We start from the raw sequence: 144179 nt of genomic DNA, 5'->3' as shown, positions 1-144179 counted from the left end.
ATGACGCCAAAAGTAGCGCGTGGCTTGCGGCCAACGACCCGCACGCCGGTCTTTTGAAGTTGCGTTGACCTTTGGCTTGTCCGGCATTCCACGCTTGGCACTATTCTTAGCGAGCAAACTTACTGGCTAATTTGAATCGTCTGTGGGAATGAGATGCACGATTTTGGGGGTTTCGTGGATAAATTCTTTTGATGCTCGGGTTCGCAAATTTCAACTTCGTTGAATTTCGCGAACTCTGGAGACAATGTCTAAAATTCCGCGGTATCTGAGGAATTTTCCAAATCAGAATCGTTCACTTTGTTCCGTTCCGTGGAAGAGGCAAAAGCGGTCACTTTTGATCCGTGCCGTAGTGTGTTTTTTAAGGTGAAATGTGACATAGTTTCTTTGTAGGTTGTTAGCTAATATACGTTCTCTGTTTCCCTCTAGTAGAGCATAAGTTAGTAAAGCTCAGTATCGTCTATCTTGTGAGAAAATTGTGCAAGTGCAGATCCGTGTTAGAAGAGGTAAATCATCGAATTTGTAATATGTTAGATAGTGTCTCCAACTTCGTGCGTATGTGCTATTGTGTCTTGCAAATTAGGTCCGTGGCAGCATTGGTGAAGCCGACACACTACCCCCTATTATTACGACCGTTTTTGACCCCACGCAACGGCTACAAAGGTTCCCGGGGTACACTTGGCCGGAGAAGGTTGCGAACCGTCTATTGCGCACCTTTGGCAGGCGAAGCCAACCACCGCAAATCACCGAAATCAACCACCGAAAACACCATCAATTTACCATCGTTTCATCGTCCTCCTACGGCATAGCAGCAAATCGCCGTTGTCGTCGTCATCGTCAAGCAAAGTACCGACGGCGCATCAACTTTTCGTTTGCGCGCCAGGAGGACCATCGGCGCTTGTACCGCGCCCACGCGTAAGCCCGCGCACCGTATGAGGGAGTGAGAGACCAGCAACATCGACGCAATTAGCCGTCCGTCGGCGTGAGTTCCGGCCCGGAGTAGTGCTTAAAGCAGCTCCGGCTCATCCGTAGGTCCTCCCCATCAAATGACTAGCTAGTACAGAGTGAGTAAAATGCATGCATAATTGTTTGTGTCGTCCATGGCCATGTGACTCAGTTAGAGGCACAACAATTTTTTGGTTTCGTGAGTCGTCAGTAGCCCATTGAGGACGGCTCCGTGTGAAGCTCATCGCATGTGAGAAGGTGAGAGTGAGAGATTACCGGAGAAGTTTGTCGGAGTAAGCAGATGCCGGAGATACCGCTGGCGAAGAGAAATAGCGAAGAAGAGGTGTAAAGAGAGTGTACGCACGTAGAGAGTAGAGATTAGGGAATTGCACGCACACTATAAAGCGAGTTAGAGGGAAACCAGAAGGAATGCTAGGCCTAGGCAAATGCAAGGAATAAAGAAAGTGCCTTAAAATCCATGCAATCTTGATTGGGAGCTTCATGTATGGGAGGAATCAGAGCCGAAATAAAAATCTAAAGTTAAAGCGTTAGACTGGTTCAAATGACAATGCGTGCAGTTTGAATGTATTTAGTTGATGTCCTTTAAAGATTTTATGTCGCTTCGTGGTCGAGTTTAGTTCTTTGTTGTTGTTGTACTTACTGGGTAGTCACCCGATTTGACTTTTGACCGGTTTCCAATCTTGGACGGGGTGAAACAGGAACTTTTGGGTTGGTCCGATGAGGAAAACCCCGCCTGAATGACTTTGTTTCCGGGCCGGAAATCGGAGGAATTTATTCAGGAAATCTCTTGGGATTAGTTGTGTCCGCTCGGAAACGAGAAGTACGACGGACGCATTTAGGTTAGCCAGTCAGCTTTCTCTTTAAGAAAAGTGACCCTTCCCTAGTAAGGTCTCAAGCCGGGCAACGAAAACTTGTTGGGCGGTCTCCTTCCAGGAGTGGCGCATAAGCCGCCCAATTTTAAACCGGAAACGCGACTGGCCGACCCGTTATAATAGTTACTACATAAGCAATTCCTTTCTACTTCCCAAAAACGGTAAGAATTAGAGTGACCGTCAGTAGTTATTCTCATGATTTTGACGGATTAAAGAATACTATATAAAAAAAAACATCGGTTAGATTCTTCGGTGCCTGCCAGCCATGTTTCGAGAATTATTAATCATAAAATGGATTATTAAATGAAGACGTCGTCGGTAAAAGAGAATCGCATCGCTCAATGCATTTATGTAGGTTTCTCGGTTTAAAATGCGACAGTAAAAACGAGCTACTGCATTTCCTATATTAAAAGCTTGGATTTCATTCCAAAACCGGTAGAGTTCGTATTAAATATTATCTCCTACGATCGCGCGATCATCGAAATATGTTGTATTGAACTGGACGGGTGAGTTAATTTATTAACAAAGTGAAAATTTGTGCGTGTTCAATCGTATTTCCTTAATATTTTGCTTTGCACGGGTGAATAAATCAATAAGCAAGTGCAATTTAGTGCGTGTTCAATCGTATTTATTTCAATACACAGAACGACCGCTCGGTCATTTAAATATATTGTTCTGCTTTGTGCGGTCGGTAATTCAATCAATTAGTATGCATTCGATTGTGCTTTTGCTAAACCTCGATCAAACTACACGCCACACCCGGCACACCGTTTACCAAGACGAACCCTGCCACACTCCCTTCCCTATATATCCAACATCCCAGTGATTTCTCGTGGAAGTGCAGATGACTCGTCGGCTTCCATCCAAGCGGGTGTCACGTCAACATTTTCCCACCTATTCCCTAATTGACCTGCATTCGGACACGGCCGGCGCTGGTATTGCTTGATTTTGGGTCACCAGTTCTTATACATTGAAGATGATGTTAGTCCCAAACATCATCTGTTGGTTCTCTGTGTAATTACTGCTGGCCTGGCAATAACGGAGTAGCAACCGTGGGCGGTCAATCATGCTAATGCTCATGCTCATGTAATTTTCTCCATAGAATATTGAATTCGTTTGTAACATTGATCCTCAGTACGGAAATCTGATGAAAGTTTTAGTTTTAAGGCGTTAAAACTCCAATGTTCGAAATAAGAGTTATGTTCGGGATTTGAATCAAAACGGTGACTGATGATCGGATGCCGACGTCTCGGGGTGGACTTCGTAGTTGAGATTCTCATCGACGCAATGTTGAAACCAATTCAAGTCGACAAGATAGTAATTCCGCGGAGTTTGCTGATTGCGGTTGACTGTAGCTCCAACTTCAACTACCAGGAGATAGTGGTTTGAGCTCAGTTCTTGATAAACCACCGGTCGACAGATGGTGTTCGTCGAATTCGTGATGAAGAAATCGATGATTGAATGGGCCCCGAATTGACTTATTCAGCTGGGAGCATCTGAACTCCAGATGGTGTAGTGCCCTTCCTGCAATACTTGTTGAATTATGGTTCCATATTGATTACGCTGAGATTTCCGTCAGATTTCCTACTTCGCATTGCAACCACCAGCAATAATGAACCGTCCATGCCGCCGAGGCAACTTGATGATGTCAAGGCCATTGTAGTTCATCCTGGCCGCTCTGCTTGCCTGGGACAGTAAGCCACGATGAAAGTAATAGTGGCTACCTCAACCCTTACAGCTTCTATAATTTTCAGCTGAAAACACGAAAGCAGAGGACAGTTTATGTTATTTTGCAAGGCGACAGCCACACCCCCTCCTCCGGAACAAGAGCGATCAAGCCTTACAAGCCGAAATTCATAAATGAAGCCGTTTGAGGTACGATTCGGTTATAATGGCGACGTCAATTCCCTTCTCATTGATTTTATGTTTCATGATAGAACAAGCATTTCCGTTGAGGATCTTGAAGCTAATTTAATAAATTCCAATTTTATTATTAACAGTGCGCTAATTTATTCGTGTTTGTAAACAGGTCTCCAGTAGGCTTGCGTGCATCCGGAGATGGTGAGTTCGATCCGCGGTCCGGTCTAGGATGTTTTCGGGTGGGAAACATTCTCGACTCCCTGGGCATAGTGTAACCATTGTTTGTACACAAAAGATAAATACTCATGCAAAGGCGGGCATAGAAAAGCTACTAAGAATACTAAGTTGAAAAGCAGGACTGATTCCTAGAAGTTCCTAGAAGAAGAAGAAACAGGTCTTTTCTACCAACGCAAATATATATAAAGTATGATTCGCAATAGTGGTTAATCGCATTTTAAGTTATTTGCAGTCATCAACAACTCAAAGCGTATTTTATCCTCAAATGAATAACATATGGACTCTATTTCAGCAAAGCTTTTGCCCGATATTGTTAAATGTATTCAATTCGGTCCTACAGACTTAACGAGAATTAGAATCGTACTAAAGATTCTTCATTAAGAAAAATGCAAAGATAAGGTGTTATGAATTTGTTATTTCTTTCCAATTCGTTACAAAGTAAAAAAAAAATAAAGCCCTATTAAGCACTTGAAAAGTTGGCCCGTTTTTAGAAAGATTTTTTTGCCGTTTACTAACAAATATTAGGCAGTTCCGGAGAGTGTTGTCGAGATGATGATATCTTCTTCTTCTTATTGGCATTACATTCCCACACTGGGAGAGAGTCGCCTCGCAGCTTACCCAACTAACAATTTTGATGCTAAAAGCTTCAACTTCTAGCCTTTGGCTGTATAATATTTGAATAAAAGCAGCCAATGCTGAATAAAAGAAAAGCCTCCGCAAATAATCCATTAAACTTCAACTCGACTATTACCCAAATATCTATCAGCTAGTCAGTTTGTACCGAATATATTTCATCTTTTATCGTTTATGCAGCTTTCATATATTCTTAAAACAGCTCTGTCTGAATTAGCAACAAAGCTCATCGGTTAAGAGCTCATGTATGTAATTGAGTTGCTTGTTAGCAACTTCCCATATTACGGTGAGTAGCATTCACAATGAAAACATTTTCGCTGTTGTTATAGCACTAACAATATAGCGTAATGGCGCTATAAATGAACTAACGAAGCTTTTAGGTAACTTCTGTATCTTTGAAGATTACACAACGTTTAAGTAAACCTTATACTGCTTCTTTTAATAACTTATCTGTATGGAACGTCAAAACCGCAATGTTTACATTTGATTTTTGTTGCCAGAGCTGTGTATGAGCTATTGATTTCTGTAATGCAGCTACAGAGGATTTCACCTGCTTTTAAAGCAACTGACAAAGCGCTATCATTAATGCTAGCAGATAGTGTAAGAAAACAAGCCATTTAGAAGCGATATTTCTGTTGACGGCTGCTGTTAAACGATTAGCAGCAGAGTAGCATCTATACAGATCGAGAAAATGTTGCCTATAAACAATTTCAACGATTGATGATGCATTAAAGTTACCCAAAAGAACATGCTGATAAATGTTTGAATAATGGTTGAAATAATGCTGAAAGCAGAATTTTTAAGCTTATGTGCTAAAAGCAGCATGTATACCTCTTTCTAACGTTTATACAGCATGAATCCAAAAATAGCGTTAGCAAAATAACCTATAGGGTATGCGAAGAAGCACATCCATAATTTTCTTTGTTATTTACATATGTCAAAGTGACGGTGATGACAGAGCAGCGGCCATTGAATCAGGAGATCAGGAGTTCGAATCTAGAGGTAGCAACAAAATTGATATTGCAGTTTTCACAAAAAAAAACATTAAATTATCTCTGAAATTTACTCTCCTCTCAAATAATATTTAATCAAATTGAATCCAGTGGCTGTATAAAACTTATTTAACAGATTCAAAAATCTGAATAAGCGCAATTGAAGCGAATTATATTACTAAACGGTTTAGTAAAGATTGAGAAAAAATTGTGTAACATGCTGTAAAGTAGTTGTGCCGGCACGTCAAAAATAGCTGAATAGATTCGCCAGATTTGCTGGTAAAGGAATTGAATAGAAGTTATTGTTCATATGTATAGCACACATATTCAGCTTGAAGCCGTATAAACGAGTTGAAATAACATTTACAATGACATTAAATGTTAGTTGGGTAGTGCTCATTAAGCACACTTAAGCACAGTTATTAACTACGAGGTTTCTAAGCCAGGTTACCATTTTTGCATTCATATATCATGAGGCTAACACGATGATACTTTTATGCCCAGGGAAGTCAAGACAATTTCCAATCCGAAAATTGTCTAGACCGGCACCGGGAATCGAACCCAGCCACCCTCAGCATGGTCTTGCTTTGTAGCCGCGCGTTATTCCGCATGGCCAAGGAGGGCCCCGGGCGGAATCTATGGCATATATTGATAGTGATATGAAATTTTAAATAGTTCTTATAGGAAAGCTGGCAAGATTATATCTCGAAATAGTTATACCAAAACTGTGGAATGAAATTCAACATTTGCATCCAATCTGTCTCAAGCTTCCAACATCAAGGAACATCAGGTTTCAATAACCGATCAAAATAAAACATGCATAGTACAGGTTGCTGCAGTGCATCGGAAAAAAAAGATACGCATCGCATTCATAATGCCGAACACGTTCTCAAAGGTCGATTGCAATGCCCAAGCAGGTTGAGTGCACTGCTACATGATCTCCTTCGTCTAGTTTTCTTTCCTGCCAATCACTCACCCGTTGGAAAAGCAAGGAATTCACTGGCAGCATACTAATTCTGATTTAAGGCTCTCCTCCTTGCAGCACGGATGTGGCGTGTTCCAGCATATGTGTAAGAACCCCTTTGAACCCACTACTCTCGTAACGTAAAAGAAGTCCATTTCCCAAGAAGAGCCACGTAGCGTAAAAAAGGGCACTGCATTCCGGTAGGATCCTGGCAGAAACGCTTTTGCATGCAACTTTCATGAGCTTCAGACGGATGCGCATACATTTCCAATCCCTTTTCGCAAGCAGCCATTCAAGTGGCATCTCACAGTGACTGGCTGGGGGGTGATGGATATGTCTGGTGGGTTGCACTTTGAACTTCGTTCAAGTACGTGAATCTACCGAGACTCAACGCTCTTCCCCGGCACCGAAATGGAGAGATAGATGGGAATAAATCAATTTTCCATGTGGTAAAACTCCAAATACATCCTATGGTTGCTTGCGAATGGATACGATTATTACGCCCTGGAATGGGGCGAAAACCGAGCAGAAGCTAAAGGGAAATCATTCAAGTCAGTTTATTGGAAAATTTGAAACACCTGTCAAAGTTCCCACAGTGTTGCCGCACGTACTTGCTTCTGAGGACTGTCCTGGACCAGGGCTGAGTACGGTGGAGTCGATTTGCTTTCATAAATATTTTCATTCGGCAGAATATCTTATTTTCGTGCACGTTGCCGAGACGTGTGGGCGTGATGGATTTGCGCATTGGCGTCGTTAGGTAAGGGTGGTATAAAATGGAATTGAAGTGCCGGACACGTTGCATGGAATTGCCATTTTTGTTTAATTTCGTTTGATGATATGGAGCATCCGTTCCAAAGCTCTTGCCAAAAAGCATTTTTTTCTGGCTACGCTTAAGAGTTAAGACATCAATATTGTTAGCGTGAAATAAAGAGGAATATTCAAACATTCTCTTCCCTAAAATATCAGCCATCAACTTCCCGGTCTTAACGAATGCAAAGAACTTTGCTCGTCTCCGTCTAAATCATGCATGACAAAACACGAAGAATCGAGCCTTATCGGCAAGTCCTGCCCTCACTAACCCAGATATTTTTGAATCACCTCCGTTCTGACCTGCTCATCCTTTTCCACCCAGCCGTGCCTGTCAGTCAGATGTTAGTCATCATTCTTCCGTTTCTTCCCATACTCCCAGCTGGCGTTGGTTAGCTGCTGGAATCGGGTTTCCTCCCGCGCGTAAGAAAATCAGCAACCGATAGAACCGCCCTCTGTCTTTATCAGTTTCCTCGATCGGCCAGGATTTTGATGGATTTGTTGTTGCTTGCGGATGCGATGCCGATGGATTTCAGCGCTCAGTAAGGGACTATACAGCAATAATCATAAATATTCAACGAGAGGAGGCAAATATAGATCTAACGGCGTGCGCTAGTGTAGTCGACGAGGCCGCACGCTGCAGATTTCACCCAGGATATGGTGGGAAGCACTCGACGGGGAAAGGCCTTTTAGCACCAGATAATTTATCTCCTTTTAATGCTCAATGTCAGCTTTGATAAATTGAAAAATAATCAAGCGAAAATTTGTAACGGAAGATTGGCTCCATTGGCACTTGGCAACTTGATGGGGAGTTTGTTTATTTTTATCGCAATAAAATTGCTTGATGGGGTGTGAAAGGTTCACTCGAAAAAACCGTATGGGACAGTCTGGAATCGGGATTCATCTGGTGGAATATGCATTTGCAAGCATGGGTGCATTCCATATACCGAAAACATCGACTGTGGGAGTATTTTCAGGACATTATATAGAAAGAATAAATTTATGAGGGTTTCGTACAAATTTGGAACTTGATATTTGATAAATCCATTTTTTTTCTTACCACATTTAGAATAATCACAAATTGTTTCTAAATGTCTGAACAAAGAATAAATCTTTTTTTTAATTCGAAATACAAATTTTCCTCTCGAAAAATTGACTTTTTGTTGGGTTATGTTCACAAAAATATGAATTAATTGGAACCAAGTAGTAGGAATTACTTAACCCATACAGGCTCGCTGTGAATAGGAGAATGCCGATATTTCTATATGATATGTACACGTCTGGAAAAAATGTGTAGTTAAGTAACATAACCGAATCTACAATAAATGAATTAGAAAATAAAAATAACCTTCAATAAAAAAAACAACAAATAAAAAACATGGTAAAGGTAACTCATCTTCAGTGATACTTTGTTGCATATCAAATCCATGAAGGTCTTAATGATAAGGCTCTATTTCAGCATCAACTGATCGAGATGATGATGATGATGATGTTACCATCGGTTCGATGGTTCACAAACAAAGGTATGTGCAGAAATACATTTGTTTTTTCGTGTACTTTTGCGTCGCAACATTGTTAGACCATAAATTGCAACCGATTCTCGGAGTGACTCAACGCGGGATGGGTGCGTGTCATCCGCAGCGGCGCGCCCGAAGGACACCATCAGAAGCGCAGCCCGTCCGTGTAGGATGGAACCAGTCCCAGCCTGTCGCGCGCATCGTTCCTCCAGCTTCAAGAGGGCAGCCAGACAAGATTTATTACCGGGTGGACTCTTTCAAAAAATAATTGACGTTATTTATTTAATACCTGGGTATTTCGTGTTCGTGTCGCTGGCAGTCACCGACCGACTGCAGACGCGTTTGTCGCCGCCGTTTTCGGTGCAGATATGATGACGGCCGATGATGGGGTGATAATGATCGAAGCTCATGTAGGTAAGCTAGTGTAGGCTTGGCAGAGGCATTACTCACTTTGATGAATAATAAGCGAACTTTCTGGTTTCGTCGATGGAAGAATATAATCTTACCTGAACGTTAACTGTTTGAGATGTGGAGATTTTTGTACCACGTCATGTTCTTCTCAGTTTTCAAAGTCAGGAATGAAGGTATTGTTACAAGTTGAAGAAACTTTCGTTTCTTTAATTGTTCCTGATGCATCGATAGAACTTTCATTCTATCCACTCTGAGCGGATCTCTTGATTTATATTACCTCGTGTGCAGTGTGAGCTCTAAAAAGACATGTCCTTAACATGGTAGTTATATTCTTTCATCAAACAGTTTAAATTCATTCGAAACTAAAGATTATTGGCGATAAACTATTGAAAACTTCAAAACTTCAATATCACTAAGTTTATCATCAAACATATTAACAAACTTATTTTTATGTTGTTTTTATGCATTTTCTTCGAATTATTCAGCTATAGTTTATTGTAATAATAAGTTTTATTATTTATTTGTTTTTTTTAGGCGCATCTAACCATTGTATATGCGAATTTTGGAACTCAGCTTTGGCCGATTTACACACAACAAGTTGCATTCGACGGGGAGTTCAGTCTTTTTGTTTGCCATTTAAAATTGAACCTTTTAGACATTGCCTTCCGAAGTTGCTGACAAATTATCATTCAATAGGGACCCCTCATTGAGAAGAAAACGCGAAATTAAAAAAATATATTATTTGTCTGTGATGTATATAAATGAATGCAATATATGTAAATTCATGGAAAAAGTTAAATCCAAATTCCCAAAGTGCTATTCTTTACCTTTCTTAAGTGATTGTTTTCGTAACCCTCTTCAATGCATAAGAAAGGCATCATCACTACTAGATGGATTTGTGGGGTTTGCGTGAAATACCTTCAGCGTGTGTTTATAGATCTCACACCCCAGCGTGTCAATCAGCGAGCAGCAAGCCATGACTCTGCCTCTTGCAGTCAGATCTCCGCGGCGTGCAAAACGCATGCACGAAGAGTTGCTGTCATAGCTTCGTTCCGGCCATTTTTGCGATCCTGCCAGTATATTTTTGGATCCTGACGCTGATTTCAAGAGGTGAGTTGAATTCAAGTATTCAAATTGTGGCGATTGAAATATTTTAGTTTGCTAAATCACAAGGCGCGTCTCGAAGACCGTCGGAAAATAGTTTGTGGTTTGCTAAATCACAAGGCGCGTCTAGAAGACCGTCGGAAAATGATTTGTGGTTTGCTAAATCACAAGACGCGTCTCGAAGACCGTCGGAAAATGGATTGTGGTTTGCTAAATCACAAGGCGCGTCTCGAAGACCGTCGGAAAATGGTTTGTGGTTTGCTTAATCACAAGACGCGTCTCGACCACTGTCGGAAAATTGATTGTGGTTTGCAAAATCACAAGACGCGTCTCGAAGACTGTTGGAAAATGGTTTGTGGTTTGCTAAATCACAATGCGCGTCTGGAAGGTCGGTGGAAAATGGTTTAGTGGTTAAGAAAACTATAAGGCATTGAAAGGCGGGCGAAAGATGTATTGCAGTCTGTGAAACTACATGATCCGTGTGGAAGACCAACGGAGAATGTTTTACAGCATTGAAAATTCAAAGTCTTACGAGAATTGATTTTGGATAAAACAAATTTAGATTTCATGTAGCCACTTGGCAGGATTAGTGTACATGAGACTACCAGTTGAGCTATAATATAACGAAATCTAAGAGACATGGAGATATATTCTGCGATGTTCAAAACTGTTTGGAATGTCAAATGTATTATCTGGAAATTTATTTTGGAAAGTATTGAATTAATAGCCATAGCTGGGTAGGATCACATATCTATGACTTTGCAAAATTAACAAGGTTGCTGGATTTCACAAAGCTATTTGGATGTTCTAGCTTATTATGCGCAAGATTAGTTTGGCTAGCAGTACTAGTTTACACGTCTTTCAATTGGGTATAATATCTCAGATTTTGCGGAATTTAAGATAAATATCATTTGCAAGGCGTTTGCTAGGAATGTCAACATCAATATGGTGAAGTTAAGATTGATGGTGATACGCGAAACTAAAAGTTGAATTAAATGTACGGAGTTGGATTGGATTTGGAATGGATTTGAATTAGATGTGGATTAGATTTGGATTGCATTTTGATTGGATTTGAATTGGATCTGGATTGAAATTGTATTGGATTTTGATTTCAGTTGGATCGGATTGGATTTGGATTGATTTAAATTCGTTTTGGATTTTGATTGGATTTGGATTGGATTTAAATTGGATTGGATTGCATTTGGATTAAATTGGATTTGGATTCGATTAAATTTAAGTTGATTTTCTTATCTTTATTCGGTTGTTTTTTTAATCTTATTAGTAATGAAGTTCAACACCGCTTAGTTTTGGATTGCATTTGGGTAAGATTTGGAATGTTTTTGGAAGAAAATGGAACTTCATTGTATTTGCTGCAATCTCAGATAACAAAAGAAGGCCATTGGCTTCGTAAATTTATTGTTCTCTAATCATCCATTCATTTCTTAAATCCTATTTTTAATGCTTGCCAATTTGAGTTGGTGTGTAGTTTTTTTCTGTGTGTAGTTTTCAAATGGAGATGTTCACCTTCGTTTCATTTCCGTTAACCCAGAAAAATAAGCATTGCATCCTATGCTATGCGTTTTTTATGAGAGCAGAAGGGGAATGTGAGGTTTGAGTAAAATACCTTCAGCGTGTGTTTATAGATCTCACACCCCAGCGTGTCAATCAGCGAGCAGCAAGCCATGACTCTGCCTCTTGCAGTCAGATCTCCGCGGCGTGCAAACGCATGCACGAAGAGTTGCTGTCATAGCTTCGTTCCGGCCATTTAGGGCCACACAGGATTTATCTAAGGTTTTTATTGTTTCATGACAATTAAAACTAATAAAATACTCCTTTTCTTTGAAACTGGGTGGATTTCATTTGTTATTCTTCATTATTAGCCGGATTTTGAAGGGTACCCACAACCGAACCACAAAACTGAAACGTTAAAAAATTCCAAATTTGCGAAATTGACAACAAAATGTTTCAAATCGATGAAATCAAACCAATTTCTTCTCTAGCAGTAAGGTTGTACGTCTACCTTTCCATTGGTATAAAAATGTAGACATAATACTAACTAGAACCAAAGTTATGGACAAAACTCAAAAGGGTGTCAACAACCGAAACTCCACCCCTAATAATACATAAATTGTTTAACTGGTTTTCGGAATTCGTCTAAGCCAGGGCCTCATTCAGTCTGGCACCTAAACTTGTAGGTGGCACGCAAAATATGTTTGTTGTGGTACTTAAACCTTTATGAGGGCCTAAATACGTGCCCAAAGCACCCCCCACTATAGGATCAGGTATGGGTGTAGGCAAATCATTGTACTTCAAGAATATCGAGTTTAGTAGCAAATTTATTATCTTGTCAATATTTACTTTTAAATTACTTTGTTTTTAGATTTGTGCTATTAGGACAGTTGACTTATTTGGCAAAATTTAGCTTAATAATTAAATATTTACTATGAATGTTTTTCCAGTTTTTTTTGTCTTGCATTTTAATTGCATTTTATTTATATTTAGCAATTCCTCCGGAATTTTTTCAAAAAATTCTTGAATTCCTTATTTAAATTCTTCAAGATATTGCATAAGGAATTCCTTAGAAATTTCCCTAATGCAGCGGTTCTCAACCTGGGGTACATGTACCCCTGGGGGTACCTTCACTAGCCCTAAGGGGTACCTCGGACAAAAATGCGTAATGGCGGACGTATTACAGTTTCAATCAAAATTCATTGATACAGTTTTAATAATTTCGTATTTTTATTTCAAAAATTTTGAACATAATATGCAATGCGATCAATAAATCGCAATTGAATTCTGCCTTCCACAACCAGCACAATGTATGAAGGGGTGCGGAACAAAAGATCGAACGAGCAAAACGTCGAATGAACAATTTTTTTTCACTAATGCTCGGTTGCTTCGTTGCAAGAGGATTAGAAGCATCCTTCTACGCATCTCGGAAGCCTTCTTCCAAGCATCTCGGAAGCCTTCTTCCAAGCATCTCGGAAGCCTTCTTCCAAGCATCTCGGAAGCCTTCTTCCAAGCAGCTCGGAAGCCTCCTTTCAAGAGGCTCGGAAGCCTCCTTTCAAGAGGCTCAAAAACTTCCTTTCAAGAGGCTCGGAAGCCTCCTTTCAAGAGGCTCGGAAGCCTCCTTTCAAGAGCCTCGAAAGCCTCCTTTTAAGAGGCTCGGAAGCCTCCTTTCAAGAGGCTCGGAAGCCTCCTTTCAAGAGGCTCGGAAGCCTCCTTTCAAGAGGCCTGGAAGCCTCCTTTCAAGAGGCTCAGAAGCCTCCTTTCAAGAGGCTCGAAGCCTCCTTTCAAGAGGCTCGGAAGCCTCCTTTCAAGAGGCCTGGAAGCCTCCTTTCAAGAGGCCTGGAAGCCTCCTTTCAAGAGGCTCGGAAGCCTCCTTTCAAGAGGCTCAGAAGCCTCCTTTCAAGAGGCTCAGAGCCTCCTTTCAAGAGGCTCAGAAGCCTCCTTTCAAGAGGCTCGGAAGCCTCCTTTCAAGAGGCTCGGAAGCCTCCTTTCAAGAGGCCTGGAAGCCTCCTTTCAAGAGGCTCAGGAAGCCTCCTTTCAAGAGGCTCAGAAGCCTCCTTTCAAGAGGCCCGGAAGCCTCCTTCAAGAGGCCTCAGCCTCCTTTCAAGAGGCACGGAAGCCTCCTTTCAAGAGGCTCAGGAAGCCTCCTTTCAAGAGGCCTCAAGCCTCCTTTCAAGAGGCCTCGGAAGCCTCTTCAAGAGGCCTGGAAGCCTCCTTCAAGAGGCTCAGAGCCTCCTTTCAAGAGGCCTGGAAGCCTCCTTTCAAGAGGCTCAGAAGCCTCCTTTCAAGAGGCTCGGAAGCCTCCTTTCAAGAGGCCCGGAAGCCTCCTTTCAAGAGGCTCAGCCTCCTTTCAAGAGGCCCGGAAGCCTCCTTCAAGAGGCCTGGAAGCCTCCTTTCAAGAGGCTCAGGAAGCCTCCTTTCAAGAGGCTCGGAAGCCTCCTTCAAGAGGCCTCAAGCCTCCTTCAAGAGGCTCAGAAGCCTCCTTTCAAGAGGCTCAGAAGCCTCCTTTCAAGAGGCTCAAGCCTCCTTCAAGAGGCCCGGAAGCCTCCTTTCAAGAGGCCTCAGAAGCCTCCTTTCAAGAGGCCTGGAAGCCTCCTTTCAAGAGGCCCGGAAGCCTCCTTTCAAGAGGCTCAGAGCCTCCTTTCAAGAGGCTCAGAAGCCTCCTTTCAAGAGGCTCAGGCCTCCTTTCAAGAGGCCCGGAAGCCTCCTTCAAGAGGCTCAGGAAGCCTCCTTTCAAGAGGCTCGGAAGCCTCCTTCAAGAGGCTCAGAAGCCTCCTTCAAGAGGCTCAGAAGCCTCCTTCAAGAGGCTCAGAAGCCTCCTTTCAAGAGGCTCAGAAGCCTCCTTTCAAGAGGCCCGGAAGCCTCCTTTCAAGAGGCTCAGAGCCTCCTTTCAAGAGGCTCAGGAAGCCTCCTTTCAAGAGGCTCAGAAGCCTCCTTTCAAGAGGCTCAGAGCCTCCTTTCAAGAGGCTCGGAAGCCTCCTTTCAAGAGGCTCAAGCCTCCTTTCAAGAGGCTTGGAAGCCTCCTTCAAGAGGCCCGGAAGCCTCCTTTCAAGAGGCCCGGAAGCCTCCTTTCAAGAGGCTCGGAAGCCTCCTTTCAAGAGGCTCAGAGCCTCCTTTCAAGAGGCTCAAGCCTCCTTCAAGAGGCTCAGAAGCCTCCTTTCAAGAGGCTCAGAGCCTCCTTTCAAGAGGCTCGGAAGCCTTCTTTTAAGAGCCTCGGAAGCCTCCTTTCAAGTGGCTTGAAAGCCTTCTTTCAAGATGCTCGGAAGCCTCCTTTCAATAGTCTCGGAAGCCTTCTTTCAAGGTGTTCAGAAGCCTCCTTTCAAGAGGCCTCAGAAGCCTCCTTTCAAGAGGCTCGGAAGCCTTCTTTCAAGAGGCTCGAAGCCTCCTTTCAAGAGGCCTGGAAGCCTTCTTTCAAGAGGCTCGAAGCCTCCTTTCAAGAGGCCTGAAAGCCTACTTTAAAAGGATTCAAAAGCTAAAAGGAGCTTCCATTCAAAGGGCTTTGAATTATTCTTTCAAGAAGATTGGAAGCATAACTTTGAGAGGGGGTACCTCAATTAATGCAAAAATTCGAAGGGGTACCCCTCAAGAAAAAGGTTGAGAACCGCTGCCCTAAGGAATTTCTCCAGAACTTCTTCCAGCAATTCCTTTAAAACATTCTCCAGGAATTCCTGCAGGTATTCCTTCGAAAATGCCCTCATGAGTTCTTTTCGAAAATCTTCCAGTAATACATTCGGATTTTTTCCAACAATTCTTTCTGAAAGTCTGTGAGTGTTTATTCTAGAAATTCTTTCAAAACTTTAATTAGTAACGAAAGAAAATATTAGATTATTTAGGGAAAAAAATATCTGGTGAAGGTCTCAAATGAATTTTTGAAGGTGTTTTTGAATAAATGCATGGAGGGTTTTGTGCAGGAGTTTCTAAATAAATTTTTGAAGGCATTTCCGAAAGAAAAGGGACTTTCGAAAAAAAAATCCTGAAAGATCTGCTGAAAGAGTTTTTGAAGGTCTTTAAAAAAGATTTCTCAAAATAATTCCTGTAGGAATTTCCAGAGGAATCCATACAAAAAGTTCTGAAGAAATTTTTGAAGGAATTTCCAGAGGAATTCTCAAAGGCATTTACGAAGAAACTCCTAATATAATTTCAGAGGAAACGCCTACTGGTATTTCTGAAGTAGGGCAATTGATCCGATGGTTGTGGGTGTACCAATAGTTGCGGTAGTCCATGTTATGTCAAATCTACGAATTAAACGCAGTAGTCTCCATGATCCATTGTTTGCTTGACATATCAACACACTATTCAAAGAGAAACAGCCACGGAATTCATTCAAAATAGGTAATTATCATCAAAACAACTATAGGAACCCAAATGAAGAATACTATTGGAACACTGTACCAATAATTGGTGGTTCAATTTTAGAGCACAATTATGAATATTGTTGCGATGGTTTCCCGACTGCAAGAAGAGTAAGTCCAATAGCTTCTGGATACACCCACAAGGTAAGCGAAACAAAATATGTATCAGATTCAAGAGCTAAAACAGTGAGGGAAAGTGCTTAGTTCCTCCACAATTGGGTCAATTACCCTAATTCTTGGATTTCTCCAGGAATTCCTTTGGAAATTCGTCCGGTAATTCCCTCCAAAATTGTCTCAAGGAGTTCTACAAAAACTTCTCCGGAAACGAATTCCAGAAAGACTTTCGGAAATTCTTTCGGGTAGGTACCTAGCAGACTCCAGAAAGTAATGAGAAAAAATCACCGCCGATTCATGAAAAATTAAGTGAATAAAATACTGACAGCGGAACCAAACACAACCGTTCGCGTACAACGCCTACTCCGATCCCTAGGAAAGACCACGGTTACCACGGCGATCAAAAACTCGGATGATTGTCAACTGAAGTTTCATCGTTAAAGCACACCTTCTAGCTAGATAAACATAAGAGTTCTAGAGGAGAAAAGAGATGTTAGCTGTCAAATCCAGTAATCGAATGTCAATGTTGGGTAAGCATATGCGGTATTTCGAAAAAAAAATCGTTTCAGATGGTTCGAAACTAAATTCCGCGGAATTTCGCGGAATTTGAGTATCGCGAAATCTGATTTCGTTCCGTTTCGTTAATTTGCATAAATTTCGCCATCAAAAATTAGTATTAAACGAAATTTAACGGAATTCCTAAACTAATTTAAACCCATATCATACTTTAAATTACTCAAAATTTCGGCTGCGCCGCTGAAAAAAAATATAGAGGCTGTTTTTAAATTTTGTTGCCTATATATTGACGCCTACTATTTACGTAACCCCATTCCGAGTCGATAAATAGGTACGCATCACATAACATATAGGCATCATTGCAGTGAAATGTGGTCCTCCCAGGATTTTGAAACGCTAGCGAACCTAGCGGTGGAAGTCAAGCTTTACTGAATAAGATAGAGCAGCATCGCATGCTTTGTCGTCTCTTTCTTTCGCCTTGGATACACGGGAGAGCCGTTCGTCGATTGTTGATACACGAAAAGCCGACTTTGAAATTTGCAGTTTGTTCTATGATTCCTATCTGTTTTGTGTACGTATTCAATTTTCTTCTAGAAAACGTTTTGAGAGTTTTGTTGGATGTGTTCAACAGAAAACGAAAAGCATCTTTTACTTAAATTTTTGGGGTGATCCTATTTTTAACGAAAATGCGTCGGATTTAACGCAGCTTTTAGTACGGCAGGCTCAGAGTTTAAATGTTAGTAATAAGAATTAGTTATTCTGATAACTTTGTCTAGAAGGCAAAGTCGTGGATTCCTAGCACCCTTGATGAAATCTTCTCTGGGCGCCTCTTTCGAACTAAAAGGCCTTCACCTCCACTTAGGCCTTAAACCAGGCTTAAGCGTATGAGCAAGCACCATTCAAGAGTTAAGCGAGCATGAAGAAGGCCCTAAGAAAAACAAAATGTGCATAATTTCACATTCAAACTACAATTTGAATCTCACCGAAAGTAAGAATAAAATTTCTAGAGCATTGAAGATGCTCTATATAACTTATCTGTGATATAACAGTCAATATTCAGCGAATCAACTAAATAGTCCTTAAGAAGGTTTGAAATGTTGTCATATTGTTTGACTATTTGAAAAATATGTTTGTAACATTGCAGAGCCGTCGGTATTTCTAAATCTTTGTATGGAATTTGCCAAAGTCCAGTACGGATTGAAAGATTAGACGAATTGCTGAAAGTAAAGACTCATGATTGCCTTTAGGTTCAGCTTATACTGTCCATAGCAGCTGTTTCTTGCACTTAAGGGGGAACAAAAATTGGCATCAAACCACAACACGAATCCGTATTTTTTGAATGAGTGTTTGTGTATTTCTCAGTGTTGCACTACTGCAATAACAATTTTTCGAAGGACGAAAAGAGACAGACGATACAACGCCGGTGGTAAATCATTCAGAAAGCACTTTTCATTGTCCAACTTTTCTTGAGCCTTAATTGAAGAAGTCGACTTACTTTATAGTACATCACGGAGAAGAGGGCTTTAAAAACATGGATCTCATAAGAGCGTAACTGCATTGATCGATTTCTCTTCATAGATTTTTCTTTCGGTAATATCGCAAAAGATTCAATTGATTGTTGCTTCTGAAGCAAGATGGAACCATTCTTTACCACCTCAAACCATAAAATCTATGGCAAACTGTCCAAATTCACTGCAATGTTAAAAAGAAATCATCGACGAAGAGATATCGATTAACGCAGTTACGCCCTTATGATAATAAGCGATGATCGGATTTGCTGTCGAGCCTTGGATAGCCCGTGCTGATTTGCTCATCTTTAGTATACTTAAGCATAATCAATTAATTTAAAGGTGAAATAAGGGTTCTAAAAGAATTATAACTAAGGATATGCGATAACACTGTTTTTCCTGACGAAACGAAACGAAACGAAATTAGAAATGTTGCTGTTGGATCGAAACGAAATTCAAATTTACTTCCGAGACTTCGAAACGAAACGAAATTCGGGTTCATTTGATTCGAAATTCTACGAAACGAAACGAAATTTGATTTTTTTCCGCGGAATTTTTTTTTCTAGTGTTATATACATAATGCAAAAAACGAATAAAACTACGGAGAAAATAATTTTGTTTAATATTTTTAGAGTCAAATTAGGTCGATACAAATATATAAAAAAATTGCACCCCCCCCCTAGAATTTTTATGTTCTAAAATAAAATTTTGATGCGACAACAAAAAAGAATTTCGGAAAATTATAAGGATTTTCTAAACATTCTTTAACAAATCCGAGAAGGTTTTAGATTATTTTTCATTTTAATATTTATCTTTTAATACCCCCTCCCCCCTGAACTTTCCGGCATCAATATGACATAATTTTCATTAAATGTAACGGCCTAAGAGTAAAATCAGCAGTGCTTCAAATCGTTTGGGGCTGTCAGTTGAAATATGAATCTGGAGCATTCATTTTCCCAGCAGTTGTTTAAACCAGTCAAATGTCAAAAAAAAAAAAAAAACTGGTATAACGCTCCATTCTATTTTCTGCAGATTTGAACCGCGATTGAATCCCGAGATTCATATATTTAATATTGTTTCGGTGTATGAATGCGTCATTTTATCTACGGATCAATCCACTTTGCAATTACAGCGCCTTACTTGGCAGCAACATAATGATTTCATTTAATTGAAAATTTGAAACACATGAATAGAACACTGCTGGAGAAACCAACATGTTCGTTCTATTTTGCTCCAGAAGCAAACTAGAATAGTGGTCGAAAATTTGGAATGAAACAGAATCAGTACTGATTTCACTCTAAAAGTAACATCAGCAGTGATTCAAATCGTTCGGGGATGTCAGTTTGAATATGAATCTGAAACAATAATTTTCCCATATTACTAAATAATCTGATTGCCTTATGGATTTTGGAGTTATGGATTTTCTCACAAATTCAAGCCTGCACGGTGGGCCTGGCCTGGCACATCAACACTTCCTTCCTCTCCCTAGTTACGGTGAAGATGGGCGTGGCCAGGAGTAGTAATCCTCATGCTTTTGTTAGTTTTGTTTAAGACTGGAATCAAGGACCACTCCCCTTCTTGATTTCTGATAGCATTCTAGATAAGGATCTCAAAAGTAAAACATGAGTATCACTAGTGTCCAATTACACCGTAACAATGCTAATGCTAATGCTAATGCTAATAATAGGGGATCAAGCGTCCATATTGAGGCAATAACTTCAAATCCAAAAATCCTAAAACTTTGATGGAATGTTGACATTTTCATCATTACAGATCATTAAGCATATTTATGGCTTTATGCTGTAAAAAACGAAAGCATTTGGTCATTGTTATGAAAAGTTGTTCAAATTTAGCGTGGCCAATAAAAAAATCTTTGGGAAGGTCAAAACATACAAACCGCCCTGCAGAATAAATAAGGTTGTCAATCCAAAAAATAACTCAACACATAAAGGTCATTTGTTTTGAGGATCTATACTAAAAAATACACTAGAACAAAACTACTTTAGTTCTCGATAAAACAGGGGGTGATCAAGTCTCCCCGGGGATCAAGTCTACCCACCTTCCCCTATAGTTTGGCGCGGCCGAACCTTTCAACAGTCATTCGCCGCGTGAAGTTTTGTGCAAATACCCATTTGGGAACATTACAAAAGCCGCGCAGTGTATCATATCAAGAGAATCTGAAAATACTCGATCGCACAACGCAGAACAAAATATTGTCGCGCCTCCACCAAACCGGACCGCGCGATTGAGCACAATTCGACAATTATGTTATTAGTAGTGCGCATCATGCACGCGTGGATGCACTATCATGCGCACTAATCTAAACGAGTTGCGACGTCTCAAAACTGCAGATATTTTAACTTTATTGAAAACTAATTTCCGATTTTCTACCATACACGGAATATAAATTCATTCATTCATAAATTAATTTTCTAAGTCAATCATGGCTCCCACCGAAGATAAATTTCACAAAAAAAGGTAATATTATTCCAGATAAATCCATTCCTCTTTGTGAATTGTATTTTTTTAAATCTTTCGTTCATTTTGGAGGCTCAACTGCCGTGAAGCATTACGGAGCCGAAATCAAGTTTAACAATTCATTTCTTAAATCTTATACATAATGTTAGTTAGAATTGTAATTAATAATTGTATTAATTTTAATAATTGTCATAGTGCACAACAATGAAAACATGTTAAATATGGGACTGCTTTTTATTCAGTTGTAATTGCGAAGCCAAAAGAATATTACAATCACTAGTTCCACGATTTTTTATCAAAACCAATTGAAATGAAAAAAAAACGTTTTTTTCTCAGATCATAAATCAAGACGTAATAAAGTTATTCTTTCTATTAGTTTGAAAAGGCAAGAAATTTAACTTATTGGTCTGTGGCTATTGATACATCAAGGGTTGTTAGCAGGATTGAATAAACTTGATTCCAGTCAAGAAATATTTCCAATATGAGAAAAATTGTAGAGAAAATTACTATAATAAAGGTAAATAAATTCTATAAAACTGTAGATTAAGTCCATAACAAAACACTAGACATCTTATCAAACATATCTCTTTTAGGCTCGCAACAGTCAGTCAGAACCAAAAACAGTTCGTGGTAGATCATGAAGATTTTTTTAATTTTGCTAACACGATAGAAGAATACTTGAAATAAGAATAATGGTACTCGATAAGCTCACTGTGGTTTGCAATATTTCAGCATCTTGTAAACAGTGATGAAAAAGGGCACCTATTGCCCTTCCAGAAGATTTTTTCAACAATTCTTTATGAAATTATTTTAGCGTTTATTTTAGGAATTGCAAAGATCTAGGACGAAATTCTAGGAAATTCCTTGAAAATTCCTGAAAAAGTATGTGAAAGAGTATCCGAATTTCCAGATCAACTCCTGAAGGAGCTCCCGATAATCTTAAATTTCACCAAGAATTCCTTTGGACATTCCGTCAAGACTTCGTTCAGAAATTTTTCTAAGGATTTCTTCGGAAAATCTGCCGAATTTTTTTTTGGGAAATACATTTAAAAAATTAATAAATGTTGAAAGATATTCCTTCGAACCTTGAGATCTTCCTCCAGGAATTCTTTAGGAGATTCCTTTGGAATTGCTTCAGGGTTCAGGTGCTTCAGGTTTGCTTCAGGTGCTTCATTTACCGTTATTATGAAAAAAATATACCATTCAAACGGTAGGCTCCATTCGATTCTTACTATAATTCTACGGTTCTGGACAAATTTTTAAAAAAATCGTTGGTGAGATTTTCAAGTTATGCCGTTTTTAAGTTTTTGACGAAAAACGCATTGAAAATTAAATTAAAATCTTTAGCACAACGTACTAACATGAATCATGTGTTGTACAAAATCAATTAAACCTATATATACATAAAAACAATGAGCATTTACTTTGAAGCAAACTAGCTGACGAACGGGTTTGACAGATTTGTAAGGTTTTCTCATCAATTGATTCGTCTTGGGATCAAAGAGTTGATGAACATGTCAAGAAAAGTTGAAAAATTGTTGAAACACAATATCAACGCAAATAGTAAAGAAACCACAACGCGATTACACGAAAATTGATCTAGAGTGCGGCGTCGCAATCAAGTTTGTAAGTGACATTTTGAATACAAAACGTCTATTATGTAGTGTAAATTTTCCAACTGAACTGAGGTAACGACAGCAATAAGTATGGACAGCCACGAGTTTAACCGAAAAAAACTCAAATGTGCAGCCCAATCGGGTTGTACGCAAAGGTGACGTTGAACTACGTGGCTGTATGTAATGTAAGGTTTTCGACTTTTCTGTTCGATGAGAGAAACCAAAGCAAGCGTTTTTCAAGCCCAGGTTGAATCTGTTTTCGTTATTTCTAGACCAACATTTGAAAAGGGTGTAACAGCCAAAATGTATTCCTTCTAAATTTTCGTCTACATATATAGCTATATATGTGGACAAAGAATCAGAAGGAATAAATGTTGGCTGTTACGCCCTTTTCAAATGTTGTTCTAGATTTATCCTGCGCTCCTGAGATTGTTTGAGCATTACGCACTCTGGTCATAGATATAATTATCAAGATGTTGGGGTCAGAGCGAATTAGTACTCATTTTATGATTTCTCAGTCTAAAACCCCGGTGGCTCGTTACAGAAAATCACATCGTGAAAGCTGGGCTGATAATGGCGTTTGGTGTCTTCGTATAGAGGAAGTCAGAGTAGACGCGATAAATAAGTTTGATAATAATTATTATTCCTTCATGTGAGTTGCGTCGGACTTTGGACACCTAGGAATCTGCAAAAAAGAACCGAAAAAGTTTCCCAGAACACATCCACTGCAGCAGTGAAGAAGATTCCGAGCTTCTCTTCTGGCATCCATAGACGTAAGTGAGAAGTTGCCGTCAAATGCCCCCAAGGTTTTGAGAGAAAACGAGCGTGTAAGTTAGCTGAAACGAACTGCTCCAGCTAGTGCAGCCCTGTAAGTTGCATTAATTTGACTTCTATGCTGGCATGAGGTCTCCAGTTGACCTTGCGAACAAAATGTCCAGAAACCGGAGATGGCGAGTTCGATTCTCGGTCCAGTCTAGGATGTGTTCGGTTGGGAAACATTCTTGACTCCCTGGGCATAGTGTATCCATTGTATTTGTCACACAAGATACATACTCAATACTCATGCAATATCGGGCATATAAAGCTTTCAATTAATAACTAAAACAATGCTAATAGATTACTTTGAAAAGCAGGCCAAATTCCAGTTGGAATGTAGTGCTATGGAAGAAAAAGCTTGGGATACACTTACGAGATTGACTGATTCACTGAAACCTAAACTGTTAAATATTATTAGTATTGTTAAACTGTTAGCAAGTTTTTAATACTAAATATTATCATAGCTAAATATTGTAACACACTGGAGTCGGTTTTTACGCGGAGGATGTGGGCCGCATTAATTAAATACGTAAAAAACCGCGTTAGTCCCAAAATGTGTCTGAATGAGCCATGGAAATCCCGAAATTCTAGTGAAAACAAAATCGCATAAAAAGCGAATCGTGTACAAAAACCGCGTAAAAAATGACTTCAGTGTACATCGGTTATGAAGCGTTGACTCTTCCTTGATCGAGTGGTCCAAGAAAATTGAAAATCCATCGAGAAACGGCTGAGATATTAACGATCAAAGTCTATCATATTTTTGTGACGTTTTTTGATTTTTCGGAAACGTAAAGTGTACCCCAATATAGAAAAGACAGACGTAGTTCTACGTCAAAAAAGTGTGTATACTATGTCTTTCCAATAATAAAAATGTTAGACCGATTTCTAGAAGTGTAAGAACAGTTATTCAAGAAAATTTTTTGCAAGATATCGATGAGCGAAAGTGGTACTACCCGACATCAATATGTACCTCCTGCCGTGTGATGTGCACTGTTCCCAGTGAAACGTGGGCAAGACAACACTTAAGTACAAATAATACTATAAACAGGTGACCAGGTGTGTCAGTATCTGGCACTGTCAAGTATGCAGCGCATCTAAGGTTGCTGAAGGAAAAAACCTTCCAGGAGTCACTCCCAAGAAATGCAAGCCAGGCCATTCGAAGAAAGTGCTTTCAGATACGATTAAGGTGGTTCGAATCTGCAACGTATGTTTAACAGAAACAAGGCGAGGAAGGAAGCATGGATGCAATTCTTCTAAACTTAACCAAAATGTTGAAGGAAAAGAACTTTTCCCCAAAATCAGCAGAAGCAGCAATGTCTGAATTTCTAGCGGATAAAGTGTCATCTTCTGGTATAAATTGCGTTTTATTTGAATTTTATTCAACTTCTATTCTATTCTATTTTATTTCTACTTTATACCTAGGATCCAACAATATTCGTCTTTCTAATCGTCGTGGTAAGCAGTCAGTATACCATTAAACATCACCCGTCACAACATCAAATGATCAGAACAAAATTAGCTCGAAAAACATACTCAAGTTGAAGATCTCAAACTCCTTAAGCATGTGGAAAACTCTGGGTAACGAATCATATTGATTTAAACAACATATTTTTTCATAGATCTTTGTTTCAGGCATTATGAAGGGTCTGAAACATTCAGGATAAAAGTTGAAGCAGGAACTAAAGTTAAGCTTTGGAAAATAAACTCGAATTATGTAATTTTCTCAGTATCATAGAGCTTGGTGATGTTCCTGGAGGTAACAATTTGCAAACCCAATAATGTGAACGCTCTTTTAATACAATTTTGATCATTATAGCCGAGACCACAAACCTTGGTCAATACGCCTTTACACCGGTAATATACTGTAACAATGTGGCCGGCTTGATTGAGCATGTGAAGAAATCCAGGGAAGGCAATGAAGAGCATGGACACTACATCAAACTCGGCATCGATGGTGGTGGTGGATTCCTGAAAGTTACCCTATCCATCCTATCAAGAGACCCTCCTCCAGCTCATTCCTCGAGCTCCTTCAAAGATAGTGGTGTTGAGCGGTTGCATATCATTGCATTGGCTCCGAATCTCCCGAAGAAGTACGAATACATTTCGTTAATTTGGAATAACCTTTTAAATCTGAACGCTCTGGAGTACACTGTCGCCGGCGATTTAAAAATAATAAACGTTATCGTAGGAATCATGGCGCACTCTTCATCCTATCCATGTCCGTACTGCGAAATAGCAAAGAAAGACCTGACAGTACAAGCTGGAATACCAAGAACAATTGGTAGAATTAAGGAACATAGCGATAAACGTGCTGAATCGATAAAACGTAGTGATCATGCTAGCTGCATCCATGCGCCTTTGGTCTCTGGTGACGATGCTGATATGATTCTGGAAATCTGTCCTCCCCCGCCATTGCATATAAAGCTTGGAATTGTTAATGCAGTGTTTAAAGCAGTGGAGAAGCGGAATCCAGATTGGGCTGATTTATGGGCTCATAAAGCTCAAGTACGCCACTTACAACGAGCGTATGGCTTTACCGGAGGTGCATGTAAGGACCTTATTCGTGCGGTAACATTCTTCAAGATCATGAAGATCTTGTAGGCTATTTCTATGTATGTAAACTGAACATGATATATGTATGTATGTTGAATAATCATGAATTGTATTTTAAAGGTCCTGAAACATTTTGAAAATGTTTATGCAAAGTGCTTTTCGTTCGTTTTGGATCCCAGTTTTGAAGAAGATTTGAACAAGTTCATAGAATGTTGGGAAGAACTGAACCTTCCAAAATCATCAAAATACCACATAACAAAATTCCACGTAAAAGATTTCTGCCATATTACTGGTCGCGGCTTGGGCTGGCATAATGAGCAGGCGTCGGAATCTGTGCATAGCGATTTTAAACTAACCTGGGAGCGATACAAAACAGTACAAACATCGAAGGTGTATAAATCTCATCTTTTACGCGCAGTTGTAGATTACAACAGTGGCCATCTGTAGTAATTATTTGAATTTTGCATTGATAAACACAGAAATAAATGAAAAGAAAACTAAAAAAAGTATTTTTGATTTGATAATAACATAATTGCCTTCCTTAGTCGTGCGGTAAGATGCGCGGCTACAAATCCAGACCATGCTGAAGGTGGCTGGACTCATTCAGGCTCAGGTCCAGGTAATAATAACCTTGGAATTGTTTTATTAACCCAGCTGTGAGGCGGCAATGTCCCAGTAGGGGATGTAAAGCCAACAACAAGAAGAAGGCAATCGAAGAATTAAGGGTACTGATTGTTACACTATTCGGTCTATTTGATAAGCTGTTCGAAAATTGAAGCATTTATTTATTGTTGGTTTCACGTAACTACATCAGCTCAAGGATTCACCACCCTGTTTTTGGTCCTTCATAAAGTAGATTTAACAATTTGAATCTACATGCAGAATTAGAATACTGCTTGGATGTTTGTAAACTTAGAACTTAGAACATCTATATAAAAGAGAACTAAAACATTTAGTTGATTTTCAATGCGTTTTTCGTCAAAAACTTTAAACGGCATAACTTGAAAATCTCACCAACAATTTTTTAAAAAATTTGTCCAGAACCGTAGAATTATAGTAGGAATCGAATGGAGCCTACCGTTTGAATGGTATATTTTTTTTCATAATAACGGTAAATGAAGCACCGTGGCGCTATCTCGAACGAAATTGTTCGGCCACGCGGAAAAGCAGCTTTCTTGTAATCAATCAAATAAACTTCGTAGCCTCGCCTTTATTGGTAAGTATTTAGGTTGCACAATAATATTTGCTTCCCTTCCGACTAACAAAGAGGCGAGATAATGGACCTCTTTTGGATGCATGGCATTAGTAGCAGTCAGAAAATTCTCATGGTTCTGATTTGTTTCTGTTGCTGTTTGTGATTGGGAAGGCCCATTATCAAAAATTAATCGTTTTTTTTGAAGACCATCTTTTCATACAAAAGAAAGCTGATCCGAGAAGTATTTTCTTCAATGTACAAAACACAATAATCGCTTAGTGACGGCAGAAAAGTTAATCGCAATAATGACCTTACGTTGTCCAATATTGACGGTCTATTACTGGATTTGACAGCTGACATCACTTTTTTCTTCCAGAGCTCTTATCTTTATCCGCTAGAAGGCGTGCTTTGCGTGCAAACTTCAGTTGTCGATCAACCGAGTTTTTGATCGCCGTCGTAGTCGTGGCTTTTCCTGGACTGCATCTGCCGGGCGCTTCCTTTACTCCATGGACCGCTAGTTGAGTCTTCACTCGAAACTTCACGTGTCATAAGCTTCATCCACGAGATGCACGATTACTAATTTCTATGTACATCTTGGACAACAATTCTGGAACAGAGTGCGCGTTTTCTCATGTTTTGTAGGGGTCGCAGAACGTCCGCGCGACCATAAAAGGGTTCTGTTTTACTTTCTGCGGGTGAGTAAAGTTATTAGAAAATAAAAGACTCAGTGCGCATTTTCTCGTGTTGGAAACGGGTTGAAAACTTTCTCGACAACCTGGGCATAGTGTATCCATTGTACTTGCCACTCAATAAAAAACAAACTATTCTCGCTGGTTCACGAACCAAGCGAAACCCAATCACTCAACTAACTCCCTCGGTGGCGGCGGTGGCGGTACTATGATTATTGGCAATCGAGACCCCTTTCCGTCGTAAAATAATCGCTGGTGCCGATCGTCGTCCGGACTATTTTTGCAGTGAAAACGAGACCCCCGGGGGGAAAGGTGGATTGGCTTGGCATCACAATTGATTGAACCCCTCGGCCCTGTGCCTTCCATACATTTCGTGGGACGAAAACCGCAATGTTTGAACAGGCGCTCCGCTGCGGCGAAACTCAAAATAAACAAAAGCTTGGTGTGCCGTTCGCACAAAAATTGGTTTCCTTTTTCCGGAATGGCGGGGCCTTACTAGGAGGAAGTTGGTTAAAATGGACAACTACGACAAGTATTTAATGCATATTACTCATGCTTTGATTAATCAAATAATAATTATTAGTTGTTCTTATTCTTCTCTGTGAAGCAAATCTTTCATATATTCACAATGAATAATATACAGAAGAATGCCGTGAAAAATTTGTAATTCCCTCACCATTGTTCTACATTCAATACGATAGACAAATCCTAAATCTTCTTAAGATTCGCAGCCTGATTTTTTTAAGGTTTATGTAATGACTAGTAGATTAAAAAACCAACGAATGTTAGATTTTAAAAAATCCGCATCAGGACCTTCTAGAATCTGTATAAGAACTAGGAATATACGAAATTGCTAGATTCTTATACCAAAAATGTGAGCTTACAAACTAATATTGTAAGAAAAGTTTGTAAAATTGTAAAGTCTCATACATAAGAATCTAGAATTTTCGCATATGTCCAGTTCTTATACAGTTTCTGGTAGGTTCATATGTAGAATTGTTGGAATGTCTAATAATCACTGATTGGGTGTATTGAAAAGATAAGAAGTCATCGGACGAATCAGAGTATAAGTTTTATAGCCAGATATTCCTTCTAAATTGTAGATTTTTCAAGATTTTTCTTTCAATTTTATTTATCAGATATAATACAAATGATGGAAATGTTCAATTTGAAGCACTTTAGCACCGTGTCCGCCTTGTCCTACGTTCCTTTGGTTTCTAGAACTAATGAAGCATGGCGGGCAGCATTGACTGAAGCAAAAGTTTTGACACCGTTCGTCACAACATCAACAACAGAAAACGACGACCGACGAGGACGTCAATGATAACAACGGGGTGTGGCAACGCCTGTTAGGAAAACAGGGCAGTCAGCCGGGCCGTTCGCAAACAGTAGCTCAACTACCTGTCATTAAGTTGTCAATCATCGGACAGCCTTGATTGCATTCTCGTGGCGTCTGGAGAAGGATAAGAATTCCGCTACGAGGGACGAGGTACGGGCTGACTCGGTAAACTCTGAAGATGGCATGTGTGTGGCTTTGTAGAGTTCTGGGGAACTCGGTCAACACGGGCTCAACACTCAGTCTGCACGAGGCATTCATATTTTAAACTACTGAAAGTAGAGCTACGAGAGCTTATTTCAATGGGGAACTGGAATCGCGTTGCGATTTCTGTTTGATGTTTATTGAAACACAACATCGCTCGGAAAGCTCGCTGATCTTCTGGTCGGTTATCACCAACGTTTTCTGACCGTTCGCCACTCGCGAAAGCACGATATGAAAATGATGACGACAGTCCGCATTATGGTGGTGATATTTCGTCCTTAACAGAAATATGCGGAAATTGAATATCCAGGGTAAATTCTCTGATTTAGGTTTATTAGAATCTTGTGTTGAATTTACTGGCATTTGCGATCATTAAGCATAATCATCCACATTATTCTTCAGAGAGAAAAAATCCGCTAAGCATGTTTTGAAGCCGACTAACCAAAGATTGAGGAGTACCGTCCATGTATGTAAGACCAACCCTGCATTGCGTCGTCCCGGATCAATGACGATGATGGTGAAATTCCTCTCTAAAATATTAATCCATCATCATCGTTCGGAATGTGCGCTCGTCAGTATCTACCGACCAAACATCTATCTGGGCGGAGTGCGGTGGTGGTGCTTTGATTAAACAGTAATGTTCATACCGTGTGGCACTCTTTGAAGTGTAGCAAGCAGCTGCCGGCTGGTAAACTTTTACCAATTTGCCTTATTGCTATCATTACCAACCGGTTGAATTACGTGTTATGAATCAATAGCCATTGAAGTAACGGGGGTGAGTTGTTTGGCGATTCATTGCTCTTTAGCAAATTAACTACTCTGTACCCGTTTTGTTGCATGCCTCCATATATTGTATGAATATCTGTAATGGGGAAAAGGAAATGGCTGGATAATGTCCATTTACTTTGATGTATGATCTTTGCAGGGCGAACAAATATTTATGAAAAGGATTTCTATGCGTTTCTTCACCCATTCCATCCACCACATCCAAGCCCTTGATCCTTTATTTCAGGGTCACCGAAAAAAGGAAGGATGGGTAAAATTTTAGTCGAATTATGCGCCGATAGATTTTGCTTTTTTTGCTTTTCTCGTATTTTTGCCTTTGCCTTTCTTGTACCGAAAGTCTAAAGTTTCTCTTCAAAAACGAATTTTCATAAGGGTCGAACGATCAATTTGTTCGAGAATCCGATACTGGCAGGCACGCCGCATGAAGCTTGAGATCCTGGGACTGAGTGAAGTCCGTTGGCCAAACTTTGGAGAACACAGAATGCCGTCGGGACAAATTCTACTATACTCTAGTTTACGAGGTGCACACGCTCCTCGGCATCGCGCGGGATGATTTTATTGCTCCGGGCAACAGAAATAGAAGTTTTCGAGTTATGGGATGTATTTCGTCGGGCATATACATCATATCGAGACCGCGGGAGGGTTTTTCCTACTTTGGACAGCAGGAATAATAGTTATAGTAAGTCCGAATGCACAGTTTGAATGAAAACGTCGCGAATGTTTCTACTACGGATAACAGGAATAATATCTCGTGCGTGCTAGAACGTGTTACGTTTTGATGAGCTGCCCATGGTCATATTGCTTGTTTCAGGCAAATCCTGACCCAACGATTACCTACCCAACTTCCAACTCCGTGATACTTATGAGGGTGTCGCTAAGTCGGTGGCCTCCTCACATCAACAATTCCTTCCTCCCCTTGTTACGGTGAAGATGGGCGTGGCCAGGAGTAGTAATCCTCATGCTTTTGTTATGTTCGTCTTAGAAAGGAATCAAGGGCTCCTCCCACCCTTGGTTTCGGAAAGCATTCTAGATAGAAATTTCAAAAGAAAAACATGAGTATCACTAGTGTCCAATCTACGAATTACACCGTAACAACGCTAATGCTAATGCTAATGCTAATGCTAACACGCTCCTCGGCATCGCGGAGTTGGCTTCCTACTAAGCGCTCAGGCACACTCTGCGCTTATGAAGTGGGAACCTATAAGTGAAAGGATATTTATTATTATTTATTCAGACTAAGGCCGAAGTGGCCTGTGCGGTATATAAGAGTCTTCTCCGTTCGGCTCGGTCCATGGCTACACGTCGCCAACCACGCAGTCTACGGAGGGTCCGCAAGTCATCTTCCACCTGATCGATCCACCTTGCCCGCTGCGCACCTCGCCTTCTTGTGCCCGTCGGATCGTTGTCGAGAACAATTTTCACCGGGTTACTGTCCGACATTCTGACTACGTGCCCGGCCCATCGCAGTCGTCCGATTTTCGCGGTGTGAACGATGGATGGTTCTCCCAACTGCTGATGCAACTCGTGGTTCATTCGCCTCCTCCACGTACCGTCCGCCATCTGCACCCCACCATAGATGGTACGCAGCACTTTCCTTTCGAAAACTTGCGTTGATCCTCCACGAGCATCGTCCAGGTCTCGTGTCCGTAGATGACTACCAGTCTAATGAGCGTTTTGTAGATTGTCAGTTTGGTACGGCGGCGAACTCTATTCGATCGGAGCGTCTTGCGGTGAAAGGATAATCGTTGCCAGATTGAGAACACGGGTCCGAAACCTTACTATAATCAAATGTTATGCGCCAACCGATGCTGCCGATCTACAGAGCAAATAGAACTTCTACAGCCAATTCAATGCCGTCGTAGATATAATTCCGAAGGGTGATATCAAGATCTGTTTTGGCGACTTCAATGCGAAGATCGGATCCGACTTCTCCATGAGCGCAGTATGGGACGTCATGATCTCGGAGAAATGAGCGAAAACGGAGAGCTGTTCGCAGAATTTTGTGGTAATAACGACTTGGTAATCGGGGGATCGCTCTTTCCTCATCGACCGGTTCACAAGGTCACGTGGGTCTCCCGTGACGGCTTTACAGAAAATCAAATCGACTACATCTGCACCAGCCGATAAATGGAAACGGAGCCTTCTTGATGCACAGAATAAACGTAGTGCCGATATCGCGTCTGATCATCACCTCCTCATTGGCGAAATACGCCTGCGCATTGCGCGGATTTGTAGGCAGGAGGAGAGAGTTGGACAACGGTTCAACACACGCCGAATGGAAGATGCCGCGGTGAAACGGTCCTTCGTTGAAGAACTGGAGATGCGTGCTGCAGATATTCCGGAAGGTGGCAGCGTGGAAGACCAATGGACCGCCATCAAGAATGCCTTCATCGCCACCAGCGAGAACAATCTGGGCGAACTGCGCACCCAGAGAAAACAATGGATCACCGATGAGACCTGAAGGAAGATAGAGGAGCGAAGAGAAGCCAAAGCCGCGATAGAGCGATCAAAAACCAGAGGAGCCAAAGTCTTAGCCCGTCAACGATACTCGGCTCTTGAGAAGGAAGTAAAACGCTCATGTCGACGGGACACACGCTAAAAATGAACTACTCAAAATTGAGTCGCATCCGACTCACTTTCATTAAAACTGGAACAACTCAAATTTTGAGTAAAAGATACTACTTCAATAAAATGATGATTGCACTTAAACTAGGAGTCTGTTTGTCGTAAAATGCACTTAGATAGATAGATAAACTTGATTCGCATCTGTCGTATTAAAAATTGATGGAAGGCCAAGCTTAACTTTCGCGAAATCATCATTTTATTGAAGTAGTATCTTTTACTCAAATTTTGAGTTGTCCCGTTTTTAATGAAAATGAGTCGGATTCGACTCAATTTTGAGTAGTTCATTTTTAGCGTGGATATTCGCCTCCTCTACGATATCTCACGACGCTTAAGAGGGGCGAAGATGAATGCAACGATGCTTGTGAAAGACGCGAATGATCAGATATTGACTGACCAGCTGGTTCGAGCACTTCGAACAACTTTTTCAAGTGCCAGCCAGGCCGCCACCATCTCGACATGATCTGCCTAAGATCCGACGTATAACACGCGTCAATACCGAAGCTCCATCACTGCTAGAGATTCAAACAGCCATCCAAAGCATGAAATCGAATAAAGCCCCAGGGGTCGATCGCATATCAGCCGAGGTGCTCAAAGCTGACCCCATGACATCCGCTCAACTACTGCATCGTTTATTTCGTAATAACAACAACGAATTTCAAGAGTCCCTTTACTTGGTATATTCATCGACTTCGAAAAAGCTTTCGATCGTCTGAGACGCAAGGCAATTCGTGATAAAATCAAGCGTCTCATCGAGGCACAGTACAAGGCTTTCTCGTGTAGAGTGCTGCACAATGGAGTTTCGTCCGACCCTATCCGGGTCGTAGCTCATGTGAGGCATGGATGTATTCCATCACTGTCACTGTTCCTCATCGACGAGATTCTCGTTGGTGCGATTGACCGTGAACTTAACCGCTAGTGAAACATGGCGTGTATCACTGCAGAACACTCAGCGGCTGTAGGTGTTCATCAACAGATGCTTGCGGTACCAAATTCGTGCCTGGCGACCTCACAACTGGATCTAAAACAACGAGCTCCATCGTTGTTGTCCCCAAAGACCAGAGAGCAACAGAAATTTGAGACCGAAAGTGGGGCTGTTTCGGCCACACCTTAAGTAGGGACTGAAACGAAATCTGCAAACAACCATTAATTTGGTACCCAACGGGACATCACAGCATTATGCCAAGATTCTATGATTATATTCTAATCAGAACCGTAACACAATGTCCTTGATATCCCTTTGCCCGAATTTTAAATTTTTTGCTCGAAATGCTAGTTCCTATTTTAAATCTCCAGTCTTTAATATCTTTGGGTTCCTTCTTTCCTTTGATTTTTTTGAATATCTTGGTTTTCGAAATATGGTTTGAAATACAATTTCAATCGTTTTATTAAATCTCTTTTATTTTAAACCTATATTACTTTAGGAATTTCGGTGCTTTTCTGGAAAACTGCATCATTTTTTCATATCGCAAGAATGTCCAGTCCTTAGTTCTAAGACCCTTCTATGAATTTAAAAATTAGTATTATTATTATTCGGAACATTATGTTGATTTTCTAAATGCAAGCTTCCCTATGACATAACCAGTTTCATACGCAGTACCAGAATTTCAGTGATGAACTTTATACACATTTGAAAAATCACTTTAATAAAGATTAGAAAAAATGTACCAGAATTTTGTATGTTGAATCAAAGATCGATTTTTAAAACCTACGATTTTCTTGCATGAACATTGACTTCTCATGAAATTTCTAGATTTATATACTGAGCTTCATACTCCGTCTGGGATTTTTTTTTTGTAATTTCTGCTTTTAGCATCATTTAAAACATTTATTGAATTTTACGATCAATTATCCTAATTGGTTAATTGAATTATCATACAATACAGACTTCCTAAGGAGATTTATTGGCTGGAATTATGTTGTATTGTAGGGTTTTCGCCGACACCTATATTTTCTTCATATTTATGCTGCTTCCCATTTGAATTGATTAATTTGGTGTAAGCTTAATGATACCCTCAGAGTCGTAGAATATTATAGAAGCAATTTATTTTATCTCTTCAGAATCGATGCATAACTAGAAGTATAAGTACGAACGAAAATGTTTGGTGTCACGCAAACAACATTTTACCCAGAAGCAGCATGTTCTGTCTAGGATTGCGGAATTATAAAACAAACAAAAAATCGGTCGTAACAATGTCGGTCTAATTCATTCGACTTCGATCAGAACTGATTTTTTTTAAATTTACATGATTTTTGCATCAAAAATTATTTGGAATTCCAACTCTTTTTTTTTCAATCCACGAAAAGTCCTTCTGAATTTTAAGAATAATTACTCTGAAGTTCCAAGGGAAACCCTTCGGAAAACTCACAGGGAATTTTTTGAAGTCTCCACGGAAAAAAATTCCATGGAAGAATTCCGAAAAAAAAATCTGTGGAAATTTCGAAGAACTAGCGGTGGATGGATTTTCCGAAATACATTTACGATAAATATTTCAGTCAACATCCAATCCCAAAGAAACTCCAGAATGAATTAGTAAGAATGTTCAGGTGATTTTTTCCAGAATTAATATTTGTTTTTTTTTTAATTTTCTAGGGAAACTTTTCCGAATTTTCAAAGGAAATTCTTTTGATTTTTCAATGGATTTTTTTATATTTTCCAAAACTCTTCACAATTTTCAGTAGGGTTTCTTTTAGATTTGCAAAAAAAATATTAGGAACATGTCAAAATAATTGGAGGAACGTCCATGACCGACGATTATGGAGCTCGACAATACGCCAGGCATATACGTATCGACGCTCTGTAGAAAACCAGGTATCCATGTAGGTATGCCAAAATAATTCCTAAGAATTCCCAGTAGAAATTTGAAAACAGTCCATCTGAATTTCCAAAAACAGAATTTCTCGGGGAAATTCCGATGATTTTTTTTAGTGCGAATCAAGAAAGAACTTGCGGTAGTACTTTTAAAGCATTTTAAGCACGAATTCCTAAAAAAATAAATGGAAACTTAGAAGAATTGTCGATGAATTTTATAATTTCCTCGTAATTTCTGAATCATTTTTTGTGCAACTTTCGCATGGAAATTGGTTGAATTTTTTGGCAATGTTCAGCTGAATCTATAAAGTTATCAAAATGACTTCCCGAAACGAATGAATTCCCGATTAACTAACGGAAGAATTTGACCCGAGTCAAGCACGAGACACTGAAGATGGCTGAGGTCGAAATACGTATCGTGTAAAAATAACATAACGTAGTGGAATTTAATGGAAAGTACTAAACTCGTCTTAGACAGTTGAGATTCCAAGAACATGTGATCATAGAACTCCCAAAGAAGGGAAAATTGGAATTCAGTAAAAATTCTTAGGGGCCACATACACGCTCCAACATGTTGTACAACTTTGAATTTGCCCCAGGAAATGCATTTCTGGTTGAAATTCAAAACAAATATCAACGAAAATTCCAAAGTGTTTCATGTGGCATTGCCGTCGAATATCACATGGAAGATCAAAAAAAAATTTTTTTTTATGTGTATGTATGCAGTTAGCCACAATCCTGGCTAGTCAAGTCAAATTTCAATATGATTTTGAATTCAACATATTGCTGTATGAAGGGCCAAAATGGGGTGGTGGACCTGTAAGCAGAGACACTTACACGAAACCCACGGAAAAATGAGAATCTCCTTCCAGCAGAACGATCCAACAAAAAGAATGATAAAATTTGCAATACTTCAGAAAAATATATTAAGCTCGTTTAGTGGAATGTATTAAACCGTCTAAGACGAATTAAGTACTGTCCATTTAATTCCACCAGTTAATTTTCGTTATCTTTGCAGATATTTGACCACAACTGTGTGGTCGTCTTCAGTGTCTTGTACTTGACTCGACTTAGTCGAGTCAAGTACAAGACACTGAAGACGACCACACAGTTGTGGTCGAAATACGTATCTGCAAAGATAACGAAAATTAACTGGTGGAATTAAATGGACAGTACTTAATTCGTCTTAGACGGTTTGCAATACTTGTCAAGCTTTCCACGTGATGGTTTGTTTGAAGAAGGGCGCGTCAACTGGTTAACAACTGTTGGAGATAAAAGTAATAGACGCGAACGACTAATATTTTCCTTCCTTGACTCTGATTGGCTACCACTTCATTATCCAGTTGTAACTTAATTGATGCCCTGATGCCCCCCCTAACCCCATATCATATATTTAATTTCAAATCAGTAATATTGTAAGGGAAATTTATGCATGTGAAGACAATATATGAAATAGTGATTTGGCAGATAATCCTTGAAACCTACTGTACCCCAATACATCAATTTCAGATTATCTTCCTGTAAGCACAACTTAATAATACACAATGGCTGTAGAATACCGCTCTCACTGGAATCCGGGCATGTATCAGAAAAATTAAATGAGCTATCAATTCACAAAAATGTCTCTATAAGGAATAGATTTTTTGACGTAGGACTTACGTCTTTCTTTACTATACTGGGTGTCATTTAGATTTTTGGAAATCGAGAGCTGGAAGGGAAAATTTCTAACGTTGCTAGTGCCTTTATCTTTCGATGGATTTTGAAGATTTACATATCAATCGACTCGGACACTCTCCAGCAATTTGCCTATCTCATTGAAACTTAAGATTATTAACGATAAGCTATTGAAAGTTTTAATTCTTGTCAAAGCCAGCTAAAATTTCATATGTAATCAATCCCGTGCATTCCTAACACGGACATCAGAATGCGGTATGTCACGGGTCTTCGGGTCCACCGCAAGATTTTCTTTGTGTATAAAAGAAGCAGTGCCTGCCGTGTGCGAGTCATTACAATTCTTGACAGCAGCGCGTACTGACGTGCTTTTTGCTCGCGCATTTTTCGTTTCGTTCGTTCGTTCGCTGTGTTTACCTACACAGCATGCAGTCGCCAGCGCCAACTGCCGGTGGGTCTGCGAATATGCATGAAAAAAGTAGGCGCATTTTTTGACGTAGAACTACGTCTGTCTTTTCTATATTGAGGTACACTTTAAAATTGCAAAAAATCGAAAAACGTCACGAAAATATGATAGACTTTGATCGTTAATATCTCAGCCATTTCTCGATGGATTTTCAATTTTCTTGGACCATTCGATCAAGGAAGAGTCAATGCTTCATTGTACACTGAAGTCGTTTTTACGCGGTTGTTTTTTACACGAATCGCTTTTTATGCGATTTTTTTTCACTCGAATTTCGGGATTTCTGCGGTTTATTCAGACATACTTTGGAATTTACGCTGGGTTTAACTTTGTTTTAATTCACGTGGCCCATATCATCCGCATAAAAAATGACTCCAGTGTATGACAATATATACGTATGATAATATTTAGCACTGAAACTTGCTAACAGTTTAGGAATTGGTTTCGGTGAATCAGTCAATATCATAAGTGCATTGCAAGCTTCTTCTTCCATAGCACTACATTCCAACTGGAACTTGGCCTGCTTTTAACTTAGTAATCTATTAGTATTTCTTTAGTTATTGATTAAAAGCTTTCCTTGCCCGCCATTGCATTAGTATGTATCTTGTGTGGTAAATACAATGGATAACTATGCCCAGGGTGTGAGAATGTTTCCCACCCGAAACATCCTAGATCGGATCGAGAATCGATCTCGCCATCTCCGGATTCTGAGCCTTTGTTCTCAAGGCTAACTGGGAACCTCAAGCCGGTATAGACGTCAAATTAATGCAACTTACAGGACTTTTAACTCGTTTCTGCTAACTTACACGCGCGTTTTCTCTGTAAAGCATGGGGGCGTTTGACGACAGCTGCTCGCTTACGTCTATTGATGCCAGTAGAGAGGCTCGGAATCTTTTTCGCTGCTGCAGTAAATGCGTTCTGGTAATCTTTCTTAGTAGCATTCACCAATAATGCTTCGAATCAAGATACAATTATCGAACGATTCTTACTCTCTAGCGAGTTTTTATTAATTGATAATTTGGATATGTGATCGCTTGAGAGTGTTATTCATCCTCGTTTATTTGAAAAAAATATTTTTATCATCCTTTTTAAATGTTAGTCTAAAACCTCACTCAATCTCAGGAGAGCAGGATAAACAGCGAAAACAAATTCACCCTGGGCTTGAAACACGCTTGCTTTGGTCTCATCGAATAGAAAAGTCGAAAACCTGTATATTACGAGGCATTACACGGGGGCATGTCAGTCGATCCTGAGCGACCATTTCGAAAATATTTGAAACTCTGCACAGTTTTTCAATTTCATCTAAATCGTCATTTTTCGATATCAAATCTTCATATTGAGTCACGACTAACTTTTCAAAAGGGTGTATGTGAAAATGGTTCAAAAATATTTAAAAAGCTGCACAGCAAAACGGAATGTTCGATTGTTATGATTTTTCAGCAAAGTTAGACAACTAAATGATGATTCTTAAGAAAATGTGCACAGTAAAAAAAAATTTTTTTGCCTTTAAAAATATCATTTTTGTCACAAATATCTCAAAACCCTATCTTTTTTCGAACGTAATTTTTTAGGAAAACGGTCCATTATATTAGCTATCTACCATAAAATTTGGTGATGGTAAACTAATAAACAAAAAGTTATGACATTTCAAACATTTCACAATTTTCACATTTAGTAAAAAAAATTTTTCTGTGTAAGTTATTTCGAGAATTGCAGTTTGATGCAGATTTTATTGTTAGGGGCGTGATTTAAACAAGTTGTTTTCATGATATTTTGATTTAATTATTCATAGCATCTATAAGAAACTTAGACACGATCCAGTGTTGTGATCAAAAGTATTGATAGTGTCATAATTTTCATTGCACGTGACTGGCGAAAATTCTTTTAATAGTGTTGAAACCTGTTGATAGTAACTTTCATAGAAACATATCAGAAATGTTATTTTAAAGACAAAAGCGGCAAAAGCAAAGATTTATATACACGTGTACGTATATAGTATACCGGCAAAAATATGCCTCTTAGAGAATAGACTTTATGATCGGGAGGAAACGGGTATCTTCAACAACAACAAATGCATGATAGGTACATACCATGACAATGCTCACGAAAAAGCAAAAAAATTACTACTACTAAGGTTGTTAAAGATCTTATAGTAATTTTTTTCTTCAGTCAAGCAAATGACACCAAACTAGTCAGTAAAAACTTAAAAGTGATTTTGTTTATTGGAATATTACGAACAACATGAGTAGCCGCTTTCTCAACTGTTGTAGGCCGTTTGATGGAAAAAAGTGTTCAAAAGAGTTACGAAATCTCACCGAAAGCACCATAGATAAACTGAAAGCGACTGGTTATGCTCCAATGTCCACATTGAATACAAATTTACGCATTTGCACGTCCTGCTGTCTAAACGTTGACAAAAGATCAATCTGTATATCATCGGTTGAGCAGAGCGCAGGAAGTTCGAAAACGACAGCAACTGAGGACTTGCCAGATGTATCGACAACAACTGAGGAATTACCAAAAGTATTAAGTGCTGAGAGCCTTGCCACCGTACCATCAGCGAAATCTGTTTCAACAAATCAATCGGAAGATGAGTGTATCCAAAAGGTCAACATCGAACGCTTTAACGAGGGCATAGCTGGGATAAAAGTGACCTGATTAAATGGAGTAAGATGGACTACGTTTATTACCCGGAGAAAAATACCGTGAAATAGAAACTATTGTAAAACCTGTAGATGAGTTTGTGTCATATTTTTGCTTGAAATTAGAAAGTTTGATCCCTCACGATTTCATTAAAACAGAACAATCCAGCTTTTTAAAAAATACGAAAAATACATTACAAAATGGTGAATTTTAGTCATTTGTGATTTTTCTGAAAATTACAGCTTTGTATTGCAAGATGAAGTGCAGTCCCATCACTGGAACGTACAACAAGCTACAATTCATCCATTCGTTATTTATTTTAATGGAAGTACGCAAATTGAACACTTAAGTTTTATTATAATTTCCGAAGATTTAAGACACGATTCAGTATCCGTAAACTTGTTCATTGAAAAATGATTAACTTTTACGCGTTGATAAGCATAAAGAAGTCAAAAGATATATTTCATGTCTGATGGAGCAGCGTCGCAGTACAAAAATCGTAAAAATTTTTCGAGCCTATGTCAATTTAAATCAATGTACGGAATTGATGCAGAATGGCATTTTTTGCTACATCACATGGCAAAGGTCCTTGTGATGCTATTGGAGGAACAATAAAGCGCATGGCCACAAGAGCAAGTTTAGCCAAAGAACGTGAGCATCCAATTAAAACTGCGAAAGAACTTTTGATTGGGCAAATCGTAGAAAAGAAAAGATTTAACCAAATTATCATTTTGTTTTACTACTACTGAAGAGTACGAAATAAAGGCTTCAGAGCTCAGCGAGCAATTTAATAACGCGAAAACGATCCAAGGAACCCAAAAATTTCACTGTTTCATTCCATTGTCGGAAAATAAAATTAAAGCAAAACTATACTCAAACTGTGCTGATAATAATTCAAAAGTGTTCGATATTTTAAAAATTTGAATAAAAATAAATAAAAAATAAGTATTAATAAACTGTTTTCATGATATCATAACCCATACCAAAATTCAAACCCAAAACTCTTAGAGTTTCTATAACAACATTGTGTAACTGCCACATTTAATTTAATACTTAGGATAATATTAATTCATTTTTATTTATTTATACATATAATATTTATACATATAATATACATAATATCGATGAATACATAAATATGGAATATCATACAAACAACTTGTTTAACTCACGCAAGGCCCTTAACAATAAAATCAGCATCAAACTGCGATTCTTGAAAAAAAATACACGGAAATTTTTTTTGTTTACTATATGTGAATATTGTGAAATGTTTGAAATGTCATAACTTTTTTGTTTATTAGTTTACCATCACCAAATTTTAATGGTAGATAGCTAATATAATGGACCGTTTTCCTAAAAAATTACGTTCGAAAAAAGATAGGGTTTTGAGATATTTGAGTTTTGTGACAAAATGATATTTTTAAAGGCAAAAATTTTTTTTTTTACTGTGCACATTTTCTTAAGAATCATCATTTAGTTGTCTAACTTTGCTGAAAAAATCATAACAATCGAACATTCCGTTTTTGCTGTGCAGCTTTTAAATATTTTTGAACCATTTTCACATACACCCTTTTGAAAAGTTAGTCGTGACTCAATATGAAGATTTGATATCGAAAAATGACGATTTAGATGAAATTGAAAAACTGTGCAAAGTTTCAACTCAATAGAAAATCATGAATTAAAAATTTTCTTAAATTTTGATGCTGTTGCTTGGAATCGCTCACATACAGCTACGTAGTTCAACGTCACCTTTGCGTACAACCCGATTGGGCTGCACCTTTGACTTTTGTCATAGGGCACTGCACGGAAACATCTCTTCTCTTTCGTTCCTCATAAATTTTGACGTTTACTGGCCTTGTTGTTTTCTAATTTCTTTGCAGCGAAAAAGAGACAAAGCAGTCCGTGCAGTGCCCTATTCTGTACTTGATGATGGTCGGTTGCAGTGGTATCGGTTGCGATGGATGCGATCGCTCGTAGTTCACGGCTAGAGGCCGATGATGGCTGAGGCAGCGAGGAAGCGGTGCACTATGGGGCGGCTCCATACAAGTAGGTGGCCGAAAATATTTTCATTTCATTTCTGCAATATTTCACACTTATATCGTAGATTATTGTCTAAAAGATGTGAAATACTTGTTTTGCAGGTCGTTATTACTCCAAGGTCTCCAAACTCCCTGGAATACAGACCTTTGATCTCTATGGAATATATCCCTTTTATCTACGAATGTCTCATGTACACAGCAGTCTATAGATGTGTATTTTATTGCAGCGCAGACCTGTAGAGTTCAAACTAGAAAATTGTATACTGTTTTTATGTGAATTGAGTTGTACAGATGTTCTAAGTTGCACAAGGACTCCGTCAAATACAGGCCATTGCATCTACATACGTAACAGGTTGTCTTTGTAGGATTTTTCAGATTGGTTCAGTCTCTTAACCCGTAAAACAAGTAAAGGGAATACAATATAAAGCTCTATTAAAGCTAAACGAACTCCATGCAATAAAAGCTTCAAGATATATAAGTATACTACAACAACATTTATTTATTCATTATGTACATGAACATCCTCAACAAAATCATCATTTATTTCTTCAAGATCGATTAAAATATCTGCTATGGTATATTTTTCTGTACTCGAATCTGTTGTGTAACTTTTCTTCTCTTGAGGCTTTCCTGGCATGATGAGTCCGACTTTTTTTTAAGTGCTTGTGTTGACACTCAGCTGCTTCTTCAGCCAACATTCCAAGTGGTGCTGGTGAATGAATAATTATATCCCCAGCATGGGCAAGGACTTTTGCTTCTTGTATTCACATATTGGATTTTAATTAATATCAAAATTTTACTTTTTATGAAATAATTTCAAATGAAGCCTAGAGTATTTTCGTAACCCTCAAGAGTATATTGTTTTTTTTTCATATTTATTTGCTTGATACTTGATAGATAATGAGTTGCCTCCTCTTGGTGAGCCTACGCCAAATGGAGTATCATATAGCTGCATAAGCTATCGTGTACACGGCCTACCACGAAGCCTACGACACTTTTCGTGTTATCTACTATCTCTATTTTAACTGTTCTTGATGCTCTTTTGTCATACGCATGGGATTTGTATCCAGCCCATCACAGTCTGCCGTGTATTATGAGAATAATTACATTTAATGTTTCAAAATTAATGACTTTTTTTCGAAAAGTTATCGGAATCACAGATTTGCAGCCATAAGCATCTGGATTTCGTTTTAATGCCTTCTGGGAGGACTAAAGAAAGACGTAGGGGTAGTCGCTAAGCGAAACTTTAAGAAACCTTTTTTTTTTGTATAGAACTTTTGATATGAAAAACATATTTTTTTTTCTCCGGTTCATTTTCGGTACCTATTTTCCCATAACTAACCTGTTCTTCGCAAGTCCATGAAACAAGCTTTCAGAAACTTTTTAAAGAGTTGGAAAAGAGCTACTGTAGCCGAAGATATTGACAGTTGAATAATGCATTGATTTTCAATAACTAAAAGTGTCTGGCTCTAATGCCTATATCTTGATAATTATATGGCATAGAGTGCAGATATTCTAGGATTCAATGCTGCAAGGCATTAGCATTTAGTAGGGCAAGTTGAATTACGAATCAGATGGTGGTGGATGAAGAAGAACAAAGTTGAGCGCTTTGGTCTGTTCATCCACGAAAAGTGATTGGTTTCATAATCCACATGATCCTGGGATGGGCACGAGTCATGGCATCTGACTGACCATACAATGTTGGGCTTGGTATTGAACGACACGTACATTAAAACATGGTTATACTATAACAGTTAATTCCCCAGCAAAAAAACTCAACTACATTGATGAAAATTAAAAATTGATTTAAATAATTACTTTCATTTATTCGTAGAAGACATTAGCAATTGAAGATGCACAATCAGCAATAGTCTTAATATCAATTTTAGATTAGAAAATTTCGCTGTATTACATGAAAATGTTTTAAAAAAGTCCACAAAAAATAATTTCCAGAAGAATATTTAAATAAACATTATCTTATAATTTGTTTTTTATTTTATGAGAAATCATATTATTAAACTTTACGTAGACTCGGAGTTTGAATTCAAAATTTTAAGTAACTTTCCGTTGACGTATTAGAGTACCTCCTCTATTTTAGTAGGGTTACTGCTCATTGACTTGTTTCTGTAAATTTTTCAGCAGTAAGCACGCATGTTAGCAAAAAGAAGCAAGAAAATTGGTGCTGTATTTCTTTGTTTGGAAAACGGGACAGTTCCCCTAAAATAGCACATTTTGCCCAAATCTGAAAATTTTATTAATAGAAATTTCTATCAAATACTATTATCAATAAGAAATCTATAAATGCCCTACATTTGCTTGAGTAAATAAGGGATGAATAGTTAAAAACAAAGCAATTCTAATTATGTATTTTTCCAGAAGTTTCGAATGAACAAATTGCTAATAATTCTACACAGCATGGAAGTTATCGATATCAATATCAATACCTATAATCAAACTCCATAGATCCAAAAGTTAGAAGTTAAATGTAAATACGTTACGTTTATACTAGTCCTACGTCTATTCGCGGTTATGTTAAAAACATTACCCATTGCTTTTTTAATAAGAAGGGTCATCGCTGTAATCAATAAAAATCTTTTGCATGTGGTTAGTTACTTTCGAAACGTCAACTAATGGAGAGTGCGCAGTAATAAATATTATGAATACATATTATGAACGTGATTAGAAAAATATAATGGAAATTAAACATATAATATCTCCAAAATCATTGTTAGGCGTAGTATCGTCAATCCATAGTGCTGAGTTCGTTCTTAGTATGGTCCAGGGTATCTAATTAAATGGGAAGAATATCGAGTAATGTAGATAAAATATTAACATTTTTATGCAGAAACCAATCAGATTGGCATAGAGTTACCAGAACATCTAGAAAAAGTTGAGTTAACTGAAAAACAATATTGGCAGTTTAACGGTATACTTCGTAGATTAGACAATTGTTCATGTTACTTTTCTATCTACATTTTACAAATGTACAGACAAAAATCATTACAATCTGCTTTTGCTACGATTGGCTCCTTGTGCACTAAGCATTTACTAAGTTATGTGTACCTTAACTGAAGCAAATCCTTTTGATTGATCAATTCACCAAGTGGTTAAATTCCAACTATTAGATGCAATTGGAATGTAACAATTAAAAAACATATTAACGAATGATTATGTAGGTAGATACATGGAAGACCTAGTTTATTAGATAAAGGCCATCATGGAACACCGCAAAACACTAGTATTGCATCATGTACAACAAAAATATAAACATGGATAAAATGGCTTGATCTCACCAAGTTTGCATAACGTCGTCCGTTTTCTCCGAATGCTTGAGGACATCGAATGTTTTCATGTTGTAGAGATCTGCAGTCACTAACAGCTAACTGTACCAACTCCAAGACCTTTTTTACAAACATTTTCTTTTTATTTCCTTTTTAGAAATAGATTTAAAAACTTCTTCATTTTACTAGGTCCATTGGGACCGGCCGAATCATGCCTTTTAGTCGATTGTTAGCGAGGTTTTGACACCGGATATCACTATCACGAGCACATTTTCACACAATTCAAGGATTATCTTACAACTTTACACTAATAAATTTCACAAATGAAATGAATTCTAATTATACACAATTGAAAAAATTGCAGTCGATATGTGTCGTGAACGTTCGGAAGAATTTGCCAAATAAATTCAACAGAATCTACGGTAGAAATCAGGAAAAATGTGAACTATTTATCAACCGGAAATCATTTGTATTCATCACGGAATTGCTTTGAATTTATTTATTTTTATTTTCATTTTTTTATCCTTTATTATTTATTTTTATCCTAGATTGAAATTAAGGACCACACCCACCTTGATTTCTGATAGCAATCTGAATAAGGATTTCAAAAGAAAAACACGAGTATCACTAGTGTCCAATCTACGAAGAGCATTGTAACTATGCTATGCTATGCGAAATAGCTTTGAATTTTTAGACAGGATTCCTATGAGAATATCTTCGGAGTTTTAAGGAAAAATTTTCGAAACTTACACTGTTTTTGTTTTTTTTATCAACAATTCTTACTAATTACCAAGCAAAATTCTTCAGGGATTCAACGAGAGATTTTTCCTAATTTCCACGATAAATGTCTAAAAATCATTCGAAATTCCAAAACTTTATCGGGATTGTATGAAGCAATTTCAAAGTTCTTAAAAAAAGATTCGTTACAGGATTTTTCCTGTATGGACAAAAAGTTGTTTTGAAGATTTTTTTTCTTTATTTTTTGTAAAAACATGAATTTTAAGGAAATTGTAGCAGCAGTGCGCTGATGTGAAAGTGTCGGTGACGTAATGCCAAAAACAATCCGCAGCGGTGGCGCGGCCAAAATTTGTTTTTATATCGTATGTTAAATTCCAAAATTCTTTGTGGAAATTAAGACTGAATCACAACCTGTTTTTTCGTTTATTTTTTTATGGAAATAGGATCTAAAGCTGTGCTTTGCGTTCATTGATTTATTGATGTGTATTTTTCACATCGCTGTTGTAATTCACCAAGAGCATTTCGCGTAGAAAACTAAAATTAAAAAAAAAACACGTGGTTCGGAGCTAAACCCTCTCCCCCATGTGGCTTATTGTGGTCATTTTCCAAACACCCCCTTCCCCTATATAACCACGTGGTTTTCTGGACGGCCCATAAAGGACAAAAGGTAGTGGGTAGATGAAAATCATGGAAGTCAAGTAAAATAATTCGATTTTTGTTTTGTTACTTACTTTTAGTATTTGGAAATGTTAATTATAGAAAAAATATCGGTTCTTATGAGAGCCACCATTTGAAGAAAGAGAAAATTGATCCGAGACTAACTATCTACAAAGCACGACAAAACAGACAAAGTTGGCATCGGTATCAAAATCATAAGGAAGACGCTGCAATCAATTCATTCGCATGGTCACTGAAGAATATTCAACGGCGTCAATAAGAGGGCCGCATTACCTGTAGGGCAGAAGAAGGAACCACCTCATCAAGAACAAACAATGCTAAGGTTCCCTTATCTGGTCAACAGGTCAAGGCCCCAGGAACGGTTTAGTTCTATTTCTTTCTTCTATGTTATCGTAGTGGGATCGTGAATCAGCCGCGTAGTGCAGTGGGGTCATGGATTGGCCGGGAAAGTCTTGGGTACCGTCGTGCGGGGCTTCTTTTGAAAAATCGGGGGCTACTTTGGCCATTTTGAAACAAGATCTATAACGTAAACTACTATCAAATTGCCATTATCACCATTCGGGTGTCTTGTTGATAGTTGGTTGGCATCTTTTTGTTTTAGATTGAGTTTTTTTTTCGTTTAGTTTTTTAACAAAATCAAAAATCCAAAGTAGCCCCCGGAATCAAAAGAAGCCCCGCACTACGGTAGCGATAGACGGAATTCATCCTCCTGGAACGTCTGGTCATCAATTCTTTCTGTGTTTCACGTTCTACCAAAACGATTATTACTGTTATTACCTTCCACACAATCTCAAAACCTTCCGTGGCATCTCGTAGAGTTCTCTGCAACTTTCTTAAGTAGATGTCCAACTAACCATCCTTCCGCTTCCTCAGCATTCGCAAGGACGTGGAAGGATTTTGACTATTGGAGATTGCATTGCTTCCATTTAAAAGATAGTGATTAGTCCCAAACCAATATCTGTGATAACGGATGAAAGAAATGTTACTCTCATACAATAGTCTTTGCTTGTACCACCTACGAATTTGTGAGAATTGCTCAATGCTAATGCTAGTCTAATGCTAATGCAAAAAAGTGAGCTAAACTTTTTTACGCGTTTTGGTTTAAACAGATTATATTTTGGCCATGACTGTCAATCCCATAGTCTGATCCGGCTATTTTTTCAATAGGAAACAATGGGACAGGATTCCCAGCCGAATGCAGTTGTGAGCAAATCGGTGAGGGGAAATGTACAAAAAGTGAGCTAGTCTTTTTTAACACAGACACACACAGAGACGTCACCTAAAATCCTTGAACTGAGTCGATTGGTATATAACACTATGGGTCTCAGGGTCTTCTATAAAAAGTTTGGTTTTGGAGCGTATATAGCCTTAGTCGTACTTAGTACAAGAAAGGCAAAAATGCAAAGCACCGAATTGCCCAATAGTAGGCAATTTTAATAGATGTAGCAGTCTCCAGCTATAGATATCACTACGCTGATTAATTTGAAAAGGTTGTCTAATTTCATGTTCTTGGTAACTTCATGTTCTTGAAAAATATTCTTGTTCAGTCAAAAACTAATATTCCCGATTGTTGATCACAATCTGAAGACCTATCACGACCTGTAAAAAATTCCAACTGCACAGTAAACAATATATTTTTTATCTGATTCGGTTATAAATTTCTACAAATATGTTATTTTTTATGAAAAAATTGTAACATTATTTAATTGTTTTTTTTTTGTTTGAAGTAATGTAGTTTTGATAAAAAATTTAGATATCTTAACAACATCCTGCAGCATGTTTCTAACAAATGTTGTTATAAAAATTTAATATACTATAATAACACATGTTGATATAATTTTGATATGGCCTTCTAGTCGGGATACTTTCAGCAAATTTTGCTTTTCATAGTTTACTAGATCGTGAAGATGAGAAATTTCAACTTCGTTTGATGTGAACCCGTTGTTTTGAACGACATCAGCTGGGAGACACATAATTTCGTTTTTTATCCATTTGAATACATGAACAACATCAGGCATCACTTCTATAGTCCTAGAGTCATCTGAAGGATGTGTTATAGGTAAGCTCTCCATTTTTTTTTCTTTATGAAACTTTAGACCCATGCTATTCCATAGTTTCTTATTGCTAGGACCACAGTCCGAAGCAATGAATTTAACTTTACATCCTACGGCTTCTACTTTCGGAATAATTTCGAAGACAACATCTTTAAGGGCTCCTTCGAAAATAGATGAAATGGTATCCCACAACCTGCTTCCACCTACTGCGTATTCCGACAAGCATGAATACCAACGCATGACTCGCAATTCCTTCTGGAGCGAAAATTGTCACGTCTCCGTAAAACATGCTGTTCGCCATACAATAGCTTCATGCTTATTCTATGGACAGTCGACATCTTCAGGTGCCATGGTTTTTAGCTTTAACTTGAGAAGTTCAATAACGTCGTTCAGGATGCCAGTGTCGAAATCTAAACCTTCCACTCTTTTCTGCAGCCTTATTTTTGACGGTAAAGGATACTTCTTACGTTCATGTTCGTAGCCTTGTTTTCCGCATACAAATTTTGTTTTCAAGCTTTCGGTAATTGTTTCATCGCTCCAATGTTCCACACGTTTTCTGTCATAGAGAAGGGCAACAACTAGTTAAACTTTTTGCATGCGCAAAAGAGTTTTTAAAAACTAAAACTAAAACTAAAATTAAAATTAAAACGACTACATGCTATGATGGTTATAATCGAACTGCTTGCGATTTATTGTTGATTTCTCTATTTATAATTGACAATTTTGTTTGTGTTTTAAATTGAAATAAGAACTGTGTGCGATACCGGTCAAAGGAATGCGGGCATCGGCTGGATGTTTTGACTAGCTGATGTGCAGCAGAAACGGCTGATGTGTAGCAGGAACGGCGCATGATAACTCCTCCCTTCTTAAAATGACTTTGCCCTCAAAGTCTTATCGGACGATTGGCTGTTGGCATGTTAAGATAATTATTGATAACTTGAAGTCTTTCATTAGTGATATCCGAATATGGGGATTTCGTTGGGTTTTCTTCTGGTGCAGATGCTTTCATTTGATCCTGTAGGTTGATTTCTATTTTTGGAATCCTAGATTGGTGATGATGAAGTAGATTGTAAAAGCGGCTGTTATTAGGAATAGAGTTGAAAAACTTATTGCTCCAAAAACGTGAAGTTTCCACTGTAAAGAATTATTAGTCAAGTACATGTGCTTGAGCACTGATCTGTGCTTTAATGTAAGATTTGCCAAATATTCGTGTGGTGGAATATCCATTAGGTTTTCGGCATGGGCTAGTATTCCGGTTGTAGGTCTGAAGGATAATTTTGGGGTTTGTATGATGAGATTCGTATAGCTGTCGTTATCAAAACTTACTTCACATTTTTCAAAATGGATTAAGTATGATCCTTCTAAGCGTTGATTCAATTTACTACAGTTGGATTGTAATGTTGTGTTTACGTTGTTTAAAAGGATAGTAGCGTCATTTATTCGCTTGATGATTCCAGTTGAATAGACCTTTTCGTATGTGCAATTTGCATGATGTAATTGGACCAAATTAAAAATACAAGGAGTTGTTGGTTGTAGCATTTCGGATTCACATATAAAATTTTCTGAGTCCTCTTGGCATGGTTGTGAGGATTCGAAGATGTGAATTATTGTTGATAAGATAGTTCGACTTGATGTGGATTCGACTTCCATTTAAAATGAGTGGACTAACATACTCATAACTGTAGATTTCACTTGAGAACTGTGGAACTTTTAACATGTACATAACGTGTGTATTATTCATTGCGACCTGTGTACTTGATTTACTTAATAAGTCTTCAAAGGATTTTACGTGGATATTTTGGTGTTCGAGGAACTGTTTAATTCTTAAGTAGTCCTTCATAGTTAAGAGTTGACTACTAGGATTCCATTTTTGCAAGTAAAATAGCATCTTCTAGCACTTCTAGTTGATGTTGAGCGGCGTTAAGATTTAGCAAAATTGTGAAGAGGTTGATTTGAATTGCATGTTGTTGTGTTGATTTGAAATCCAAGTCTACTAATTCGTTGACGGCTTTATTTAGATGTTTAATTCGGTAGTAGATATTTTCATTGATGTAGGTTTGCTGATTGTTATTGTCAATTAGGGCATTCATGGTTTTGTTCATGATGTGGAGATCCTCGGCATCGGGTGTTCCAGCAATCCATTTTAAAATCGTTCCAATTGTGTCCCAACGTTTCACTCGACTGAACGATGGTATAATTTTCAAAAGGTTTGATACAACAGATTGTTTCTATTTTCCAATAATTTGTAAAGCTGATTATTGTATACATTATTTTTATCAATTCGTCAAATTTTACAATTATGTCATGTAGTTGTGATAAATTAATGGGTTGTATTATTCTCACGTATCCATTTTTAATTTTTGCTTTCCCTAGAGGTATTATGGCTATTGGGTTTTTATTTAAATCATGTATTTGTATTTGTCCTTGCATAGGAATTGCAGTACACATCAAAAATCTGAAACAATAAAGTATTGAACAAACATTAGTTTTTTCTTAAATTCATTTTGTGAATTTTGCGATTATTGATGTCAATAATATAAGTACTATAATCCTCTTTAACTTTGATCTTTTTATATTTACTTTTTCGCTTTGAGATATCATGTGTTTTTCAAATGCATCAGATCCTGGTTCAAAAGTTGGATAAGTTTCTTCGGGAATTTTTCGTTCTTTTTGTCGTACATCTGAATAACTTTTCATGGCTTTTTGTTTTTCTTTTATTAATTTCATTTGCATCTAAATTTTTATTAATTTCTCCAATGTAAATATTATTAGGAGTGTTTTTTACAAAACTATGGATTGAATGATTATATTTATACACAGTTGATCTCATTAATTCAGCAACATCCATGTCTGGAAAATCTTTTTTTATGCATCTTGAAATTTCTCTTAAAGTTGATGTTGAATGGCATCTTTCGATTTGACCATTTGTCTCTGATCTGTGAACAGGGGTTTTAAAAATTTGAATATTCAAGTTTCGTAATCTTTGCTCTATAACATTTGAATTAAAAGTACTTTCATTATCCATTATTACCATCCATTTGGTATACTCCATTCATAAATTAGGTCAAATAAGGCATCTTCTACATCTAGAAGGGATTTAGAGTCGATTGCTCTATATTTTAAGAACTTGGAAAATTTATCAATGGTTGTTAGAAATAAATTATCTATATTGTAAACAACTATATCAACATGAATTATTTCTCCAGGGTGCTGGAGTAGCGCGGCTTTAAATGGTACAAACTTCTGGGGGTTACGTTGGTATTTTTCTGTTTTGCAAACCTCACAAGTTTTACAAATTCTTTTACTTTCTTTTGCCATTTTAGGGAAATAAAAATCTTTTAGAAGTTGCTCTGTATTTTCTACGTCATTTCTGTGGGCGAACTGATGAATTTTTTTGATTTCTTCAAGTTGTCTTTCTTCAGTATTGATATCTTGAACCTTTTTTTGCGAAAATCTAACTTTAATAGTTCTTGGATTAAAATTTTGCCTATAAATTTCTTGAATAGTTGCCATTATTGGTTCAGTAGTAAAAATTCCATTAAGGACGTTCGAATTTAGATTTTTTTAAATGTATTTATTAGAAATTCGTTTGTGAATCGGGTTTCGATAAAAATGTGTCTTTTATAATTTTCGAAAGGAACTATAACTCGGCCATAACTCGACCGATTCCCAATTTTGAACAGTAGTTGATTTTTGAAAACAGTAATAGGGGCTTCCGTTGAAGGAATGAAAGAGCTATCATCCTCATCAGATGAATGCTGAGTTGCAGTTTAAGAATTTATTTGTACCCGAGACAAAGCATCAGCTACAACGTTAGCTTTGTCAAATGATGGTCAAGCTCTTCAATAAAAACGTTCCATCTTTTAAATTTTGCGTTATTATTTTTTGGCGAAATAGCGAAAGTTAGTGGTTGATGTTGTGACCATATATAAAATTTCAAAAGTATGCAATGCCCAAACTATAGCAAGCATCTCTTTTTCGTTAGTTGCATAATTCTCTTCGGTACTTGAAAGGGTTTTTGAAATGAAAGTGATGGGTCTTTCTCCATCATGAAAATTTTGTGACAATACGGCACCAATTGCTTTATTAGAAGCATCAGTGGTTAGTAAAATGGTTTTGGAAATCAGGAAATACTAATACATCTTCTGAGGATAAAATATCTTTTAATAATTTAAAGCTTTTTTTCCATCCTGATCTAATTCAATTTTAAAATTTCTGGATTCATTCTTCGAAACTTGCTTATGACCGTTTTCACCTTTTAGAAATTTTGTTAAAGGTTTTGAAATTTTAACAAATCTTCTATAATATCCAGATAATCCAAGAAACGCACGTAATTCTTTTAAATTAGTGGGTTCTGGATATCTTTGAATATTTTCAATTTTCTTTGGATTTGGTTTAATCCTTTTGGGATACAATAAATCCAAGAAATTCAACTTCAGATTTTAACCATTCAGATTTATCTGGTTGAATTTTAAAATTAGCTTTGCGTAATGTTTCCAATATTATTTTTAAGTTTTTATTTGCTCATCTAAAGTTTCACCAAATATGATAATGTCATCTATATAGACATAACATATTTTTCCAATATGCTCATGGAGAACATCATCCATAACTCGTTGAAAGATGGCAGGAGCATTTTTAAACCAAAGGGTAAACGAACGAATTCATACTTTCCATTGTTTACCGAAAAGCTGTTTTCTCTATATCATTATTATTCAAAGGAATCTGGTGAAAACCAGATGCAAGGTCAATGGTTGTGAAATATTTCATCTTTCCCAAATTTGCTAGAATTGTAGAGGTATCAGGTATCGGATACCTGTCACTTATTGTTTTTGATTCAATTTTCGGTAATCAATAACAAGTCGGTATTTTTCTGACATGAGGCATCTTGTTTTTGGAACAATCCACACGGGAGAATTATACGGAGATCTAGATGGTCGTATAATTCCATCGTGTAGCATTTTTCAATTTGATTGTTTACTTCATTTTTAAAGGCTTGCGGGTAAGGATATGATTTTGAATAAATAGGTTCATTATCAGTGGTACGTATATCTGCACGTATTTTTGTGGTAAAAGTTAACTTCTCATCAGGTGGTTGAAATAAATCTTGGTATTGGTTTAACAAATTATGTACCTTGTCCTTTTCGTCTTGTTGCAAATGTTCATCTCGGATGCGAATTTGATTTACCACCTGTAATCGATGCGCTAATAAAGGTATAACATTTTTATTGATTATCAACACATTTTCCTTGGTATCAATAATTGCTTCCATTTCTTTTAATGTATCATGGCCGATAATTGCGTCGAATGATCGCAACTTGTCCATGTGATACAATTTCACATTTACGTCAGAATATGGCCTAAAAAGTTTTGCTTGGGAATAAGTTTGAATTTGAATATTTCCTCCAACTGAAGAAACATTGAAAGGTTTATTTACTGGATGTGAAATTCGATCCAGTGTCGACTAATATTTTTAAAGGATCACTTCGATTACCATAGAATAGAAAATATGGTAATGCAGACTTTATTCTAAAAATTTAATTCTGGTTCTTCGTTATGTTCTTCTAATTCTTGAGGATACTGGTATAATTTTCAGCATATCTTTCGAATGAAGGTCCTGCTGGACATTCTTCGTGCGATGTATAAGGTAAATTTTCAAAGTATTGTTGCGTATCAATATCATCGCATTCTGTTTCAATATGGAATTGTTTCGGATTCCTATTATGTATTAAAGGCCGGTTTACATAGTTTACCGTTCTCATAGATACATCAGTATCAATTGGCTCAGGCTTAATATTTTTGGGAACGAATGGTTGTGCAGAAGGATTTACATGTCTGTTATAAACATATGGATTATATTGTGGATTTTTGGGGACAACAGGTTGTGGGGCTGCATTTACCACATGTCGATTATGAATATATGGATTATATTGTGGGTTTTTAGGAATGAATGGTTGCCTTGGAAGGAATGGATTATATTGTGGTCTCGAAATTTGTCTAATCAAGTGTTGTGAAGGTAGTGGTTGAAAATATTGTGGTGTGAATGTAGTTGGTATTCTGGGTGGTATTTTTTGTTGCTGATACTGTGGGTGTTGTGAAAAGATGGGAGTGTCGGTTTTTAATTTTGTGTAGTTTTTCCTGAATTCCGCATTAATAAATGCGTTACAATAATTGTAAGCTTGGGCTAATGATTCTGCCCTGTAATTTTTTAGGAATTTACCCATATCTCCGTCTAAACCTCGTATGAAAGCATCCATCGCCTTTTCATTGTACATTTCAATAATGGATTTCGAGGCTTCGGGGTGATTATAACGACTATCACTCTTGACGTGATTAGCTATATGGGATAGTATAGCACTCACTTCGTTGTAGTATTTCTCAAGATCCTTGCCTCTCTGTTGTACACTCATTAATTGACAGTCCAAAGTTGCCAAATCTCGCTTTTCTCCATAATAAGTTAATAAGGTATTTTTATCATAAGCCAATTTAAGTTAACATTCGAGGAGACCAAGGCGTTATTCGCCTCTCCTCTTACTTTCCTTCTTATGGTTCTGCACACTATGTGAAACTTATTAAATTGGTTGATAGAACCATTTGTTTTAGGTCGATATAAGTTCACTAATTTTTCCGCATCGTCAAGCCAAACATGTAATTCACTTGGCTCGCCGTTAAAAGTTGGAAGAGCTTTGACCAGATCGGGTATGTCTTCTATGGCTTCGGGATCAACTGGTTGATTATTTTGATCCACCAAATATAGTGGGGGATCAGAATAGTCAGGGGTGGTTGGTGTTGCAGTAGTTATTGCAGTTTCAATAGCCGAAAGTCTGGTTAATATTGAATTTATTTGTTCCTCAGCCATTTGGAATTTACTATGTTATTTAAAAATAATTTGGGGCTTTTTAAATAAAAGATAACGCAAACACTTCTATAAAACTTTGATTGATTTAATTTATTTGATAATACACTTCAAGTAATTGATAAAACACTTTTTCACTTTTATTTTCTTTCCTTGCTGAAATTAGAATTTTTTATTAGTAATACTTACAAAACAAACTTAAGCATAGCTCTCATGCTGTTTCGCCGAGAGCGCAAATATTCTATCCTTTTTCAGAGAATATTTTGACTTTCCTTCGGATCCTTATCCTGTATCGGTTGGATTCCTTTCAGGTAGAGACCAGACACGAGTCTCCAACTCTCCCAGTGTAGGCGGCAAAATCCCGTTTTTCCTGCTGGTGACTAGGGGGCCTTTCCTCACGGCTGCTGCTGATGCGGCGGTCAAGTCGAAGTTTAAATTGTTCCCGATGTTTTATCACTCGCGACACAATAAATTACTCGCGCTGGTCCCTATTCGGGCGCCAGTTAAACTTTTTGCATGCGCAAAAGAGTTTTTAAAAACTAAAACTAAAACTACAATTAAAATTAAAACGACTACATGCTATGATGGTTATAATCGAACTGCTTGCGATTTATTGTTGATTTCTCTATTTATAATTGACAATTTTGTTTGTGTTTTAAATTGAAATAAGAACTGTGTGCGATACCGGTCAAAGGAATGCGGGCATCGGCTGGATGTTTTGACTAGCTGATGTGCAGCAGAAACGGCTGATGTGTAGCAGGAACGGCGCATGATAACTAACTTGATCAGCTTTGAAAACACTTTCAAAACCTTCCACGCTCGGCTGGGTTCCTCGAGCTTTATCTTCTGTTCCTGGACAATGTTTTGAAGATGATGGCATTTATTATTTTACACGCCATCACGTCTGCATGTAGAAAAATAAAAACCAATTGTTAGCATATTTAATCATAGTTTAAACAGATAACTCAATAGTGTCTATGGCTAAGAGCCTTTTCAGTCTACCAGCTTTATCAATGTATAAAGAGTATCTTGGACAAAGTTCACAGTTTATTTTCATCGAGAATAATAACCAATTGCTTGTCATTAGACGAGTTTGTAATATCCCATTTAATTCTACCACTTTATTGCTCCTTTGACAGATGCGTATTTCGACCTCAACAATAAGGTCGTCTTCAGTGTATCGTACTTGACTCGACTCGACTCGAGGTCGAAAAACGTATATGTCAAAGGTACAATAAAGTAGTGGAATTAAATGGAATAGTACAAACTCGTCTTATGACAAGTGAAGACATTCCACTTCAAAAGTAAATAATATTTTCATTTCATATATCACGACAAATACCTCGTGCTATCTGAATTAGGCTATAACGTACTATTAGGACGGTATAATATGCCCCCCCTAAGGCAACTCCTCGATAACTTTTTACTTTTCAACGCAATGTATGCAAACTTTGTGTTATTTGGTAGTCCAGGAAGTCACTAATGCATTGCCCGTAAATAGTCATATATAAATATTACAGATAACACGTAATAAAACTTTTTTGAAAACTCGTAAAAAATGGATTTCAAAAAGTGCCTGGGCAATACGCCCCACCTTAACCAAAGACGTTTCATAGCCCTTCATTAGCATTTTATCAATCACATAATAAAAAGGTTACAAATTCTTATATGCTTGACAATAAAAAACCAACACAAGTCCATTTAAACAGGTTTGAATTACATTTCAATATTGTCCATACAATTCCGGAAGCAACTGATGCAAGCTCGCCGCGCTTGTGTCCAATTGGTAAGGGCATATTGTCCTGCCTACACTGGGGCGTTTTGACCAGTGAAACATGTTTTGTAAAACGTTACATTTTTGAAGATGAAGGCAATTTTATATCATATTAACCACTGAGAAAAGTTATTTTGTTGCTCAACTGAGTGCTCAAGTGCAAGTTTTGCGAACAGTATGCTAGCGTCGCTCCAGAATGTTGAGCAAACAAACATTAAAAGTTACATCAAAACTGTAACTTTTTGTATTTTGCTATTATTTTCATTATGTAATACAAAAATATTCCCATATTCACATAGTATGATGGTCTTACAAATATTTAAAAGTACCAACTGATTTTCACCCTTAGTTAGTTATAGTTTTCTAGAAACCAAAGGGGGGCGTTTAAGCCAGGTGGGGCGCATTATACCGTCTTACCCTACTTTATTTTGGAAAAATACTTATTGTCGGCTTATATGCTATTCAGACTACGAACTTTATTATTAATTGATTGATAGTATCTTGTTATGAATCCTCATATATTTTATTCTCGATTAAAATTCAACTATTTTATGGACTATGTGTACGAAATAAATGATTAAATGTGTTTTAATTTACCTCTCATACATTTTTTTGGTCTTTGCACAAATGTCCATTTGTGCTTCATATTCTCGACTTCTAGTGAGTTCTTCCTCCGCTTTTCAGCTGAAGCCTGGGGTGCTATTGCGTACCTTAACTCGAAACGAGCAAATCATGCAAACTGTCATATGCAAGAGCTGTCGAAGGGAGAAACACAATGAGGCCCCTGGTTTTCCGAAGACTGAATAAGATTCTCGCCAGATAGTTTGTCATGTTCTCTGCTTCCGGTGCTATCAGTGAGAGGATTCTTTTGCATATGTGTTTGAGATTTCGTTTGGATTGTATCTACTAAAGAAAAGGTTGTGAGTTCTTTCTCCGTTTCTTTGACTGCAGCTTGGTTTTCTTGAAACTGGATTTGTTCTGCACATGGCACTTTACTTTCATCGTAATTACGTTGAGTAGGCTTCGGAATTTGTTTTCGAGATTTAGTTTGAGTAGCATCTAGGGGAACTGCTCCTGGATTTCATCTCATGGCTCCGATGTTCATCTCATTAAAAAAGCAATGGAAATAGTTTTTCTCTTATTTTTATATATTTTTTTCAGCAGTGAGCACATACGCAAGCGACGAAATTGGAGCCGTATTTATTTGTTTCGCGATGAAGTCTGACTTTCCGGGGACTGGATTATTTTGTTGTAGTACACTTTTTCGTGATCTCTACTTCCGACGTAATCACGTTGCTTTACGATGCCACTTCGATTGTTGTTCGCAGATAGAACGTAGTTATCAACGAATGATGACTTTCGAATTTGTATTGGAGATATTGTTTGCGATGTTATTTCATGTTCAATTTGCATGCAGCGCTTCGCAGAAGGAACATACCTAGATTGTAGATTTTTAAATTTAATTGCTGATCAACCTCTTCATGTCATTGCCCGCAACAGACTGTATTTACCTTTTCAACATGCTTTTTCGTTGTAGTCACCGGAAGTATTTCCGACCTTACATAAGTCCTCCGAGCTCGAGCATTCCTTTAAATCAACGATCTGTGGCACAAACTCGTAAACAGGAACTGCGTCACGTCTGCGCAAAATTTTACCCTTTTCCGATGCAAAATATGTACTGCCAGGCGCAAAATGGAACTAATGAAGTATGAATTATAAGTTATTTGTTTTAATTACTTTAGTAAAAACTTACACTGCATAATCTGCAAGACGCCGTAAGAATTCTGTTTTCTGCGAAATGGCAAAATGTACGCCAAGCAGAGCAGACATCGTCGTCGGCCGGAAATCGAAAAAATCCAATATTTTTGAATCCCGGCGTTGTTTTGTTTGTGCAAAATGGCGCTAGACATTTCATTTTTAATGAACGAGTTGTTTTAAAAAGCACCGAACAATTTCACACAAATAAATAACGAATTCTTGCTACAACATTTGTGTCAATCGAACAAACTTGACTGTCACCACGAATAGACAACATAGGGTTTCTCACCCCATTCCCGGCCTAACATGCGCACGACTGCATTATTTAATTGATATTTATGACTAGGGGCAACTTTTCTGAATTTTGTGGGCCGTATAATATTGCGATGGGGTTCACCTCTGCTTCAAAAATAGTTATTCTTGCTAAACACCGCTTGAAAAAGCTTTTATTTGATTTAAATTAACATGGTGCAGCACTCATTTCAGTCATAGGCGATTGCTTATCCGGCATACCCCAAATCTCCTCGGCATACGCAACATTTTACTCAATCTCTCTACGTCTTACTCTCATTCTCTCTCTCGGGACGGTAGAAAATGCGACGTAAACAAAAATATGCCAGCTGTGCGCTATCGAGGAGGCGATCACGGCGGCCCGAGAGCTACACGTACCGACGGCTCGGCAGGTAAGCAACTCCTTAAACATCGATACACTCACCAAAGATTTGATTCGATTGCGGAATGTCACTCGCAGGCAGTTTCAGCGTACTGGACTGCCTGAGCTTAAGGCACTCTGCAATCGAATCACAAAAATTATCAAGGTGGAATCAAGGAATTATCAAGGTGGAATCAAGGGAAGAATGGTGGACCTCAAAAATAACGACTTCTCGAATAAGATCCGCACTCTCCCAGATTATGCTAAGCCGTTCTGGAAAATGACCAAAATTCTAAAATCCAAGCCTCGGCCCATTCCACCTTTGATCCCACTAGACAATAATGGCTCTAAGGATCGCTTGATAACTCCTGCAGAGAAGGTCGCTGAAATAGGTCGTCACTTCGTCAGCTCACACAATCTTGGGCAGAACATCGTCAGTCCACACGAAGCAGCCGTCAACGAGCATGCTAACAACATCCATTTGATTCCCAACGAATTGACGGCCTATATCAAATCGTCGAAGAACATGAAGGCCCCAGGCTTCGACAGCATCCTGAATCTCGAGCTCAAACACATGAGTGCTCCGTTCTTTGAGCACCTCTCGCTGATCTTTAATCAGTGTCTCCGGCTTAGCTACTTCCCATCGTCCTGGAAGTCAGCGATAGTCATCCCCATCCGGAAGCCTGGGAAGAATCCTTCCTCCCCCAAAAGTTATCGACCCATCAGCCTTCTCTCAGGGTTATCCAAGCTATTCGAAAAAGCTATTCATCATCGGTTACTTGAGTCTGCCGAAAATCTCAACATCTTGCTCGAGGAACAGTTTGGTTTCCGACGCGGTCGGTCAACTGTACACCAACTGACCTGAGTTACCAACGTCCTCAGACGGAACAAGTTTGTCTCGAAAACATCCGCCATGGCCTTTACTCGATGTCGAGAAGGCATTTGACAATGTATGGCATGATGGCCTGGTGTACAAACTACAACGCTACAATCTTCCCAGCTACCTGGTGAAAATCATCAACAATTACCTGTCGGCAAGCGACATTCCGGGTCTCAATCAGCGGAGCGAGTTCCAATGCGCACAACATCGTCGCAGGCGTTCCCCAGGGCAGTATCCTCGGGCCCCTGCTTTTCAATCTGTTCACCTCCGACATGCCAGAACCTCCAGAAGGCGGCATTCTGTCTCTGTTCGCAGATGACACATCCATCGTCTACAACGGTAGAGTGATCAGAGCGCTAGTGGCAAAACTCCAACGAGGCCTGGATGCCTGACAGAGTACCTCACCAGCTGGAAGATCTGTATCAACGCGGCGAAGACCCAGGTCATCATTTTCCCCACTCCAAATCCCTAAACTTGTTCCGCCTGGGGACTGTAAAATCATCCTCAATGGCACGACCGTGGAATGGGCCAACGAGGCCGACTACCTTGGCTTGACCCTCGACAGCAAGCTTATTTTCAGGCAACAGGTTGACAAAACAGTGACAAAGTGTAACGTCTTGTTGAAACTACTGTACCCTTTGATCAACCGCCGGTCGTCATTGTCCCTGAAAAATAAGCTTGCTGTCTACAAGCAAATCATCCTCCCTGTGATCGAATATGGCATGCCGGTCTGGGAGAGCTGCGCTAAAACCCACCACCTCAAACTTCAACGGGTCCAAAACAAATTCCTGAGGATGATCCTCAACACCCCGCCCAGGACAAGAACATCCGAGGTCCACCGTCTGGCCGGAATAAAAACCTTACATGAACACTTTGGTGAGTGTAAATATAAGTTTAGGGTCCGTTGCTTGCCTTCAAATCAGGCTCCAATTAGGGCGCTAGTTCCAATCTAGGTTATCAAAATTTTTATTGTAAATATTAGTGTACATAGTAGTTAGGTTATCAAATTTAAAAAAACACACCAGCGCCTCCTAAAGGCCGTCATGATATATCATATTAACACTTAAATAACAATGTAAACATAAAAATTTAAAATTGAAGTTGGAGGGCCAAGCCGGCCGAGCACTGTACATGTAAAAAATAATTGTACAACAGAAAATGAAACAATAAAGAATAATTTTACTACTACTAAAAATATGCACGTTCCACGACAACAAGATGCCAGATGGTATTATTCATAATCATTTTTATTTGGTTGAGAAGATATATTTACTCATCCAAATTTCTTCCAAACACTTAAAAACAATATCTTTTCCACCTTTTGAAATCGAGAGAATTATAAATAACATGATAGCGTCAACGTATTAGACAGTTTTCCTATTAACGATGAAGGATTATCTTCATACTAAAATAAGACTTATGGCCTTTTGGCAGCACTGTACAGCTAGAAGTTCTTGAGCCGAGGTGATTTTTTGTTCGGTTTGAGGATACATTTTTAAATGTATTCCAATATGTTTATATAAAATCTAGTGATACGAACAAATAGAAAATATTGAATTGCGTGAGTTTAGAATTGTGGTGTGGTGACAGCTACAAGCAATGATTGTATCAAGCTCTGTGACGATTTTCAGGTAGGTATTTATTTGATGATAAAGTTTTGTAAAAGTGGAAAGAATCACTCCGGTTCAGTGGTGTGGCAACAAAGAGCGAAATTTTGAAATCTACATTTTTAGTTTCTATAATTGGATCGATTAGGAGTGAAATAAATGGTTGAAAAATATTAAGTATTGTGCGAGATAAACAGGAGACTTTTTTAAAATGATCAATCATAAACCTACGGCTACTAAACAGTATAAATCATTAGCTTTCTGTGCAGTGAGCCGGGAATAGGGTCCATAGGCCCAAGTAGTGATTTACCCTATGTTTTATTTTTTAACATTATAAACAAGTCATGTGGAATGTTCAATATTTCAGAGTTATAGGTTGCCAGTTCATTATTTTCGTCAGGGATCAGATTGCGTCTCTTTGTTATTAATCCAGGCTTGTTACTCCCTCCCACCTACCCGATGACACCAACAATTATCAAGAGAGGCCTCATCGAGCTCAGCTCATAGGTCCTATTACAAATTACATAACGCTATAGGGGAGGGAGGGGGTCAGCTCAAGCGTTACGCTTCATTCACTGCTAAAATATCTATATAAGAAATATGTGTCGCCGTTATAAATTTTTGCAATAGCTCCACCCTAATATAATCAATATAGAACCACACATAAATTAAATAAATGCTACTTCGAGACCACACATAAAGTTTATTTGGATATATATTTTTTTAGTAGCTCTCGTGGAGAATGATTATGTGTGCGCTGGTATACATCATAAATAAAATCTATGGATTTTTGCCAATAAATATGTGTGGATTTTTAGTAGTGTACAAATGAATTAAATCGTCTAAACAGAAAGTATAACGATAAGGAGGGAGAGGGGGTTACAATAACCAACTTTTGTGCTATGTAATTTATGAACAGATCCTTCCGGCAACGTTGTCCAGTTGCCTCAGTCATGGCCTGAGCATGAGCGACGCCATCGATAACAGAAGTTGGTATGAGCTTGGATTGCATAAGAGTAAAATCAAGACAAAATTTTCAAAACGACTTATCTGCTTTTGTAAACAAAGATTCAAACGACGATTTGACGAATCTGATAGCTCTCCCACGCAAACCAACACCATCAATAGGTACCGGAAACCTTCACCTTCCTATTGATGGTGTTAGTTTGAGTGGGAGAGCTATCAGATTCGTCAAATCGTCGTTTGAATCTTTGTTTACAAAAGCAGATAAGTCGTTTTGAAAATTTTGTCTTGAAATACCAAAAAATAACACCAAGAATGGTTGAATAGGTCATTTGGACGAATGGGTCATTCGTCCAAAAACGTCGAATCAAGTACGAGAAACTGAATACGACCTTACTGTTGAGGCCGAAATACGTATCTGTCAAAGGTACAAAAAAGTAGTGGAATCAAAGGGAATTGTACAAACTCGTCTCATGGCAAGTATTTTAAGTTAATGATAATATAAGATTCAGAATATTTTGTAGTTGCTTATTTTGTAAGGTAATATGGCCGAAAATTGTGTCGAAAATGCCGTTTGGCCGAAATTACGGTTGCAAAAACGGGTATTGCTGAAAATGTTGTTTGGCCAAATGGGTACTTATTCAAATGGACGTATGTGATTTTGTAAACAAAAATTCAAACGTCGATTTGTCCAATCTGATAGTACTCCCACGCAAACCATCACCACAGACAGGAAGGGAAGCCTTTAACTACCTGTTGGTGGTGTTGGTTTTCGTGGGGTTGTTATCAGATTGGACAAATCGACGTTTGAATCTTGTTTACAAAATCAGATACGTCCTTTTGAATAAGTACCCATGCACGATAGCCTGGTTCATTTTCCCAATAGGGAGCGGGACCATTTGGGCAGCACCCCCTATTCCCGTCCGCAAGGTTAATAACTCGACCGCGTTCCAACCAAATGGCTTGATTTTTTGTACATCACTAGATATCGACAGAAACTAACCATGTACTAAAAAACAAGTAATTCGGTTGTAATGCGATCGAGTAATGAACGTTGCGGACGGGAATAGGGGGTACTGCCCAAATGGTTCTCTACCCTATATACAAAAAAACTAATGTTTGTGGATCTCATTTACGGGTGAAGATTAGGCTACCGTACATGGAAGTGAGAGTGGTAAAATTTAAAATCTTTAAATCCCTTGAAGGGCAAATCACATTTGAAATATCAAAATTGTACTATTGAATTATTATCAGATTTAAATATATTGAAGATATGAACAGAATTGACTAACATTGAACAGAAATTAATAGCTTTGCGATAAAAAAAATGGCGATGGAGGCTACACCTGTGAAATAACTAATAATTCCTGTAGGACAGCGGTTCTCAACCTGGGGTACATGTACCCCTGGGGGTACCTTCGCTGGCCCTAGGGGTACCTCGGATAAAAATGCGTAATGGCGGAGGACATATTACAATTTCAATCAAAATTCATTGATAAAGTTTTGATACTTGTGTGTTTCCTATTTCAAAAATTTATATTGTACATAATATGTAATGCGATCAATAAATCCCAATTGACACAACCAGCACAAAGTATGAAGGGCTGCGGAACAAAAGATCAAATCAAACGAACCAAACGTCGAATGAACAAAATGATTTTTTTTTCACTAAAACTCTTCTAAGCAGCTCAAAGGCTTCCTTTCAAGAGGCTCGGAAGCCTCCTTTCAAGAGGTTCGGAAGCCTCCTTTCAAGAGGTTCGGAAGCCTCCTCTCAAGAGGTTCGGAAGCCTCCTTTCAAGAGGTTCGGAAGCCTCCTTTCAAGAGGCTCGGAAGCCTCCTCTCAAGAGGCTCGGAAGCCTCCTCTCAAGAGGCTCGGAAGCCTCCTCTCAAGAGGCTCAGAAGCCTCCTCTCAAGAGGCTCAGAAGCCTCCTCTCAAGAGGCTCAGAAGCCTCCTCTCAAGAGGCTCAGAAGCCTCCTCTCAAGAGGCTCGGAAGCCTCCTCTCAAGAGGCTCGGAAGCCTCCTCTCAAGAGGCTCGGAAGCCTCCTCTCAAGAGGCTCAGAAGCCTCCTCTCAAGAGGCTTGGAAGCCTCCTCTCAAGAGGCTCGGAAGCCTCCTCTCAAGAGGCTCGGAAGCCTCCTCTCAAGACGCTCAGAAGCCTCCTCTCAAGAGGCTCGAAGCCTCCTCTCAAGAGGCTCAGGCCTCCTCTCAAGAGGCTCAGGAAGCCTCCTCTCAAGAGGCTCAGAAGCCTCCTCTCAAGAGGCCTGGAAGCCTCCTCTCAAGAGGCTCAGAGCCTCCTCTCAAGAGGCTCAGAAGCCTCCTCTCAAGAGGCTCAAGCCTCCTCTCAAGAGGCTCAGAAGCCTCCTCCTCAAGAGGCTCAGAAGCCTCCTCTCAAGAGGCTCAAGCCTCCCCTCAAGAGGCTCGGAAGCCTCCTCTCAAGAGGCTCGGAAGCCTCCTCTCAAGAGGCTGGAAGCCTCCTCTCAAGAGGCCTCGAAGCCTCCTCTCAAGAGGCTCAGGAAGCCTCCTCTCAAGAGCTCAGAAGCCTCCTCCTCAAGAGGCTCAGGAAGCCTCCTCTCAAGAGGCTCAGAAGCCTCCTCTCAAGAGGCTCGGAAGCCTCCTCTCAAGAGGCTCAGAAGCCTCCTCTCAAGAGGCTCAGAAGCCTCCTCTCAAGAGGCTCAGAAGCCTCCTCTCAAGAGGCTCAGAAGCCTCCTCTCAAGAGGCCTCGAAGCCTCCTCTCTAAGAGGCTCGGAAGCCTCCTCTCTAAGAGGCTCGGAAGCCTCCTCTCTAAGAGGCTCGGAAGCCTCCTCTCAAGAGGCTCGAAGCCTCCTTCCAAGAGGTTCAGGAAGCCTCCTTTCAAGAGGCTCGGAAGCCTCCTCTCAAGAGGCTCGGAAGCCTCCTCTCAAGAGGCTCGGAAGCCTCCTCTCCAGAGGCTCGGAAGCCTCCTCTCAAGAGGCTCGCAAGCACCCTCTCAAGAGGCTCGGAAGCCTCCTCTCAAGAGGCTAGGAAGCCACCTCTCTAAGAGGCTCAGAAGCCTCCTCTCAAGAGGCTCAGGCCTCCTCTTAAGAGGCTCAGAAGCCTCCTCTCAAGAGGCTCAGGAAGCCTCCTCTCAAGAGGCTCAGAAGCCTCCTCTCAAGAGGCTCAGAAGCCTCCTCTCAAAGAGGCTCAGGAAGCCTCCTCTCAAGAGGCTCAGGAAGCCTCCTCTCAAGAGGCTCGGAAGCCTCCTCTCAAGAGGCTCAAGCCTCCTCTCCAAGAGGCTCAGGAAGCCTCCTCTCAAGAGGCTCAGGAAGCCTCCTCTCAAGAGGCTCAGAAGCCTCCTCTCAAGAGGCTCAGGAAGCCTCCTCTCAAGAGGCTCAGAGCCTCCTCTCAAGAGGCTCTGGAAGCCTCCTCTCAAGAGGCTCAGAAGCCTCCTCTCAAGAGGCTCAGAAGCCTCCTCTCAAGAGGCTCAGAAGCCTCCTCTCAAGAGGCTCAAGCCTCCTCTCAAGAGGCTCAGGCCTCCTCTCAAGAGGCTCGGAAGCCTCCTCTCAAGAGCTCAGGCCTCCTCTCAAGAGGCTCGAAGCCTCCTCTCAAGAGGCTCAAGCCTCCTCTCAAGAGGCTCAGGAAGCCTCCTCTCAAGAGGCTCAGGCCTCCTCTCAAGAGGCTCAGGCCTCCTCTCAAGAGGCTGGAAGCCTCCTCTCAAGAGGCCTCAAAGCCTCCTCTCAAGAGGCTCAGAAGCCTCCTCTCAAAAGGCTCAGAAGCCTCCTCTCAAGAGACTCAGGAAGCCTCCTCTCAAGAGGCTCAGGAAGCCTCCTCTCAAGAGGCTCAGGCCTCCTCTCAAGAGGCCTGGAAGCCTCCTCTCAAGAGGCTCAGGAAGCCTCCTCTCAAGAGGCTCAGAAGCCTCCTCTCAAGAGGCTCAGAAGCCTCCTCTCAAGAGGCCTGAAGCCTCCTCTCAAGAGGCTCAGGAAGCCTCCTCTCAAGAGGCTGGAAGCCTCCTCTCAAGAGGCTCGAAGCCTCCTCTCAAGAGGCTCAGAAGCCTCCTCTCAAGAGGCTCAGGCCTCCTCTCAAGAGGCTCAGGAAGCCTCCTCCTCAAGAGGCTCAGAAGCCTCCTCTCAAGAGGCCTCGAAGCCTCCTCTCAAGAGGCTCAGGCCTCCTCTCAAGAGGCTCGGAAGCCTCCTCTCAAGAGGCTCGGAAGCCTCCTCTCAAGAGGCTCGGAAGCCTCCTCTCAAGAGGCTCGGAAGCCTCCTCTCAAGAGGCTCGGAAGCCTCCTCTCAAGAGGCTCGGAAGCCTCCTTTCAAGTGGTTGGGTTGCCTTCTTTCAAGAGGCCCCGAAGCCTCTTTCCAAGAGGACTCGGAAGCCGCTTTTCAAGAGGTTCGGAAGCCTCCTTTCAAGTGGTTAGGTTGCCTTCTTTCAAGAGGCTCGTAAGCCTGCTTTCAAGAGGCTTGGAAGTCTACTTTCAAGTGGTTCGGAAGCCTTCTTTCAAGAGCCTCCTTTCAAGAGCAGCCTCCTCTCAAGAGGCTCGGAAGCCTCGCTTCAAGAAACTCAGAATTATTTTTAATAGGCTTGGAAGCATACTATCTAGAGGCTCAGAAGCGTTCTTTCAAGATGCAACGGAAGCTTCCTTTTAAGTGGCTCGAAAACCGCCGTCAAGAGGCTCGGAAGCCTCTCTTCAAGAAGCTCAGACAGAAGCCTCTAATAAAGAGGCGCGGAACCTACTCTAAAGGGACTCAAAAGCTTGAAGGAGCTTCCCTTCAAAAGGGCTCAGGATTATGTTTTCAAGAGGATTGGAAGCCTACTTACCGAGGGGGTACCTCAAATCATGCAAAAGTTCGAAGGGGTACCTCTCAAGAAAAAGGTTGAGAACCGCTGCTGTAGGAGATAGACTACTAAAAGAATAGCGCCAAACCACTCTCAGAAGTATACTAAATAACCCACTCAGATAGGAAATAAAAAAATCAACCGTCAAATCGAATTTATTGCAGAATTCAACTTAGGATACCTAAAGAGTTCCGAAACTTGGCGTCAAAGTAAGGAAAGAAAATACGAAATGGACTATTTGGCAAGATTCTGGGTGAGAGTGAGTGCGAGTGAGATCAAGAGCGAAGGGGGTATAAAAGCTCGAAGGACACGTGAATAGCTTCTTGTTTTTTGGAATACGTTAAAATTATAACACCAGTAAATGGGATCGTGGTTTTTTACTCGAGTGAAGTCTACACTTTAGTAGAAAACGTTACAAACTAGCGTGATTTTGTGCATAAGCCTCGTGTCTCGGCTATTCACCGTGTGTGAAAGTTTTTTAGGGATTATTCTGAACCTGAGTGGTGTCCAAAAGGACCAAAAGCGTGCCGATTAGACCGGAATCGTTCGTCTGGTCCCGCTAGAGGTCTATCGGTGAACGCATGCCCGTTTTTTATTGACAGAATATCCTTCAGTGAAACCCACTTAGTGCACAGTGACACAGCAAAAATCTGGTGTTCCACTCGAGTTCGTTTAGCCCGTCCGTTACCATACGATCCCGCCATCCCGTGCTTCGAACCATCCTTTGTGGAATTGATTTCCTCGTCATCGCAACACGACGAGACGAAAATCCAGGCACCAACACCTCTCAATGACTGGAGAGCACGTGTTTTCGGAGCGCAAAGCCCCCTCCCCCTGCGGGATTGCAACGACGTCTGAGGTTGGCCCCGAATGACCATCGATGATAAGAGAGGACTGACTCCTACCATAACGATCAGCACGAAAGAGCCACTAGCACCGACCAACAGTTTGCTCTCCACTCACGCATCGATTCAACATCAGCGAGTCCCTATCGCACACAGGTTTGTGGTTGATACTCTTACCCAAGCCCCAACTGTTTGCCACCTTCAAACGAGCCGACAGTCTACGCGAACCCTTCTAAGGCGCCCAACCGACCGGCAGCAACAAAGCAAGCCAACGTTTTTTACAATGCGCATGTCTAATTTTTTCTAGTATCTTTTCTAATAAATTGTATGACATATGAGCAAACTCCTTTATTTTGAAGAAGAAACCGGAATCAATTGTGAGGCTTCATTCGTAAAGGTAAGTGCCAATTTATTGATCGATCATCCCTGATTTGCTCTGAGATCTATTGAGTGTTAGGGAAGAGTCTCATTACAATGAGTGAGAAGTGAGAAATAAGAAGCAATAAAGTATGAGTGAAAAAGAGACAATTTACTACTAATTTCGAGAAATACGGAGTGAGAAGTGGGACGACTCTCTTCTCTCTTAGGGCTACTCACTTTTCACAGTGGGAAGTGCGAAGTTAGTCATCTCTCTTCTCACTTCTCATTCATCGTTTCTCAATTCTTAATTCTCACTGCAATAAGCGAGAAATAATAAGTAAGAAATGATGAGTGAAAAGGGAGGCGATTCATCACCCATTTCTCTCTTTTTATCTTTCACAGTGGGGATTAAGAAGTAAGAAATAAGGAGTGAGAAGTGGGACCTCTCACTTCTCACTCCTCATTTTTTACTTTTCACTTCTCACTGTGAAAAGTGAGTAGTGGTAAGTGAGAAGTGAGACGTCTCACTTCTCATTTCGCACTCCTCACTTTTCATTTTTCATAGTGCGAAGTGAGAAATGAAAAGTGAGAAGTGCGACATCTCATTTCCCGCTTCTAACTCCTCATTTCTTACTTTGCAGTATGAAAAGTGATAGATAAGATGTCTCTCTTCGTACTCATAATTTCTTACTTATCATTTGCCACTTTTTGCAATGATGTGTAAGAGGTGAGAAGAGGTCTGACCGTTTTCTGCCAAACGACCATTTCGGCTAAATGTCTCATTCGGTCAAAATATCTTCCCGGCCAAATGGTCTTTTCGACCAAATGACCTATCCGGCTAGAAGACCGAATCGGTCAAATGACATTTTCTTCCAAAAGATTTGTTCGGCCAAATAACCTGTTTGGACAAATAACCTTTTCGGACGTATGGCCCTTTCGGCCCAATGGTTTGTTCGGCCAAATGGTTTATTCGGCCAAACGACCCTTCACCCTTTGGATGAAATAAGAAAGGCCGTGTTTTTTAATACATTTGGGTGGCTTTTTACGCGGCTGGATCTTTTCATATACCACCTTATTTTTCTTAGATCTTTTGTGGATTTTTTTGCGGTCAACTAAACGTTTTGATAATTCCTGAGCCAGAAATAGCCAAACACAATCCGCGTGTAGAGTGAATTTAATATTGAAGTGTATTTATGTAATATTGAAATTTTCAGCCCTTCAGGCTGTTGCATCTCAAAAAAATTCATTCAATAGATGTGCAAGTTAATATCTGTTTTTGCCAAGAGTACAAGACAACATCATCTATTGGGGAAAATGGCGCAAGTCTGAGCGTAGTACATCGAATATTGCTTCCTGGAATAACCGACATTATCGACGATGTTGTTGTTGTTCTTGTTGATGGCCAATGTAATGAAATTTAGATTATGCAATTAATGCATTTACATATTTGTCACATTTGAATAATTATGAGAGGATGAATTACACGCAGTAAAACACATCACATGACACACCTTTCCGAAAGCTGGCTTTCGTGTATGTCCAGGGTGCATAGTACAGAACAGTCGCATCGCCAACATCCAAAGAGAAGGGTTTCAATTAAAGCTTCCTATGGATTAACATAGTTCCACTGTAGCGAAACTTCATCCTGATAATAAACGTCACACGGTGCACGTTTGCTAAAATGTTTGCCCTGTCCTCCGTCATTCGAGGGTTCTAGTTTTCCGAACTCAAACAGCGTCCCACAACCGTCGCCTATAGTCATTCCTACCGAAGTAAAGTGATTATGCTGTGCCCGCCGCCCGGTCAGGTCGGAGAGTGTGTGTTGACAGCTGAAATCTCCCATCCTGCCTTGTCCTATCGTATGGCAGCCCAGCATCAGCAGCACGTGGTGAGAATCACTTGCAGATATCTGCTGTTTGATTTGGATACCTGTTCGAGCGATGCTGTTTTCAGCTGGGATCAATTTGCATTCCAACAGAGGTGAGCTTTGTTTTGGAATAATTAGCACAAGCAGTGGTTCGATATTTGATATCATGAATAGAGCTCGTTGAAGCTACGAACTAAATAACTTATACCCTTTGGATTTTGTTATGTTGTATAAGATGCTTTATAGATCATCGTCTAATGATAGGCAGAGGTATATTCCAGGAATATGTTTTCAAATTCTTTAAATCGACCAAGCATTTGATGACAGTCTGACTACCTTGATCTTGATATTTCCATTTATCAATTATGAAAGGATTATAATCTAGAAATGGTGAAACATGTATATATTTTTCATGTCGTTTGCAGCAGCCTTTTTTTATTGAAATAAAAGACAAAACACTGAAAGTAAGCTGAAAATTACCCCTGGATGAGGTTGGCGCCCGGGATTACCTTATTATGCTATTTAGTGAACCCTGGTTAGCTCTTTGCAGCCTGTGCCCTCAAAACCGCACATTGCTTCAGCAAATATTCCCAATTGCTCTCACCACTTTAATGAACACCGATCAATTAATGTGCATCCAGCTTCCATAGCACTTTAGCACTGCATCACTTTAACCCCTCAGCAGCGTGTTAACACCAAAGCGGAGTGTTCATCGTGCAGCATTTGAACCTTTTAACTCTTGATTTGTTGGCATCGAAATTGCGTGATCCAGACGTGAAACGTCCAACGCGGACCGGCCGGGGCCTGCTAAGGAAACAGTCCCGTCAAATGCCCTCGGGGCCACGCACGTCCGGCTGAGTGGCTGGCTGTGGTTGGGCTGCTGCCTTGCCCGTTTAGAGCTACTGAATTCCTCCGCCCAAACCTGACAGATTGGGATTGAATCCAATAATAATGAGAGCGCGCCAAGAACGCGAGTGAAGGCCTGTTAAATGTACTTTTCTTGTATTATGTTAAACTGTTTTTCTCGCTCTCACGCGGACAGCAAAACTTTGCCCGGCCCGAAGGGCTTTGATGGGAATAATTAAAAGGTAAAAATTGATTTCGCTCAAAGGGTGCTTCAGGCGTAACAGTGGCCGACAGTATTTATTTGAAACGAAAAAAAAATCAAAAATTACGTTCACTATTCTTGCATACTGTGAATATTATCCTAAATTAAAATATTTTTTAGTACAGCATATGTATCTCGTCTTAAAACAATTGATCACTAAGTTGTTAACGTCGTTCAGTAGTAATACGTAATTGTTAGCCTGGAATGGAGAAGGTTAGCTGCAAATCAGGTTCCATCCAGTTTTTGCCTGCAAGTTCGCCATTGTGTGTAGCATTAGTAGGTGAGGTGTGCGGGGAAGCTAACTGCCAAGCCAAACAGTGGCAGCCACACGCTCGCTTCATGAATAATGCAATTAACGATTAAAGTCGTTTCGATTTTTTCAGCTTCCGAGAGCGCGGGTTGGGATCGTTGTGAAATTGTTTTAAGTGCGAATCTTCCCACAGATCTGAAAGTTTCGCGATCCAGATCTGGTGGATCGAGTTTGCGATTACGGAAACCAATTTGAGTTGAATCCGGAGGCAAAGATTAATCTCTAGCGGTTGAAGTCATCCATCAAGTGCCTACCGCGAGATTGAATTTTTCCCAAAACTCTAGGAGTGAAAATGATGAATGAACTTGAAGTACGATATTATCTGTAAAATGACTTTTTCCGAGCTTCTGTTCGTAGAAACCGTTTCCAATTTGATAAAACAACAAATTGAACCAACAAACCACGTCTCGGTCGGCCCATAATCAGATCCAAAATGTATTCAAGCTCATTAAATTAGTGTCATCCGCTGGATTATGACAGTGCCCATAAAATAGTAGGTGATTCCAGAATCCCAGCGTAAACATATCGGATGACAGCGGCGTTAATCATCCACGGCATGCGTTCTCCTATTAGTCCAGACTGGCGGAGTCTAGCAAAAACTCACCAATCTTCGGTAGACAAAGCCTCAAATGTCAGTGAATAAATTAATCCCGGTGCTTTTCTCTCGGACGCCCATAAAACACAAGCCCGCGTCAGGCGATCCATTTATTACTGATTTTTATAGCCGGCGGAATAAATAAAATTTTTCGGAGACCGATGATTTGTGGTCTCCTCGGTGCTTCAATTCGGATGGTGCCATCAAGCAAATCGCGGAGTGAGGTTGAATTCCCAGGGAGAAAATCGGGCAAAGACCCCCAAAAGTTTTCAGCCGAATCCAAACGAGCCAGTGAAAGTAAAAATCGTTAATTGCATTCTCATATTAAATGAGGTGAATATGGGAGAATATTTTCAATCAGCATGTCGTCGATTATGGAGATACGGTCGGTGTGTGTGTGGTCAGGGTTCGGCTACTTTCTCCACAGGCGCGTTTTTTTTGCAAAGTTCATTTCAAATGTAACAAGAACAAGCATTTGCTCTCAATTCATTCCTCTGTCGTAAATAGATGATTGTTGTATGTTCAATTGAAAATAAGTCACGTATCATTGAATCAATTACAAACAATTGACGAAGTGCGTTAAACCGATTTCAGTTCCAGCTGTCACATTTCACTAAACTATTTATTATGATAATTGATCAATCTGGATTCTGAAATCACGCATTCATAAGTGCTACAGATCCTATTTGATTTTGGCAACAAAGCCATTCGATTTTGGCAAAAAAAATTATTTTTCAAATTGCTGCAAAACCATGTAACCGGTATTGGGAGGTGTCCGGCGCTGGGGGATCTCCCACTACACCGAGAATAGCTTTCTAGTCCTGAGAAAACTATTCAATTGGTGAGCTGTGCATTATTTGTTGTTTGTTGGTCAATCAGGACTAGCAAATACGATGGGTAAAGTCAATCAAGCTGAGCTAAGCTAAGTTAAGCATAACGCTGTCATTTCTTTGGCTAAGCATAACGCTATTATTTCGTTGGCAACACATTTCATAAAAACAAAACGTCACGCTGCGATTCTTACTTTTTAGGTGTTTAGGCACATTAGTCTCTAGGAAACATAATTTCTGGAAATCTTGCAGGACCTCAGGAAGTTTATTATTCTTCTATGTGTTCTTGATATGTTTAATGGATCTTCAAAACTTCAGATCTTAAACATACATTCGTATTTTTGTAGTTTTGGCTGTCTATTCAGGCGTTCAACAAGTGAAGTTTGTACTAAGAAATCCATATTAATCCCCCTAGCGACGATGGTGCTTTTTTCGTGCATAATAAAATGTATTAAGAATGGTGCATAAGATAGGTCGAAACAAAACTTTAAGGCGATAGATCCCATTATTTCTATTAATTTCCATTTGTTTACATAAATTGCAAAACCTGTTTGCCCAAAACGAAAAAAAAATCTATTTTGATGTTTTTTTTTCAAGGGGAAACCTTTGAGGAAAAACAGTAGTTTAATAACTTCAGAACATCACAATGACCGATCTGGCCAATTTTCAATAGGAAACAATGGGACCGGATGACATGTCGAATGCAACTTGTTGCGAGTAAATCGGTTAAGGATAAGTACCTAAAAATGAGTGATTTTTTTTCACACATACACAAAGACAGACATCAACTTAGTTCGTCGGACGTCAGACACTATGAGTCTCAGCAAATCGTATGAAAAGTTTGGTTTTGGAGTAGCATTTTTTTTCGGGATGAACCACTGCGTCAATTTCATTCAACTTTTGTAGTATATCCATGTCATTTGTTTAGTGCATGTCTTTCTGCTCCATTTCTATTGAGAAGAAATGAAGTAGTCGTTTTTATTCATATATTTTCTCAAGCTTAATGTAAGTGTAAGGCCTCTTTAGATTAAGGTACCGCTATTATACCCTACGAGAAATGGCTTATACCAACTCTCAAATGCTTCAATCAGTTTCGGCTTTAACAATAAGTGGGATAATATTGGTGTTGACCATGCATCTGTACTAAAGTTCAAACATATTTTTGCTTCTTCTTATGAGATCCGAATTCGTTTTTGTATACAGATCTAATTTCATTGCGTTTGGCATTTGCGAATCTCACCTTTACACAGAGCTCTAATCAGTCAGAGGGTTCAGCAAATCCACCAAATTCGTATCCGCTTCTTTCCTAATTAATTAGCGCTCTGGAGCTTGGAGATTCATGTCGTCGGCTTCAAAACCAGCCTAAGATTGAGTTACGTTTTTATAATTTACTCCATTGACTCCATAAAAAAAAAAAGCAAAAGTTGGGTCATCTAAAAGCAAATTATAGTAGCTCCATACTCTTCCGACCACCAATAATCATAAGAATCAATAAGAATAGTAGAAATTAGAGCACAGTGTGATAGATCTTACTCCGTAATGCAACACGAAGAATGTCTACCCAGCATTACAGGTTCCGTTAACTGCCTGGCTAATTGTTTCACCCCCAGGCCATTCATCCCCTCAGCACGGGTCGCCTGACACCTTGGGATTCGGGGTTAGGAACGTCATATTGTCAGCTTCAGTGTTGTACCGAGCCTGGCGATATGACCGGATTTACACCGTTATGCACTACCTCAGAGTATCCATATCCCAGCAGCATTTACTCGTGGGTACTTCGTGTACGAAAAGGCAAAAACTACCACTATAAATGTTAGTTTGGTTTGGTTTTGTTTGAAAAAAAAAATGTTTTGATTACATCTCTGAGTTGCCAAACTGAAACTGCAACTTCAGCATTGTGACCGGCTAACGTTTTCAAGGGCACACCGTTCACTACGGAAGCAACGCACAACTGTCATTTTTGTTATTACATGCCTGCTGCGACGCAATAATAAAATTGCTTCAGTATTGAGTGCCGTGCCCTCGAAATCGCGAGTGCATTTAGTTTTGGATTCCGTGAGGAATGTCCTTAAAGGCTGGTTTACAGTTCAGAAAACGCGACCCGCGATTTGCCAGGGAAACATTTCTCGTGATTGAGTTTACACTTCAGGGCTTTGTATCGGGATTTAAGAATCAACGTTCCGCGCTTGTGTTAGCTTGTGTTTACACTCCTGGATTTTGATGCCGATTTCTTTCAGGTTTTTAAGAAATCAGAAAAGAGCGAAGAGAAGTAAAAAGTCAGTTTTACCCTTCTCTGTTCTCTATTTATTATTCCTTTTTTCTTCCTTTTTTATATCTTCTTCCTTTTGGTCGGTTGACAAAATGGGTCATTTGGTCAAAAATATCGTTTGGGCCAACAGGCCAAATACCAATAACTGAACGGGGAATTTGCAGTTATTGAACACCCGTCATACTTACTTAACAAAGAGCAATCAAGATGCTCGAAAGCCTCCTTTCAAGAGGCTCCAGGAAGCCTCCTTTCAAGAGGCTCAGAGCCTCCTTTCAAGAGGCCTGGAAGCCTCCTTTCAAGAGGCTCCAGAGCCTCCTTTCAAGAGGCTCGGAAGCCTCCTTTCAGAGGCTCAGGAAGCCTCCTTTCAAGAGGCTCAGAAGCCTCCTTTCAAGAGGCTCAGAAGCCTCCTTTCAAGAGGCTCAGGCCTCCTTTCAAGAGGCTCAGAAGCCTCCTTTCAAGAGGCTCAGAAGCCTCCTTTCAAGAGGCTCAGAAGCCTCCTTTCAAGAGGCTCAGAAGCCTCCTTTCAAGAGGCTCAGAAGCCTCCTTTCAAGAGGCTCGGAAGCCTCCTTTCAAGAAGCTCAGAAGCCTCCTTTCAAGAGGCTCAAGCCTCCTTTCAAGAGGCTCAGAAGCCTCCTTTCAAGAGGCTCAGGAAGCCTCCTTTCAAGAGGCTCAGGAAGCCTTCTTTCAAGAGGGCTCAAGCCTCCCTTTCAAGAGGCTCGGAAGCCTCCTTTCAAGAGGCTCAGAGCCTCCTTTCAAGAGCTCAGAGCCTCCTTTCAAGAGGCTCCAAGCCTCCTTTCAAGAGGCCTCAGAGCCTCCTTTCAAGAGGCTCAGAAGCCTCCTTTCAAGAGGCTCAGAGCCTCCTTTCAAGAGGCTCAGAAGCCTCCTTTCAAGAGCTCAGAAGCCTCCTTTCAAGAGGCTCAGAAGCCTCCTTTCAAGAGGCTCAGGAAGCCTCCTTTCAAGAGGCTCAGAGCCTCCTTTCAAGAGAGCTCAAGCCTCCTTTCAAGAGGCTCAGAAGCCTCCTTTTAGAGGCTCAGAAGCCTCCTTTCAAGAGGCTCAGAAGCCTCCCTTTCAGAGGCTCAAGCCTCCTTTCAAGAGGCTCAAGCCTCCTTTCAAGAGGCTCAGAGCCTCCTTTCAAGAGGCCTCAAGCCTCCTTTCAAGAGGCTCAGAAGCCTCCTTTCCAAGAGGCTCAGAAGCCTCCTTTCAAGAGGCTCAGAAGCCTCCTTTCAAGAGAGCTCAAAGCCTCCTTTCCAGAGGCTCAGGAAGCCTCCTTTCAAGAGAGCTCAGAAGCCTCCTTTCAAGAGGCTCAGAAGCCTCCTTTCAAGAGGCTCAGGAAGCCTCCTTTCAAGAGGCTCAGAAGCCTCCTTTCAAGAGGCCTCAGGAAGCCTCCTTTCAAGAGGCTCAGAAGCCTCCTTTCAAGAGGCTCAGAGCCTCCTTTCAAGAGGCTCAAGCCTCCTTTCAAGAGGCCTGGAAGCCTCCTTTCAAGAGGCTCAGAAGCCTCCTTTCAAGAGGCTCAGAAGCCTCCTTTCAAGAGGCTCGAAGCCTCCTTTCAAGAGGCTCAAGCCTCCTTTCAAGAGGCTCTGGAAGCCTCCTTTCAAGAGGCTCAAAAGCCTTCTTTCAAGAGGCTCAGACGTCTCCTTTCAAGAGGCTCAGACGTCTCCTTTCAAGAGGCTCAGACGTCTCCTTTCAAGAGGCTCAGACGTCTCCTTTCCAAGAGGCTCAGACGCCTCCTTTCAAGAGGCTCAGACGCCTCCTTTCCAAGAGCTCAGACGCCTCCTTTCAAGAAAACTCAGACGCCTCCTTTCAAGAGGCTCAGACGCCTCCTTTCAAGAGGCTCAGACGCCTCCTTTCAAAAGGCTCAGACGCCTCCTTTCAAGAGCTCAGACGCCTCCTTTCAAAAGGCCTCAGACGCCTCCTTTCAAGAGGCTCAGACGCCTCCTTTCAAGAGCTCAGACGCCTCCTTTCAAGAGGCTCAGACGCCTCCTTTCAAGAGGCTCAGACGCCTCCTTTCAAGAGCTCAGACGCCTCCTTTCAAGAGCTCAGACGCCTCCTTTCAAGAGGCTCAGACGCCTCCTTTCAAGAGGCTCAGACGCCTCCTTTCAAGAGGCTCAGACGCCTCCTTTCAAGAAAGGCTCGGACGCCTCCTTTCAAGAAAGTTCAGACGCCTCCTTTCAAGAGGCTCAGACGCCTCCTTTTCAAGAGGCTCAGACGCCTCCTTTCAAGAGCTCAGACGCCTCCTTTCAAAAACTCAGACGCCTCCCTTTCAAGAGGCTCAGAAGCCTCCTTTCAAGAAACTCAGACGCCTCCTTTCAAGAGGCTCGGACGCCTCCTTTCAAGAGGCTCAGACGCCTCCCTTTCAAGAGGCTCAGACGCCTCCTTTCAAGAGGCTCAGACGCCTCCTTTCAAGAGGCTCAGGACGCCTCCTTTCAAGAGCTCAGACGCCTCCCTTTCAAGAGGCTCAGACGCCTCCTTTCAAGAAAACTCAGACGCCTCCTTTCAAGAGGCTCAGACGCCTCTCCTTTCAAGAGGCTCAGACGCCTCCTTTCAAGAGGCTCAGACGCCTCCTTTCAAGAAAACTCAGACGCCTCCTTTCAAGAGGCTCAGACGCCTCCTTTCAAGAAAACTCAGACGCCTCCTTTCAAGAAAACTCAGACGCCTCCTTTCAAGAGGCTCAGACGCCTCCTTTCAAGAGGCTCAGACGCCTCCTTTCAAGAGGCTCAGACGCCTCCTTTCAAGAGGCTCAGACGCCTCCTTTCAAGAGGCTCAGACGCCTCCTTTCAAGAGGCTCAGACGCCTCCTTTCAGAAAACTCAGACGCCTCCTTTCAAGAAGCTCCAGACGCCTCCTTTCAAGAGGCTCAGACGCCTCCTTTCAAGAGGCTCAGACGCCTCCTTTCAAGAGGCTCAGACGCCTCCCTTTCAAGAGGCTCAGACGCCTCCTTTCTCAAGAGAGCTCAGACGCCTCCTTTCAAGAAGCTCAGACGCCTCCTTTCAAGAGGCTCAGACGCCTCCTTTCAAGAAAACTCAGACGCCTCCTTTCAAGAAACTCAGACGCCTCCTTTCAAGAGCTCAGACGCCTCCTTTCAAGAGGCTCAGACGCCTCCTTTCAAGAGGCCTCAGACGCCTCCTTTCAAGAGGCTCAGACGCCTCCTTTCCAAGAGCTCAGACGCCTCCTTTCAAGAAACTCAGACGCCTCCTTTTCAAGAGGCTCAGACGCCTCCCTTTCAAGAGGCTCAGACGCCTCCTTTCAAGAGGCTCAGACGCCTCCTTTCAAGAGGCTCAGACGCCTCCTTTCAAGAAACTCAGACGCCTCCTTTCAAGAGCCTCGGACGCCTCCATTCAAAAGGCTCTGACGCCTACTTTCACGAGGCTCAGACGCCTCCTTTCAAGAGGCTCAGGCGCCTTCCTTCAAGAGGCTCAGGCGCCTTCTTTCAAGAGCTCAGGCGCCTCCTTTCAAGAGGCTCAGGCGCCTTCTTTCAAGAGGCTCAGGCGCCTTCTTTCAAGAGGCTCAGGCGCCTCCTTTCAAGAGGCTCAGGCGCTTTCTTTCAAGAGGCTCAGGCGCCTCCTTTCAAGAGGCTCAGGCGCTTTCTTTCAAGAGGCTCAGGCGCCTCCTTTCAAGAGGCTCAGGCGCCTCCTTTCAAGAGGCTCAGGCGCCTCCTTTCAAGAGGCTCAGGCGCCTTCTTTCAAGAGGCTCAGGCGCCTCTTTTCAAAAGGCTCAGGCGCCTCCTTTCAAAAGGCTCAAGCGCCTCCTTTCAAGAGGCTCAGGCGCCTCCTTTCAAGAGGCTCGGACGCCTCCTTTCAAGAGGCTCGGACGCCTCCTTTCAAGAGGCTCGGACGCCTCCTTTCAAGAGGCTCGGACGCCTCCTTGCAAGAGGCTCGGACGCCTCCTTGCAAGAGGCTCGGACGCCTCCTTGCAAGAGGCTCGGACGCCTCCTTGCAAGAGGCTCGGACGCCTCCTTGCAAGAGGCTCGGACGCCTCCTTGCAAGAGGCTCGGACGCCTCCTTGCAAGAGGCTCGGACGCCTCCTTGCAAGAGGCTCGGACGCCTCCTTGCAAGAGGCTCGGACGCCTCCTTGCAAGAGGCTCGGACGCCTCCTTGCAAGAGGCTCCAGACGCCTCCTTGCAAGAGGCCTCAGACGCCTCCTTGCAAGAGGCTCAGACGCCTCCTTGCAAGAGGCTCAGACGCCTCCTTGCAAGAGGCTCAGACGCCTCCTTGCAAGAGGCTCAGACGCCTCCTTGCAAGAGGCTCAGACGCCTCCTTTCAAGAGGCTCAGACACCTCCCTTTCAAGAGGCTCCAGACGCCTCGTTTCAAGAGGCTCAGACGCCTCCTTTCAAGAGCTCAGACGCCTCCTTTCAAGAGGCTCAGACGCCTCCTTTCAAGAGGCTCAGACGCCTCCTTTCAAGAGGCCTCAGACGCCTCCTTTCAAGAGGCTCAGACGCCTCCTTTCAAGAGGCTCAGACGCCTCCTTTCAAGAGGCTCAGACGCCTCCTTTCAAGAGGCTCAGACGCCTCCTTGCAAGAGGCTCAGACGCCTCCTTGCAAGAGGCTCAGACGCCTCCTTGCAAGAAAACTCAGACGCCTCCTTTCAAGAGGCTCAGACGCCTCATTTCAAGAAACTCAGACGCCTCGTTTCAAGAGGCTCAGACGCCTCCTTTCAAGAGGCTCAGACGCCTCCTTTCAAGAGGCTCAGACGCCTCCTTTCAAGAGGCTCAGACGCCTCCTTTCAAGAGGCTCAGACGCCTCCTTTCAAGAGGCTCAGACGCCTCCTTTCAAGAGGCTCAGACGCCTCCTTTCAAGAGGCTCAGACGCCTCCTTTCAAGAGGCTCAGACGCCTCCTTTCAAGAGGCTCAGACGCCTCCTTTCAAGAACTCAGACGCCTCCTTTCAAGAGGCTCAGACGCATCCTTTCAAGAGGCTCAGACGCATCCTTTCAAGAGGCTCAGACGCCTCCTTTCAAGAGCTCAGACGCCTCTATTCAAGAGGCTCAGACGTCTCCTTTCCAGAGGCTAAGACGCCTCCTTTCACGAGGCTAAGACGCCTCCCTTCACGAGGCTCAGACGCTTCCTTTCAAGAGGCTCAGCCGCCTACTATCAAGAGGCTCAGAAGCCTCCTTTCAAGCGGCTCAGACGCCTCCTTTCAAGAGGCTCAGACGCCTCCTTTCAAGAGGCTCAGAAGCCTCCTTTCAAGAGGCTCAGAAGCCTCCTTTCAAGAGGCTCAGAAGCCTCCTTTCAAGAGGCTCGGAAGCCTCCTTTCAAGAGGCTCGGAAGCCTCCTTTCCAGAGGCTCGGAAGCCTCCTTTCAAGAGGCTCGGACGCCTCCTTTCAAGAGGCTCGGAAGCCTCCTTTCAAGAGGCTCGGATGCCTCCTTTCAAGAGGCTCGGAAGCCTCCTTTCAAGAGGCTCGGAAGCCTCCTTTCAAGAGGCTCGGAAGCCTCCTTTCAGACATTTTTTTAGAGAACCATATATCCCGGTTGTTTTTAATAAATGATGAATTGGTGTAAGACTTATTAATCAAAACATTTATTTCTAACTTTCTTGAACTTCTTCAGTAGTATCTCTAATAAGATACTACTGCATTCCCAACAGAATCGAAGAAAAAAATGGTCATCGTCTGAATACCTCTTCCGCTTTTTGCGGGGCGCGGTGTAGCGGCATCGCGAAGGCCAGTAACAAAATTATCTGACTTGTAGCATACTTTTTTATGCCACACCGTCTCTCGGGGGACATAACCATTGAAACTTTTTCCTGCCATGCTCTGATTACAACTCCGTGGAAGGACGATTGTCGGGTAAAGTTATCCTCCGGTGTGCGCCTCATCGCGCCGAACGCAACAGTCGAAAGATTTTTTTTTATTATTTCCTTGAAGCTTCACCAAATTTTCTATACGGATATGGAAAAAGAAACCAGAAGCGAAGGTGGAGCAAGCAAACGGCCTTAATTGTGATGAGAGACGTGGTAAAATATGCTCGTTTCTTGTTCGTTTCCCAAAGTTATGATTGCGCGGAACGTTGTCGGTAGAAATTAACAAGGAAAACGCAACTTTTCGTTCGTTAGGATTCCCAGAAGAGTTTTCACCACAGAAGGCAGAAGGCATGCCAAGTTTGCACAAAAAGTGGAAATCTTAATGTAGTCGAAGAGTTCGTTTGTCGAAGCAATTTGCGTCTTGTTCTTCGAAATACCAATTTGAATGCACCAGCCACAGTTTTTTTTTTTCGGCTCATAAAATCAGTCGTTGTCTTAGAAGCACGCTCGGTTTGGTTCGGGATTGCGATTACTGGCCTGTCTGCTGGAAAATGTTCCCCCTGGCGAAAGTTTTCTTCCCTTCGATTTGAAATCGATAAAACCTCAGTACGTGATAGTTGGCAAATGATAATTTCACATTTAGGAATCTATACCAAGTTCTGATCTCGGTGCTTGGAAAGCTGGTGCACAATTTTCCTAACTCCAACATCATCTCGGGTCTGTGGGATAAAACCTCAAAACTGGATCAATAATGGCTTTCTCTTGTTATGTCTCATTTCGTTATCTATAGTGAGGGAAACTTGTGCAAAATCTGTCATTTTTAATATTTTGATAGTTTCCACAAAATTAAGACGATTGCAAAACAGTCCTACATGTATAGCAATACGTTAATGTCCCGGGACTGCCGCGCTGGAGATGACGAAATCAATTGAAATAATTTTGGTCTAATACAACTAGCGGTGATGTTGGCTTTGTCAATTTTCAGACAATTCATATTAAAAATCAAATTTTGCTTAAAATGTATTTGGAAATTTTGTAAAATAGTGCACAAAAAGTATGTATTATTATTCCCCTGCCCTCAACTAATCTATTCATAAAAGGCACCTCCCTGACACTCATGCTACTCCAATCGATTTTGGGTGCACTATTACACGAAGGTTTACACCATCATCGCATCAGACTATCAGATTGTGCTCAGTCTATTCGTTCAGTCAAGGACGGTTAAGATCTAATACAGTCAGATGTACAGCATTCCTCAAAAAGGCACATGTTTGTTGCGGTGCATTACTAACGATGCTGCAATCCCTCAGATAGTGGTAAATGTGATAGTGACAAATGACGAGTGAATCATATAACCATGAGTAAATAGAAGAATGGAAATTAATAAAACTTCTCCTGGAAATTCGGGAGATTTTTCTCTGTGAGTACAGAAGACTGGGTTTCATATCTAATTGATATGTGGGCAAGGTTGATGCGCCTACATACAGATACTCTGCAAATATCATCTAATACAGAGCTTCCCAAACCTTTGAGTATGCGACCCACCTAGCAAAATTCTATATGTCTCATGACCCACCTATGAAAAAATGCATTTTACCAAGTAGTATTAAGCATAAATTGAAGCAGAATGTCATCTGTTTCGTCTTCTTCCACATAAAAATATTCACTTTACCTTACAGGTACAAATGCAAAAATGACGAACATGGTATTGTTTGTCAAAATGTTAGCGTTTTATTTTACTTCATTAAAAGGACAGCTTTTTAGGCATAAATATTTAAATAAAATAGCGAGGTGATGGATATTTAAAATAAAATGCGGTTTGAACATGAAATAATGTTCCTGAAAAAATGATCAAAGGTTCGGCATTCGAGCTGCAATTAATATTTGTTCTGCGCGACCCACCAACAATCCGCTCGCGACCCCTTGGGGTCGGGACCCACAGTTTGAAACCATGATCTATTAAATCTATTATGCGCGCTGTGATTTTTAATTAGGTATTTGAAAAATAATAATAATGGGCTGAATCAACAAAATACATAGAAGTGAAGTAGCTTCAACGGAATTCATCATCGGGAAAGTCAAATATCATTCAATTCCGGAGAAAATCATTCATTGCATTAATCAGAACTATTTTATATAACCGTAAGTATTTTTGGAATTCGTCCCAAAATTCTGTTAGCTACTTCGAATTTATTACACAATCAATAATTCTACTGATCCAATAAAAGCCCCATCAATTGGAATTCTCATTAGCATATCTGGCATATGAAAAACGCCATTTTTCTGCTGGTAAACTGCACTGTGCCAAATAGCCTCGTATCCTGCCAAATGGCGAATGGCAATAATACGGCGAGTGTCAGGATGGGACCAGAGCGTGTGTCACACTTGTATTCGAGACATACACAGCCGGCAAATAAACTCCCGTCGCATACTCTCAGGGCCGTGCAATGGCACGCAATAAATCCGCATGATGGCAGTCGGCGAGCGCCACCATAACCAACACCACCATCACCACCACGACCAGACCGGGCCGAGAGTTGCGAAAAAATGTCTCGCTTATCGTGACTGTATGCTAATGAGGCTTGGAAAGGGTTGATAAAATTCGATTTATTTTTTCCACAAAGTCACACGCGCATTCCCACGTTTCAGACAAACAGTTTGACAGCAACAGTTCCCTGTGAGTCATGAACGATTTGGTTTTAAATCACCCGTTATCAAACTTCTTTTGATTTCCAGAAATTGTGTTTCAATAATTTATTTTGTTTGAATAACAGTTTGTTTGAAGTGAAGTGTCGCGTGATCCTTAAGTCGCTTTGACGGCAATCGATTCAGCGCTTTCATACGTGACAATAACCACATCGAAAACCTGATCATTATTTATTAGAGAGATCTATTAGTTAGGCTCCGTAGGTGGTCTCCACGTCGCTGGCGCTTCTTGCTTCCTCTCGTACCTCATAAACCGAACCGTGATGAGTTACGTGATTGAGATTTTGATTATGGTTATCGTTATAGCAGTCATTTAGGAAATTGGATTTGGATACAAACAGCGATGTCGTGTCATTGTGATCTGGTTATATGGAAGGTAATTAGTTGCATCAAACATCATGATTTGAAAAACAAAATATTTTCGAACCTTCAATGGTGTAACAAATTCTATTTGAACTCAGATTATAATGAACTTTTTCTAGGGTTTTGATATAAATTATTAATAAATTCACAGAAACATCACGAATAAATAGAGTGCCTGGACCTATTAAATGCGATGGCAAGATAAACATTTTTCTAAGCAAGCTCTAAAAATAATTTATTTTTGTCTGTGTGTGTCATCAACCGCTTGCAGAAATTGAATCCGCTTCATCTCTAACCCACTGAAAATTATTGCGAGATGAATTTATCGGCTTTGCAATCACTTCAGCAATTAAATCGAGTGTTTTCTTTGCCCGACGTTTCAATGGGCTATGCCATCTTTATCAAGAGTTAGTTAGCTTAAGTTTAGCTTTTAGCTTTCAGCTTAGCTTTAGCAGCTTCAGCTTAGCTTAGCTTAGCTTCAGCTTAGCTTTTAGCTTAGCTTCAGCTTAGCTTTAGCTTAGCTTTAGCTTAGCAGCTTAGCTTTTAGCTTAGCTTTAGCTAGCTTTACTTTAATTTAGCTTTAGTTAAGCTTTAGCCAAGCTTTTAGCTTTAGCTTAGCTAGCTTCTTTAGCTTAGCTTTAGCTTAATTTTAGCTTAGCTTTAGCTTAGCTTTAGCTTAGCTTTAGCTTAGCTTTAAGCTTAGCTTTAGCTTAGCTTTAGCTTAGCTTTAGCTTAGCTTTAAGCTTAGCAACTTTAAGCTTAGCTTTAGCAAGCTTTAGCTTAGCTTTAGCTTAGCTTTAGCTTAGCTTTAGCTTAGCTTTAGCTTAGCTTTAGCTTAGCTTAGCTTTAGCTTAGCTTTAGCTTAGCTCTAGCTTAGTTTTGCCTTACTCGCTCATTATAAAATGCATTGAGAAAAGTACTTTAAAGATGTCAAAATTGCACAAATATAAGACTTCCAAAACATTTGGAAAAATTCTTAATCTTTTTTAGACTTCCAAACTCTTGAAATAATTCTTTATGATCAACAGGCGATGAAAATTATTAGTTGTTTTAATTTTTTCTTCTGAGTGTAAAATTCTTTACAGAAAAATGTGACAAGATTGGATCGTGAATAAATCACATCAAAACTGTTGAATGATCGGGTGTAGACGAAATCAGGAGCGGTGACGTGATAGATCATTTTCATTCAACCTTGGTGGCGTGGCGACATAGCGTCGTTGGTGATCGGCGGTGTGGTTCGGCGTGGACTGATTTCAAAAGCCAAAACCCAAATCACCAAATCTCCAAGGTTTCTTCAACGAGTTCCTCAACGAGTTCGTTGCGAAGTTCATCAAAAAAAATCCTCTGGAATTCTTTCAGGAATTCCTTCGGAAGTTCCGCCAGAAATTCCTCTAGGAATTACTCCAGAATTCATCCCACATTTCGTCCAGTGAATGATTAAGAAGTTCCTTCAAGAGTTCCTCAGGAAATTCCTTCGGGAGTACCTTCGGAAGTTTCTCCAGGAGTTCATCAGATATCCTCCAGGTATTCCTCCAAGAGTTCGTCCAGGAATTTCTCCAAGAGTTCGTTCAGGAATTCATCCGGATGTTCGGCCAGGAAAACCTCCAGAAATTCCGCCAGGAAGTCCTTCGGAAGTCCCTCCAGGAGCTCCACCGGAAGTCCCTCCAAGAATTCCTCCGGAAGTTCTTCCAGCAATTCTACGGAAGATCCTCTAGGAATTTCTTCTGAATTCCTATAAAGCTCCAACAAATTTCTCCAGGAGTTCCTATAAAAGTTCAAACAAATCCAGGAATTCCGAAGAAAGTTCCTCCAGGAATTCCATCGCAAGGTTATTCAACAATTCCTCCGGAAATTCCTTCAAAAAATCCTCCTGGATAAGCTCTCCAGGAATTCCTCCAAAAGTTTCTCTAAGAAGTTCCTCCAGGGACTCCTCTTGAAGTTCCTTTAAGAATTCCTCCGGAAGTTCCTCCACAGTTTCCTTAAGAAATTGCTCCAGGAATTCATCCGGATGTTTTTTGAAATTAGTTAGGAGGTTTCTCTATGAATTCTTTCGGGCGTTTCTTTCAGAATTCCTCGGAAAGTTCCTCCATGAGCTCTTCCTTGAATTCCTACAAAAATTCAATCAAAATTCCTCCAGGAATTTCTTTTCAAGTATGTTTAAGAATTTCTTCGGATTTTTCCTCAAAGAATTTTTTTGGACGTTCCACAAGGAAGTTAAGCATGAGCATAATTGTTACTCATGTTATCGTTGATAGAAGCCGACCAGTCATCTGCACTTCTACGAGACATCTTTTGGATGTTGAATATATGTGGCAGGGTTCGTTTTGGTAAACCTTTTGCTGTGTACAGCGTGTAGTTTGATCGATCAAAACAAAACTAATAATTTTAATTAAAGGCCACACAAAGTAGAACAAAAGTTTGATGACCGGCCGATCGTTCTTGTCTCGACTTGTCTGGACGCGATCTCCGATCATTACACGTCCAATACAAAACACGAACAAACCCGCACTGATTGTTTCCACTTTCTTATTAATTTACCAGCCGGCACAGCAAAACGGGACATTTGGATACCCGCGCTATCATTCTGCGCCCCACACCAAACACGGACATACCTGCACTCTTCTTCAGAAGTTCCTCGGGGAGTTCGCCCGAAAGTCTCTCAGATAATTCCTTCGGCGATTCCCACACGTTTTTAATTTCGGATGTTCCTGAAGCAATTCCTCCAATTTTCTCCGCGACTTTCTCCAGAAACGTACCTGGGTATTACTTAGATTTTATTACGACAATAGTCCCATAGAATGTCTGTCACTTTTTCTCTATGAATTTCTCCTTCTTCATAAATTACTTTGAGAACTCCTCAAATTTCCACTGAAATCTTTTCGAATCTCACATAAAATATCTAATCTAATGTAAAACACGACAGGCTAAAGCGATCAATTCTCTATCCCTGAAGTAGGTCCCAAATACGGACAGAAACGTCGGAACAAGAACATTATAGTTCGCTCCACAACTGCTAAGCCAAGAAAACAATACGTATCTAATCCAAATCCACTGTCTATTATGAATTCTTCGGGAAATATTATTTTTCATCAAAAACCTCTTATAATCCATAAATTCCTCCAGAAATTAACCCAGAAATCCCTCCAGGTATTTCCCAAAACATTCCTTTCAGATGCTCCCTATGAAATCGTTTTGGAACTTTTCAGTAATTCCTTGCGAAATTCTTCTGGTTCTGAACAAATTCCTTTAGAAATAGAATGCATACGAAAATTCCACGGAGATTTTATTTTTTAAATTTTCCTGGCAATTACCCCAGAAACTTTAACAGAAATTCCTTACGAAAGTCTCCTATTTTTTCTAGGTACTTCCACCCAACTTTCGCTTCTGGATAGTCTTACACAAATTTTCCTGCCTTATCTTCTTCGAGTTCCTACAAAAGTGTCCGTGGCAATTACTTCCAGACACCTTCTATAAATCTCTAAATTCTTCTTCTTATTGACATTACACCACCCACTGGGACAGAGCCGCCTCGCTGCTAAGTGTTCATTCAACACTTCCACAGTTATTAACCGTGAGGTTTCTAAGTGAAGTTATCATTTTGCCTTCTTATATCATGAGGCTAACACGATGATACTTTTATGCCCAGGAAGTCAGGACAATTTCTAAACAGAAAATTGCCTAGACCGGCACCGGGAATCGACCCTGCCACCCTCAGCATAGTCTTACTTTATACCCGCGCTTCTTACCGCTGGGCTAAGGAGGGCCCCAAAAATTAATAATAGATAGATTTCCCAAGAAATTTCTCGGGAAATTGCTTCGGAAATTTAATTTGAAATTTCCCCAAGAATTCCTAAGGGTATACTGTAAAAAAGTTTTCTAGGAACAGCTGCAGTATACTCCTCAATAAGGAATTCATGATGGAATTATCGAAGGAGTAAAAGGTACAATGAAACTAGTCCTGAAGGAATTCCTTTTGAATCATTGTAGAAGTTTGTGGATGAATTCTTCAAAAAGAATTTCCGGTTGATTTCCCGATGATTTTCCAGAAAATTTTCTTGAAGGAATTACTAACATTATTTCTGAAGAAACGCAAGAAATGCAAGAAGAAAGAAGGAGCTTATGAGAATTACAAATTTTTTTGTTTTTACAAATTTAATTGATTGTAATTTTTGATGAAATTCTGAAAAATAATTTAAGACCAAAACACCAAAGACATCAATAAAACCGATAAGACATCTATCAAAAACAACTCAATGTCTTCCAAATATGATCTAGTTGTTTCAGCAGAGTTATTCGTAAATTATTCACAAATTAAATATTTTCACTTTTAAATTTAATTTTAGTTCAATTCGGGAAATGAGACGCACCTTATAAAAAATATGTATATGTTTGCCTGAGCATAAAGGTTCCCCCAAACACATGCGACACGACAGTCGCGACGTGATTCTATCGTTTGGCGACAGCGATTCTGTCGCCGCTGGTATGGAAGCGTAAATAGAGTATTGCCTGCAGCGACCCAACGATAGAGTCGTGGCGACTAGTTGTCGTCATCGCGGCGATGGGGCTTAGGTTTGGGGAGCCTTAATTGTACAGCAAAATATGCTCAATGCTAGTTACAGTTGTGGGTTTGTCACCATCCAATAGTTTCTGGATACTTGGAAGTACATAAATGTAATATGAACTAGACATAAAATATGTATTCCCGATAGAATAAACTTACAGGTAAAAATGAACTTTAAACAAAATGTACGAAATTCATTACCTTACTTATTATTACTAGCCGGCGTTGCAAAAATATTCGGCGTTGTGTCGCGCAGGACTAATGCTTAAAAACATGCTTAAAATCGGGTCATCACATCCCAAGTAACATTTTAAGCTTTATTCCTCTCTTTGAATGGTTTTCAAGATCAAATTATAAGAACTCACAATAAAACCCGCTACCACACGACGACCTTGTGATGACCACTATAAGAGTAAGATATGACCAAGTGGCCCACTCTTGATAACCGCTATAAACCTATTATAAGAGCATATTTGGAAACCCTTTTTAAGCCACCCGCAAAAAAGGGAAATTGGCTGCGGCAGCTGTCAAAAAGGTTGCTTTGAAAAAGAGAAAGAAAAAACATCACAGAAAAATAATAACAAAATGGATTGTAGATAAAAATGACAAAAACAGAATATATTTATGAAGGTTTTTTTCATAAAGTATATTCATTTAAACGAACTGCGCGTTCAGTTTTATTGTGAAACCTAGTAAAAAAATGAGATTGGGCACTATGCGCCGACAAAACTCTGTAGTTCTGGGCCATAAAATTGGACATAATTATAACATCGATATCCTAAATATCCACTTAATCTATTGATTTTCCTCACCAATATATTTGTAATTATAACCAATTGCTTGAAAGGTCCTTTACGAGGTGTAAATATTGTCTAAAAGTGAATTTCAGTAAAGAATTTCACTGACTTGGAAATGCTTTTCTATTTTCAATATGGCCATCATGCATATCGAACAGAAAAACGTTGCTCTCATCGAACACCGTAATAAACTCGTTGCAATGCAAATATTCTTATTGGGGTTATTTATTCGACCACATTACGGCCAAAAATTATGGCTTTGATCGAGTTTTGAGAATATGACTTAATACGCTCTCCGTCACAACCGTAGAGCTGCCCATAAGATCAATCAGTACTTGACGTTTGAAGCTTTTTCAGCAGATTTATGAGAGGTTTATTGATAGCAATAAGAACGCCAATAAAACTTAACCTCTAGTCTTGGTGATTGCTGTCATAAATCCGCTATAAGAATTAAATAAATCCAACAAGCATTGAAATTGTTACTTGGGATATTTATTTACGGTATGATGCTATGGTAATTTTATTGGGAAGAATTAAAATTATCTCATTTGAAGTTAAATTGTTAACAAATAATCAATCAGGAACCGTCTGTCCGTGAATGCGTCCATTTTTTAAAGAATAGAAACTAAAAATAATGTACTTTTATATTACACGAGTTCCAAAAAAAATCACACGAGCTTTAAAGTTTTGAGAATGTTGTTTGAGAGCCTATTCCGACCAGGGATGCCAGAAGATATTTTCATATGTCTTCACAGTCGTTTAAAAATGTCTTCAAATGTCTTCAATGTTAAAATTACGATTATTAGCGAGAAATTTCAAAATTCAATAGGTTTATAAATTCAATAATCTCCTTCTTTTACTGATGTAATGTTTATTTTTTTAACATACAAATTGTTACAGTTCAAGAGAATATGCTTAAAAATAATTTTTTTTTTTATAACGAGTTTCCCCTGGATTTTGTACTGAGTCGGATTTTTAACTGAATTTTCACGTGGAATTCTTCCAATTTTTTTTAAAGAATACCCTGTTGGGATTCAAAATTTACTGTGAAATGCTTGAAGAAACACCCAGAGAATGTTCTGAAGGATCTTCCGGTAAAATTTCCAGATCAACTTCCGGATAAATTCCTGATGGAACTTCTTATAACTTCTTTTGGATGGAGCTTCTAATTACTTCTGGAAGTCTCCTGAAGAAATTTCCCGAGGAATTCCTGTTGGAACATCCAAATGATTTACTGAAAAAACTTCCGGAAAAAGTTCAGAAGGAACTTCCGGAAGAATTCTTGGAGGAACTTAAGAAGGAATTCCTGTAGAAACTGCAGGATGAATTCCGGATTTTTTTTTTCTGAAGGAATACCTGAAGGATTTTCCTGATGAGTTTTTGAAGGATATTCCTGAGGAATGACTGAAGCAATTTCCGGTGGAATTCCTGAAGAAACTTCTGGAGAAATTCTTGGAGGTAGTTCTGGATGAATTCTTGGAGGAGCTTCCTGATGTATTGCTGCAGAAATTTCCGAAAGCAATCCTGGAGGAAATACCAGATAAATCTCATAGTATACTTCCGAAGGCATTCTTGGAGAGTCATTCGGCAACTTTCTTAAAGGATCTTCCACAGGTAGAACTTCCGGAGGGATCCCTTGAGGAGCTTCCGCCGCAATCCCGGGAAAACTTTTGGAAAAAAAACCTGGAAGAACTACTGGAGGAATTCGTGAAGGAACTACCGAAGGAGTTCTGGAGAAATTTCTGGAGGATCTTCCAAATGAATTCCTGGAGGATTTTTCGGAAAAATCCCTGAAACTTCCGGACAATTTCCTGGAGGGATTACAGAAAGAATACCAGGACGATTTTTTCAAGAAATTCATAGAGGAATTCGCAGAGTAAATACTGGAAGAATCTCCAAAGATATTTCTAGAAGAATAATCAAAGAATTCAAGCAAAAAAAATTAACAAAAGTGTGTAGCAAGTTTCCTCTGAATTTCTTTTAGGTAGATTTTCCTGTAGAAATTTACCTTGAAAATTATGAGAAATATCCATTTAACACCAGCATAATTTCAATTTCTTATTGACATTCGTAAGATTTTTTTATGAAAATTAATTGAGACAATTTTCTTGTGGAAATTAAAAGGGATTTATTGTGGGAATTGTGGAAATCAAGATGAATTTTCCGTTTTAATTTTGGAGGATTTTCTTTTTTTTTTACGGAAATTATTAAATATAAATTTTGTACTGAATTTCAATTCTCTTGAATATAGACAAGAAATTCCTTATTATTTTCATCGGAAATTCTTTTGAAAATTCACTGAAAATTCAAAGAGTTTCCCATCGAATATTTAGACGAAAGTCACATGGACATACCGAAAAAATCAAAAGAATTCGTAAGGAATTTAGAAAAGATCAGGTTCTAGCTCAACGATTGAAAAGATGAAATCAAATCATAAAAGAGTTCAATATATTTTTGCCGTAGATTATATCGGCCATTGCTTTCCAATGTGATGATCAAAATACCTTTTTACATACACGCCATCGGGATTTTTTTAACCAGCGCCTATCTCCAAGTTAAGTGCGCATGTAGTCTAAAATGCGTTGCATTTATCAGCCAGCTAGTGTGAATGTATTTTTAGGTTTGAGATTATAAGCCCCAGACAAAGGGGCAAGCCAGAGTAAACGCGACGAGCGATGCAACGCGACTCACGTAAAAGAATAACAATCATTATCAACAGGCTGTCAAATTACACTGTCGCGTCGCGTTTACTCTGGCTTCCCCCAAAGACTATTATAATTTTTGTATTTTTTTTGCATAATTTACATATGGTTGGGATTCAGCCAAACCGCACCAAGCGGCTTTTTGACTAACTTGTGATATTTTGTTCGCAAAAGACAAACGGAAAGTATTTCATGTTAACTCATGCGTACATTTGTTGCAAGGAATCCTCAGCTATGGCGTTGAACGATGTCCGATGCGATTTATGACCAAGTGAATCTATTAAATACATACATGAAAACGTCCATATAGAAGTATATTCATAACTAAGAAATAAAATTATATTTTCTCTCGCTGGCTTATTGATTATCTTCAAGTATCTTCAAATAAGTAGATAAGTCTTCAAATATTTTGAAAAGTCTTCAAAATGTCTTCACGAAATAAATGTCTTCACAGAGATTCAAATGTCTTCAAATTGAAGACATGTCTTCAAATCTGGCATCTCTGATTCCGACTACAAGCTTTATCAGAATAAAGCTATGATAAAGAGTATCTTGATGTTAAGTTGTCGTTTAATATTATACCGAGTTATAGATCTCGTAATCTAAACAGACTATAAGCATCATAATTACTTTCATCACTTTTTAGAAAACCAAGAATGTTTAAACGTATGTAGAAAGCATTTTTGACAAACTACATCATATTTGAATTATTATTTGGTCTGTGTTACCATCATCGGGTAATAGTAGAAGAATAGAAAAATGAATTACCTGATAACTTTCGCTCAAAACAACAAATGGTCATTAGCAAATTAGTTCAAATCTTATTCATGGTTGCGTATAGTGAGAATTACTTGAAGTGAATTACGTCGGAAACCAACTTTGAATTGTTATGATTAAAGAAGAACTCGTCATTTTCTAACTCACACACTAATTTGTTTCTAAAAAATCGACTATGAAAAAAAGTGATGAACAATATTATTCAAAAAAATTAGGGTAAATAAAAACGCTCACTGTTATGAACATTGAAGTGGCTCCCCTTCGCTTTATTGGAATATTTATGTGCCAAAGCAGCGTGACTTGAGAAAATCTTCAATCTGTATTTGTCGATGACACTTGATATTCTATTGATACTTCACCAGGTAGTTCCCTAGCAGCACACATGCTTCTCAAAGATTGTTGCAACTTATATGTGACCAGATTAAGTCACATTTAGGTCTGGTAGCGGGTCACTTTTTAGTGACTGGTTTTTCAAATAAACCAAAAGTAAGCGAAGAACTGCTCAAATGATCAAACGGTCAGTACTTGAGGATTTTACAAAATACATTCTAATGATAAATGAATAAACTTTGAAAGTTTAAATAAAATAACATTGGAATCTAAAATATATTGAAATTTTACAATTTGAACTTGAACAACCGTTTGTTATTTCAAAGGAACTGCTTCTTAATAAACTTTAGAAGCGTGTACAAAATATTTACGAACAATTAATTGTCCGGCAGGATCTGTGCTATGGTTTACCAAAATTCTTATATGTATTCAGAATAAGAAACCCCAGCTTCTATATTTGAGACGAATGAAAAGTTTTGCTCTACATCATATTTCGAGCCTTAATTCTCAACAAATATATTTTAATTTGTTACTACCCTCTCTGCTTATTTGTCCATTAATGTAAATATATTTCATGATTTCGCAATGCTATCTTTGGAAAAAGTCTTACTTTCTAAATGACATTTTTTTTTTCAATTTTGAAAAGTTTTTCAAACCAACAGAGGGACTTTTTTTTAGATTTATATGCTTTGTGAGTCGAAATAATTCGATATTTAGCAATTATTTTCATACCATACCATACTATTTACCATAATAAAAAGGCATTTCACAAATAGAGGTGTTACGAAAAAGTTCCAAGTCATACAAAACATTGTTTCCCACAATAATGTAGAACCTGCTGCAAAATTGTTGTTTAAAAATATAATTCTGTGTAACAATTTGTAACTTTCTGCCTAGTTATTAACTTCAAGTTAATTTTGATTACTTTTTCTACAATAACAAGTGTTACTGGTAAAATCATTCCAAATCTTATTCATCAAGTTGGGTTAGGGACAAAAGGTCGAAAGACATAAGATCGAAAGGACAAAAAGTCGAAAAACAAAACGTCGAAAGACAAAAGGTCGAAGGTACAAATGGTCGAAAAGCACAAAAGGTCGAAAGGGACAAAAGTCGAAAGGACAAAAGGTCGAAGGTACAAATGGTCGAAAAGCACAAAAGGTCGAAAGGGACAAAAGTCGAAAGGACAAAAGGTCGAAAGGACAAAAGGTCGAAAGGGACAAAAGGGCGAAAGGGAAAAAGGTCGAAAGAAACAAAAGATCAATAAATTCAAAATTACACAATTTTTAACAATTAATTAAAATTCATTCAGTAAGTACAACTAATAGGTGAATGTTTGATGAATGTTTGGGTTTTCCAAATATCACATCGATCTGTCAAAATGGGGCATTTATTTTGACAGATCGAAGTGACATTTATAAAACCTTGATATCTATTATTTGCACTCATTGAATGCATTTTATTTAATTGTTAAAAATAGTGAAAAATAAAAGGGCATTTTTTGAAAACTATATAGAACAACTCTGTCTCGCGCAATACAAGTTTTATTCATTTCCATTTGCTTTATCTCTAACAAAACTATCTAGACATTCATAATATTGTTTCATAGTAATTTCTCCTTCTTTTTAAAATGGCTCATTTTTCAACTTTGATTAATGAGACAAGTGTGTTGTTTTTTCTGTTTGAAGTTAAATGCATCACCCATCTTGCTATCAACTTGTTCTTGATCGAAATTTTGTCCCATTCGACGTTTTGTCCTTTTCGACCATTTGTATCTCCGACCTTTTGAACCTTGCGACCTTTTGTCCTTTCGACCTTTTGTCCTTTTCGACGTTTTGTCTTTTCGACCTTTTGTCCTTTCGACCTTTTGTTTTAATTCGACCTTTTGTCTTTTGACCTTTTGTCCTTTCGACCTTTTGTCATAGATTCCATCAAGTTCTCACGCCCAAGTAAACTCGTTTGCAATTTTAAAGAAGTTTGTGTTTTTCATGCAAAGTCGTTTCGTTTCACCCATTTACCGTAAGGTGAGTCATTTGGATGATTTGAATCATGTAAGATTTTGCCTTGCTATAAATCGAACATAAGTTCTGTGGTAATGAGTTTCTTTGAATACTGATTGCCAGTCATTATATGGCCACTTGTTGTGCAAACGATAGTTACTATCGGTCTCTTTTTTCGTCAACGTTGGTCACTTAAGTCACTATTTTGAGCAGCATTGATCGCTTCCAGCCCTGCATTTCAATCACTGCAACCATTTTCGGTCGCTCTGTGCTGCTTGGGTTACGAATTCACATTTTCTAAAATTCATGGAAAAATACGTGGCAGCAGAATAGAACTGGTACCGACAACGCGGCTTTGCCTTATTTAATCATGATTGAAAAATGAGTTTGCTTATATTCTGATATTTTGGATATAATTTGAATAGTCATTTTCAATACAAAGCAATAGGACAGTATCCTCAAATCCAATTCCTTGCAATACATCGGTTTAGAAATGCCCATAAAATGAGACAGTTTTCGAAGCGCATATTGCAATTAAAAAAATTGTATTCTGGCCATAACTTCTGTGCCCATTTTTAATTGGAAACAATAAGACAGAACTCCCTGACCTATACAACTTGTTGTAAGAAAATAGGTTAAGACTAAGTGTCCTAAGGGGCCCTCCTTAGCCTAGCGGTAAGACGCGCGGCTACAAAGCAAGACCATGCTGAGGGTGGCTGGGTTCAATTCCCGGTGCCGGTCTAGACAATTTTCGGATTGGAAATTGTCTCGACTTCCCTGGGCAAAGAAGTATCATCGTGTTAGCCTCATGATATACGAATGCAAAAATGGTAACTCGCAGTTAATAACTGTGGAAGTGCTTAATGAATACTAAGCTGTGAGTCGGCTCTGTCCCAGTGTGGGGATGTAATGCCATTAACAAGAAGAAGACTAAGTGTCCTAAAAATAAATGAATTTTTGAAATATATTTTGCGAATGAAAAATGAGTCTCCGAGCCTCCTATAAAACGTTTATAAAACGTCCTATTGTTTTTTTTGTAAATTGGCCAAAAATTCCAAGCCTTGAGTCCGATCAGCCCAATTTTCAATAGGAAACGATGGAACATAAGCCATCAGTCTTCACGTATACTTAGTATACGAGAAAGACAAAAATTATATTTTGGCCATAACTTCCAAGCCCGTAGTGCGATCCAGCCAATTTTCATTCGATCACAGCCGATCCCAGTGCCATTCGCTTCCCAGTCGAATGCATCTTATTCTGAGGAAATCGGTTAAGGATAAGTGCGAAAAAAGTGAAGTAGACTTTTTTGTGCACAGCATTTAATTTTTATATTTATTTTCAGCAGAATTCACTGCAATAAGCAATTTATCGATTTAAATTATTTTTAATACTTCACCTTCGAACTTGATCAAAAAATCAATAACAAGACATATGTTTTTGTATAGTAGAAAAAAAATCTATTTATATTCTAATTTTTAGTTTGTTATTTTACATTCCATCTTTTCTGCAAGTTTGCAACCTATCTATGTTTTGAATTGTCCATCAACCGCAATAAAAATTGATCCGACAAAACATCGTCTTGATCGTAATTTAACCATTCTCGTAGAAATCAGATGCCAATGCTAAACAACATACGCTTTGAAGCTTGACCCTAGAGACTTGCATCCACTCTCCCGTACCGTATCCGTTGATCGATGTAAAATTCTTGCATAATTTATGACACGCAATTAAGAAATAATTAAACGCTATTTTTCGTTTCTCGGTGCATCTATTTGTTTTGAGAGTAAGTACAGCGCACAGTCTCCGGGGGTAATAACAATAAAAAAGTGAGGGGACGTGAAAGGAACTAGAGAGACTAATTAGTCTTGCTTAGCCTCTGCTCACTCCAGCGATGGGGCGATGAGACCCATGCTCCCGAGGGAACGTCGGCCGAGCCAGATCGGCACTCCATCGGTGGAATGTTGGGGCATTTTTCCTGCTCATTACCGGCTGATGGGTCTCCTCTAGGCAAGCGGGAGTTTGTGCTCGTGGGATAAAAAGAGGGCCTTGTAAAGCCATTAAACGTTCGTAATCTCCAATGGTTTATGGGAGGAATATAAATGAGACTATCAAAGTCTCCCATATGATACAATGTTGACGATTTAACAGGCTAGTCTAAAGCTACTAAAAGCGAAACAAATTGTTCGGTAGTGTCTCCTTCCAAAACGAGTAATTCAAAGATCATTTCTCTTCAAAATTGAAGTTTAATATCCTCCCGAAAATCTTAATTATGGTGAATCCACCCAACAATTCAATCTTCCCCCAATAATGTTTCTGCCACTCACAGCCACAGCGGGTACGTGTTCCCAATGTCTGACGCATTTCCTGGAATGAATGTCCCTGCAAAATCACCCACCCACTCGATCCGACCAGACATAAAGTCCAAATGTTCACCAATCTGAGGAGAGGACGTAAGTTGAGGCGTTCCCGCTGAGCCATAGTTTCCCCTGCAGTCACCGGACACATAGACAAAAGTGAGTAATTAAAGAATAATATGTGATCATTAATCATTTATGTTCATACCGGCCGGCTACCCGACCGAGAGTTGATACCCCACGTCTGAGGATGGGCTTCAATCCATGTAGTTCCGAGAAGCAGCAATGGCACACTGCGCTGGACTGCGACTGGTCTGGCGCTGCCATGATGATGAAAAAGATGAACATGCTCTGCCGAATGGCAATCGGATTGGTCGAACAGAAGTAGCAGCTTGTCAAGTAGCAGTTACTGCCATACATCCCCACACCGCCGTTCCGGACGTCAACAGTACGTACTTGGAATGGGATTTCGGTTCGTATAGTAACCTCTACCGGTACTGATGATGCTCAGATTGGCAGGAAAAGCACGAACATAGTTTGAGGTGAAGTAGGAAACGGTAAGTGAATTGAAGATCCTACCGGAGAAATGCTCGACTGAGATTAACGCATTCCACCAACAGATTGGAAAGCAGCAATAGCGTTACAGAAAAGGGGGGCCGTTTTCGGTTTTGATTTTGCAAGAAGCTGGACAATCTAAATCTAAAGTACTTAGTAGTCCCTGATTCTGCCATCACAAATGTTTTATATGTGAAAAATGCTAAAAACATAATAAATTAAACCAACTAAGCCAGCTTATGAAATATTCAATCGAGTGGAACATACCAGATAATGGTTCTTGCGTTGAAAGAAATGTTTTCAGTTTAAAACTTTTACTTTGCTTATAATCAGCTGAGACAGTATCATGTTTGAGTAACAAACCGTCGTCAGTTATAATGTGGATCGTTGCTATAATCAATCACAGAAACATATCGGCTACAAATGTGAAGCAACCATTACGCTGCAATAGCATCATGCAAACATCAAATAACCATAACCTTAAGCATCGTTCAGGGATGGACATATTGAGGAAGTTGCTATTGAATAAGATTCTCCCCAGTTCCGTCTCACTTTTTGTTGGAAATGCTACATCAAGTCCTACTTACACAAAGTGATCTATCCAACGACGACGAAGAAAGGGTCATCAATGACACCGGCCCGAGGAATGCCCATATCTATGCCTAGAAATGTTTGCTGATGCACGTCATGTTTCTTCGTCGTACCTAACCAGCAGCAGCAGCAGCAGCAGCCCGGATGAGAGATGAATCCATGGAAGCATTCCCATTGGAATGATTATGGAGCTGATGGTGTATTGCTGGTTGCTGTCTGGGTGATCCAACCAGACGGGCGGCGGCCGAACGGAAGCCGCTACATCGCATTGGGATACGCCTTTGCTGCAATGGTTCAACTTGCAAGCCAATTCCATGTCAAGATTAAGCTATTCGTCTTCCTCCGTCGTCGTAGCCATGAGATCCGGGCGAGACCAGAAGCCGGTAATTATATCAACCATGATAATTATAACATTACTTTGTGTTTGTATTTCCTTTTAATTATTGTAAAGCATGAAATGATTTCTAATTATGAAGTGGTGTTGTACGGGGAATCAACAGAGCTAACATATTGGGGTTGACGGCATTCGCACATTGAATTAGTTCGAAGAAACAATCAGTTAGGTAAGGCGTAACGCTCAAACTGTTATGCTCTATGCTGAAGGGATGTAGACTATTGATGCAATACAGAAGGAAAAAAAGTTGACAGGATTCAAAATAAAAATGTTAAAATTATTATCAAGTCACTATATAATTTGAATTGCAATTGTAAAGTGATACTCCTCCATGTAAGTATTTTTATAAACGATGCACAGACAAACAGAAATAACAGCTAGAACATTATCCTGAAAAACCTATCGCTCAGTTACTCTACTACCACCTCGCGTGCATACTGCACAAAATGAAGTTTAGTACGACAATGTAATCAGAAGGCGCTAGTGTAACATGTCAAACATGGCCTTTACATGTGAAACTCGCAATCAACTGAATTCATGGTTAAGGATGGTAAGGAGGTAGTTTTCTTTGGTGTTACGTCTGTTTGTCTATGACTTATCTATCAAAATCTTATGATCCCCAGAAATTTGGTTCGATCGAGAATATAGAAAAAGGAGCGTTGAATAAGGTAGCAGTTAAAAAGTTTAATGCAAGAGATGGCGTTTATTCAGTGGTAGTAAAATCGAAATTTCATCACCATAAAATTACTAATTAGTGCAAACTAAGTACAGGAGATAATCTTTTCACCTCATACTTCATTCCTTATCAAAACTTTCTTCTAAAACACCCCCATTTTCCATAAATTTGCGAAACACCTGATTTTTCCATACATTTTATCGATTTCCAACTACCATTCTTCCATGAGCTCATGGTGAAAATTCCACAACATAGATAAGCAAGTAACAAAACAGATAGAAACGCCGGTATCGCCACTCAGTGACGAGTACCGTAAACATGGTGCGCGGAAGGTTGTTGTCTACACTTTTTACAGCTGCTACACCCTGAGAGTAAATTTTATTGAAGTAAACTGTCGGTCTCTCATTAGAGCATCGTTGCTTAAGCATCGAATGCATCAAATAATAGTTTTCAGTAGCAGTTCGTAGAATAGTTTCAAGGAGGGATGCAAACTTCATTTTTCAAACCATTTTCGTCACAATGACTTTTCCGAAGTAAGAAAGTGTTTTTTTTTTCAATTTCTAGTTTCTAGGACACATTGATCTTTAACTTTCAATCAAACAAGGGTCAACTACTACAACCAGAAGTGCCTGGCAGGTCGGAGGAGCCGCCCATCGAAATCAAGATGGACTACCCTACCCTGAGGAGAGTGGAGGCCAGAAAATGGAGGTAATTACAGACGTAACGGACATAATCATGTCCTTTCAGGACAACGGTGGAAAGTACAGTGAGCACCTTAAGAAGTCCATGCTGATCCTCTGCAGCATGGTTGTAGAGGCTAAGCAGGAGTGGAAGTCCTTGCTGCCGGCAAGTAAGGTGGCGGAACGAAAGATCCGCCAATTTACCGAGGGGAAAGTGTTGGCGGTGAGCCAAGCGGTGGAGGCCAGGAAGGAAGCCGAGTCTAAGATTCGAGTCCTTACGGAAGAAAAGCAGCTGGCAGAAAGCCAGCCTGCATAACTCCACAATCGCATGGCTGTTACTGGAGCAACTCCAAAGCTTAGTAAGGTCAGTATGGCAACTGACCTAAAGGGAGCTAGCGCCAAGCCGGTATTGTATGAGAAGAAGGCTACTAAAATCCATCGGGAGAAGGTTGAACAGGTAGCCGGCCCTAAGGAACGACGAAAACCAGTTCCTCCTTCTACGAGTACTACCGAAGTTCGCCGGGAAGAAGGCCTGCCCTGGAGGGAAGTTGTGAATCCCAAAAAGGCGAAGAAGGAGCGAAAAGCGGCAGAGGAGGTGAAGGCGCCATTGGCCAAGAAAGGGAGTGCCCGTAGCAGAAAGGGCACACCTTCCAACGGCTATGGCAGGAATGACAGAGGCGAAGCAATTATCGTCAAGGCTGATGGTAAGAGCTTGATCTATGCTGACGTTCTGAAGGTTTTGCGGGGCCAATAAAAAGCTCACTGGCCTAGGGGATGATGTCAACTGCATCCGCAGAACGCAGAAGGGCGAATTCCACGTAAAAAGTTTCTTTTGCCAACTGGTGCTAGGTGATGCGGTTCATTTGAGAGCCCTATGCCCAGTAGAGGTAATCCAATGCCGAGGCCTGGACGAAATTACCGAAGCCAGTGAGCTGATAGCTGCACCGAGAGATCAGCGTGGCGTTGAAATCCAGGATACCGCGATTCGGTTTCGGAAAGGTTATGCTGGAACGCAAGTTGCCTCATTTCAAGTACCTGTGGGCCTGTGGCTGACGCCAAGAAGGTACTGGATAAGGCCAAGCTGAAGGTGGGTTGGTCGGTATGCTCGGTGGGCGCAAACCAACAACCTCAGGCCTGCTGCAAGGTCCTGATCGGAGTCGGCTTTGCCGGAGGTGTGGAGCTGAAGGTTACAAAGCTCACACCTGCCAGGCCGCCCCGAGGTGTTTGATCTGTGGTTCTGGCACAGACCAAACACCCATCCGGTGGGGAACCAGACGGGTTCGGTCATGTAAGTAGCTCAGTTGATGTTGCTGATGTTGCCTTGCTGTCCAACCCGTACCGCATCCCTGCTAAACATAGCAGTTGGGTTGCGGATAAGTCCGGAATAGTGACCATCTGGACTTGCGGGCAGTACCCCATCCTGAGATAGTGTCATCTCCTGGGTTTGTTGTAGCAAAGGTAAACAGAGTTTACTTTTGTTGCTGCTACTGTCCTCCAAGATGAAGCATAGAGCAGTACCCAAGTAACATTTTAAGATTTATCATGCTCTATAAGAGGTTTTCATAACCAGTTGCGAATAAAACTTATAACTCCACCAAAACCTCTTCATAACATTATTAAGATAGCCTTCCAGCCTAATGGACCAAATCTAGAAGAAGTTATTAAAACCTTATTAAGAGTAGTAATAAAACTGCAATAAAACATTGTATTGAATTTGTTGATACTCTATAAGAGGTTGTCGTGACCATCATAAGAGTAACAATAAAACTGTTTCATTTTCATATTATGGATTATATTTATTGTCATTCCATTGCCTTTGTTTTTATTTTCACTAGATATCAATGTCCCCAATGTAAAGCTGATGTGTGGAAAATAATGTTTCTGTTTTGATGTTCAAAATGGAGAATTATCTAAGTAGTTCATACAACAGAATGACATGCGCAACCAAATTTATCGTGAGTATTGAGTTTGTTGAAGCTTAAAATCAACGCGCCTCGAAATTATCGTATAATCACATGAAAACTGGAAATTAAATAATTTTCCAAACTGCTCAAAATATTTCAATTTCAAATAGTTTGTGAAAAAGTAATCCTGCTTCTATCAAAAAACCTCAGAAATAATCGAATTCCACTATTGAATAGTTCATTTGATCGTAATAAGGCAAAGACAAAGGTACTGTTTGAACGAGATGGCGCCACAACATTTAAAGTAAAATGAATTTCCTTGTATGGACAAATCATCCGTTCTCATCAACTACGCATCGCATCAATATGAAAGCTAGGTCAAAAAGCAACAAATAATTTTTAGATTTTTTGTACCCACGACTTGTTTTACAGCTCTAAACAATAAAAGAGATTTCATTGTACCTCCATACTAAATTCTAGCTGTATACTTTCAATTTCTTCAAGACTATTCTCCACCTCGTGTGTGTGGAAGGAACATTGAAAGCTTACGATATCGAACAGCAGATGTCACTAGTGTATATGCAATATTACATTGATATTAACACACAGCAACACCACCTGTCGTCTGATAATGGAAATATTGCAATTATACCATCAGGTGTAGTGGCTGTTGTTAAAATATTTAGGAAGGGCCTCAAGCGGAATTTTTGCTAGAATGCAATAAGGGACCGACTGTTTACTTCGATGACATTTACTTCCAGGGTGCAGCAGCCGTAAAAAGTGTAGACAACAACCTTCCGTGCACCATGTTTACGGTACTCGTCACTGAGTGGCGATACCGGCATTTCTATCTGTTTTGTTAAACCCGCTACTCTATGTTTTGAGATTTTCACAATTTTCACCATAAGCTCATGGAAGAATGGTAGTTGGAAATCGATAAAATGTATGGAAAATTGTGGTATTTCGCAAATTTATGGAAAATGGGGGTGTTTTAGAAGAAAGTAGTGATAAGGAATGAAGTATGAGGTGAAAAGATTATTTCCAGCACTTAGTTTGCACTGATTAGTAGTTTTATAGTGAAGAAATTTCGATTTTACTAACATTGAAAAAACGCCATCTCTTCGTCATCAAAAAAAACCATTGTGCGCTAGTGTCGTTATGCATGCAAGAGCATATCAGCGCCATCGTGTTGTCAAAATGAGATTGTGAGTTGCAATGTCGACGTCGGTGTGTTTCTTTACACATGTTTTGCAAGAAATTTTGTTCGAGCCTCCATGTCTGTTCTCTGTTGCTATACCCCCAACAGAACCACAAGGCGGGTCAGTGAAGCTGATCTAGGATGGCGTACCTCGCAGTTCGACCCAGAGCTTCTGGAAGAATCACTACTCTAGGCCTTACTGGTGATGAGTTATCCGATGTCCTAACACGAGCATGTGACGTGACGATGCCCAGGAGGACTATGCCAACCGGCAACCGCAAACAGGTGCACTGGTAGACGAGCACGATAACTGATCTTAGCAGAACCTGAGCTAAAAGAAGGTTGCGAACCGTCCTAGAACCGAAGCGAACAGGCTAGAAAGACGCCGGGTGTTTTAAACAGCGAGCAGAGCTCTGAACTACGAAATCAAGTGTAGTAAGAGAGCCTGCTTTGAAGAGCTGTGTAGGATTGCTAATAATACCCCATGGGGGGATGCATCCAGGATAGTAATGGCTAGGACGAACAGCACACCTCCTGAGAAATCCCCGGAGATGTTAGCCAGGATCGTTGAAGGTTTGTTCCCGAAGCATGACTCATCGGACTGGCCCGCCACACCGTACGAGTCAGTGAACGTGGTACTGCTAGTGACTAACGATGAGCTTATCGCCGTTGCAAGAAAACTTAAACTAAATAAGGCACCAGGGCCGGATTGTATCCCTAAACTGGTCCATTAGCACGCGATTCTAACCGCTCCGCTCCAGATATGTTCAGGAGCTGCCTCCAACGTTGCCTGGACGAAGGAAACTTCCCAGATCGTTGGAAACGGCATAAGTTGATGCTATTGCCTAAGCGTAGGAAATCCTCGGGAGAGCATACAGACCAATTTGTCTACTCGACACAACTAGTAAGTTGTTGGAGAGGGTGATCCTGAATAGATTGACGGACTATACGGAGTGTGCTGATGGCTTATCAAGCAATCAGTAGCAATTCGGTTGGTAACGGAAACGGCTAAGATAGCGCGTGTTTTGAATAGGAGAGGTATTAGGTACTGTGCATTGATTACACTAGATGTAAAGAATGCATTTATTAACGCTAGCTGGGCAGCTATAGCTGATTCCCTGCATCGCTTGAGAGTCTCGGATTATCTGTGCAGGATTCTGAAATGCTATTTTCAGAACAGGATTAGTCGACACCGACGCTGGTCAGCAGTCGATGGTATGATGGTATGAAAAAAGAAGGCTTTGCGGATGATGTAATGCTAGAGGTAACAGGCGACACTCTTGACAAAGTTGAATTGAAAGCTTCGTACGCGATTAGCAGAGTCGAAGAATGGCTCAACTCAAGGACGTTGGCATTAGAACATCACAACCACCATGGGTTGCAGCAAGCGAGGATAAACGTAGGGACCTGCACAGTTAACTCCGTGAGGTAATTAAAGCATCTGGGCGTGATGATCGACGATAAGCTCAATTTTACGAGCCACGTCGATTATGTATACCAAAGGGCTTCATTGGCAATACAATTTTTATCGCGAATGATGTCCAACGGATCGGCGGTGCAAAGTCAGGTGCGTAGGCTTATAGCGGGTTATCTATTATCTATTATCCGATACGGCGTACCAGCATGGTCCAAAGCACTAGAGGCCGGGTGCAATGTTAAGAAATGAATCAACACCGGCTGATGTGTCTGCGGGTTGCAAGCGCATGCGGTGTGCGTCATTGCTGGGATGATGCCGATAGACATACTTCTGGAGGAAGATGTGGAGTGCTTCAACGACAGGGACGCGGTGCAAGTGCGACGTGTCAAGAGAGCAGCTTCGTTGCTCAAATGGTAAAGAGCATGGGACACTGCAGTCAAAGGTCGTTGAACCCACAGACTGATTCCGGAGGTATCGAATTGGATTAGTAGGAAGCATGGTCAGGTCAACTTCCACCTATCACAGGTGTTGTCTGAACATGGCTGCTTTAAAGGGTCTCTGCATAGGTTTGGGTTCGCTGATTCTGCGATGTGCCCGAAGTGCCGGTTATATGGAATGCAGTGAACACAGCGTCTCAACAGATTATGCCGAAACTACAGCGCTGGTGGCGTCTTGAACAAAACCTGCAGCTGCAGTAGAGACTACTGTGATGCAGTGAACACCATGTTCACCACGACAACAAGAACGTCGTGGGTGGGCTGCGGGGACCTCCGTTTGTAGATATAGAGGTCATTGCGGTTCACCAGCGGTGTTTGTTGTCGGGGTGCTCGTCTTCTACGCGAGTTTATGATCCAGACCGATAGGTTACTATCATAGCTTGCAATCGACGGGTGGTGAGGTTATCACCCTTGAAGTCGAAGTTGCGTTATAACGTCGAGAGCGTTAGCATAGGCGTGAGCGTTCTCAATAGTCCTCCCCTGATGTATTGCTTAATTGCGGGCCAGAGGATACAGACTGGCAGAAGGGTTTTGGTTTTAGTGGGTCGGGTGATTCCATCCCCATCCCCACACTACCTGAGTTAACCTCCTCAGGTGTCTGTTTGCAGATTTCTGCTCAAGAAAAAGAGGGTCAATTACATTTAATGGAATGGAAAAGGGAGTTCATTCTCGCACAAGGCCACAATAACGACATATTCGACCATTGACCATGGTCATGAAAAATTGAAACCTCGTGAACACTTGACAAGTTCTACAATTTAGCGTTGTTTGAATACCGGAAATCTATGTTGAAAGCGTCGAATATGATATGATATAACCCATTCATACAAAAGCCATTTGGCCGAATGTCACTAGGCCGAACAAACCATTAGGCCGAAACCCATCTGGCCGAAAGTCAATTGGTCGAAAGAGTCAACCGGCCGAATAGTCATCTGGCCGAAAAAACGAATAGGACTTTTGAACACATAGGATATTTGGCTGAACAGATCATTTAGCTGGATAGGTCATTTGACCGAATATGTCATTTGGCCAACCAAGTTATTTGGCCGAATAGCACCGACACCGTCGGTGCGAATAGGTCATTTGACCGAATTGGTTATTGTGCTGAACAGGTCATTTGAAAGGTGAGAAATGAGATGCGAAAAAAATACGTCTCCCTTCTCACTACTAACTTCCCACTTCTCACTGCGAGAATTGAGAAATTAGAAGTGAGACGTCTTACCTCTCACTCGTAATTTCTCACTTCTCACTGTGGAAAAATTGAAATCACGTCTCATTTCTTACTCCTTATTTCTCAATTCTCACAGTGAAAAGTGAGTAATACGAAGTGAGAAATGAGACGTCTCATTTCTCACTGTGAAAAGTGAGAACTGAGAAGAGAGTAGTGAGACGCCTCAATTCTCACTTTGCACTACTCACTTTTCACAGTGAGAAGTAAGAATTAAGTAGTGAGAAGTAAGGCGTTTCTCTTCTCTTTCCTCATTTCTCACTACTCATCTCTCACTTCTTACTGTGAAAAGTCAGTAGTGCGAAGTGAGAAGTTGGACCTTTCACTACTCACTTCGCACTACTCGTTTTTCACAGTGAAAAGTAGGAGATAAGAGTGAGAATTGAATCGTCTCACTTCTCACTTCTCATCCCTCATTTCTTACTTATCACATCTCACTGCGTAAAGCGAGAAGATCAGAGTTCGAAGTGTGCCATGAGTTGATTCGGATGTTTTTTCGCAAGCGTCAAATTTTTTAGAGGTTCTACGAGCGATTTTTGTTCAATCACAAATATTCGGCCGCTGAAACCCAGATGAGTAAAAAAAAAATAAAAGTTCTGTTAAGTGCTACCTAAATATTTATGAGGAATTTTTGGAGAATTTTGTTTGTGGCTAGGAGAATTGCTATGTCATCAAAATTTGTTTCAATCCTGGATATCCTGAAGACATGAAGGACGAGGGTAGCCTCTCGGAATAAGTTGAAGTACGAAGCTAGAAATCATCGCCAACGGAATCCTGTGAGTTCTTTCCGATTTACATAATATATTTATCCCATTAAACAGGAGTGATGGGATATTCTTAGCCTTAAATATATGTTCAGTTTATTTATAGATTCTTCTCTAAACACTACTAAATCAAGCTTCAAATTAATATATCTTTTAACAATTTTTTTTCATCTTTAGTTTGAACCCGGAATTGGTTTTCGTAAATTTAAATTTATTTATCTTTCGCACTAAAAAGTTTATCCTTCTGGTGGAATATTTAATATTTTATGACATGAATCAATGTTTTCGTACTATACTGACACATTCAAGAAGTCAAATTAAAAAAAAAACATAGTTTTAGGTTGCCACTTTTGAAGGCTGAACTACAATATCGGTTCGATGGAGCAGAAAGAAATTGGTGACGAAAGCCATTTTCTAGATTATGGTAGAATCGCGGTTTGCTTGTAGTGGGTATGTCAAACTTCTTCGGTAAGTTCTTTTTTAAGCTTTTCATGTACCTACATAATTTTGATTGTATGCAGTTTTTTACATCTCTTTGTCTTAAAATAAGATGCTTATTCGAAGTTCTTTTAAGCGCTACGGAAATATTGTGCTGTAAGCAAGGTTCTTTAGAACGCGAAAGCATCAACCGCGCCACGTATCCGGAAGTCTTAGGGCCGATGTCCACGTAGCGGTTTGACGCGTTACTCGGCTTTAAATCAGACTGGGAATGCGCACGCCAAGCGGTAATTTACCGCAAAACTGCTTTATAGTGACTAGCTTTACAGTTACATATTTCGACCTTAACAATAAGGCCTCTCACAGCGTTTCGTACTAGATTCCACTTTTTAGACAAGTGAAGCATTTCACTGACTAGAATTAGAAGTTTAATATTTATTGTAATTGATGTTCTAAATTTTCTGCTAATTTTGACTGAAAAAAAACTTAAAATACATGATATTTATTTATTGGTAAATCAGCAGGTTAATGAATGGTAAATATTAAACGTTGCGTTGTTATGAGACTATCGCATGAAAGATTGATTACAATCTTTATAACACATACAATAAGGGGCCGTCCAGAAACCACGTGGTCATATATGGGGGAAGGGGGGGTTTGGAAAATGACCACGATAAGCCACATGGGGGGAGGGGGGGTGTTGCTCTCGAACCACGTGGTTTTTTTTACAAGAAAAACTTTTGGTGAATAACAATAGCGGTGTAAAAATACAAATCATTAAAATTTAATGATTTAATCATTAAACGCAAAGCGCATCTTAGGACCGATGCCCACGTAGCGTCTTTTCAACTCATCGTTGAAAAGACGAAGGTGTGCATCTAGAAAAACCGGTAACGCAGCGTCGGTCGTAACGCCGATGCATATCTGCGTTATTTGACTATCTTAGCCTTAGATCCTTTTTCCATAAAAAAAACGAAAAAACAAGTTGCGATTCAGTCTCAATTTCCACAAAAAAAAATTTGGGAAGGAAAAATGGAAAAAAATTTAAATAAATTCCGCCGAAACAAAACATCTCCAGTGTAAATTCCGAAAAAAATCCTTAAAACTCCTAAAAAAGTGTCATGTGAATTCTGTCTGAAAATTCAAAACAGTCCCGTGGGAAATACATATGATTTTCGTAGAAAAAAAATGTTCATATTTTCATATTTTTTTTTCATTCTAATGAATTTCTTCGACAAGTTCTTTCGAATCTTTACCAGAAATTCTTCATTTCCAAAAGAAGTTTTTCGAACATTTTGGATTGGATTAATTATAATTGGATTTTGAAAAAAAAATTTCTTCCAAAAATGTTGTCTCTGGGGGGGGTTTTGTACCCAAAACCACCCCCGTGGCTACGCCACTCTCTGATACACATTACAACATGATAACATCATCAACATTTTCGAATTTATGAAAATTTATAATTTCCATGCTGGGTTTAGTTTGATTTTGAATCAATTTTGAAAAAATTGATCGGATTAACCATATGTTTTAGTTACATTAGTTTTTTTTTCAAATTTTTGTACTTGAAAAAAAAACCACGTGGTCAAGGGGGGGGGGGGGGTTGCCAAATGACCACGATAAGCCACATGGGGGGAGGGGCGGTTGAAAATCTTCAAAAATATGACCACGTGGTTTCTGGATGGTCCCTAATTAAATTGAAATAAATAAGAACAAAAAATGCACAGACATTAAATAAAAGTGAACTTTAGAGTGTGGATGGATCTAAAGCGAACTTAATAAAAGATGAATGACCAATGAGTCTAATATAGTTAAAATTCATGTAAGTGTGTCCAAACAGTGTTTATTTAGATAGAGAAATATTGGATTGATAATAGAAAATGACATACAAGAGAACGTTAAGTTTTTAAGTTTCAATTGGATAGTATATGCACGAATGCGGGTTTGGTCGTGTTTTCTTTCCTAAATATTAATTATAAGAGAAGTGAGAGTTAAAAAAAACTTTGTAGTGGTTTTTCGGTAAATTATTTTTTCAATTGGATAGTAGATGCACGAGTGCGCGTCCGATCGTGTTTCCTCTAGCATGCAGAACGATCGCGTGATCATCGGAATATATGTTCTGCGTTGTGCGGGTGAGTAAATCAATTAGCAAGTAAAACTTGAGTGCAGATGTGATCGTTTTTCCTTTAGCACGCAGAACGATCGCGCGATCTTTCAAATATGTAGTTCTGCATTGTGTGGTCGTCAGTCAATTGATTAGTGCGTGTTCGATTGTGTTTTTATTTGACTCTCGATCCGTTTACCAAAACAAACCCCGCCACACTCCTTACCCCATATATCCAACAGCCCAGTGATTTCTCGTGGAAGTGTAGATGACTCGTCGGCTTCCATCAAAGCGAGTATCACGTCAACAGTTTCCTATCCATTCCCTAATTGACCTGCATTCGGACACGGCCGGCGCTGGTATTGCTTGAATTTGGGTCACCAGTTCTTATACATTGAAGATGATGTTAGTCCCAAACTTCATCTGATGGTTCTCTGTATAATTACAGCTGACCTGGCGATATCGGAGTAGCAACCGTGGGAGGTCAATCATGCTCATGCTCATGCTCACTGCGTAAAGCGAGAAGATCAAAGTGAGAAGGGAGACGCTTTTTTTTCTCACTTCTCACTTCTTATTTCTCACTTTTCACAGTAGGAAATGAGATGCGAGTCGTCGAATGACACATTCGACCGAACGATCTATTCGGCCAAACGACCTTTTCGGCTAAATTACCTATACAGCCAAATGAACTTCATACTATCCCATTTAATTCCACCACTTGATTGTAACTTCAACAGATACGTATTTCGACCTTAACAGTAAGGCCGTCTTCAGTGTCGAGTTAAGTTGGAGACTCTGAAGACGGCCTTACTGTTAAGGTCGAAATACGTATCTATTCAAATTACAACCAAGTGATGGAATACAATGGGATAGTACGAACTTTTCTTACGATAGGTGAAATCTAAACATAATTTCAAAATATGTTTTTTTTTGCGAATGCGCAAGGGTTGTTTGGCAGAAAATCATACGACCAAAAGGCATTTGGCCATATGTCACTAGACGAAATAATACGTTGGGATAATAAAATAGTAGAAGATGATATTTTGCTAAACATGTAAAGTAAAGCAGTACAAAAATAAGAAGTGAGAAATGAGAAGTGATATGATTAGCTTCTCACTTCTCTATTCTCACTTCTCATCTCTTTTCTTAGTTCGCACTTCTTACTTTTCAGAGAGAGAATGGAGAAGTGAGTTGTTTTACTTTATACTTCCCGTTAGCCAAATGATTATGGCCAAGAACTACATGACATATATCCTACAGGGCTTGATTGAGGCATACGAGCCCATGGATATTTAAAATGCCGATGAAACTGGATTTTTTTATAAATGCTTGCCGGAAAAGACATACGCATTTTCGAATCATGCCATGGAGTAAAGTACTCGAAGCAAAGACTCATAGCTCTTTTCACAACGAACATGGACGGAACTGATAAACCACTTGTACTGGTCATCCGAAAAAGTAGAAATCCGCGATGTTTCAAGAATGTCAAATCTATCCCAGTGCTCAACAGAGCAAACTCCAAAGTTGGGATGACTTCCATGCTTTTCGAAGAATGGATTCTGGAATTCGATAAAAGAATGATCGAAGAGAAGCGGAAGGGCTTAATGTTTGTGAACAACTGCTCGGCACATCCCAAATTCGAATCATAGAGGCACTGAAACATTCCTACAGGCATGAGCTGGTCAAAGGAAAAATCAACACCATAGAAACTAATCAGGTAAGAAGTTGAAATATGGATTCGACATTCAAAAACAATTTTTATATTTAGAAGGACCAAGCGGAGATCATAGTACTGGATGCAATCAAATTATTGTCCAGAGTATGGGCAGTGAACGTAAAGTAAGAAACAATCCAAAATTGTTTCCGGAAGACTGGTTTTATTTTGGAGGAGGAAGACGACATTCCCTTAACCGAACTTGCACTAAGTGAATCTATCGGGCATGATCAGATCTAGACCAACATATGAAAAGGGCGTAACAGCCAAAATGTATTCCTCCTAATTCCTTGTCCACATATATAGCTATATATGTAGACGAAGAATCGAAAGAAAATTTGTTTTGACTGTTACGCCTTTTTCAAATGTAGGTCTACAGATTATTGCGCTTTCGGAATATGAGCTGTTTCCGGTGGATCCACTGATATCGTTCTCCGAATATTGTGATGTTGATAGGAACGTCATATGTAGCGAGTTGTTTTCTGATTCGGACATAAATTAAATATGACACTGGTGAATATAATGAGAAAAATGAATCTAAATATTTCTACGAATGAATGTTACAATATGTAAACTTTCGAAGCACCAACTGAAGTCACAGCGTACACCGTGGCGGTAAATTCAAGACGTTGGATGCAATTCTACATTGTACGGAAAATGTTCCAATCCAGATATTCGAACATTTTTTTTATATTGAAAAATTCCTCTTTTATTGCAATAATATACTGAAGATATTTTCAGTCTGCACATATTCACTGAATACATATTTTTGCATAAATATTTATTTTATAATCGGCGCAAAATGTGAAATCAGCTTCATGATTTGTTCTCAAACGGCCTGAAAATAATAACGCCTTAGACAAACACGATTCTTATGAGGCACACCAAACTTTCTGACAGAAATAAAAAGATTATTGATACAATCAGCGTATTGCATTGGCATCAGTCTTCGAGCGATCAACGATATGGTAATTAGAGGAAACATTCAACCAACCAGTAGCACCAGTGGAAACATTTAGCAAGTAGCAGCTGTTCACGCCCAGCAGCGACTGCACTACACTGCTGAGGAAGTGAGGTTCACATCTGTGGCTATTCTACTTGGGCAAAGCTCTATTTTTCTCATTTCAAAACGTCAATATATCGGTGGGATGATCCGCAGCTGCAAAACAATTCAGGTGCTGCAGGCCAAACATTTTTGAAGGATTGAATTCTTTCACTGTTCAATGACCCAGGCGGTGATTGACGGCATCGATCGACTGGTGGCGTTAAATTTGTGGTTAAAGGTGAGAGTGGATGGAAGCTATTTGTTTCCTCTTCCCATGAAAGTCTTGCCCTAACCAGATGATTATCCACACCTCATTAGATTCTTTTAAATTTTCGACGCTTGTCTATTTGATGCCACTGTTTTTTCGTTAACCAAAGACTTTAGTAATCGATATGCTAATTACATGGTCTGAACGCTTCCTATAATCGAATGAGCTTATATTTTTTATTCTTTTGTGATATCCAAAAATAAATCTTAGCGTTTAATGTTTCTATGCCTCTTTTTGCTTTTATCTTCGAATTTCGCAACTACAAAATAAAGATATACTTTTGATAAACATTTGAAAACAGTAAAAAAAACCTGAAAGATAAACCGCTTACCAAACATTGAGCTCTCCTCCATTCTTGACAATCTAGCATTTGCTCACATGGTTAGCGGCTGACCTACTACTTGAATATATGAATCTTCTTTATCAACTTGCAGAATTCAGTATGCAAAATGCTAATGCTCCCCTACCACAAACAATCAAAACTTCCACAATTTGCATGTATCCATTCCGCATTACAATATTGAATTATAAAACAGCCTCCAATGTATTAATTTTCCACCAATCTGCGCTCCGGACCGAACACTATACCGATTATTTAAAAATATCCATGAACGCTCCTTTTGCTCCAATTCCGACGAGGTTTATTGGGAAATTGGTTCGACTCACTTGGCAAATTAATCGAATTTGTGTATTCCTCCCGCAGCTGCACCCCGCCCAATTTGTTCCGAACGTGGAGAGAAAAAATCATTCAATCTTTCCATTTCATACTGTTTTAACACAATTCGCCGAGGTTTGTTGAACGGAGTGATTAAAAATGCTGATTGTTATTTTATATTAAAAAATAATTTATTCATCCAAAGGGATTCGGCTTTTTCGCCGCGCGTGATGAATATTCAAATCCAACCAGGAGAATTGTCGATTTGAGTAACAGTATGTAGTGGACGGAGATCAGAGTTCTGTTCGGATGGCACTGGATTTGTGGTCGCATTTAATATTCCACTAGTGATCCGCCTCCAAAAGACCATATCTGGAATTAACACTTCCGGAAGGCTCCGTCGCACTGTGGGGAACAGGGCGGCCAAACAAATGAAACCACTTCCTGCAATTCTTTGATTAATGTTATAAGTGAGTATTATACTTATCAGACGCAACACTTCGTATTATTGACACCGAAACTATATTTAGGGCGAGATTATTTTCTTGCTAATATTTCTATAATATTTCGATAACTAGAAGAATTTTAGGAACTGTCCATGTTTTTGAATATTTAAGGTATTTTCTATCACCTACACTTTTTTAATATTTTTTGAAAATCTTGAAAAAATGTTTAATTTTTTTCATAAGAATTTTGTAATGTAATACATTGGAACCGTTGTTTAAGATGTTCGTGTTTGCTTGATATGGCCTTTGGGTTATGAATGTTCCACGAAAATTACACAAAAGATTTATGTTAAATTAGATAGTATTTTAAAAGTTAGAAAGTTTGTCATATACCGTGAAACTGATGAAATTTGTTCTCGTGAAAAACGACCCGCGGTGCCTGGCTAATCAGCTTATCAATCATAAACAAAATCAGGTTGGTAGCAACGATGCACTGTTCGCATTACCGTAGTTATGGCCAACAACCTTCTATAGTTCTCCATAGTGCAACCCTTAACCCTGAAACCCTTTTCATTCATCTTTTTCGGTGCACCAGCTCGATCACTTTCACTTTCCTGTGTCCGTTTGGTGTCGCGCCATACCCGGGTGGGATTATTCTATTTGTGTTTCTGATAATAATGAAAGAAGTTGTCACTCTATTACTCACACCTCACCATAACTACACACAGGAGGAAGACCCGGTAGCAGGACCACCGGGATCCAATCAGGATGACCACCCACCACCATCGGGCGCCATAGCGTGTATAAAAAACGGAAACGATGAAGTGCGATGAAAGTCTTTTGCGGCGTCGAAGCTCTAAGCGAGTCACAGACGACGACACAGCGGTAGAGGCGACGACAACGCTTTGGACATGATTTGAATATTTTAGTCGTTTGTCATCTTGGGCTGTTGAGTTGCGACTGGAAAAGTTTTTCCATTCGGAACAGACGACAAAATGCACCTCTGGATTGGGTACTACATTTAATATGGGGGAGATGTAGATATAGACCATAATACCAAGATGATGTTAGGCGTGTACTGAGTTTTATCCATGGGTGATGTCCTTCCAAAATATTCGGTCATTTATATACTCGGCTTGTACTGCAAGAAGATCAAAATTACCGACATGCACAGTGCTTCTTGCTAGTCATTATTTCGAATATCTTCCTTCAGAAAAAAATAATAAACTGCGTGCAATGTGTATACGTACATTTGTAAAAATATAAATTTTGTAACTTTTCTTTTTGTGAATTTTCACCTCAAAAAACTGCATAACATAGAAAATTCAGATACACAAGGTCTCTCGTTATCCTTGCGAGCAAAGTATTGCTAATCTGAAGATTTATTTATTTATTACCAGACTAAGGCCGGAGTGGCCTGAGCAGTACATAAAAGTTTTCTTTATTCAGCTCGGTCCATGGCTGCACGTCGCGAACCACGCAAATCGTCCTCCACCCGATCGATCCACCCTGCCCGCTGTGCACCTCGCCTTTTTGTCCCCTTCGTATCGTTGTCAAGAATTATTTTCATTGGATTATTGTCCGACATTCTGGCTACGTGCCCGACCCATCGCAGTCTTCCGATTCTTTCACGGTGTGAACGATGGATGGTTCGAAGTTTAATTCTAATTCGAAGATGGCGAGTTTAATTCTTGGGCAATTCGATCAACGAACTATTAAAACAATGGTTTAAAGGCGCTATACTATTGACAAAATAATGTTTGACTAGCACTGTTAAAAATCTATAAACCAACCAAACTCAACGGTCTAAGACGAGTTAAGTACTCTCCATTTAATTTCAACAAATATTTTCGATATCTTTGCAGATACGTATTTCGACCACAACTGTGTGGTCGTCTCCAGTGTCTCGTACTTGACTCGACTTGAGTCAAGTCAAGTCGAGTCAAGTATGAGACACTGAAGACGACCACACAGTTGAGTCGAAATACGTATCTGCAAAGATATCGAAAATAATTGGTGGAATTAAATGCAGAGTACTAAACTCATCTTAGACGGTTGAATACATTCCACTGAAAGAGCTTAAAATATTTTTCTCAACCAAAATCGTACGTGCATCGCCAGCACAGACATCAAAATCGAGTTGAGCTCTAATCCTCAGTTCAATCAAGACGGAAAAGCAGTCAATCATGGACACGAAAGTTACACAGCATCGTCGCATCGATGACGGCGATAACAGCGGTCCCAACAGAAAGTGAATTATCGAGTGGCCGTCGGACAGTATCTGCAGTCAAGTGATTTTGTTTCGCTAGGTTCGGACTAATGTTTGGTTGCTATTACTGATTAAAACAGTGCATTGTGGATTGAAAATCGGTTCTATTTAGGACCGGCATTTTATGAGAAGAAAGAGTTGATTGCAAAAAATGATATCTGTTGCATTTCCGCCGATACTGAAAGAAAGTTGGTAGCCGAATCACAAGTGCTCGTCGGAGGGAGACCAAAGAAAACCAAAAGTTAACATTCATGTGGAAGCTTCGCATGAGAAGTTCACAGTGCGTGTTTTTGCCTACCATGCAGAACAACGTCTACCGAGTCAACTAGTTGGAAATAAATTGATCATTGGTCGCACCCCCATTATATACAAGTGAAAGTAGAAGGAGTTTTCTCCAAATTAGAAAACGCAACCGAAGATACATGACGTCTAGTGAAAAACACACATTTTCATTCTCTAATAATAAATTATACAGAAAATCTGCGTGAAACGCCCGAAGGGATTTAGTCGCATCGATTCACACTGTAGAAGCAAAATTACTGTACCGCTCATAAAAAAAACTCTACTCTCCTGCTCATTTTTGGTCGCAACGAAAAATACGCACCAGATAGTCGCCTTAGAAAAACATATCTCCTCCAGAAAAAGCTACTTCGATGATTTTTTTTTAATTTGGTAGTCACGTGGTGCATTCCGGCGATGAATGCTTGGATAGCACGTGCTATAGGGCACTCCACGGGATGATTTGTCTCTTTCTCGCTGCAAAGAAATTAGAAAACAACAAGGCCAGTAAATGTCAAAATTTCCGAAGAATGAAGTGCAGTGCCCTATTTGTACTGCGGAGTGCCCTATTTGTACTGCCTTGAAAAATGATCACGAAAGTTGCAAGGCACAATATAAGAATGCTATAGAAGTTCTATTTTTCTTTACAGCATTTGTGATTAACATGATTCAACCATAGTAACCCGGATTTCACATAAAGAGTTTGATCGGAACTTTGAATATTTATTGTTTTGGTCGAGTATGATAATTGGGCTACTGTGATGAAAAATAAAGACATCTGACACATAAAGTAGGTACCGCCTTGAACAAAATATGTTGATCACAAGAGCGGCATTAACATTCTAATACTTATGCATCTACTATTCACATTTTCTGTGATCGTGGAGTTCATTCTCAACTTCTTTGATGCTTCCGACCACGTAAAGAAAATAGTCAAAGCTGTTCTTCCTTTTCTGACTCCACTCCTGAAGCAGCTCGTTTCGGAAATGCCTCTTCTCGAGTCATTTTTATCCTTCACTGAGAAAATTCTGCATATTGAATATATTTGTCACAAACATATTTTTTTTGCAATTTGGGGACCCAAATCTACAACAACCGCCAAGGCGTATGCATTGCTTGGATTTATAAAACGTAACGCTCAGGAGTTATTCATTTGTCATCTCCGGCTAGCAGGAGAACCCTTTCCAACGTTATCCGATATTATTTGATATCCTGTACCACAACATTGACTGTCCGACGCTGCTGAGTAATGTCAACATCAACGTTCCTGCGAGATCAACCCGCCATACAGATTTCCTACGTCTTCCAGATCACCGCACCGTTTTTGGACAAAATAACCCGTTTGATATTTGTTGTCGACGTTTTAATGAAGTAAATTTTGATTATAATATGACCAAGTGTGTGTTTAAAAGTAGTATAATTAGCTAGTAGTATCTGTCTGTACGATTAGTTCGAAGACAAGTAAGTAAATAAATAAATAAATAAAATGAGTAGACGAAGAATCAGAAGGAATAAATTTTGGCTGTTACGCCCTTTTCAAATGTTGGTCTAGTAATATCAATTCTTTATCTGCGTATACGCCTGGCAGATGTGGATACATAATTGAGTAACCCACTAAATAAAAAATAAAATCTGTGCATTCATTTTCTAATTTTGACTTAGCTCAATACTTTAAAACCACGCTGACAAGACAATATGAAGTATGCTTCAGCATAATAAAATAGTTTTTAAGTGAACCTAAGGTTTTGAATGAAGTTTTAAACCGTATATGAAAAATCTCACAATTTATATATTTTTACATACTAACTGATGTAAAATTGATCAGATTCGGGAGCACACGCTCCACGATGAATTCCTTTTAAAGCGGCGCAAATGCTGGGGTATTGCCTTATCGACAATGATACATAACCGAGAATGCGGCGATTTATCACAATTATTATAACTCTGTTATTATAACTCTTTTGTTCGCAAAACAGTTATTTGACTTCGAAAAAGTTAAATCAGAATTTCGTAAAATCAATTTAATAAAAAATCCGCCGAAAAAAAAATTAAAATTTCGTTTTGTTTCGTGAAATTTCGAATTAAATTATCCTTGATGTTTTATTGTGTGGCTTTCTCAGTCTAATTTAGTCAAAACGATTAGTTTTGTGGGCAAAACAAAACTAATCGATTTGACTAAATTAGCCACACAATAAAACACCAAATCTTCCAGTCGTATTTCTTTTGAAGTCTCGGAAGTAAATCTATATTTCGTTTCGTTTCGATCCGTATCAACATAGACACTTTAAATTTCGTTCCGTTTCGTTTCGTTAGGAAAAAATGTGTTATCGCATACCCTTACCAATAATTACGAACAATATAAGAAATAATGCGATTCGATATAATCGGCAAAGACCTAGGCGACGAATAAAGGATCACGATTGGAAGTTTGGAACATGGAACTGCAAGTCGCTAGGTTTCGTAGGTTGCGACAGGATGATCTACAAGAATCTGTGTCAAAAGGTCGAAGGTCAAAAGATGAAGGACAAAAGGTCGAAAGGACAAAAGATCGAAGGGTCAAAAGGTCGAAAGAACAAAAGGTCGAATGGACAAAAGGTCGAAGGGTCAAAAGGTCGAAAGGACAAAAGGTCGAATGGACGAAAGGTCGAAGGGTCAAACGGTCGAAAGAACAAAAAGACAAGAAATGAGATGTGAGTTGTGATTGAGATGCAAGAGGGAAGTAGTGAGCATAGATAAATGAGAAGTGAGAAGTGAAAAGTGAAAAGTAAGAAGGGGAAAGGAAGAAATAAGAAGTACAAAGTGGCAAGTTAAATATGTGATGTGAGAAATGAGGAACGGAAAAGTAAGAAGTGGGAGGTAAATAAGAAGAGAAAAGGAAAAGAAGAAATGAGGAAACATATATAGTAGAAAAGAAAGGAAGAAAAAAACAGAAGAGGAACAAAGAACAAAGAAAGAAAGAGGAATGAAGAAGGAAAAAAAGAAGAAGGAAGAAAGAATGACGGAAGGAAAAAGGAAAATAGAGGAAGGAAGAAAGAAGAAGGAGAGAAGACACAATGAAGCAAAACAAAAGAAAGAAGAGGGAGACGTAATAAGAAAAGAGAAGAAAGATGGAGGAAATGAAGAAAAGAAAGATAATAAAAAAATAGGGAAGAAAAAAGAAAGAAAGAAAGAGGAAAGAAAAAAGAAAGAAAGAAAGAAGGAAGAAAGAAAGAAAGAAGGAAGAAAGAAAGATGAAAGAAGGTAGAAAGAAGAAAAGAAGAAAGAAATAAAAGAAAAGTAGGAAGAAAAACAGGAAACTAGAAGAAAGAAAAAAGTAAGAGAAAAGAAAATGAAGAAAGAAAGGAGAAAAAGAAGAAAGAAACTAGGAAGATAGAAGGAAAAACGAAAGAAAAGAAAGAAGAAAAAGCGGAATTCCTTTTGAAGCAGCGATGAATTCCTTTTGAAGCGGCGCAAATGCTGGGGTATTGCCTTATCGACAATGATACATAAACGAGAATGCGGTGAATTATCACAATTATTATAACTCTGTTATTATAACTTTTTGTTCGCAAAACAGTTATTTGACTTCGAAAAAGTTAAAACAAAATTTCGTAAAATCAATTTAATAAAAATCCGCAAAAAAATTAAAATTTCGTTTCGTTTCGTGAAATTTCGAATTAAATTATCCTTGATGTTTTATTGTGTGGCTTTCTCAGTCTAATTTAGTCAAAACGATTCGTTTTGTTTTTTTTTGGGCAAAACAAAACGAATCGTTTTGACTAAATTAGACTGAGAAAGCCACACAATAAAACACCAAATCTTCCAGTCGTATTTCTTTTGAAGTCTCGGAAGTGAATCGATATTTCGTTTCGTTTCGATCCAAATCAACATAGACAGTGTAAATTGCGTTCCGTTTCGTTTCGTTAGGAAAAAATGTATTATCGCATACCCTTACCATTAATTACGAACAATATAAGAAATAATGCGATTCGATATAATCGGCCAAGACCTAGGCGACGAATAAAGGATCACGATTGGAAGTTTGGAACATGGAACTGCAAGTCGCTAGGTTTCGTAGGTTGCGACAGGATGATATACGAGAATCTGTGTCAAAAGGTCGAAGGTCAAAAGATGAAGGACAAAAGGTCGAAAGGACAAAAGATCGAAGGGACAAATGGTCGAAAGAACAAAAGGTCGAATGGACAAAAGGTCGAAGGGTGAAAAGGTCTAAAGGACAAAAGGTCGAATGGACGAAAGGTCGAAGGGTCAGAATGAGATGTGAGTTGTGATTGAGATGCAAGAGGGAAGTAGTGAGCATAGATAAATGAGAAGCGATAAGTGAAAACTGAAAAGTGAGAAGTGGAAAGGAAGAAATAAGAAGTACAAAGTGGCAAGTTAAACATGTGATTTGAGAATTGAGGAACGGAGCAGTACGAAGTGAGAGGTAAATAAGAGGTGAAAAAGGAAAAAGATAAAAGGAGGAAACATATATAGTAGGAAAAAGAAAGGAAGAAAAAAAAACAGAAGAGGAACAAAGAACAAAGAAAAAAAGAGGAAGAAAGAAGGAAAAAAAAGAAGAAGGAAGAAAGAATGACGGAAGGTAAAAGGAAAATAGAAGAAGGAAGAAAGAAGAAGGAGAGAAGACACAATGAAGCAAAACAAAAGAAAGAAGAGGGAGAAGTAATAAGAAAAGAGAAGAAAGATGGAGGAAATGAAGAAAAAAAAAGATAATAAAAAAATAAGGAAGAAAAAAGAAAGAAAGAAGGAAGAAAGTGGAAGAAAGAAAGATGAAAGAAGGAAGAAAGGAAGTAGGAAGAAATAAGGAAGAAAGAATAATGAAAGAAGGAAGAAAGAAGAAAAGAAAGAAGAAAGATAAAAAAGTAGGAAGAAAAAAGGAAACTAGAAGGAAGAAAAAAGTAAGAGAAAAGAAAATGAAGAAAGAAAGGAGAAAAAAAGAAGAAAGAAACTAGGAAGATAGAAGGAAAAACGAAAGAAAAGAAAGAAGAAAAAAAGCGGAAAAAAGATATAAAGACGGAAGAAAAAAGAAGAAAAAAAGAAGATAGAAAGGAGAAAGGAAGAAGAAAGAAAAGAGCAAAAGAAGGAAGGTATGAAGACAAGTGAAAGAAGAAAAAAAAGTAGGAAACAAGAAAGAAGAAATACGGAAGAAATAAAGAAGAACAGAAGAAAGAAGGATGAAAGAAGGAAGAAAAAAGAAAAAAAGGAAGAGAGAAGCAAAAAAGAAAGAGTAAAGAAGGAAAAAAAGAAAAAAAGTAAAAGGAAAGAAGGAAGAAAAACAGGAAACAAAAAGGAAGAAAAAATGGGGAGGAGAGAAAGAAGAAAGAGAGAAGAAAGAAGAAAGGAAGGAGGACAAAACAGAAAGAAAGAAGAAATCAAGTAGGAAGGGAAAAAGAAGTAAGAAGTAAGGAAGAAAAAAGGTAGAAAGAAGGAAGGAAGAAAAAAGGAAAAAAGAAAGAAGTTAGAAATAAAGAAGTTAGAAATTAAGAAGTTAGAAATTAAGAAGATGAATATGGAAGGAAGAAGGAAAAAGAAGTAAGAAAGAAGAAAGGAAACATATGAAGTAAATAGGAAAAGGAAGAAGAGAATAGAAGGAAAAGGAAGAAGAGAATAGAAAGAAAAGGAAGAAGGAATAAGAAAGAAGGAAGAAAAAAGAAAGAGCTTTCGTCCTTTCGACCTTTTGTCCCTCGACCTCTTGACGCAGTTTTTTGTTTCGACTTTTTGTTCCATCGACCTTTTGACCCTTCGACCTTTTAATCATTCGACCTTTGTCCTTTCGACCATTTGATCTTCGACCTTTTTTTCATTTCGACCTTTTGACCTTCGACTTTTTGACCTTCGACCTTTGTCCTACAACCGATCTACGATGAATTACATCCCCGCAACTTTGACGTCGTGGCGCTGCAGGAGATTTGCTGGACAGGACACTACTTATGGATCCTGTACACCTCCGGTGGTGCAAAGGGCCGACTTGAAAGATCTCCATCCTGAGCGATGCCCGGCTATCGCTTTAACCTGTTGCCAGGTTAGATTTCGGTCGACTTCTTTTATTTCTTTATTGAGGCTTCGCCGCCATGAGCCTCTGGGTCTGCCTCTGCTGCGATGTCCCGCTGGGTTCCAGTCTAATACTTGCTTACAGATTTCGTTTCCGCCCCTACGTAGAGTGTGGCCGACCCAGCCCCACTTCCGATCCCGAATTTCAGTTGCTATCGGCCTCTGGTGACAACGACGATGGAGCTCGTTGTTTGAGATCCAGTGGTGAGGCCACCAGGCCCGAATTATATACCGCAGGCATCTGTTAATGAACACCTGCAGCCGTTGAGTGTTCTCCACTGATACACACCATGTTTCGCTAGCGTATAACAGCACAGATTTCACGTTAGAGTTGAAAATTCGTATTTTGGTGCGTTCACTTATCTGCCTGTTTTTCCAGATATTTCTTAAACTCGCAAAGGCAGCCCTTGCTTTCTTGATCCGTGCGCCTATGTCGATCTTGGTACTGCCGTCTGACACCATTTGGCTACCAAGATATTGGAAGCTTTCAACATTCTCCACTGGTTGCCCGGCTACTGTGAAACTGGAAGGAGTCACCGTGTTTACATCCAACGATTTGGTTTTGTTGACGTTGATGACTAAACCTGCCGAGGAGGAGCGATCGGCAAGGTCGTTGAGCTTACTCTGCATATCAGAGCGCCGTTGCGCGAGTAGTGCAACGTCATCCGCCAATTCGAAGTCGTTTAGGTGCTCCATGGTTATAGGCTGCCATAACAGCCCGCGGTTTGGTTCACGGTCAATCGTATCTACCAGAATCTCATCGATTACGATGAGGAACAGTAACGGTGATAGAATACATCCTTGCCTCACACCAGCTAAGACCCGGATAGGGTCGGACAGGCCTCGTACTGTGCTTCGATGAGGCCGATGATTTTCTCAGGAATCCCCTTGCGTCTCAGGGCGCCCCACATATTCTCGTGATTGAGACGGTCGAAAGCTTTTTCGTAGTCAATGAATACCAAGTAAAGGGACTCTTGGAATTCGTTGACCTGCTCCAGAATGATGCGGAGCGTGACAATATGGTCCACACAGGATCTTCCTGCACGGAATCCAGCCTGCTGCCGCCGGAGAGTCGCATCGATCTTCTCCTGAATCCGGGCTAGGATAATTTTGCATAGAACTTTGAGAACGGTACACAGCAACATAATGCCTCGCCAGTTATCGCATACAGTCAGCTCACCCTTTTTGGGCACCTTCACTAAGATACCTTGCATCCAGTCGACCGGGAAAGTTGCGGTGTCCCAGATATTACGAAATAAACGATGCAGTAGTTGAGCGGATGTCATGGGGTCAGCTTTGAGCATCTCGGCTGATATGCGGTCGACCCCTGGGGCTTTATTCGATTTCATGCTTTGGATGGCTGTTTGAATCTCTAGCAGTGATGGAGCTTCGGTATTGACACGTGTTATACGTCGGATCCTAGGCAGATCATGCCGAGGTGGTGATGGCCTGGTTGGCACTTGAAAAAGTTGTTCGAAGTGCTCGAACCAGCGTTTAAGCTGGTCAGTTGGGTCGGTCAATAACTGATCATTCGCGTCTTTCACAGGCATCATTGCATTCATCTTCGCCCCGCTTAAGCGTCGTGAGATATCGTAGAGGAGGCGAATGTCACCGGTTGCGGCGGCTCTCTCTCCTTCGTCGGCCAGAGAGTCTGCCCACGCTCGCTTGTCCCGTCGACATGAGCGTTTTACTTCCTTCTCAAGAGCCGTGTATCGTTGACGGGCTAAGACTTTGGCTCCTCTGGTTTTCGATCGCTCTATCGCGGCTTTGGCTTCTCTTCGCTCCTCTATCTTCCTCCAGGTCTCATCGGTGATCCATTGTTTTCTCTGGGTGCGTAGTTCGCCCAGATTGTTCTCGCTGGTGGCGATGAAGGCATTCTTGATGGCGGTCCATTGGTCTTCCACGCTGCCACCTTCCGGAATATCTGCAGCACGCGTCTCCAGCTCTTCAACGAAGGACCGTTTCACCGTGGCATCTTCCAGTCGGCGTGTGTTGAATCGTCGTCCAACTGTTTTCTCCTGCCGACGAATCCGCGCAATGCGCAGGCGTATTTCGCCGATGAGGAGGTGATGATCAGACGCGACATCGGAACTACGTTTATTCCGTACATCAAGAAGACTCCGTTTCCATTTGCGGCTGATGCAAATGTGGTCGATTTGATTTTTCTGTAAAGCCGTCACGGGAGACCCACGTGACCTTGTGAACCGGTCGATGAGGAAGAGCGATCCCCGATCAACATGTCGATATTATCACAGAATTCTGCGAACAGCTCTCCGTTTTCGTTCATTTCTCCGAGACCATGGCGTCTCATAATGCGCTCATGGTTCGAATTGTCGGATCCGATCTTCGCATTGAAGTCGCCCAAACAGATCTTGATATCACCCTTCGGAATTCTATCTACGACGGCATTGAGTTGACCGTAGAAGTTCTCTTTGTCTTGCAGATCGGCAGCATCGGTTGGCGCATAACATTGGATTATAGTAAGGTTTCGGACCCGTGTTCTAAATCTGGCAACGATTATCCTTTCACTTATAGGTTCCCACTTCATAAGCGCAGAGTGTGCCTGAGCGCTTAGTAGGAAGCCAACTCCGCGATGCCGGGGAGCGTGTTCACCTCGTAAACCAGAGTATAGCAGAACTTGTCCCGACGGCGTTCTGTGTTCTCCAAAGTTTGGCCAACGGACTTCACTCAGTCCCAGGATCTCAAGCTTCATGCGGCGTGCCTCATTGGCAAGTTGTGCCAATTTACCCTGCTGGGCTAGGGTTAAAACGTTCCATGTTCCTATTCGTGTCCGTTGTTTCGCGCTAAGAGTCGTCGCCGTAAAATCAGTCCGTATTCTTTCATTATCGGATTCTCGAACAAATTGATGTTTCGGGAACAGTAGGCTGTTGGCCCAAGGTTCCCTATCCACCGGGATGGGGCTGCCATCTTAGGTATAGCTTCCGGGGAATAGCATTTCATACTCAGCCGCTGGATGCCAGAACAGACGCTGTTGGAGCCGCACCTCCTTGGTGGACAGACGTTCGATCAGTCGGGTCAAATTTGTTTAAAGTCCCACCCAACACCAGGACTAGGCTAGTGCGCTTTGAGCGGCACACGGTCGCTTTGATAGGGCCTGCTTGGGGACACATGCAGCTTTTTATAGAAGTTCAACAGAGCCCACTGTCGAACCCCACCACATCCTAGGCAGACCCCACAGGACGCACCCTCTCACTCTAGCTGATGTCAAAAGGACAACAGTGCCCAGGCTGCACTACCAGCTAAGTACGCAACCCTTAGCTGGCGGTCAATTGTCATCGGAAGACCCGTGGAAGCGTGAGTATTGGAACTTGTGAGGACCAGAGCTATGTTAGGCGCCCCTTCCCGGATGTCAACTCACCATTTCGCAGCCCTGGACAGGACAAAAAGTGTGGAAAAGCGGGCATCGAGCGGCTACCTTCTACCAAAGCTGTGGCACCACCAATGAGCTGGGAACCATAGTGCTGGGTAAGATGCGCCATCGTGTGATTGGGTGGCATCCAATCAACGCAAGGATGTGCAAGCTGAGCCGTTTCCGTTTTAAGCTGAGGATAAAAGCCGAATGGTAGTCCGAAGCACCTTCTTTTCTCGCAGAAATATCCACAAGGTCACATGGAGATCACCTAACCAAGAAACGGACAACCAAATCGACCACGTTATAATCGACGGTAAATTATTCTTCAACACGAACGTCCGCACTTACCGTAGTGCGAATATTGAATCCGACCGCTACCTCGTTGCAGTATGCCCGCTAAAAACTCTCGACGGTGTACAACACGCGGCGAAGTCGGACGCCGCGATTTAACATTGGGCAGCTACAAGACGGTAGACTAGCTCAAGATTACGCGCAGCAGCTGGAAGTACCACTCCCAATGGAAGAGCAGATATTCGATCAGCCATTGGTAGCACCGCAACCGCTGGAATGGTGCCTCCGGATCAGAGAAACGACTGGTATGACGGCGAATGTGTGTAGAAATAGAAGAGTAGAAGAGAAGAATGCAGCATGGGCAAGATTGCTGCAACACCGCACGAGGGCGAACGAGGCACGATATAAACAGGCGCGAAACAGACAAAACTGGATTTTCCGGAGGAAACAGCGCAAGCAGGAAGATCGAGACCGTGAAGAGACGGAGGTTCTATGCGAAGTTGAACCGTTCACGTCAGGGCCACGTGCCGTAGCCTGATACGTGTAAGGACATAAACGGGAACCTTCTTATGAACGAGCGTGAGGATATCCAAAGGTGGCGGCAGCACTAGGAAGAGCACCTGAATGGCGATGTAGCAGACGAAGATGGCGGTATGGTGATGGACCTGGAAGTAGAGATGGGCAAAACGGATCACTTTGATGAACGGATCAGATCTGGGTCACCCATTCTAATGATCCGGATCTTTTAACCGGATCGGATCCTTAGAACAAAACGCAAAAAGAATGCAAAAAAGTGAAACGTTCGTCATTCAGGCTCAGCCGTACTGACAGTAACAATAACTTACCCATTCTTGTTTACAAGCGTATGGATTATAAACAATGAAGTTTTTATTTTATTATTTCCTTACAAATGTTCAAATAATTTGCTGTTCTGATAATCCGGATTTTTTTAAAATTGACCCACGAATCATTCACTCACTTTAGAGATCCGGATCATTTCAACGGTTCCGGATCTGAACGCCCATCTTTATCTGGGAGAACGCGCGCAGGACAAAATTTTAGCGGCTCCGGATCTCCAGGAAATCCATGAGGAGATTGGCCCGCTGAAGAATAACAAAGCCCCTAAAAAACAAAGGGGTTGACCAAATACCAGGAGAGCTATGGCAGCTAATGCACGAACACGGATTTCCGGATAAACTGACACGGTTGATCAAAGGGACGATGGATCGAGTGAAATGCGTAGTTCGAGTTTCAGGGGCATTCTCGAGTCCCGTCGAAACCCGCTGAGGGTTACGGCAAGGTGATGGTCTTTCGTGTCTGCTATTCAACATCGCTTTGGAAGGGGTAATATGAAGGGCAGGGATTAACACGAGTGGTACAATTTTCAATAAGTCCGTCCAGCTATTTGGCTTCGCCAACGACATACACAGATAGAAAAAGTTGTTGAAATTTACGCGAAAGTAATGCACATAAAGGGAATACCAAAAAGAGCGTAAATTTAAACGATATTATTACCTGAATGTGTGCAATTTATATTGCATTATGTCACTTTTTATACAAATAAGTGTCATAATGCTATGTAAAGTGCATACATTTAGGGCGAACTTGTCGGAAAAGATCCGTGTATGCCCAGAATGGTGTAATTTTCCACTTCTTTATTTTTTGCGCGCTGATTACTTTTCATTATTTTTTTCTGTGTAGATATTATGGCAGGTAACTTTGAGAAGAGGGAGGAAGCCTACATCAGACTGAAGAGGGGAGCCAAGCGGATCGGACTAGTCATTAACACGTCGAAGACGAAGTACACGATAGGAAAAGGTTCAAGATAGGACAATGTGAGCCACCCACCGCGAGTTAGCATCGGTGGTGACGAAAACGAGGTGGTAGAAGAATTTGTGTACTTCGGCTCACTGGTGACTGCCGAAAATGATACCAGCAGAGAAATTCGGAGACGTATAGTGGCTGGAAATCGTACGTACTTTGGACTCCGCGCGATCGGAGCCGAATAGAGTTCGCTGCCGTACCAAGCTGACAATCTACAAAACGCTCATTAGACCGGTAGTCCTCTATGGCCACGAGACCTGGACGATGCTTGTGGAGGACCAACGCGCACTTGGAGTTTTGAAAGGAAAGTGCTGCGTACCATCTATGGTGGGTGCAGATGGGGACGGTACGTGGAGGAGGCGAATGAACCACGAGTTGCATCAGCTGTTAGGAGAACCATCCATCGTTCACACCGCGAAAATCGGACGACTGCGGTGGGCCGGGCACGTAGCCGGAATGTCGGACAGTAACCCGGTGAAAATGGTTCTCGACAACGATCCGACGGGTACAAGAAGGCGAGGTGCGCAGCGGGCAAGGTGGATCGATCAGGTGGAACATGACTTGCGGACCCTCCGTAGACTGCGTGACGTGTAGCAATGGACCGAGCCAAATGGAGAAGACTCTTATATACCGCACAGGCCACTTCGGCCTTAGTCTGAATAAATGAAAAGAATCTGACACATAAAGTACCGCCTTGAACAAAACATGTTGATCACAAGATTCGAAGTGGCAATAGCAATCTAATGGAGCTCATCCTCAACTTTTTTGATGCTTCTGACCATGTGAAGAACATAGACCAAATATTTTTTTATATCCTGACTGCACTCCTGAAGCAACTGGCTTCAAGAATGCCTCTCCTTGAGTTATTCGTACCATCCTTCGATGGATATCGGGATGGCCGGGATCGGACAAATCAATATTAAAAAGGACTTTAGAGATCAAAAACAGCACTCTCTCTATAGAGTCGATCTCATGTCATGTCGCTCCGATGTCATGTATCCAAGTTGTCGCATATCAGCTATTCGAGGAAAAGACCTCAATATCGTCTAGATATATTATCTTCCTCCTTGATATCTCATAGAGATCTTTCGCATATCTGCTCTTGCTTTTGGGAGATTTTAACCTCCACTCCGTACGAGGATAACCGTTCTACAATGCTATACAACCTCTGCGATGACTTTAATGTGTCACGAGGGTCTGTTTCAGTAAGAGATTTCCGTCCAGATCTTTCCATTTATTCGAGCTTCTTATAGTTGGTATTATTGTACTTGAAAGGTGGCCCAAGAAAGAGGTAGTGATCATTTGCTCACCAAATCTCATCAAGTCTCGATTCCTAAGGGACATAATAAATCTGTTTCAATCAACATCTTATATGACCTGACGAAGCACGTCGCTTGGGAAAAATATGCGAAGCCCAACATTGAAGACCGCTTCTGGTACCGGTTCGTGGGTGACCACGGAATATTGAGTATTCACAACTTTATTCCGAGAAATTCGCGGCGATTAAAAAAATATCGGAAACACACATTGATCGTTCTTCACAAACGATAAATCACGCTTGAAATCGAGTTCAAACATTGATCAAAGTGAAGAAACGCGGATATGGGCTCGCTTTTGTTGAAGGTTTGTCACACCAGACCTCAATGAAAACACAGTATACCGTCGGGAAAATAAAATCAAACTACGAATTGTACGGCCATGATGCTTATTAGATTGAAGAGAAGCGTGATCGAGATTCGACAGAGCATCAGAGAACTAACCCAGCATCGGCATCTATGGTAATCGTCAGTGTGATTGCTGCAGAAAATTTATTTCTGCCGTTGGCTTGAGCAGCGAACTTCACCTCAACAATGACGTCTGCTGCAGTTTAGCGGTTAGTCACCATGTGGTTGGCCTGCAGCAGCATTCAAGTTCCATTTTTTTTGCAAGTTTATGACTTAAGGACTGTTTGAGCTTTGCATTATAAAAAGTAAATTGGTCCTCATTAGATCCAAAAAATGTACATGTGAAAAGGAGTGAGTGGGAGTAAAATGGAGAGGAAAAATCTTTGAAGAATCTTAATCGAGGTAAACACAATGAAGCTGCTGTTCGTTTTTGTGGCAAACCATCGAGTGGTGGCGTAACTTCGTATGTTGTTGGTGAATGCAAAGGCACACTATTAAAATAAATTGGTCCTTTAAAGGGCAACTCTTTTACCCAGAAGATGGTTTAATTTTCCATATTTGAATCTGATGCTCAAGTAAAATGTTCTCATAACATGTATGCATAATTAGCCCTAATTACTCGATTTTAATAAGAAACTCGATTCAAGCAATCAATTTTACCAAGATAATTGATTCAAAATATAGTCCGTTGAGCTTCGGTTGGAAGAAACAAGAAATAGTGATAATGAGCTTCAGTGAGCAATAAACCTTGTTAGAATTTAGCAACCAATTCGAAAATTACTAAGAAAAGGGAGATTCAACGAAACCTCACAATGCGTTTGAAATTCATCACCGTATGTAACCGAAAACCTGTGCAAGCATTCAATAAAGCTTAAACACAAGCACTTTACCCATGTTGTTAACCTTGAGTCGCTCTAAACAATCCAATCCTTATCTCGTTAACCTGACAGGCTTGCAGTAAACTGCATCCAACGCGGGCTGATAATAGCAACACCTCGTTTGAGCTGAGACCTGCAGCAGCACAAAGTGTAATGTGGGCTCAATCTGGGCGCACCTGCCCTGACTTCCTTCGCCGGATAGGCCCAGCGCTACAGATGCAAGATGCTAGATGGCGCGACCTACCTTGAATAAGGCCCGCGGTGCTCGAGAGAACATATCGCCCAACTAAACGGCTCCGAACAAGATAAACCCCTTCTAAACGAGTCGACGCCACCCGTGTAGCGCGACGAACCAATGGAAGATAGCCTAACAGGGGCAAAATTTATAGGGAAAATAATGTTTTTCTAACGTTTCAATTACCACCGCAACAACGGCAGCCGCTTCAACCAACGGCAACAACATCTCACATGGGGCGATAGATACTTTATCTTTGCGCATATTAAATTCTCCTGTACATGGTTCCAGGCTGCTGGTGTTGCAAAAAATCTTGTTTGGCCTGCAGCCAACCGACGAGGACCAGATTTGAGAGCATTTCTTTCGCAGTTGCTGCCCCGCCCCGCGATCATCGAACGGTAGACAGCTAATTATGAGGAAAACATTGCTAATATTTTCTGCCATTCAATCGAGGGCTCTCCGGGAAACGGATCCCTCCACGCGGCGGGCAGCTTTATTGATAATTTTCCTCCGTTTCACTCTTTTGGCAATAAATCATAAGGAGCAACACGTCTTTATGGCGAAGTACCTGCAGAAATCTACGCGGATCCAGTTGATTTTTTTCTTCGCCAATCTCCTTGTGCGCAATTTGCTTCTAAACACTCTTGTAAGCACTATCGGGAACAAGCTTGTTTCGTCTTCATCGATGTTGCTCTTTTCTCGTCCACTTGTTCCAATGGAATGGACATTCACAAGCGGAGAACCGATCTTGGCGAGATAAATGACGACTAATTTATGAACTGTAAAAATATTTGCATCGATTCCGTACGGTTTGGGCAAGCCGCATGTGATGCGGGATGTGGCCAGGCCTCGTTGGCAGTGTTGATGGTTTTTGCCGACAAGTTTGACCTTCGAGCGGTAGTTCGCCGGATGATATAGGGACTGGCCGTGCAAAGTTCCTGCGGATCGGTGGCATAGAACCGTTACGTGGGCTCACTGTTTATCGTTTGCAACAATGTGATGAAAGTTGGTGTGTCGAAGGTGGAGGTTGTCAAATGCCTACCATACTCAATGTTCAAACTGAAAATGAGATGCTGGAATTTATTGGGCAATTCTGAGACGGGTGATGGCCACCGAATTCGTCACAAATTAGAAATTTCTGTCCTGAGGTTTGGTTTATTTTGCGATAAAAGGTAAGACGATGATACCTTTTTAACGACAAGAAAGTTGCTTGCTGTAGAACACAAACATCCATTAAATCCAATAATAAATAACAAAATTAAATCAAAACCCTCCCTCCATAGACGATAGAGTGCGAAAATTGTAGCCGGGCAAATAAGCACAATACCAAACAATACCTAAAACAGTTTCCAATACATATGCGATAATAACTAGCCTTTACCTGGTCAAAACTCAATGGCTGCATACCTCCAGATGAACATTTTTGCTGCTTTATTGTTCGTTCACAACAAAGCCAACTTGTACCGTAATAATTGGATGAACCTTTTGGAAAGGCATCCCCTACTGATTTTGGCGATTTCAGCATTACCCATCTTGCTACTTTATTTGCTCAAATTCTTCCGTCGATAATCACATACCGCTTTGTTTGCCTATGGCATGAAAATCATAGATTTGCCTCATTAGTGCCACAAATCATGTGGACGAATTCAAAATGGTCGGTGAGCGTTTACGGGCTGGAGATGAAAAGGGAGATAATTTCAGCCCCATCTGAGCAAACATTCATCCCACAGTGCCCAATCGATCGACCGTTGATAGCTCCAGAGCGGGCAGTCAGTCAGTCCGTCAAAATTGGCCCTCCGATCAAATGGGTGATTGCCTCCGCTGGATTCCGAAAATTCATTAGGGGTCTAAATTACACTAATAAAGGCAAAACTAGTTCCACCGGGCATGAATTATCTCGTTTCGGCGAGGGATCATCAAATATCAAATCAAGACGATCTCAGTAGAGCATCTTTCCTCACCCGTGTTCTTCTATCGTCCCTTTTGCCGGCTTTGCCTAGTTGAACCAGTTAAGACCCCGAAGACCTGTTGACGGACGACGATGAAGTCGGACTATGTGACGGTCGTCGTCTTCGTCGGCGGCGGTTTGACTCGGATTGCCGTGATACTATCGGCAACTCATTCACTCTGTCATCCATCCGGTTTTAAGATTCAGAGACTTGTCGAGCGGAGACAGAAACGGAGATCTAAATCATTGGCCGTACCGTTGATAGATAGAAAAGTGTTGCTCAGTAGCTGTCATCGAAGCGTACGACCGTCACCGCGCCGATGCCCATCTGGATAACAACGTGATCACGCAGCGCTCCACCCGACCGGTCACGATGGATGAAGTGGTCACGCAGCTTTATGCTACTAGAGGATAGGAGTGGAGAAGTTGATAAATCTTCTTAAATCTGTATCAATTTCTCACTTGGCTTTATCAGTTGTGATCTTGGTTTTTTATTCAACGGAGCGTGGCTTCAATAATGACGGTTCATTAAGTCTTTAAACAAATACCTGCCTCTGCGGACCACAAACGAGAACCTGCAGTAGTTATTCTAAGAGTGTTGTTAATATTTTTAAGTACGTGGAACGAGTTATATTTAATACACAGATCGAGACCAAGTAATAATGTTTGGAGGTTTTGAGTTCAACATGACTTTGAAAGCAAGGTAATAGAATGCAGAATTTCATTGCCAAAAAAGAACAAGCTTAAGTTATGAATTTCAATTTTTAATATATTTTTTACTTATTTCTAGTTTAATTGGTATCTATTTTAAATTACTTAGACTTCATGTGTGATGCACAACACAGGCTAATACTGTAACATCTACTCTGAAAACCACTCTTTCTTCCACATACTCGTGATGCTAATCAGGCTTTCGCTTATCGGTTTGCAGATCAGATTTCGCGTGCTGCCTCTTTTATTCGAACATCGGATTTAGGAACCGGATGATGAGGTAATCCGCTATCCGACCCGAGGCAGCCTGAATTCATTATTCCCAAAACCGTTCCGAGCAAATTTCAAACCCCACATACTGAACGTGAACATGTTCCGCCGTACAAACTCCCCCAAAGACGCAAGGCGAAAGTACGCAAGATAGATTTCGGGGGGAGAAGATTGATCGGTTCATCGAGCTGTCCCAGAAGCACTTTCCGAATTCGATATCGCTCACAACTGAATATGTGTACATATTTAATGTTCCTCCCTGCTCCGTAGAGGTCGAGATTTCAGAAATTTCCCATCAAGAGTGTCCCCCCAGAGTGACCAAACTGCACACTCGGACACACGCAGGGTTAAATTGAGTGCGGCCACACCGGAGAAGTCTTCAATCAATCAAACGTCACCGTTGTCGTTGGGGTCGGATTGAAGTACGAAGAAGTTGAGTATAATGAAATAATTTTCCCTGGTGTGTATCCATTTTAAATGTATTTCTCGGAAGATTAACGGCGAAAAGGAAGCACCTGGGGAACGTGTACCACATAAGGGAAAAGCATTTTGTACCTAATTGTGATATTTTGTTGTTGATATATCGTTGTCGCATTATTGACTGATGGTCAAGAGAATCTATGATATCTTATTTTGATCAATATGGTAATGTCGGTCTTACGAAACTCTTTATCTTTCCATTACTTTTCGTCTGGTACCGTCGTGCGGGGCTTCTTTTGACAAATCAGGGGCTACTTTGGACATTTTACAACAAGAATTACAACGAAAATTACTATAAAATTGTCATTATTACCAATCGGGTGTCTTGTTGTTACTTGGATGGCAACTTTCTGTTTCAAATTTGGTATTTTTTCCGTTTAATTTTCTCAAAAAATCAAAAATCCAAAGTAGCCCCCGGAGTCAAAAGAAGCCCCGCACGACGGTATTTCAAAAGTTTGCATCATATTAAAAAATAGCTCCAGGCCATTAGCTGTGGGTAGGTGCATATACTTTACATCCCTCAAACAACCAAAAATACTTTGACTATTTAAAAAGATGATTGGGCGTGTGAGTGCACCACCAAGTTTCGACAGCAACTGATAAGCGTTGTGAAAGTGTTGAAGATCGATAAATTATAAATGGAATTTTTAACGTCATTGAAGATATGAAATAATACGAAAAATAATTGAGGAGTTTCCAGTAGCTTTGCGAGTAAAGCCATAGGATTTCCAATCCGGAGATGACGAGTTCGATTCTCGGTCCGGTCTTTGATGTTTTCGGGTGGGAAACTTTCTTGACCCCTTGGATATAGGTATCCATTGCGTACTTGCCACACAAAATACTCAAGTTCTCTTAAGAATGTAGCGCCATTGAAGAAAAAGAATTGAGAGAAAATTTATGGGAAACATATTATCACAGTATTATCAAACGCCCTCCATAGCCGTGCGGAAAGACGCGCGGCTACAAAGCAAGACCATGCTGACGGCGACTGGGTTCGATTCCCGGTGCCGGTCCAGGCAATTTTTGGATTGGAAATTGTCTCGACTTCCCTGGGCATAAAAGTATCATCGTGTTAGCCTCATGATTAACGAATGCAAAAATGGTAACCTGACTCTGAAACCTCGCAGTTAATAACTGTGGAAGTGCTAAATGAACACTAAGCTGCGAGGCGGCTCTGTCCCAGTGTAAGGATGTAATGCCAATAAGAAGAAGAAGAATTATCAAACGCAGTGATTTCTCATAACACAGAATAAAGTCTGTCCAATTTATTGTGTAAATCAAGAAGATCTGTCAAGGGAATTATTTGAAAAGCGTCTTCTATAATTGGCGGCCGTCTGATGGTAGTTGAGAACCACTGTTCGCCACCGGTTCTTGATGAGCGTGCGATGATCGACGTTGCGTGGACTTGACCAACGATGACTGCTGGAAGCTAACCGCCGGCACTGGCGGAATCGTGAACCCACTTGGCGATGTCGGTGGTTGAACTCAGATGAACAATAGAGATGGCCACTCAAGGTTCTGGACGTTGACACGGGTGCGATCTCGGTACATGCGATGTTAGCGAAAGATGGTGGTGTGGTGGCGATGGCGACACGGGTGGCGATTGTGATGCTCGACCACCGCTTGGCAATGGCTGTTCTAGGGCTCGAACGGTGACGTGCTTGCGCTCGATAGCGTCTCCGGCGACGATGGTGGTGGCAGGAAGGTGGGCGATGGCGGGGTTTGCAAACGCGTCTTCGGCGACGATGGCGATGGCCGATAGGTGTGCGATGGCGTGGCGATGACGTGCTTAACTTCGCGGCTCCAGCGACGATGGCGATGGCCGAAAGGAGTCAGATGGCTTGACGATTTCGTCGAGAATGCGGGGTGATCCCTGACTCCAAATAATGGCCATAACACTGGCATTCACCAAAAGCACTGCTCGACAAACGAGTTGATGCCGGACTGTAACTAGTTCGGGAACCACTGGAAATCGACCTTCTGCACCACCGTACTACCTTGCACTGGCTCTGCTATTCGAGAAAAGCAAAAATACACAGAAAGAGGCCCACTTGCTGGACCTACCCCATTAGTTTCCTGGTGCCGTCACTGGTATTATCTTAACTCCACAACCGCAAGTACAAATAATAATTTACCTTCTTTATCTTGTTCTTCTTAATGATTCTACAATTGTTTCTTTGTTTCTCGAGGTGCTTGTTACACTTATACAATGGATCTACATACAATAAGTACAATAAATTATACAAAGACCACTACTGCTGCACTATTAACCGCACTGCGGATTCTTACTTTTAGGGAAACTTCTTCTACTTCGTGCACCTCTCGATCTAGATAAATCAACTAGTCACTTTCACTACTTGAATATACAACTTTTTGTTACAGTTAAGCCATTTTATCTAGAATCTGACCAACCCGACAATAACCGAACCCTAATGGTTCCTATTCAGTTTGGCAACCCTTCCAACTGGCGGTCCCTGTGGGCAAGCATTTAACGTTTGGCAAGTTTTACTGTTTTTTCCTTGCCCTCAAACCGCTGTAAACACATTCGTGTCGGTGTATATAAATATACCGATATATAAATAATATATATATTATAAATAAGAAATTTCTATAAAGAAATGAAATTTTTTTATGAAAAAATACATAATTTCCACAACTAAACTAATCAACAATTACAAAAATTTCCGCAAAATAAATATTTTTTACACAAAAAATTCAAAACTTCCCACGAAAAAAACAATAAAGAGCAAAAAAATATGAAAATTTCCATAAAGAAATATGAAAAAGCAATGAAGCTGAGAATTTTTCCATAGATGACCCCTTCTTTAAATGCGTTGAAAGTTTATAGAAAACCTTATCAATTTTATTGTTTTTTGTATTTTTTTTGGAAATTTTCTCGATTTTGCCAAACTGATTCTCCAGAGAGGTCCTTAGATCCCACCCAGAAAAGCTATAATAACCCTCTAATAAATATATGAAGAGGCGGATAGAAATGACTATAAGGTCTTCGGATAGTTTAACAAATTGACAATATGTGGTGTGCTGTCCACTAAGTAAAGAATGGAATTATCATCACTGCATAGTTGGAGCAAAGATGAATACGGGAGTTGTGCAATTTTGCTCCACATGAAAATATGTGTACAAGTACCAAGTCGGAGGGATTGCATCGTCGCTTGACCACCCATCTATTGCTAGCAGTGGATCGTCGGATTCGCAACCAACTGTGATTTCCCACGAAATCTCAATCTCTGTAATGTGCTCAAGCATGAGCAGTGTTGTAAAATATCATTGGCATTCAATTGTATAATGTCTCGAAACCTTTTTCAGAAGCACGATATCAAATGATGAGGTGTGACGAGCTTATAGCGCTTAACTATAACTTAACCTATAACTTTGTCTAATGGAACGTACACACGGTCAAGCAGTTTGTCCAAAAACATTGACTCCACATCTCGTTTGTTCAAACATTCATCAAGTTTTACCAACAGCGGCACGAACAATCAATTTAATTCACCAAAAAAATCACACACGAACGACCGAAGCGCTAAGTTGAGCACCAACCATCAAAAAATATATGGGGTTTGTGCAACTTCACTACAAATACTCAAACATGTTCGGCGAACCTTAACTCCGCCCGACCATTCAAACCAAAATCAAACCGTTTAATTTTTTTCCAGCCGAGCCGACAACTGTCAAATGGTTGTTCAAACAACTTCACACACGTTCAAACAAAGCAGCAACCGAAGGGTTTTCGTGGGGCGGAGTAAATGTTCGTCAAACTGCTTGACTGGTGTGTACGTTTCATAAAAGGACGTTTCTAACTGTTAAAATAATCTGGACGTGTAATGCCATAAGCCAGGGGTTCCCAAATCAGGGTCGCGACCCCAGGGGGTCGTGGGCTGTTCAGTGGTGGGTCACGAAACACAAATCTTAATTAATAATTTTGTTACTAATTTGTCCCACAAATCTATTACATATTTTGAATTAGGATCTAAGTAATGATTGGATGATTGAAGAACAACAAACCTGACGAGATCAACGGCCTTTTCTTTTGTTATACGATATTTGGGCAAGTAGAAAAAGTCATATACAATCCAAATCTAAGCCCCGAACCCAATCCAAAACCAATCCTAATCCAATTCGAATCCAATCTAAATCTATTTAAAATCCTATCCAAATCTAATTGAACTCCAATCCAAATCTAATTCTAATCAAATCGAAATCCAATCTGAATAAATTTCAAATCCAATCCAATTCCAACCCAAATTCAATGCAAATCCCATCCAAATCCAATTCAAATCCAATTAAAAATTGACGAAATTTTGACAAATATAATGATGGGATAAAAGCAATTTATTATAATTTGTCGATTCTAACGAGAACTTATTTTTATCTAATTTCACAAAATCAATGCATTTGGTAACTGGTGGGTCGCAAGCAATATGGGATTCTGCTAGGTGGGTCGCATATCCAAAAGCTTAGGAACCTCTGCTGTAAGTAATCGTGAGTATACACAGGTATACACATTCGGAGTCAGTCGATCCCATCTTTCTCGCGAGTGCAAGTAGTGCAAACATGATGGATGATTAATATGCGCGATGTTGAATTGCACATTTGGCGATCCTGCCAGAAGTGAATAAAAATATTTCGCACCATCATGTCTATAGAAGTGAGGGAAAGAAAACAATTTCGGATGTAGCCGGAAAAGTTAAAGCAGCGAAGCATCGGTAAGAAGAGTGACGATTAATGTATCTTTGTGAATGAGAGGGATTCTTGTTTTAGGATATTGTCCACGGACCCAACACCTATTTTTTCATAATGGTTTTGACAGTTTTGTTTGCTTGCTCTTATTATTATCCCCCGTTCCAAATTACCTCAATACTGATTTCTTTTGCGAAAATGTGTGCGCACATTTCGAATGTTTACGTTTGTTACAGAAGAAAATTATGCAAAACGTCCCACAGTAGCAGAAACCCGGACGAAACCTCAAAATTTTTAGCTTGTTATCCACTTGGTGTGGTCCGTATGTTTTGCCTTCGAAGCATTTTGAAGCTTTGAAGCTTTGTGATGATTATGTTTTAGTTTTTTGTAAACACTCTTTATTACTATTTAAACAGGGTAATGGGTAATGATGCACAAATTGATCGAATAAAGTAGGTTTGGATCGTTTTTGTTGGAGCGCAAAAAAATATGCTTGTTCGACAAAAGCCTCTTACAATTTGTTAAGAGAAGTAGTTTCTTAGATCCGATCTCGCCGATTTGATTTGATTGTTAATGGATTAACCAAGTGTGTGATTGGCGATAGACTTAAATACACCAATAAGAACGTGTTGTTCCCAATTGTAATTACCAACTTCTAAGTTTTATTTTCAAAACAAGTTCATTTTGAAAATTAAATGTTATAATACTCAAGAGTTTTATTAAAATAGTTTGAATTATCAAAAACACGTATTCGTACTGTTCTTTGAATCTAAGTTCAATGAATTGGAATCCTGAGCACAAATAAATAACTAATTGATAACAAATTCAGTTATCCGGTTATCGGACATATTGATAACTGAACTTGTTATCATTTTGGCTGACTTAACAGCCAACATAACAAAAATGATACCAGAATTTTATTCGTTAAATAACTACATGAAAACAAATTAAGTTATCACTGATACCAAATTGATAACACATTTTGTTATACATGTTATTTACTCAAATAACTAATTTAGTTATTATTTAGTTATCAGCCATCACTGTTTTATCGACCAAAATAGTTGAATCTTCTTTGCCGACTTCGTTACGCATTGAAAAAAATGTTGCCATTCACTGGGATTCGAACTCGAATCGAGTGATTGTACGGCGTCGTCTCTAGGTACTCACCCAATTACGCTTTCTTGAGAAGCAGAAGAGAAGAGCAATACGCTTTCTACAATCTTGCATTTACTGAAAACTATTTATAATCAAATCATGCCATATGACCATTTTATGTAAATAACAGTCAGCTGTACAGAGTTGAGAACAGAATAACTTATTAATAACAAACTTTATTATCCAGTTATATTGATAACTAGAATTGTTATCATTTTGGTTGAATTACCAGTCAATATAACAAAAATGATAACGGAATTTAATTCAAAATAGCGAATCAGCAATCAATTAGAATAAATACGGTTTATCGTACTTTTATTGATTTTATTGATTTTTCCAGTATAATAGGTTTATACATAATAGGCCAAATAATAGGCTTAGGTTAGTTCTTCTCTCTAATTGTCAATCATTAGGTTACTAGCAGCGCCATGCTGTAGATCGATTTCGGTTCTAGTTTTATTCTAACTAAACCACAACCTTGTAATTCGCAGTGAAACGTTTCATGTTTTCATATGCATATATAAACAGCAACACTGCTGATCCCAGCAAGAATTAATCCGTGAAAAATTTTGCCATTTGGCGAATCCAGGGTCGGGGTCGACAGTTTTCGGGAGCCCCTAAATGTACGAAAAAGGTTGATTTTGGTACATACGGTTATGTGAGGGCCCGGGGCCATGACTCAAAGCCCCCCTCCCCCCTCTTCCTCAATCCGGCCATGAGTGAATCCTCTCGCTAGTCAAATCAACCTCAAGTAGTTTTTATTTATATAAAGTCAAATCTATCAGTTCAGTCAATGTTCTATGACTTAATTCCTTCTGCAGATATGTTTTTATCGTTTCCGGCGGGTTTATATGATATTTGCTCATGCGAAAATCACGAGTAAGGTTGAGTAAATTGTGGAAAACTAAAATTAGGATTCGTATGGGTACCGAGTCCACAACGTGCATTTTAACCTACAATGTCTGCCAGGTTTGCCGGGTCGACTAGTTAAAACATATTTTTGGGTTACTGTGACAAAACACCTTCCAAAGGATTTTCTATTTCACATCTCAATATTCCCATGCGTCGACCGTCCTTTCAACATCGACTATTGAAGGTTTGGCTGCAGATGATCTAGATCTGGTTTGTCTTTGGCGTCCAAACCTAGGTTTAAACTGTTAATAGTTGAGCCCATTGCTAGATCGACTAAAGTGCGAGCATGATTGTTTTCTCCACAACAGACCAGATCGTTGCAATTTCTTGATTATCCGACATTTCCAGTTCAAATTTCCGCTTCTCCATATATATAAGCACTGTGGATCCCAAGATGAATTATGTTGCGGTTATCCTGGCGGTTAGTCAAGATTATTCACCGTTCCTGAATGAGCACATGCCCTTGGATCATATGTTCCGGGAGCTGCAAGGCCATTTTAAGTACTTAATAAACTACAACGCTTAATTGGTTCTCAGATACATATTTCATTATTCAACGACACCTGAAATGAAAGTAAAGTTAATAAGCATAGCATAAAACAAATAAGAAAATTTCAACTCTTGTGTAAATTCCTTTGTTGACAGAGAAATAAACAAATCAATAGATATCGAGGGTAACGGGGAAAATCACTCTCTGCTTAGACGAAAATTTCAGTTCAGTGTTTGGAAACAGTTCTTGTCACAATATTCATAGCATAGGTCGGCTACATTTAACAGAAGTAGTATGTTGGCAAGGGTAGAATGCTTAGCCCCATTTCTGAACGACGCGAAATTTAGAAGAAAATTTGTATTGATAATGAAATTTGTTATTATCACGTTATCAGTTAATCACATGATTGATAACTAAATATCAAAATGATATTAAGGATTACTAATCGTGTTATCAGTTTGATATCATTTCAGTTATCTGCCTTTGCTCGGGATGTTTGACATAAATTTTCTACTTTGTTGATGGCTAGTGTTGGCTAAGTTTCGATAGATCGGGGTACTCTTTGAGTGTTTTCAACAATACTTTGGAAAAATTTAAGGTGCAATTTTGGATAGAACTTGCGAAGAGAAAATGTAACGTCATCTGCAATCAGCCAAACGCTACCACCACGAACTATCAGATGCATTTAGCATCTTGAATAAAATATTTTGATTTACCTTTGACTATCGATAACTTCTTTGAGTATTCCAACATAGCCGTGATTCCTGATATTAGGGTAACGGCTGTATTTTGGACCGGACTCATATTTTGGATCATCTAGCTGAATTTTGTATTGATATCACACAAAACTAAATAAAACATGCAACATTTAAATTTAATTTCAGAAAGAAACTATCCATAAGGTATCTCTTACATTTGTTTCTTATTAAATATAGCAATTATTAAGAATATTCTCACGCATTTACCCATCCCGGTTGGATTAGCACAGTTCTTCCAAGAACCGCTTGCTCAGCGATTGTCGATGGCCTACAAGTAGTTTAGTGTTGTGAATTCGAATGGTCACAGGTACACGAGAGGTTTGATTTAATTGAGAATAGATATTCGACCATGATTTGGAGCTGTTTATCGGGCTAGTGGTGGTAGTGATTTGAAGTGCAAGTGAAATTTAACTTCACGAGTTGTGAGTCAAGACGCCCACTGCACGGGAGTTCCTTGAGACTGGTCTCCCATATTTAGGTGTGCAACTGTAAGTGTATTCT

The 144179-nt window shown here is 40.0% G+C and overlaps 1 pseudogene; it reads right to left on the bottom strand.

Annotated features, from left to right (window-relative positions):
- Nucleotides 1–27646: 27646 nt before the first annotated feature.
- LOC134223081 (uncharacterized) lies at nucleotides 27647–100277 on the bottom strand (annotated as a pseudogene).
- Between the last annotated feature and the right edge of the window lie 43902 nt (nucleotides 100278–144179).

The sequence above is a fragment of the Armigeres subalbatus genome, chromosome 3 (genome assembly GCF_024139115.2).
Source record: "Armigeres subalbatus isolate Guangzhou_Male chromosome 3, GZ_Asu_2, whole genome shotgun sequence".
Taxonomy (NCBI): domain Eukaryota; kingdom Metazoa; phylum Arthropoda; class Insecta; order Diptera; family Culicidae; genus Armigeres; species Armigeres subalbatus.
The sequence above is the reverse complement of the archived record's forward strand: the minus strand, read 5'-3'. Positions and strand labels throughout refer to the sequence as shown.